Source organism: Falco punctatus (genome assembly GCF_963210335.1).
Source record: "Falco punctatus genome assembly, chromosome: 17".
Lineage (NCBI taxonomy): Eukaryota > Metazoa > Chordata > Aves > Falconiformes > Falconidae > Falco > Falco punctatus.
The window spans coordinates 2,475,943-2,584,101 of NC_137597.1; the positions used below are offsets into that span (position 1 = coordinate 2,475,943).

At 59.9% G+C, this 108,159-nt stretch overlaps 8 protein-coding genes and 1 long non-coding RNA gene across 14 annotated transcripts; 7 read left to right on the plus strand and 2 right to left on the minus strand.

Annotated features, from left to right (window-relative positions):
• The first annotated feature begins 5,260 nt into the window (after window positions 1-5,260).
• GPR61 (G protein-coupled receptor 61) lies at window positions 5,261-8,453 on the plus strand. Its single transcript, XM_080367491.1, has 2 exons — window positions 5,261-5,661; window positions 6,374-8,453. Exon 2 carries the CDS (start codon window positions 6,585-6,587, stop codon window positions 7,920-7,922), a length of 1,338 nt encoding a protein of 445 aa, XP_080223617.1. The 5' UTR covers window positions 5,261-5,661; window positions 6,374-6,584; the 3' UTR covers window positions 7,923-8,453.
• Window positions 8,454-9,402: 949 nt separating this feature from the next.
• GNAI3 (G protein subunit alpha i3) lies at window positions 9,403-42,277 on the plus strand. Of its 3 annotated transcripts, none has more exons than XM_080367354.1 (9): window positions 9,403-9,652; window positions 27,243-27,285; window positions 27,398-27,539; window positions 29,428-29,585; window positions 36,481-36,609; window positions 39,140-39,269; window positions 39,761-39,914; window positions 40,773-40,987; window positions 41,120-42,277. In XM_080367354.1, the coding sequence occupies exons 1-8, from the start codon at window positions 9,535-9,537 to the stop codon at window positions 40,961-40,963; spliced, it is 1,065 nt and encodes a 354-aa protein (XP_080223480.1). In that variant the 5' UTR covers window positions 9,403-9,534; the 3' UTR covers window positions 40,964-40,987; window positions 41,120-42,277. The 3 variants fall into 3 exon arrangements, with proteins under 3 accessions (XP_080223480.1, XP_080223482.1, XP_080223481.1); XM_080367356.1 differs by lacking the exon at window positions 9,403-9,652 and adding an exon at window positions 9,821-9,835; XM_080367355.1 differs by lacking the exon at window positions 9,403-9,652 and adding an exon at window positions 22,397-22,556.
• Window positions 41,089-51,261, minus strand: GNAT2 (G protein subunit alpha transducin 2). Its single transcript, XM_080367361.1, has 9 exons — window positions 50,881-51,261; window positions 49,947-49,989; window positions 49,586-49,727; window positions 49,243-49,400; window positions 48,263-48,391; window positions 47,920-48,049; window positions 45,767-45,920; window positions 45,150-45,355; window positions 41,089-44,009 (listed from the first exon to the last, which is right to left on the minus strand). Exons 1-8 carry the CDS (start codon window positions 50,996-50,998, stop codon window positions 45,165-45,167), a joined length of 1,065 nt encoding a protein of 354 aa, XP_080223487.1. The 5' UTR covers window positions 50,999-51,261; the 3' UTR covers window positions 41,089-44,009; window positions 45,150-45,164.
• A 3,534-nt stretch (window positions 51,262-54,795) lies between these two features.
• AMPD2 (adenosine monophosphate deaminase 2) lies at window positions 54,796-63,359 on the plus strand. Its single transcript, XM_080367349.1, is given in 19 exon segments — window positions 54,796-54,946; window positions 56,957-57,087; window positions 57,318-57,448; window positions 57,884-57,952; window positions 58,579-58,690; window positions 58,792-58,978; window positions 59,080-59,221; window positions 59,358-59,447; window positions 59,696-59,825; window positions 59,917-60,111; window positions 60,304-60,435; window positions 60,554-60,717; window positions 60,863-60,989; window positions 61,115-61,278; window positions 61,362-61,482; window positions 61,565-61,738; window positions 61,970-62,080; window positions 62,192-62,387; window positions 62,390-63,359. Coding segments are annotated over 19 exon segments (2,739 nt in total). The 5' UTR covers window positions 54,796-54,876; the 3' UTR covers window positions 62,683-63,359.
• A 161-nt stretch (window positions 63,360-63,520) lies between these two features.
• Window positions 63,521-67,322, plus strand: LOC308054474 (glutathione S-transferase 2). The gene is made up of 8 exons (XM_080367362.1): window positions 63,521-63,718; window positions 63,831-63,906; window positions 64,671-64,735; window positions 64,823-64,904; window positions 64,997-65,097; window positions 65,344-65,439; window positions 65,520-65,630; window positions 66,852-67,322. The coding sequence occupies exons 1-8, from the start codon at window positions 63,683-63,685 to the stop codon at window positions 66,945-66,947; spliced, it is 663 nt and encodes a 220-aa protein (XP_080223488.1). The 5' UTR covers window positions 63,521-63,682; the 3' UTR covers window positions 66,948-67,322.
• A 1,274-nt stretch (window positions 67,323-68,596) lies between these two features.
• LOC308054476 (glutathione S-transferase Mu 1-like) lies at window positions 68,597-71,003 on the plus strand. The gene is made up of 8 exons (XM_080367369.1): window positions 68,597-68,726; window positions 69,492-69,567; window positions 69,675-69,739; window positions 69,830-69,911; window positions 70,106-70,206; window positions 70,364-70,459; window positions 70,540-70,650; window positions 70,773-71,003. The coding sequence occupies exons 1-8, from the start codon at window positions 68,694-68,696 to the stop codon at window positions 70,866-70,868; spliced, it is 660 nt and encodes a 219-aa protein (XP_080223495.1). The 5' UTR covers window positions 68,597-68,693; the 3' UTR covers window positions 70,869-71,003.
• A 688-nt stretch (window positions 71,004-71,691) lies between these two features.
• On the minus strand, window positions 71,692-78,665 carry EPS8L3 (EPS8 signaling adaptor L3). The gene is made up of 18 exons (XM_080367348.1): window positions 77,749-78,665; window positions 77,430-77,518; window positions 77,245-77,318; window positions 77,095-77,159; window positions 76,830-76,985; window positions 75,431-75,580; window positions 75,277-75,353; window positions 74,643-74,779; window positions 74,468-74,541; window positions 74,246-74,360; window positions 74,088-74,152; window positions 73,352-73,426; window positions 73,092-73,240; window positions 72,762-72,974; window positions 72,578-72,674; window positions 72,158-72,453; window positions 71,923-72,055; window positions 71,692-71,834 (listed from the first exon to the last, which is right to left on the minus strand). The coding sequence occupies exons 1-18, from the start codon at window positions 77,863-77,865 to the stop codon at window positions 71,817-71,819; spliced, it is 2,100 nt and encodes a 699-aa protein (XP_080223474.1). The 5' UTR covers window positions 77,866-78,665; the 3' UTR covers window positions 71,692-71,816.
• On the plus strand, window positions 75,454-78,778 carry LOC308054477. The gene is made up of 3 exons (XR_013924117.1): window positions 75,454-75,562; window positions 76,878-76,982; window positions 78,665-78,778. It is a non-coding gene; the product is annotated as an uncharacterized lncRNA (long non-coding RNA).
• Window positions 78,779-85,482: 6,704 nt separating this feature from the next.
• Window positions 85,483-107,620, plus strand: CSF1 (colony stimulating factor 1). 4 transcript variants are annotated; one of them, XM_080367357.1, is made up of 9 exons: window positions 99,220-99,349; window positions 100,516-100,647; window positions 102,445-102,507; window positions 102,821-103,000; window positions 103,265-103,442; window positions 104,419-105,257; window positions 105,527-105,582; window positions 105,673-105,725; window positions 106,058-107,620. In XM_080367357.1, the coding sequence occupies exons 1-8, from the start codon at window positions 99,329-99,331 to the stop codon at window positions 105,722-105,724; spliced, it is 1,521 nt and encodes a 506-aa protein (XP_080223483.1). In that variant the 5' UTR covers window positions 99,220-99,328; the 3' UTR covers window position 105,725; window positions 106,058-107,620. The 4 variants fall into 4 exon arrangements, with proteins under 4 accessions (XP_080223484.1, XP_080223483.1, XP_080223485.1 ...); XM_080367359.1 differs by having other exon boundaries at window positions 105,130-105,257; XM_080367360.1 differs by lacking the exons at window positions 104,419-105,257; window positions 105,527-105,582; window positions 105,673-105,725; window positions 106,058-107,620 and adding an exon at window positions 103,830-104,193.
• The last annotated feature ends 539 nt before the right edge of the window (window positions 107,621-108,159 follow it).

Sequence of the window (108,159 nt, forward strand, 5' to 3'; positions counted from 1 at the left end):
ATCCCATTGCATCCTATCCCATTGCATTCCATCCCATTGCATCCCATCCCTGTCCCCATCCCATTGCATCCCATCGCATCCCATCGCATCCCATCCCATCCCATCCCATCCCATCCCATCCCATCCCATCCCATCCCATCCCATCCCATCCCATCCCATCCCTGTCCCCATCCCATTGCATCCCATCCCATTGCATCCCATCCCATCCCATCCCATCCCATCCCATCCCATCCCATCCCTGTCCCCATCCCATTGCATCCCATTGCATCCCATTGCATCCCATTGCATCCCATTGCATCCCATCCCATCCCATCCCATCCCATCCCATCCCATCCCTGTCCTCATCCCATCCCATTGCATCCTATCCCTGTCCCCATCCCATTGCATCCCATCCATTCCACTTCCATCCCCATCCTCATCCCTGTCCCATCCCTGTCCTCATCCCATCCCATTGCATCCCTGTCCTCATCCCATTGCATCCCATCCCATCCCATCCCATCCCATCCCATCCCATCCCATTGCATCCCATCCCATCCCATCCCATCCCATCCCATCCCATCCCTGTCCTCATCCCATCCCATTGTATCCCATCGCATCCCATCCCTGTCCCCATCCCATTGCATCCCATCCCATTGCATCCCATCCCATTGCATCCCATCGCATGCCATCCCATCCCATCCCATCCCATCCCTGTCCCCATCCCATTGCATCCCATCCCATTGCATCCCATTGCATCCCATCCCATCCCATCCCTGTCCCCATCCCATTGCATCCCATCCCATTGCATCCCATCGCATGCCATCCCATCCCATCCCATCCCATCCCATCCCATCCCATCCCATCCCTGTCCCCATCCCATTGCATCCCATCCCATTGCATCCCATCACATGCCATCCCATCCCATCCCATCCCATCCCATCCCATCCCATCCCATCCCATCCCATCCCATCCCATCCCTGTCCCATCCCATCCCATCCCATCCCATCCCATCCCATCCCATCCCATCCCTGTCCCCATCCCATCCCATCCCATCCCATCCCATCCCATCCCATCCCATCCCTGTCCCCATCCCATCCCATCCCATCCCATCCCATCCCATCCCTGTCCCCATCCCATCCCATCCCATCCCATCCATTCCACTTCCATCCCCATCCTCATCCCCGTCCCATCCCTGTCCTCATCCTCATCTCCTTTTCCATCCGCATACCCTTCCCCATCCCATCTCGTCCTTGCCCACATCCTCATCCCATCCCCATCCCCATCCTCATCCCCGTGTCAGCCCCAGCCCCACCCACACCCCCACCCCACGTCACCCCTGCCCCAGCCCCAGCCCAAACCTTCCTGTGCTGCCCCAGCACCTGCCCCCTCCCACTGTGCTGGTGCCCACTGGTTGTACCAGCCCTCGCCTGTGGCACCAACACACACCCCACAGCACCCACCCGCACCCCACAGCGCCAACCCACATCCCATGGCACCAACCTGCACCCCACAGCACCAACCTGCACCCCACAGTGCCAACCCACACCCCACGGCACCAACCTGCACCCCACAGTGCCAACCTGCACCCCACAGTGCCAACCCACACCCCACAGCACCAACCTGCACCCCACAGTGCCAACGCACACCCATGGCACCCACCCGCACTCATGGCACCAACACACACCCCACAGCACTCACCTGCACCCCATGGCACCAACTCTCACCCCACGGCACCAACTTGCACCCCACAGCACCCACCTGCACCCCATAGCACCCACGCGCACCCACAGCACCAACCCGCACCCACGGCACTGACCCAGACCCCCCATTCCAGGCCAAATCCCCCCATTCCGACCTCCCACCCAGCCCACCACCACCCCGGGATGGAGGGGACAGGTCCCTCCTGGGGTCCCTGTGGAGGGGCACCCCTGGGTGCCGCTGGCCCAGCCGGGGGGGGGTGCCCCCCGCCCCCCCGACGCGTGGCCGTGGCACTGCGCCCTGGGTGTATTTTTAGCCACGAACCATTTGTGCTGGGTTTTGGGTCTGGAATTAGAGGGAAAGGAGCTGGAACAAACCGCGCGGAGATGATGCAGCTTTTTATTGGGGGTGGGGGTGGGCAGTAATTAGAGGGGACCCCCTGCCAGATGGAGCGGGGTGTCCCCAGGGTGCTCCTAACCCTGCCCCCCCTCCACCCGCTGCTCCCTGCGCCCCAGCGTGCGCTCCCTCTCATTGGGGGCCACCCCATGCTGTCCCCCCAACCCCTGCCATCGTCACCCCCCTCCCCACTGCTGGCTGCCAGTGAATTTTGTCCTTTGATTGTCCTCAATTTCTCCGCTTTAATCCGGGTGCTAATCCCTGCCCAGCACCCGCTGCCAGCCCGGCCCCCCCCAGCACCCAGACCCCCCCGCAGCGAGGGTGCCCCGGCTGTGGCACCCACACGCTGACCTTGGCAGCCTGCTGGGGGAATCTGGGTGTCCTTGTCCTTGTGCCACCCTGGGGGGGACCTGCGGGGGGTCCCAGGCATCCTGGGGGGAGCTGGCACAGCACCATGCCCCCAGCAGCGTGCTGGGCAGGATTGGTGCCGGCTGCCCGGCTGCAGGCGTGTGGGCTGCATGGGAGCACACGCGTGTCAGTGTCCACACACAGACACACAGGCATGCACACGAGTGTGTGCACACACACGCTGGAGACACGCACACGTGTGTGCACCCCGGTCACCTGCATGTGAAACACGCCAGGTTCACACACGTGTGCATGCACACAGATGCACCCACCATACATGTGGGCACGCGTGTGTCCCCCAGCCAGCCACAGGCACACGAGACACGCGTGCAGACATGCTTACCCTGCGTGCAGGCCGGGGCTCTCCAGATGTGCTGGCACAGCTGGAGGAGCCAGTCAGCTGTGCCAGGGTGCTGGGGTGCTGGGGTACAGGTGTGCTAGGGTGCTGCTGGGGTGCCGGGGTGCCAGGGTACTGGGGTGCCAGGACACTGGGGTACTGGGATGCTCAGGTATGAGTATGCCAGGGTGCTGTTGGGGTGCTGGGGTGCCAGGGTGCTGGAGTGCCAGGGTATGAGTATGCAGGGTGCTGGGGTGCTAGGGTGCCAGGGTGCTGGGGTATGGATATGCCAGGGGGGTGCTGGGATGCCAGGGTGCTGGGGTGCCAGGGCACTGGGGTACTGGGGTGCCTGGGTATGGGTATGCCAGGGTGCTGGGGTGCTGGGGTGCCAGGGTACGGGTATGCCAGGGTGCTGCGGTGTTGAGGTATGGATATGCCAGGGGGGTGCTGGGGTGCCGGGGTGTTATAGAGCCTTGGTGCTGGGGTACCAAGTTAATAGGTACTGGGGTGCCAGGATGATGGGGTGCCAGCAGTCTCAGGGTGGTGGGGTGCTGAGGTACTGGGATGTTAGGTTGCTGTGGTGCCAGGGTGCTGGGATAGTGGGGTGCTTGGGCACCAGGGTGCTGGGGTGCTGACATACTGGGGTGCTAGGGCACCATAAGCCTCATAATGCCAAGGCAGCCCCCCACCCCCAGCACCCACCACACCGAGCCCCCCAGGGTCTGGCTGGGCTGTAGGGTGGGGGCCAGCAGCCAGCCCCTTTTGGGGGGACAGGACCACCCTGGGGGGAGCTGGGTGGGGGGTGTCAAGGTCTGGGGCCACACAAGGACCCCCTGGGCATGTGTTTTCGGGGGCCTGCATGGCACGGTGCCAGGGCAGTTGGGGAGCAGAGGAGCTGGGGGGGTCCCTGGGCTGGGGGGTGTCTGCCCCCCCGCTGCGGGAGGGCATGGCGGGGGGGGGGTAGGGGGAGCTGGTGGGTGTCTATGAGGCTGTGTCCTGTCCGGCTCGCCCCTCCCCCTCCCCCCCCCCCCCCAAAGGCTGAATTATTGATGCGCCGGTGGCAGGAAAGAGCAAAGCCATCGATCTGCTGTCACCGGCGCCGCGCGGGCCCTGCCTCAGTTTCCCCAGGGAGAAGAAACACCCCCAGGACCCCCCCATTCTCAAGATGCACCCTGTGTGCAGGGGCGAGGGGGTGTGGAGACCCCCTGCTACCATTGTGGACACCCGGGGGGGGGTGTGATGCTCCTCGAAGCCAGGTCCTTCCTGGCTTGTGGGGTCTGCGCCCCCCCACTGCGAGGGATCCCCGAAATGTCGGGGTGCTGGGGGGGGGGGTGTCAGCGCGGTTGAACGCTGGTGGGAGGGAGGGAAGAGGTGGGGGCAGGTGGGGTGTGAGCTTGGGTGGGTGGGCAGCTAAGGGGGGCACTCAGGGGGAGTGGGTGTCCAGGATGGGGAGGGGGGGGTGGGCACTCGGGGGGGGTGGGCATCCAGGCTGGCGTGGGGTGGGCACTAGGGGGGTTGGGAATCCAGCACCCGGGGGGGGGGTGGGTGGGCACTCATGGGGGGTGGGCATCCAGGATGTGGGGTGGGTGGGCACTCGGGGTGGGTGGGCATCCAGGCTGGGGTAGGGTGGGCACCCACGAGTGACCAGGACAAGGGGGTCCCAGGTGTTCCCCCCACCCCGGGCAGCGGGATCGATTCCCGTTCCCAGCTGCTGCACGTGGCCCGGGAAGCACGCAGGGGATGGAGGCGGGGGGGGGGGGGGGGGCACACACCGGACAGCGTGGGTGCGCCCACGGGGGTCCCTGGCGCGTGCGGGGCGGGGGGGCCCCGGCGCCGGTTCATCCCAGGTCCCGCGTTTCTAATCTGGTTTGGATGGGTTTATTTTTGGGTCCGTCGTAACCTAGCAATGGGCGCGTGACGCGGGGGGCCCTGCGGCACGGACACGCGTGGCCCGCCTGCCCCTGCCCCCCCCCGCACCGCGCCCCGGCGGAGGCTGCTCGACACCACCCCCGCCCCCCCCGCCCCCCCCCAGGCACGCGTGGACAGGGGTCCCGCCACTGCGGGGGGAAGTTCGCGGCTTGCGCAGGTTTTTGGGGTGATGCCGGCCCCGGGAGGAGGTGGGGAGCCCCCCGTATGCCCTGGGGAAACTGAGGCACTGGGCGGGGGGGGCGTTACCCCGATCCCAGTTGCTCCATTGCCGAACTGGTAGCAAGGGAAGGGGTACTGGGCTTGGGAGTGGGCAGAGCCGGGGGGCTCTGCGACCCCTCTGAGCGCCCCCCCCAGTCCTGTGCACTCCCCTGCACCCTTCCCTCTCCCCACCCTGTGCCCCCCCCGCGGATCTGACACCTGTCCCCTCCCTCCCGCTGCCCCCTCCCCCCCGGGTGCCTACCGGGCCGACCCCCCCCCCGCCCCCCGCCCCCCGCTTTGTCTCCCCACAAAAAGGCTGCTCCCTCCCAGCCTCCCCCTCCAGCGACCCCCCACCACCCCCTTTGCGGGGCGATTGGGGAAACTGAGGCCCGAAGCACCACGCGGGGCAGGCACCGGGGGGGGACACCCAGCCCCCCCCCTCCATCCCGCATCCCGGGGGGGCAGAGCCGGGCTTCAGCCGCCGCTCCCGCCGCCGGGTTGCCGCCGCTCCAGCGGGACCGGGGCGGCCGGGGCCGGGGTACCGGCGCGCTGGCGGGAGGCGCTTAGGACCCAGCAGCCGGGCGGGTGCGGAGCATCCCTCGCCGCAGCGCCCCGGCCCCCGCCCGGCCCCGAGCATCCCCGCCCGGCCCGGGGCCCCCCCCCGCCCCGGGGCGCCCCCCCGGTCCCCCGCCCTCGGCCCCATGCAGCCCCCCAGGGTAGGTGCCGCGGTCGAGCCGCCCCGCCGGGGCGATGCCCGGGGGGCGGGGGCGGGGATGAGGCCTGGGGGGAGCGGGGGACCCCCCCGGAGGTGGGAGGGGGGGTCTCAGCCGGCGGCATCACCCCTGGGCGCCGGGGAGGGGAGGGCGGCGGGGAGGGGAAGGGGGGACCCGCTGCCTGCATCCCCCTTCCATCAGTGCAGCCCCCCCAGGGCTCCCCGGGGTGCAGGGGATGGGGTCCCCCTCCCCACTGGGGAAGCACCCGTGGGGGAGGGGGGCTCCGCGGTGGCCCCCAGCCCCCCTACCGCACCATAGCCAGTGGTACCCCATTAGGGTGGTTTTGGGTGCAGCACCCATCCCAGGGCCCAGCTCGGGGTGGGGGGGTCTTGCACAGCCCCCAAAGCGCAAGGAGTGAACCCAGGGGTCCAGGGCACCGGTGACCCCCCCACCTGCGCCCCGCGACCCCTCGTGGCCCCGAGGCTCTGGGTGGAGGATCCCACTGGGGGGGGTTGGGTCGAAATGTTGGAATTTGGGGGGCTTAGCCCCAGAATTGCTCATTTTTGGGGGAAATCAGGCTTTTGGTTGAGAAGGGTCTGATGGGGGGTGGCATGGAGGGGTCCGGGGGGGTATGGGGGCTGCATCTGGGGGTCACAACTGAGCTCACGGGTCCCCCCAGGGTCATCCCCCTTTGACAGCTCTGCCTCCCCTGCAGGTGCCCAGTGCTGCCTGGCAGCGAGGAGCGGGGAGATGAGCGGGGCCGGGGGGCACCCTTGGGTGCTCTGAGTGCCACCGCCACACCACCTGGGGCCGGCAGCAGGCGTAGGGTGGGCGAGGATGTGAGCCCCTGGCGATGCCCGGCCGCCCCGCGCTGGCCGCCCCGAGGATGGGCGATGGGCCGGTGAACACCAGCGTGGTGGCACAGGATGGAGCCCTCCCTGCCCGTCCCGTGGGGCTGGAACGGCTCTAGGGGGGCACGGGTGCTCCAGCCCTCCCCGGGCCCCATGCCCCCCAACGGCACAGCTGACGGCAAACCCAAAGATGTGGCCTCTAAATCGGTGGGGCTCTTCTTCATGCTGCTCATCGACCTGACAGCCATCGTGGGCAACGCCGCCGTCATGACCGTCATCGTGAAGACGCCGGCATTGCGCAAATTTGTCTTCGTCTTCCACCTCTGCCTGGTGGACTTCTTGGCCGCCCTCACGCTGATGCCGCTGGAGATGCTCTCTGGCTCGGCCGTCTTCGACAGCCCGGTTTTCGGCGAGGCCATGTGCCGTGTTTACCTGTTCCTCAGCGTCTGCTTCATCAGCATGTGCATCCTCTCCATCTCCACCATCAATGTGGAGCGTTACTACTACGTGGTGCACCCCATGCGCTACGAGGTGAGGATGACGGTGGGGCTGGTGGCCTGTGTCCTCGTCGGCGTCTGGCTCAAAGCCGTGGCCACTTCCCTCGTCCCCGTGCTGGGCTGGTTGTCCCCTGACCGCCCGCCAGTGCCCGCTGGCCGTGGCTGCTCCTTGCAATGGAGCCGCGGTCCCTACTGCAAGTTCTTTGTGGTCTTCTTTGCCGCCTTCTACTTCCTCCTGCCCCTCATCATCATCGTGGTGGTCTACTGCAGCATGTTCAAGGTGGCGCGGGTGGCCGCCATGCACCACGGCCCCCTCCCCACCTGGATGGAGACGCCGCGACGCCGCTCCGAGTCACTCAGCAGCCGCTCCACCATGGTCACCACCTCGGGAGCCCCTCGTACCACCCCACAGAGGACGTTCGGGGGGGGCAAGGCAGCTGCCATCCTGCTTGCCGTGGGGGGGCAGTTCCTCTTCTGCTGGTTGCCCTACTTTTCCTTCCACCTCTACACCGCCCTGAGCACCCAGCCCTTGGTGGGGCCGGCGGCCGAGACCGTGGTCACTTGGCTGGGCTACTTCTGCTTTACCTCCAACCCTTTCTTCTATGGGTGCCTCAACCGGCAGATCCGGGGCGAGCTGGGCCGGCTTCTCACGTGTTTCTTCAAGCAGCCGCCTGAGGAGGACCTGCGGCTGCCCAGCCGGGAAGGCTCCATCGAGGAGAACTTCCTCCAGTTCCTCCAGGGCACCGGTTGTCCTGCCGAGCCCCGGCCTCGCACCCCCAGCCCCAAGCGGGACCAGGCCCCTGTGGATTTCCGCATCCCAGGGCAGATCGATGAGGACGCAATGGAGGGGACGGAGCGGCGTGGTGGCGACGGGCTCTTCGTGCCAGTGGTCGCCTCTCCCAAGCTGGAGCTGTAGCACTGGGGAGGGTCTGGGGGCAAACATGGCTGCAAGGGGACAGCTGGTCTGAGTGCCTCGCTGGGGGTCTGCGCCGCCGTGGGGGAGCGGGGGGCCCGTGGCACTTGCTGGGAAGGGCCACCGGGTTTGGAGGGAGGCAGGTTGGTGGGCACGATCCCAGCAAAGTGTGGGAGCCGGGGGGCTCTGGGTTTGGGGTCACTGCTGTCCTGATGTGGTGGGTCTCTGCAGGAGGGGGTCCTCAGGCCCTGTATAGCCAGCAGTGGGGCTGGGAGTGGGGCAGCCCCACTCCTCTGGGTCCCCTGCAATGGGTTGTCCCCTCTGTCATTGTCCCTGAGACCCCTCCCCAGCCCAGAAACCTGGCCCCCTGCCTGGCCCCTCACTTCCCTGGCGCCCCAGGCCCAGACCCCTGGGGCAGCGGAGGGCCAGTGGGCGTGGGGCTGGAAACACAATGTGGGGCTGCTGGGGGGGCCACTGTAGGGCTGCTGGGAGGCTGGGGTCGCTGTGGGGCTGCTGGGGAGGTGCTGGGGGTCCAGGGCCACTGTAGAGCTGCTGTGGGGCTGGGGCTGCTGGGAGGCTGCTGTGGGGCTGCTGCTGGGGGGCTGGGGTTGCTGGGGGGCTGCTGGGGGGCTGCTGGGGGGTTGCTGGGGGGTGAGGGCCACTGTGGGGCTGCTGTGGGACTGGGGCTGCTGAGAGGCTGCTGGGGTGCTGCTGGGGGGGCTGGGGCTGCTGGGGAGGTGCTGGGGGTCCAGGGCCACTGTAGAGCTGCTGTGGGGCTGGGGCTGCTGGGAGGCTGCTGTGGGGCTGCTGCTGGGGGGCTGGGGTTGCTGGGGGGCTGCTGGGGGGCTGCTGGGGGGTTGCTGGGGGGTGAGGGCCACTGTGGGGCTGCTGTGGGACTGGGGCTGCTGGGAGGCTGCTGGGGTGCTGCTGGGGGGGCTGAGGCTGCTGGGGAGGCACTGTAGGGCTGCCTGGGGGCCGGGGACACTGTGGGGTTGCTGGGGGGCCAGGGCCGCTGGGGGACCAGGGCCAGTGCGGGGCTGCTCAGGGCGCTGCGGCTGCTGGGGGTCCTCTGAGGGGCTGCTGGAGGGGCCGAGGCCACTGTGGGGCCCCTATGAGGCTGCTGCAGGGCTGTTGTGGGGCTGCTGTGGGGCCAAGGCAGCCGTGTGGTGCTGGGGGGGCCGAGGCCGCTGTGGGGCCAAGGCAGCCGCAGGCCCCAGCGACCCCCGGAGGACTACAGTTCCCATCATGCCCCGCTCCACCGAGGCGGAAGAAGGGCGCACCTCCCGTCTCCCATCATGCCCCGCTCCACCGAGGCGGAAGAAGGGCGCACCTCCCGTCTCCCATCATGCCCCACTCCACCGAGGCGGAAGTAAGGCGCTACTCTCTGCTCCCGCCATGCCCCGCTGCGCCGGGGCGGAACCCCCGCCCTCAGCTCCCAGCATGCCGCGCGGGGACTGCACTTCCCGTCGTGCCCCGCGGGCGGGTGACCGGATATCCGGCGCCGCCTCAGGGAGCCGCCCGGGCCGAGGCAGGCGAGAGGCGCAATCCCGCACCGGCCCCGCTCCCATCGCGCTGCCGGCGGCCGGGCCGCCTGCCGGCCTTCCCCGCCGCCGCCATGGGCTGTACGCTGAGCGCCGAGGACAAGGCGGCGGTGGAGCGGAGCAAGATGATCGACCGCAACCTGCGGGAGGACGGCGAGAAGGCGGCCAAGGAAGTGAAGCTGCTGCTGCTCGGTGAGGAGGAGCCAGGGGCGGCTGCGGAGGGGGTCTGGGGGGGATCCCCGGGGGGGATGAGGTGAAGCTGCTACTGCTCGGTGAGGAGGAGCCGGGGTCTACAGCATGAGGGTTTCAGCGGTGAGGGGCCTCGGGGGATGGGAGGGTCCCGGGAGGAAGATGAGGTGAAGCTGCTGCTGCTCGGTGAGGAGGGGCCGGGGGTGGCCACGACGACTCTGGGCGGTGAGGGGCTTCGGGGGTGGGTGGGGGGCAGGGCTCTGGGCGGTGAGGGGCTTCGGGGGTGGGTGGGGGGCAGGGCTCTGGGCGGTGAGGGGCTTCGGGGGTGGGTGGGGGGCAGGGCTCTGGGCGGTGAGGGGCTTCGGGGGTGGGTGGGGGGCAGGGCTCTGGGCGGTGAGGGGCTTCGGGGGTGGGGGTGGGGGGCAGGGCTCTGGGCGGTGAGGGGCTTCGGGGGGTGGGGGTGGGGGGGAGGGCTCTGGGCCGTGAGGGGCTTCGGGGGGTGGGGGTGGGGGGGAGGGCTCTGGGCCGTGAGGGGCTTCGGGGGGTGGGGGTGGGGGGGAGGGCTCTGGGCCGTGAGGGGCTTCGGGGGGTGGGGGTGGGGGGGAGGGCTCTGGGCCGTGAGGGGCTTCGGGGGGTGGGGGTGGGGGGGAGGGCTCTGGGCCGTGAGGGGCTTCGGGGGGTGGGGGTGGGGGGGAGGGCTCTGGGCCGTGAGGGGCTTCGGGGGGTGGGGGTGGGGGGGAGGGCTCTGGGCCGTGAGGGGCTTCGGGGGTGGGGTGTGGGGGAGGGCTCTGGGCGGTGAGGGGCTTCGGGGGTGGGGTGTGGGGGAGGGCTCTGGGCCGTGAGGGGCTTCGGGGGGGGTGGGGGGAGGGCTCTGGGGAGGGTCCCGGGGGGGGGGGAATGAGGGTCTCCCGGCCTCAGGAGTGGGCTTGTGTGGGGGGGGTGAGCCCGGTGGAGGCTGGTGTCTAGTGCCGCAGGGTGCATGCGGTTTCAGTGAGGTGGGGGGGTGTCTGCGGGATGCAGGGGAGGGGGGGAGTGGACGGGGGTGTTGGGAAAGCAGAGGGAGCTCTGCAGAGAGGGGAGGGCTGAGACCTTTGGGGGTCTTTGGGGCTTGGAGAGGGTGAAGGAGCCCCTGGGCAGGGGATTGGGCCTTGCCAGGGCTCAGAATGGCTTTAGGGGCCTCCGAGGGTGACTTTGGGGAGAGGAGGGGAGTGAGGAGGGGGTCCACAAGGTTAAAAGATCTTTAGATGGCAAGGGGTGGTGAAGGGTGCTGGGGAGGGTCCTGAGAGGCCTGAGGGATCCCTGGGGAGGCGTGAAGAGGACTCAGTGCTCTGGAGGTCTCCCTGGGTCATCTTGGGGGGGCCTGTGGACAAGGCCACTCTGAGAGGCAGCTTTGCCTTTGTGTTGCTGGCGAAGGCTCAGCTCCATGTGAAGTCCCCAGGTCTGGTCCTGTCACTTCACCCGGCGTTGGGTCCCCCATCCCTCTTTGGGTGAGAGGGGAGGTGGCTGCCTGCCCTGCTCCCGTGGGGGGGTGAGGGGAGTGTGCTGCTTTCTTGAGGGGGGGCTTTTCTGAGCCAGCTGCCTGCTGAAATAACCCTTCTGAGCCTGGATGTTACCGGTGCTCCCCCCGGGCTGCTGCATGGGGACGGCCCCTCCCCGGTGGTTTTGGGCTGGGGCTCTGAGAGCAGAAGGTGCTCCTTGGGCTGGTGTAGGTGTCCTTTCATCTTCTCCTTCATGGGACAGAGAAGGAAGGGAGCACTTGTGTTCTTAGTTGAATAGAGAGATTGTATCATTGGGGCTTGGCTGTTAAGGTTTTTGCTTATTATGGGGTACTGGAGTTAAGTCCTTTTATCAGGTAGTTGGGTGAAAGCAGCCCCTGGGTGCCCGTGTTTCTCGAACCAGAAGTGCCCACGCTGGTGTGCGAGCTGCCTGGGCAGGGGTATGCTAATTACGCTGCGTGCTCTGTGCCTGGCGCTGCCACAGATCCTCTGATAGGATCTGACTTTGCATGGAAGATGATTTCAGTTTGGCATGCTCTGCCGTAGCTGAGCTGGTTTTGCAGAGCTTGCAGGAGTACGAAACCGGCGGTGGTGGTGTTGCCCCGCTGCAGTCGCTGTGTGTGCAGGCTTCCTGAGAAAGCAAGCGTCACTTCTCTTGTATTTTGACTTTTTCCAGCTAAAATGCATTCGTGGATTTTGAGAAGAGCTGAATGGAATATTTCTCTTCAGAAGAACTACAGATTCTCTTTAGCAGAGAACTTATGCTGTGTTTGGTCCACATTTTGGTCTTTAGAAGTTCTTGTGGGTGATAATGAGAGCGCAGAGGAGGCAAAAGCTGCCTGTCTCTAAAGTCTGCCGGGTACAGGATGACTTCTGTGCCCTTTCTTTGCAGCTTTCTGTGAGCTCAGGACCAGGCAGCACATTGTGGGCTGGTAGGTGGACCATCTGGCCATGTAGGTTTGCCTTTTCCAATGTCTGGGTTGTGGGCTGTTTTTGTTACACCGATGATTTCCACCTTGGGGAAGACGGATTGAGTTCGTGAGGACCAGAACAACTGTGTTGAGTGTCTCCTGTAGAACAGGGTGTATTAACAAACAATTCTGCTTCCCAAGTGGTCCTTGTCCTAAGAATAGTTTTTCTTTTCCATTTAACCTGGTTTCGCTTGTACCCTTGCAAGAGGTGCTCTGAGGTTGGCGATCATGTGTGTATGTAGAAAACTTCTTGGCTGCGTGTCAAGATGCTACTTTATTCTCCAGGTGTTTGTTTTGGTGTTAGTAAGCAATCCTTGCAAATCCTCTGGGTGGAATATTTCTTCATATTTTTTTATGTCAGGGTTTTGGGTTGGTTTTTTTTTTCAGTGTTGAGTTCTTTGTGGTGATACTGAGAAGGCACTAAGGGCTTTGGGTCTGAGGCTGCCTGTCCTTGTCAGCAAATGACAGAATGGAGGGAGTATCCCAAAGGCTGGACAGTAATTGGATTCAATGCATTAGAGACCAGGTGAAGCTTTTAAAAGTACAAGCAGCAGCTGCCTTTTGGTCTGCTGTTGACTTTGGATGGCAGCAAAATACCTGATTGCTGTGCTTCTCAGCATGTCCTCAGGTAAGGGCTTGCGCACGTTGTTACTCTGGAGAAGCTCGTCTGGAATAATTGGACTTGCACACAGAGTGACACTGGAATAGTGATCTGTATCTACTCTTGTTTGGGGAAAAAAAACCCACCAACTTATCTCAGATCAGGTTTGCACCTGGCCTTGACCGGCAGGTGCTTAACTGCAATCTCTCCCAAATGTCATGGTCTTCTAGTTTTAAGAATTAGTGTAATGATTCCTGGTGATCAAAGGGAAGGCTGAAATGTGCTCTCCCTACATGCAGCCCTGTTAATGTGCGGGTAGAGCAGAACAGTTAGTTGCCAGAAGAAAAATACCTGCAGTGGGAACAAATGTCCTTTCAGTAATACATCCAGAGCCTGGTGGCGAAATTCATGAGGTTTGTTCCATTGTTTGAGCAAGCACTTGGGTTTTTTTTTCATAACATGGTATTAAAAGGTCTGGGATATGTAGTGTCTGGTATTGTTAACTGGTTGTAAGAGATCATGCGGTGGTTTATGTAACTGGAGTGAGCCTCTTGCGGTACTGCTGATGCGGTGAAGTTTAGAGGAAATTTATTTCTTTATAGATGAGGTTTGGAGTCCATACGTTCTTCCCCAGCTCTGTTAAAATAACTGCCCTAGTTTGGGCTTTGCAGAATTATGTAGGCTAAGAAAAGGGTCGTGCTTGTACCCACGGTGGCTGTTCTTTCCCAGCTCTGCTGTTAACCCAGCCTGGGTGTTAGGAGAGCTTGGTGAATTAGTGACAGACCCAAAATCGGGAGTTTTTTGGTGCATTTGACTTCCCCTCCTCTTCTATAAGCATCATCTTTTTTTGGACAGAGGAGGAAGGAGAGGAGACTTCAGCTGCACACTCCGTTCTTCCCGGAGGTGCTCTGACTCCATTGTCACAGCATCTTGTGTCGCAGAGGTGTTTTGGCTGCTGGCGGAGGCGATCTCAGTAGTCTGATAGCTCTTGGGGTCGTTGGGGTAAGGGTAATCCTGGAGCTGTTTGTGTGGTTGCTTCTCCTTGGGGACTTCAAGTCACTTCACAATGTTTCCCTTTCACAATTCTGCGTGTTGAGCAACTCCTCAGCTTTGGGGTTTTTTATGAAAGTAAACCTGAGCGCTGAATAGCGACTGACCAAGGTCGTGCCAACCCCTACCCGTGTGATGGAATTGTTTTTGTGTGCGAGTGCCAGCAGTGGCTCGTCTTGAACTGGGTATGGTTTGAATGACTGCACGCCCCAGTTCGCACTGGCAGGTAAACACTTTTCTCCAACAAAAGCCAGTGCTCCTGGGAGGTTGGGAACAGCCTGGGAGTCCTCGCACAAATCCCCATCCTAAACACTGCCTCTCCTAATTTGCCTCCAGGAAAACGCAGCTCTGCAGGCACAGGCATGTGATTCTGCTGATGTGGAGACCTGTGGGATTTTTCCAGTTGGGATGAGCAGCCAAAATGGAGGAGGGCACAGGAACTCTTCCTGGTTAGTTTAGGTGCTAGCCTGTACCCTGAGCTCCGCTCTCCAGTGCCTTTCAGAAGGCCTGGTGTGTCATGCTGGGCTGCGTCTCAGACGGGTTCTGTGTGGTACTGAGTGACAAAGCTCGTTGCAGGATGCGCAAAGTTGTCCTGTTGCCAAATCCAGCCAGTTTCGCTTCCCTGCTGGGACTGGCCTGTGCAAACGGCGTTTCTGTGGCTCCGGCTGTGCCAGTGCAGGCAGCGTTGAGCCCTTCATGCCTAAAACACACCGTTATTCAGCCTGTTACAATTTTACTGGGTTTAGATGCTCTGTGTAATTACGTTGAAGCAGTCCTGCCAATTCATGCAGAAATAATTAAAAGCATAAGTTTGTTCTAAAATAGCCTTCATCTACATAACTAACCAAGCAAGCTGCAAGCTTTGCTGCTCCTGGAGGCCTCAACTTTTTTCTGAGACTGATTTTTTTTTTTTCCAACCTTTTTCCCCCCCCTCAAATTCACCAAAGCTTTGGCAGCGCTGGTACTTGGCGAGGTTGTGTTTTGCTAACAGCTGGAGCTGACGTCGGGACCCTGCCTGGGGGACCTGCAGGGAGCTGTTGTCCTCTCTGATCCCTGAGCGATCTGGAGCATTTCCCCCGCCAGCTCTCCGAGGTACACGGTGTCGGTATTGTGACTCATGGCCACGTGATGACTTTTTTCCTCACGCATGCAGCAGTTGGGCTCAGCCCCGTGTTGCGTTTTCGTAAGACAAAAATTAAATACCTTGAGCCAATTAGCTTGCAGGGGCAACCTGTGGGAGCTGTGAGGAGATCAGTTGGGTGCCTGACTCCCAGCTCGGGTTGTGAAAGGTGCTCTTGGTATCAGAGACATCGTGATCTTCACGCAGAAGCATCGCAGCCATCTGGTGACCGCTTCCCTGCAGAGAACGCCTGAAACTATTTGATAACGGGTCAGATCTTCTCTCTGAAGACGTGGCACTTCTTGGCTGTGCTTTGGACTTCTTAGAGATCCCAATGCACTTGTCCTCTGCTGAGGTGGAGGTGGTATCTGGCTTGGTGCTGGTATTTCCCTGTCTTCAGGTGTCAGAGCTGCAGCTCACAGGCACGTTTTCCCACCTGAGCATCTGATGCAGGATCTGTGTGCCTTCTGCTTGAATTTCAGTTCTGCCCTTCATCCACCGAAAACAAATGCGGGGCAGGCAAAGTGTTTCTTATCTAAGAAACAATCATTCTTCAGGGTGACTTAACCTTCGGTTGTTTTTTGAGGTGTCAGCTGTGATTTAATCAGGGCAACTGCAGCTTGGAAAAAGAGACCGTCACGCCACCACGCTGGGTGCTGCGTAGGTGCAAAGTTCTGTTTTCTGCCCGATGTCACATCCCATGCCATTAGCCAGCTGTGGGATGGGACTTCTCTGCCTGGTGTCACCTGGGTGGCGTGCACATCGTGTGCTTGTGTAAAGACAGACAGTGTGTTTGGGCCCGGCGCTGGGAGCTGAGGACAGATAATTTATAACACACAGCTCAGCTGCAGATGGAGCGACTGGCTGGGGAATTGGGATTTCATCTTATCCTCCAAGAGCCCTCTGGACATGGTTCAAGTTTCATTAAATTGAGGCAGAGCACTGAAATAACTTTTCTTGGAAGAGGAGGGTGTGCTGTGAAGAAGAATTTTTTAATTAGACCATGGCTTTTTTTTTTTTTAAGTTTTGAGTAACTATAGGTGTAAAGACACAATGCTCCCCACTTCAGATGCATGAGATGCTCGCTCCTCACACCGGCAGGGTTGAAGAGTGGTCTTTTAGTGACTTACACAGGGTTTGCATCTGAAATGACTGACAGATGCTGATTATTTTTCTAGTATGCTCTTTGCAGACTGGGTGGTGAGGCTGGGGTAATACCACGCCTCCGTGCCGTCACCTTTTGTTCCCCCGCAGTACCAGCCATGGCGGCGATCCGATGCCTGTCTCTTATTTCATGTTTTCTCAGTTGGTGTTTGGTAACTTCTCTGCCTCGTTTAACCTTCTCTCGTTACCAGGGTGGCACTGGCTGGGTTATCTTTAAAAACAAACACCGAGCAGGATCTGAATTCTGGGGCAAGCCGAGGCGCCGGTGGAGCTCAGCCTCCTGTAGTTTTGTGTTTTGGGGTCTCCGTCCACCACGAGCTCCCTCGTGTTTGAGGAATGAGCTTTTCCCTCAGCGGGGGAACTAACAGTCTGTTCCCTACCCAGCTGCTTATTTTGATAAGTGTTTTTAACAACTCTGGACTGTTGTCCCTGCATGAAATTCAGGGGATGTTTGACTTTTTTTTAAAAACAGTCACATCACAAGAAGAAACTTGATACTTGAGAGACTAGGCTAATGAAAATCTTTTCCAAACCCCTCTCTTCCCACTGTTCCCACCCCTTCCAAGTCATCTGTTGCTTTCAGATAGAACTCCCATTTTATAGGCCTTGCTTGGCTGTTTCTCTGTTGCCTTCCACGCATGCCAGTAACCGAGCAGACCAGATGGTGCCTTTTTTAACCCATATCCCAGAGAGCATCAGCTTGTGTGAACCCTGCCCGAGAAGGATTGGTACTGCTGTGTTACTCCATGGTATTTGGAGGATGAAAAAGCCGTGGATGCACCTTCAGGATGACTCTCACAACAGGTTAGGGAAGGTGTTTGCCACGTTTGTGATGCGCTGCAGTGCTTTGCTGGAAGCTGCTCCTCATGATTAAACTTCCGTCTGAATGTAAAGAACATAAAAACATAGGTCTGAACATAAGGAGCTGTTGGTGAGAAAGAGGTGCCCAGGAGACCCAGCCAGGAGAGACGTTCATTTGATCTTCAGCCAAAAGACACACTGCGGCAACGTGTTGCTTATCAGTGGGTGTCTTGAGTCCACGCTGCTCAACAGCAGGCGCAATTAGTTTAAAACACTCCCAGGAGTGTTGTTCAAAGAGCTGCAAAAACAACTGCAAACCTGAAGTCCCAGGCTGGCTCTTCGCTGTGTAGCTCAAACTGCAGCGGAGGGGCTTTTTCCTGAAGAGGGATAAGGTGTTTGCAGCCGATTTTGGAAAGAATTGGAACAGTTTGGTTGGGGAGGAGGGAGTTTGGGTCTCCCTTGCTGAGCATTGAGGACACGGGTTGCCAGCATTGGTGCTGTTGTTACGGTGTCCTACCATGAGTGTAGCTGGTGCTGGCTTCATGGAGGAGAAGGGCATGGCTGGTATTTACAGTTAGCACCCCTGGACCAGTTGGCCACTTTGTGGTGGGAATGGAAAGCTGCGTTTCCATCAGGGAAGTGTTTTCTCGTGTGTTTGGGTTTGTGGCTCTCAGCACTTTCAGTCCTGACAGCGCTGCTTCTTCCCTGTGCCAGTGGTGGCTGTGCTGCAGAGTTGGGATTAGGCAGCGCTGCTGTTAGTAGCCCTCTCCTAAATTCGGTCTGACCTTTTATTTGAACCTGGCTGTGGATGAAAATAGGGTGGTTTTGTTTGGTTTTTTTTTTTTTTTTTTTTGCACAAGAAATTATTTTTCATCAAAGGTAAAAAGGGGACGTTGTCAAAGTTGAGGATGTTTGTGCTGTCTCCCACATCCTGTTGCAGCCTTTGGGGTGCAGAAGCCTACTCCCTGTAGGACCAGTGTCCTGCATTCCCCAGGAGACTTGCTCCTGGAGTCGTTGCTTTGACGTTTATGGTCTTGTAGATTTAGAACAAGGTGAGGTGCTTGAGGAGTGAACATCAACAGCTGCTGTTTGTCTGCTTCACAGTTACAAGTGGTTGTAAACCAGTTGTCCTCTCACTTAGCTGTGCTTCTGCAGACTTACATGGTGGTTAAGACTTAATGCAACAGCCCTGCAAGAAGGGGGGGGAAAACCCAATCTGCCTGCCTTCCAAGACCAGCCTTTTTTCCCTTTTCCCAGTTTCCATCATTCATCCTATCAAGAAAAAACTTCCTTAAAATCTTTAATTCTGTAATTGCCTGATTTTGTGCATGTTACTGTAACTCCTTAAGCAATTTCTCGGTGATGTCCATGGTCACTCAGATCTGTGTGTAGGTGGCAGCGCTTTGGCAGGTGGCCAGCTGCTGGCCCGGTGGTCGGCAGGACTGGTGTGGAATTCCTTGGGAATATCTCGGTCTTCTGAATGGTCACGGGGTGTTTTTAACCACGTTGCAGCATGAAGTGGAGCTGGCGCTTTGAACCCAGCGTTTCCCAGTCTCTCGCTGCTGTTAGGCTGCGATGTGGTACGATGTCTGCGTTAAATGCTGGGAATTAAGTCGGTTGGTAGTCTCTCCCCGTGCTGGCACCGGCGCCTTGGCGTGCTCTCCTGGATTGATAGCTGCACGGTGGCCTCGGCACTGCCCTGCGTGGAGGTGGTCGCTGTGCCAAGTGCTTGAAGGCTTTCTCTTGTAAGGCACCTGGTAAAAATCTCTGCAGAAGCTTTAAAGGCAATCCTTATGTGTTCAAAGGCTTTGAAGTGAAACAAGGTTAATGCCTTAATGGTTTCAGGACAAAAAGAAAAAAAGCTTATAAAACGTAATGCTTGGGTGCTCAGGGGTTAACTTTCATCACTGAGGCATTTACAGTTTTATGGTTTCAAGTCTTAATTTCTCTGGCTTATGCAACAATGCTTTAAGGCCTATTGAATGGCTGAATGATATATGTAAGACTAATTATTTCCCTGATTTTTTCATATGAGGATGTTATTAGTTTCATATGGAAAGTAAACGCAATGGCGTGCGGCACAAAGAGCCTGTGACCTGTTGTGAGCACGTGAAAGCAGAGTGGCAGCATGCAGCTCCGTGGTGGGTACCACGGGGCGGTTTGTGGGCTGGACTGGCCAGAGCCACCCAGCTGTGGCTCTTGCATCGCTCATCTCCACGTTGGGTGTTGGGAAACCCTCCTCCGGGGCTGTGGCTGTGCCTGAGCATCTTCCAGGTACCTTCTAGGGGGTGGAACCTGTGTGAGTGGCAGCCCAGGTAAGCCAGCAGGCAGAGCAGGATGCTGTGTTCTGTTCAAAAAGTGGTTGAATTGATCCTAGAGCTCGTGTTATGTTTTCAAAATGGCATTCCTTTAACAGCCCTCCGTTCTTATTTCATCCAGAGGCGGTGACAACTTCGGGTGACTTGTCCTATAACACTGGCTCTTGTTACCTCCAAGGTTAAGCTTTACTCAGCCCACATGCCCTATTTTGTTCGTATATTTTTTCCAGTGTGTGGTTATTCTTGTAAAAGTGTTGACCTAAGCTGTCCAGGTTCCTGTTGCTTTTTCTAGTTGTATTTTTGAGGTTCAGTGGTACGATGCTGCTGCTCCTTTCTCTAATGCTTTTCCCCCTTTTCCTGGTTCCCAGCGCAGCACACTCGCTGCTTTTGAGTCCGTAGCTTGTTGAATCCCTCTTGGCCTTGGGATATCCAAGAGCATTCCTGGGTGCCTGGACAGAAAAGATCACAACAAGGGGAGATGGGATGACTGTTAGCAGGGATGGCAGCTTGCCCTTGCTTAGAAATACTTACACAAGAAGGTGGGGATGTCAGGATTTGAATTTGGCCTGATGAGGCTGGAAACCAGGAGGGAAGCGGCAGAGAGGATGGAGACCTCTCAGTTCAGCTTTCTAGAAGTGCAGTTGCATGGATACGAGGGCTGCAGGAGGGTGTCCGGGCTGTCCAAGAGCCTGTCCAGGTGGAATACAAACCAGGAGGGCAGCACTGTGGAGAACTGCCTGAGGAGTGTGTTGATGTACGAGGGGAAGCATTCGCGTTCACTTGTGAGGGTGGGATGTTGGATAAATGTTGACAAAAGGAAACATCTGTTTCATCAGGGAGAGATCCACTGGGGTTTATGATGATTTGGCTAGCTCCTCCTCTGTGCTTGCAATGCCTCCCCTGGTATTTTAGGGGCTGGACTCCTCAGCTTTGTTGTACTGTTGATTTGGCCCCTTTTTAGTCTGTTGGAGGGGAGGTTGGTGGCGTTTGGGGTTTGCAGGTGGGCTCTAACCAGAGCCAGGTGATTCAGCATCACTTCATAGCAGCACCTTAGCACGAGAGGGTTGCGTGGGCTTCCCAGGTCTGCTCAGCCCTGCGGCTTCCAGCTTTTCAAGTGCAATGTCTGGGGTTATTCCTGAGCTGTTTGAGAGGGGATATTTGAAACGCTGAGAAATTCCAGTGGATTTCGGAGTTCAGCAAGGGTTGCGGCATCACCCTGCCTCAGGAATGGTCTGGCAAAGTTTCTGCCAAACCCCTGCTGAGATTTTTAGAGCTGATGCGGGCTGTTGCTGTAGTTACAAGCTGTGCATGCTCTCCTCTAGAGGCTAGAAATCAGAAACATGTCAGTCTGTTAATTTTTGTCTTGCTCGCTTGTACTTTAATGGATATTCCAGGTGCATCACTTCTGTGTATCTAGTAAGAATTTGTTTCAGCAGTGACCTGGTTTCTCTTCAGAAACTTTCAGATGCTGCAGGGCTTTTCCCCTTAATTTGGGGGCGGGGAAGGAAAAAAATTCACCTGAAGTACACTTCAGTGCAGTTTTGATATGGCTCTAGGAAAAAAAGCGCTTAAAATAAGCTTGTTAATATCTTCAGCAGTGAACTGGATGCTTGTGTTTGGGAGAGGTAGGTGAGTCTTTGACCTACCTTCCTTGTTTCCCAGGCAGGGTGAATTAGGAAGTAATTGGTTTAAGAGCAAGCATTTTATCCAGAGTGCAGCTGCATAGACTTGTAATTCCCATTCCGAGCTGTGTTTTGGTTGTTGCTCTCTTCCCTGTAATCTCCAGCGCGTCGACATGCCAAGCTGCGTGGCTTCCCATCTCCTGCTGCAGGAAAGCCTCTGGCTTCCTGGGGGGAAGTGGTTGGATGATAATTTCCCTCCTTTGTATGCATCGCTGTCGCAGGGCCAGGACTAGTACAGCTCGAAGGCTGCTCGGGCTCCCTCCCCTCTCCCTTCCTCCTCCAGAGGGAAAAGGGGTCTGGCTGCAGGACCTCACACAGGGCTCGCCACCCTTTGAGCAGAAGGGCGTTCGGCGCTGTCTGAGGGTGCCAAGCTTTCCCCTCTGGGCTTGGGGTGTTATTCGGGTGGTCTGGGGGAAGCACCGGGGGCTCCTGGCTCCGGATGGTCTCTGGAGGGAGGGGTTGCTGGCTGAAGGATGTGTTGAGGTACCAGGGCTTCACTAAATTCTTGCGGAGTGTGCATCGATGGAGTGGGGCAAGCCACTACGTCAAAAAGCAGCAAATGCTTTGTGACAGATTAGTTGTCCTTTGTGCCTAGAGTGTGCAAGCAGAGCTGTGGGGTAAATAGGTTCCTCGCTGCTAACTTGGGAAAAAGAGAAGTTAAGACTTCTGAAACAATTTTTCCATGGAGTTACAACATCCCTGCTTAGGTCAGCCTTGGTTTCTTGTGACGAAATGTGATCCCTGTGTAGCTGTGCTAATCGGAGCAAAAAGGAAAGGTTTGCTTTTCCTTTTACAGTGAGGAATGTCCCAGTAATGCTCCGACTCTCATAGTTTTTTGAACCCAGTGAGATACAGCGTCGTGTTTCATGAGTTTTGAACTCTGTAGCTCCCCGTCTGGTCCCTGCCTGTGATCCCGGAGGCTGGGTGCTTTCCCTGCAGAGTCCGTAAGAATTTCAATGTAACTCTATCCACTTGCACTCTTCATCTTAATTTCTGATGCGAAGCATCAGTTTTCTGTAGGTTGGAGCATTGTTTCAGTAGCATTTAAATTCCTACTCTTTTCTCCCCCCCTCCCCCGACTAAATGTACTTGACTGAAGGTTTAAGCCACGCTGTAAGCATAAACACCATGCATCGGAGTAAATGAAGCTGCATGAGAGGAGGTAACAAAAGGTGAAGATTAAAAGCTGTTTACAAAGTAGATACAATATGGATTTCTTTATGCAAACCCTTTACAGCCACTCCAGTGAGTTGGAGAAAGGAGAATAGCCGCTTGTGCGGTGCCGACATCTGCAAATTGCTTAGAGAAGTTGTGAGCTTCAAAGAACAGAAGTGAGACCTGGAGATGTTGAAGCTAGGGCTGGAAAGTAAGAGCAAAATGCAAATGATTGTGGACCTTGTCTGAAGTGGGGGGTAAGATCAGAGGTGTAAAGTGAAAGAGGCCCCTGAAAAAGCCTTATGCTGTGTGGGAGGATGTACTACAGTATCTCAGAATAGATATGGGCAATGTTAATGGTTTTGATTTTTTAATTTTTTCTCCTGAGCGGTTGAGATGAGACCATGTCTGACGTTGGCTGTCTCATCAGCAAGCAGCTGCCACCCCAGCAGGAGCTCCCAGCAAATGATTACGGAGCTGGAGGGCAGACGTTTTTAAATGACTGCTTAATGAGGCATCTTGTCTGGATGGCTCTTGCAGGAGCAGAGGGTGAGTCTGAGTGAGGACCTGGAACGTCGAGAAAAACTCCTTTAGGAATAACATCCCAGAGGAGGTGATGACTTACTGCTTGGCCCTTGTAGCTGTGACTGCCAGCAGTGTCTGCTGTAGGAGCCAGTTCTGGGTCGTGTGTTGGTAAGGAGAGGGGGTTAGAGGATGTGGGTCACCATTTCCTACTTCTGCTGGTCTCCTTGAAGAAACAGGGTGAGCAACCTCCAAGAGCGTGGATCGCTGCTCTGCTAAGCTGCCACTGAAGCATGGGGGGCGTTGGAAAAGAGAAGGGAAGGAGTTAAATGAGTGTGGTTTGAATTAGTGTTGTATAACCAAATTGACTGTGTTGTCATGGCATAATTGTATCTGATACTGTTTTGTCAGTCAAATGACAGGTAGTACAAGTTCAGCATTGCCTGCTGGAGAAGCAGATTATTTTAAGATAATCTAAGGAGGAAATGACAGCAAATATGAGTATGAGAAATAAAAGCCAGAGGGGCTGTGTTCAAAAGTCTCTTCTGAATTCCTGCTGTTGGGACTCTGGGCTTAACACTGCTGTTTTGGGACACTGAAGCTTTCAAATCATGGCACCTTAATACAGGGAATATGAAAGGTGGCTGTGGAAAATAAAAATGAGATTTTGTGTTCCTCCCAGGGTGGAAGAGCTGAGTCTGTGGAGCGTTAAACGTTTTCACATCTGACCACAAGTGCTGTAGCTGCAGTGCTGAGCACCCAAGAAGCCATAGCAGGAACACACAGATATTCCCAAGCCCTTCTTGATGCCATCTCTATTAAAATCCGTGCCAGCTGGAGGAGAGGTGCAGACATCTTGGCAAATGGGAGAAGAGGCAATAACAAAAGAAAACCTGCCTGCTAAAGGGAAAGAGATTCCCTGCAAGCTGCTGGTTTCAGACAGTCTTGCTGTAGCTGGCTGCAGGCTGCAGCAGGAGCCCTGCTGTTGTCATATGGTTTGGGATTTGCTTGGGTGGAAGGTGTAAACTCCCAACATCTGAGCAGATTTTGGGGAATTCTGCTTAAAACTTGCTTCATTTTTCATCCTTGTTAATGCTTCTGGAATAGCTTTGAAGGTGGAGCCTAGTTTATACTGCCTGCTCTACTTGAGGCTGAACAGGCAGTAGCTTTTTTTTTTTAAGTCTTGAGGGAAGGGGAAAAAAAATGGAATTGCTGTATGCTTAGGAATAATTTAAAAGTTGAAATTCTTTGGTTTGCAGACATTTAACTTGGCAGCCTGGAAGTATTTTGTCATGAGAGGCTCTAATCTGGTAACCCTTCAACCTAAACTAAAGACTAATTGATTTAAATTGCACTACCTGCCCTATCTTGGGAACAGTTTTCCTACTGTGGGGGCAGCTGTTAGTGTTAGTCCCCTGAGGGGGATGAGACAGATAAACTCAAGCACTGTCTGAGCAATCAGCATTTAAAGGTGTCAGTGCTCTTAGATGTATGTCTTGGCTGTGGCACCCCCCGGAGCTGTGCAGGAGAGGCACTGGGTACTGGTTGGTTCAATGTGCAGGAGAGGCACTGGGTACTGGTTGGTTCAACACGGTTGTGTTTCTCTGGTTGCCTCTGTTCTCTTGTGCCAAATTGATCCAAAGAAGCAGAAATCCTTCTCCAGCCACTCTGCAATGGAGGTACAACCCTGAGACACCTGGAAATAGGTATAACGAGTCAAGGCATCATTTGACTAGAGGTTCCTGGCATTTGGCAGCCTGAGAACCTGCCATGAAAGCACTTGTCCTACTGTGAAAGCTCGTACTATGGGAAGAGGCTGGTTTGCATCTGCCCTATTCAGCCACCAAGAGCTGTAAAAATATTTGGCCACATGTTTGGTTTGAAGCTAAGTGCAAATAGGAAATGCACCTTCAGCTTGAAAATGACTTTGTTGGGGAAACTTTCTGTTGTAATTTAATACACCAGTGGATCCTCAGGAATGCTTGTCAACATCTGGGAACTGACCGGGATGAACCTGGGAGTGGAAATACAAGTGCATGGCTGTAAAGGCTGCGTTGTCCTCGTTAGGTGCTGATTGCGAGTGACAAGTCTGGGCTCAGGTTGGCGCGGTGTGTTCACCGCTGGTGACTGAGCTGCTCATATCTGGCTGCTGCGTACTCCTCCTCTGCCACCGCTGTAACCGGCACCTTCGTGTTCCTGCCAGTACTTTTTATTCCCTTATCAGTCAAAAGGGTTTTACTAGTGATGTTGGAAAAAAACCCTGAAGGAATGTGAAATAAGCAGGCTAAAAGGCATACAGAATTCCAGGCAAGGGAATAATTCGTACCTGTCACAAACACAGTCCCTCCAAAGTGACCTCTTTATCTTCAAGGATTTGGTTTCTTGCTTCCTCAGCCAACATGACATAAAGTCGCAAGACCAAGAAGTGAATTCTACTTTTTAAGAAGCGCTGCTGCTCCCACACCCTGTTCATGGTGCTGTTTCTAGGAGCTGGCCTTCCTGAGGCTTCAGGGGTGTTAGAATGACACTGGAGTGCAGCGTTGTCCTCTCTGGATGTTGCAGGAGACTTGGGAAGCTCTTTCCTGGAAGCTGTGCTTCCCTAAGGTAGCACCAGAAAGCTTTTCTGCTGCTTCTGGTGGAGAAGTTTGCCACAGCCCAGTTCTCACAGCCTGACATTCCTCAAAGCTGGTCTTTTTGGTTTTCCTGTTAGTCTGATAATCTAAAAATAATTTTTGTCTTCCAACAAAGCTCGCCTTGCTTGTAGCACTGCCATTCTGGGTTAGCACACTGCCGCGTGGTGTGGACTCTGCAGGCTGGGACATTTGGTTCCTGGAAGCTTGATGTGAACGGGAGGTTGGGTCTCTTAGTCCATCCAGGATCTCGAGTCACCTATCCAAATCCAGACAGGCTCAACTTCATTCCATCTCCTTCAGCAAACCCAGTTCTGCAGATCAGAGTGAGCCTTTTAGGCTGAGGAGCCCTGAAGCCAGCGGCTGGTCCGGCTTGTTTGCAACGAACTCCTGGCGCGGTCACACGAGGTAGAGTAACGCAGGACCTGCGCCTCTGCTGATGTGCAGCAACGCCATGCGTGCCTTTCTCATGCTTCATGGCTGGGACCAGGCGTGTGCGTGGGCAGTGCACTCGGCTGCTGCTAACTGCAGAGCTCAGTAAACTGTGATAATGTGATGGCTCGGAGTCCCAGTTAGGTAGGTTAGGTAGGAGTCTGCTGCACCGAGCTGTGCAAGCGTGTCAGCTGCTGCACGGGTGTGCAAAGGTGGTTTCTGCCTTGTACCTGTGGGAAAGGGACACTGAATGCTCTGTGGTTCAGAGAAAAAGCTGCGAAAAGCGGGTTAACTAGCTGTTATTTTGCAGACAGATGGGGATAACGCACACACACCAGGTCTGCAGAGGTTTGGCAAGCCAGGTTTCTCTGCCTTTCTTTGAAGGAAGGCTGTTTGCAATGCAGACATGCCCAAGTGCCACAGCCTGCAGGTCTGATATTTCAGCTGGAAATCATCCTCTGGCAAAGGGTCATTTCCAAGCTAAACCCACGGGTCTCTTCAGCCTCAGTTTCCCAGAATAATAATCCTTGCGTTGTGGGAGATGATAGAGAACAGAGCTTGTTAATGCACTAAAATTTGCTCTGTGTGTTCTGTGGGGGTGTGTCTGGGTGTGCCGAGGTGAGGATGCCCGAGTTGCCTTGTGGCTGTAGGAACCAGTGCTGGCAGCTGGAGGGGTAGGGCAGGGTCCTGGGTCTGTGCCGGGGTCCTGTGCTGAGTCACGGGCATCTGAGCTGCTGCCTCAAGTCTAGACAGGTATCTTTGAATTTTGCCAGAGCGTTTCAAAAGGTATCTAGCTCAGGAGTGACACCGGTGTGCTTACCACTGTGCACTAGTAATGGATCGTGGGAGCGCACCTAGTTTTCCGCTGTGGGGGGAAAAAAAAAAAGCGTTTGAATGATTATGGGCAATGTTTGGCTGACTTTGTGCTGAATGGGCAAGGGAACTTGCAAGATCTGTTTTGGTGTTCCTGCCCTGACATGGTAACGTGTTTCTGGGCTTTAATGTCTTAAGCTGCTTCACCTGGATCTGCAAGAGTAATTTCTGCGTGCTTTTGAGCTCTGTTCTTCTATCCTTCCACTGTATATCACATAAGATTGCTTCTGAATTAAATGTTCCCTTGTGAAAATGCTCTGGGATCTGCAATTGCATCCACCTGGTTACTTAAGGGGAATGCTCTTATCTCGCACAGCCCAGTAACAGTGGGTAGCAGCTGATGACATTGATGCACTTGGCTGTAGGGCAGCCTTGGACCGTAGCTACTGAGCTGGAAGAGAGGGATGGTAGTCTATTAGATAAATCCTCGTCCCAGTTTTTCAAACCTGCCTCATCTCCCGGGTGGCTAGCCTCAGTGATCAAGCAGTATACTCTGGAAATTCAGAAATTCTTGGGTTGGGTTTTTTTGGGTTGTGTGTTTGTTTGGTTTTTAGCAGATGAATGCATAATGACTGTCAGCATCTGTAAATAAAACCCAGGAAGGATGTACCTGGCTTCCAAGGGGCTGGCACGGCTGCTGCGGAGCTGTTACCAGCAACAACACACACAGTCTCTTATTCCAGACCCCATCAACTTCTGTGTGGGAGCTGCGAAGAGTACATTCTGCTTTTCCTTTTAATTTCACGTGGTTGCTAACTGAAATTTTTGTGCTTTTCAGGTGCTGGAGAGTCTGGGAAAAGCACCATCGTGAAGCAGATGAAGTAAGTGAGAGTGCAGGCATGTAACTTGCATTTTTGTACGAGATGAAATAAAAAAAAAATCTGTGGTGCCCTTCTGGTTTGGCTTGGCAGTGATGGCTTGGTTTTCTTCCAGGATTATTCATGAGGATGGCTACTCGGAGGAAGAATGCAAACAATATAAAGTGGTTGTCTACAGCAATACTATCCAGTCCATCATTGCAATCATAAGAGCCATGGGAAGGCTAAAGATAGACTTTGGGGAAGTTGCCAGAGCAGTAAGTATTTCACGTATTTCCCTTAGTCTGAGTCTGTGAATTGTGTTAATGAATCCTGGAAATTCAGTCTGTGACACTCACAGCGGAAATGTGTTTGTTACAAGATACAATAGTGAAAGACCTTTCATAATCTGTAATGTGTTACCAGTACAGAGTGGCTAGTATTTTACTGAGGTTATGGGTAAGAAGCTTTAGTAGTTTGAACGCTAAAAAAAAAAAAAGTAATCCCCAAACTTTTGTCTAAACTATTCAAATGTTTAACAAAATTCTCGGCTTTGGTTTAAGTTGCTTGACATCAGCCTTCAGCGGTGTTTCATGGCATTGTGCCTGTTAAAATTTGGCTCAGCTTAAAAATTAATTGCTTTCACTACTCATACTTGTCCTCTTAGGTTTTTTGGGGATTTGAGGCCCTGCTTGCCCTCCCAGCCCCATCCAGTTCTGCTGATTCCTTGGGCTGTTACTAGTGTTTGTCTCCAACACTTCAAGATGGTAGAAACCGAAGTCGGGAGGCCTTGACTGTGGTGGTGGTAAAATCACAGACAGACTGGGAAGGCAGGGACTCCTGAAAACGTGTAGGAGAGAGGAATTGTGTATGTCAGCACAGGGCACAGGCCGCGCAGCCCGTGACTCTTGCTATCTGGCACTAATTCCTCATGCTTACAGTTAATATGCAGTAAATGAACTAACCTGCTCAGTTTCTTTGTGATGCAACCACAGCTATCTTGCGATATAAAGCATCCTGGCTGAAGGGCACATCTTCACTTGTGTGTTAACCTGGGCTGTTCGTCAGCTGCTGCTCCAAAAATCTTTGTGGGAGTTTCCTTCCACCTTTCTTCCGTGCTTGGTGAAGCCGAGTGGTGAGCTCAGCCTAGCTAACACAGCTGGAAGGAGGAAGATGCTAAAATCCATTTCTCAGCTGACCTGCCCAGGCTTAGCTGGCTTTGCAAAAGCAGAACGAGAGCAGAGTGCTAAGATTTTTCTCGTGTCCCAATCCACCTTGAAGGACAAACAAATTCCCACAGTTTCCTAGGAAAAGACCAAGGGAAACCAAATCAGCTGTCTCGCAGCAAACCACAGCAGGGACCTGTCAGCACAGCACCATACCCACAAGTGCTGTACCTGCAGAGGCTCGTAACCGAGGTCCACCTCTGTTGTGGTGTTTCAGACCTTGATTGAGTTAATTTAGGTGCCCGTTGCTTGTGCTAGGGAGGTGTGTACCCTTTGGAGCAGTGTGCTGAGCAGACTCTTGCCCAAGCTGGGGTACACGCTGGGCAGTCCGGTTTAGAGCTCAAGTGAGAGGAGCCGATGTCATGAGGATACAGTCTGAAGTTGAGAACTTGCTGGGATAGCGAAAGGCCTCTTACGTTTCCCGAAAGGATGCTGGCAGGCCTGATCACTCTGGAAATAAACATCAGTGTGGGATGTAGGTCAGCCTGTTGTGCACTCTGAAAATCTGCCTGTTAACTTGTAGAAGAGTGGGGTTCTGCTCTAGGACTGCTGAGAAAAAATTTTCATGCTCTAGGGCAAATGCTCAAATCCTGATCAATCCATCCCATCTCCTGATGAAATGCTTTATGAAGACATTGGCCTCCCTTACTTCTGACAGCTATTGCAGCAAGTGGCAAGTCCTCAAACTTTAAGGACCTATAATCCTCCAAAAACCTGTAAATGTTTTAATTTTAAACCTGTAATCATCCAAAAGTTGCTTTTGGAACTGAATTTTTCCTTCTTGGTGTACTGTACAACACTATAAGGGAGGTTTCCCAGTTTAAAAACTACTGTTTAGTTCAACCTCTGGGATTGTTACTGATGTTAATCCTTCCTAACATTTGTAAAGGTACAAATGGACCTATGTCCTAATTTGTTTTGATTTCCCCTTTTCTTGCAGGACGATGCCCGCCAGTTGTTTGTATTAGCTGGAAGCGCGGAGGAAGGAGTGATGACCACTGAGTTAGCTGGTGTGATTAAGCGGTTATGGAGAGATGCCGGAGTTCAGGCCTGCTTCAGCAGATCCAGAGAATATCAGCTTAACGACTCTGCGTCATAGTAAGAAACCGTTCCCTGCTTCTGGGCTCTTCCCAGCTAACCCAGTATGTTCAAAAAGGGCTGGTGTGACTGGAAGCAGCGCAGTGCCGGGTGGTGAGGGTCCCCTCCTGAGGGGGTGGGCAGGAGCCCTAGTCTAACTGGTGTGTAGGGGGTTGGGCTCACAAGCTGACTTGGTGCTTTAGCTCATCAAAGTCAGTTCTGCTGTTTGGCTTGTGCCTGGGTGAGTTTGCCAGTCTGGATTTAGGGGAAGACCTTAGCAGCTTGCGTTGAGGGCTTGTTGCAGCAGGTGATCGGCTATGTCACCTTCATTATCCCTACCAAAAGGAGTAACATCTCCTGAAACTGAGCTCCTGATTACACTACCAAATTTGCAACGAGCAGCAATTTCCAATGATATTGGCAGATCGATATTCACCTCGCTGTTCTCCTTAACAGCCCTCATGTGCTTCTGTTCCGCTGCCTGACACCACTTGGGCAGCGCTGCAGGCTGGCTATAAACCTGCCTATTTTTCAGTTTCAAAAACGCACGCAAGTGCTTAACAATTGGAAAGTTATGACTTGATAAATAGGCTGCTGCTGGCTGGTTAATGAGATTTTTGACTAAATGCCTCATCTGTTTCCAAGAGGCAGGTTAGTGCAGGGAGGGGAAACTATTTCTTTTAATGAGCAAAACAGTTGTTGCTTTTTTTTTCTTTCTAAATCATGTGCTTGGTCTCTGTAGGACAAATATTTGAAACTCTGAAAGGATGATTTTGGGGTTAAGCATGCCTCCTGATGTCCAGCTGAAAACTTCTCTCAATTTAGCCAGGTTTTAAGCCTTTGAAAGAATTAGTTTGGAAGTGCTTTATAAAAAGAAGCTTTAGATGTGTCACAGCTCGGTTGCCTGCAGGCTCTTTCTGTGCAGAGCATATTTTAACTTGAAAATACGGAAGAATTTTTCTAAATTTGTAACACCTTGGCAGGCTATCATGGGTTTAGATCAAGGTAAGTGAGTTGACAAGAGGAGGCTTTCTCAGATTCCTGTGTGGCATGTGAGGAGGAAACCAGATTCAAAGGGGGAAAAAAAGGATGAAGAAGGAGGGGGGTGAATGAGGGCATAATTTAATGAAAAGGAGAGGAGAAGGAAAGCTTAAGGACTTCTTGAGCGGAGCATCTGGGGCAGAAAGTATAAGTGGTTGCGTGGAGCTTGAGGAAACTAAAGATGGGGAACCTCAGTGTTGTGGTCTTGATGGTCAGCTTCGAAAGAGAAGGAAAATTAAGGCAGGCTAGAGAAAACAGGGTAGAAGGGGGTCAGAAGCAGAGCGGGCTGGGGGGATGGAGCGTTAGCCTGCTTTAGTAGGTGCCCACTCAACCTGAATACCTTCCCGAGACTGGATTTCAGAGGGTTATTCCTGTATCTGCAACCCACTCGTGTCCAGTTGCTGGTGTGGGTACGTGTAGGCACAGCTACTGTGATGAATTGCTGTCAGGGGCTGGCATCGGACCCGCGTGGCAGAGAGGTTTCAGCCTGATAATAACACACGTGGTGTTTTTTCTGGTAAGTGCTTCAGAGAATCTTGCTTCCTGTCCTAAGACCACAGCGAGTTGCGCTAGGGCAGCATTGTTTTGAATCGGTAGCCCAGCAGCTTGGTGATTGAGGAACCCACTTGCAGCATTTCCTTAGCGCAGAGTGTGCCCGCGCAGTTGAAGACCCGTTTTCTGCGGAGCCCCCACCTTCCAGCGTACACAGGGAGCGTTCAGTCCCTGTTTTTTTCCTCTCCACTCAACGTGTGGCTTCTGACCTGCTCTGTTTCCCAGTGTTCCCCAGTTAGCTCCTTGTCCATGCTTAAAGGGTGGATGTCTTGCAATCCTGTTTGGTGGTGGTGGTCCTGACATAGGTACCAGCTTTTGTGCACGGTTCTCTTGAGGGAATTTCACTTCCTTGCTCCTTTTACTATCTCCTACAAATGGGACTGAAACTTCAGGGTCAGCAGCGTTTTAAATACGTGCCCCACCAGAGATGACTGATTTTTCCAGCTGAAATTCAATACTGCGCTGTGTTTCAAGCCTGGTTCTGGCTGGCTGGGTGCTGTGCCTCGCTTCACATCAGACCTCGAGGTCTCTGCTGAAGGGGAAAAAAAGAGGAACATGGGGGTGATTGCTCGTGAAAATTAGGTGGCAACGAGAACAAGAGTGCTGTGGCAGAGCATGACGGTTTTCAGGGCAGCATCAAATGGTTTTGAAAACTTTTCTTCCAGCTGTTTTCTGCCTCGCAGAGCGTTTCCCCTGGTGCAGGCAGGGATCCTGCCCATCGGAGAGCTGCCCTGGCGGCAGGAGGCAGGGTGGGAGGAGAGGAGGCTACTGTAATAACGGTGTGTCATAATCCATATGCCACGGGTGGGTGTAAGCTCCCAAAGATAACCACTTGTGATGCTAATCCAAATGATCTGTCCTGGAATCATAGTGTTTCGCATGTTTTTTCTTTTTTTTTTTCATGTTTTTCTAAGAACAGTTGAGTAATTCTTGCTCTGAAATGTGGATGGTCAAGCACTAGTGTAAACACTCAGCATCTCCTCCAGGCACCATCTGATAATGTCCCTCTAGCAACCAGCCTGCTGGTTTGGGGGGGGTGTTTCAAACTTCTATATTTCTACTTATTGCAGCTTCCCTTTTTCTTTACCTGTGACACGATTAAATGGCTCTGAGCCTCACCGCTTCAGTCTTGACTCAGTGCAGTGAAGAAGCGTTTCAGACCTTTGTGCACAATTCGTGGTGTAATAGCTATGAAGAATAAAAACCTCCTCGGTTGGTGCAGCAGTGCGGATGCGAAGGCATATTGCTGTCTTGCACATCTCTTCAATTACCTCTGTCTGATACTTGGAAATGTTGACAAGTAAATAATGCTTTTAAAATATTTCACTTGCTGATTTTGCTACTTTTTCCAATGATCATGCTGACACCAGCCTGCAGATACTGTAGGTAATTATCTGCAGTCTCACAGGCAATTAGCATAGTTTCTGATCAACTATTTTCTATTCTGGCATATCTTGTCTTGTTCCCAGGTGGTGGTTTTGGCCTGAATTCCCTGACATGATGCTGGATAAAACTTAGATTATTTCTGTGTGGTTTTTTTCTTCCTCTTTGCTCTCGAGCGCTGGCTTGCAGGGCATTGTCCTCCTGATGCTGCCTTGTGATTCCCCTTGAGTAGCACCACCTGGAGAGAACAGCTTGGAGTTTTGAAGGGAGCTTTTTCATCTGTAGGTCTGCGCTGCAGACTGGCTTTAGCTGGCCCAAATGAACATCCAAATTGATAAAGGTAATGCACAACATTCCCTTTTCGTGGAGATCCTGCTCTGTTACCTTGACTTCCACTTTGCTTATCTGCCAAAATCCGGCTAAAGGGGAGGGAGGAGACGGACTTCTCTGGGGAGACCTTATAGCAGCCTTCCTATTTAAAAGGGGATTATAAGAAAGATGGAGACAGACTCTAATAGGACCTGTAGTGACAGGGCAAGGGGTTTTTGAACTAAAAGAGGGTCTGTTTAGATTAGATATTAGGAAGAAATCCTTTACTGTGAGGGCTGCAAGGCCAGCCCAGAGCAGCTGTGGGTACCCCATCCCTGGCAGCGTTCAAGGCCAGGCTGGATGGGGCTCTGAGCAGCCTGGGCTGGTGGCAGGTGTCCCTGCCCGTGGCAGGTGTCCCTACCCATGGCAGGGGATGGGAACTAGATGATCTTTAAGGTCCCTTCCAACCCAAACCGTTCTAGCATTCCGCAGAAGAAATGCATTTTTAAAATATAGGCTTCACCAGGTCTTCACCCGTTTCCTTCTTGCTGCAGGAAGCCTTGGCTAGAGATGATTAATTCTGTGTGAGCTGTCAACCTATGCAGGAAGAATACCGTTTGCATTTTCAGACTGGCAGAGGTGCTTGTGGTGATGTTTCTTGAAACCTTGGTGTTTGGTGGCTGCAAACACCGGCCCACCTGGGTACCAAACCTGCATCTTTCTGCCCTCTTGTCTTCTCTCCGTGGCAAAGGCTGGCTTTTGTTCGCTGCTCTGCCTTCGGGCGTGATGGTGACAGCCCCTCCTTCCCCAGCTCCGGCTGCGGCTAGCCGTTCATAATAAATGCTTTGTATGAATCTTTCAGAGCTTTCAGAGCCACGTTTGGCCTTGAAAGCATTCTTTCCAGCACTAAAAGGAAACATGACTGAATTGTTAGGAAAATACCATTCCAGGGTTCATGTGAGCGTGTGGAGGAGGGGAGCACTGTTAGCTTCAGCGACTGAAAGCTGTCTGCTTCGGAACATCCCTCTCCTGCAGCTGGTGTTCCTTAGAGCGGTCTGAGCGTGAGGTGGGACGATGCTGATGGGTTTTCTGATCAGAGTGGAGCTCCAGACCATGGCACACGCAGATATTGCGGCAGTGCCAGCCTGCGCGGGATGTCCTGGGAAGGCTTGGAGGGTCACTAAGAGAAACAGGAGTTATGCTGTAGGGTTCTGGTCAGCTTATTTTTTCTGTTGTACTCAAACCCTTATTTTAAGGGTGAAAAAAGAAAGGAAACCAAGCGAAACTGTCTTTTTGCAAGCTTGTATTTGCAAGGTGGTGTTGAAGCACACAGGGATCCAAGGTGGGGAGCAAGTGTTGCAACCTCAGTGTACGAAGGAAGCCTGGTGGCAAAGGAGACTGTGAAAAGGGATTCAAACTGCATGGGGCGTAGGAAGATGCAGTAATATGTTTTCAGTTCCCAAAGCAATATTTGTGAGGAACATCTTTAAACTTTCAGACAGACTGTGGTAAGCTGTGGGTTATGAGTTGCTCGAAACTGGGAGGCTCAGACCAGGCTCTTCCAGTCTTGGGGGTTTGTGTTTGTTGTTTTTTTTACGTTCCACTAAATCTGTCGGTGGTAGAGAGAAACTAGTGGCGTCTGCACGGGCTGAGCTCCGCAGGCTGGTGCGACGGGGGGCACAGCTCCTTCTCTGCCCATCAATTCAGCCGCCTCTGGCAAGGCGAGGGTGGCTGGAGGAGCTGGTGTGCTCCAGCACTTGGGCTTCTACTGAGAAATGCCCTGTGCTGGATCTTCCAGCTGCTTAGGCATTTCCATGGGATTTGCCCTTTGTGTCTCCCCGGAATTAGTCTGGCAAAGCTTATTTTTTCAGGCAGCTTGCAGCTAGAGCACTGCTTGATCATTCCCTCATTCCCCTGACTGACGTGCCAGCCTTCAAGTGGCACTTTGCAATTCATTTGATGGGAGTTGCCTGACTCCATTCGCTCTTTGCTGGCTGCCTAAAAAGCCTGAAGTAGGGATGATACCACTTTCACTGCCCAAATTTCTGGTGCTGAGAGCTGGCAATTGGGAGCAGATGCTTTACAGCTTCAGCTTGTGCTTTTATCACTTCAGTGATGCAGGGCAGCTGCGTGATCCGTATCAAAGCCAAGCTGTTAGGAGTTGCTGGGTCAGTTCTTGGGTAGTGCTCCCATCAGCTTTTGAACCACCATATCCCAGTTAAACTCATACTGGTAGGAAAGGTGTTGGGGGGGTGAAATCTGGGCGCGTTATTTCCCTGGCAGTAATCTCTCTTAACAGCAGCCTAATGAATGTATGTACCTTCCAAATTCTGTTTTACCAAGCTGAAGCTAAAGCCAAGTGTAAGTTTTGGGTGCTGCTTTTCTGGTCAAAGAGCAGTTCACAAACCTGTTATCCCACTGAACGTGAGAGGAATGAGAGGAGTTGGCCCTTTCTGGGCTAAAACTGCTTGCAGATACCAGCTCTTTGAGAAAAGCCCTGTGGCGCCGGGCGAGCACGGGCAGGAGGCTGGCAGGTAGGCTGGATTCTTCTGGGGTTTGGAAAATAGGTCAGTGCTCTGCAAATATGCTGGCAGTCCTGGCTAGAGGAGATGCTGAAGCTGACGGGAGGGAGATGTTGCTCAGTGCGTTGCCTGCTTGGTGGTGGAGGCGAGTGGGAATTTGGGGTTCCCAACACAGCTTTCAGGCGCATGGGAAGGAGCGATCCCTAGCTGACAATGGATCTGTAATAATAATGTTTGACTAGGAGGGCACGGTTTATTGCACCAGTGTGGAGCCACTAAAATCTCACAGTTTTACAGTACTGTATTGATTAAATCCCGCTCCTGATAAAGGCACGGCCGGTCCCTTCCCAGCAGAGCTGGAGCAATCCTCGTCTCCTTTGGTGGAAGCAGGAGGCCGTTGCTTTCCCCTTAACAGGAAAAATGAGCTCAGAGGTGCTGCTGGCTGGAGTGGGACTTCTGCCGCAGCTGGAAATGATGGATACCTCTTACTTCTGTGCCCAAGAGCCAAACTTCAAAGGGAATCTGCTGTAGCTGGAGTTAGTCGGGGTCTCAACGGGCACGTTGCCTTGATGCTGCAGGGAAACAGTTTCCTCGGGCAGGAGCTGGCGAGTGCGGTGTTGGTTTGCTGCTCTTCAAGGAGGTGAACGAAACCCCCTGGTTTGGGGGTAGTTCTGGATGCTTCATTCTTTCCTCCTGGTTCGTTTTGATGTCTCCTTGCCCTTTAAAAGTGAACCGCTGGCTATATTGCCTTGTGCTTTGATGCGAAAGACCTTGACTACTTTGAATTGCCCCAAGAGATACCAGCCTTGGCATGGCTTCTGCATCAGCAGTGCTCCTCGTGCTAGCTCCTTATCAGGCTTCGCTCCCCGGCTCGCTGAGCTCTGCCGAGCACCCGCTGCAAGGTCACGTGGGGAAGGGTTAAAAACACCCCACAAAGTCGTCCCTTGGGGTAGACCCCCCAGGGGGTTTGTTCACTGCGCGTTCGAGGTCTGTACTACGTGAAGTTGATGAATAAATTCCGTAATGACTGACTGCTGCAGTTCATAAAAGATTCATGGTGAGCCAGCAGACTGAAAAAAGCGCATCTTGTGTTGTCTCTTCTGGTTTAGTTACCTAAATGACTTGGATAGAATATCCCAGCCGACCTATATTCCGACTCAGCAGGATGTTCTGCGGACCAGAGTTAAAACTACAGGCATTGTGGAAACTCACTTCACCTTCAAGGACCTGTACTTCAAGTAAGTGAAGGGCAGCGCTTGTCCCTGTGGACTGTGCTGGTGGTGGTGGGTCCCACACCTGCGCTGCGAAACCTTTTGCCCTGTTGTAACTGTCTTCGTTGCCTCCGTTGCACTCCCCCTCTGCTGGCATTGCTCACTGGAGATACCGGTTTGACTTTTATTTGCCTTCTTCTGTTCTTTTCAGCTGCTTTTATGTTGGAATCGCAGACACAGGTACTTGACTGCTTGTTTACAGGATCAAAACCAAAAAAAAAAAAAAAAAAATACTAAAAGGACACTGACTCCTGGATTTTGAGTTTGAGTTTAACCCCTGCCTTTGATGCGGGAGATGAGAGCTCTCCCCACAGTCACAGCCGTGGCTCTGGGCTGCATGGTGTTCTCCACGAAGCTGCAGATGACTGTGCTGACTGACACTCGCTGCGGAGCAGGAGCGGGGCATGCAGAAAGCGTGCTGGGGGCTGGCTGCCTTGGCGTGACACCGCAGGGGCTGGCACTCGCCTGTCCTCTCTGCCTTCTAAATTCAGTCCCTGCAGGGCTCGGGTGGTCGAGCCTGATCTTGCCAGTGTCCCTTTACGTATCACTAATCGAGCTCCCTTTAACCTCCGTAGCGGCTGCTAGCCTGCAGTTAGCTCTCCTCCCCGCTTTTCATCTGCTCCTTAGAAAATCCTCGCTTTGGATCCCGAGCCTGCTCCTGACAAACAGCCCGGAGCCCCGCGGCGTGGGCATTTGTGTCCTGTAACGTGGATGTAGGAAAACGCAGCGCCTGTATCTTGGGCGAGTTCCCTTCATCTGTGGCAATGTTTTCCAGTCTTTGTTGCTCCAGAGCCTTTAAATAAGCATTTGTTTGCTTATTTTTAGCTTGTGTTTGAAAACAGTTTTAAAGAGCTATAGCAAACCCACAAGTGTTGCATATAAAATCTGATTTGTTTGCATGCGTGTTGGTTTTTTTTTTTTTTTTTTGGAAGAACAGTAGCATTTTGGCTTCTGAAGTGTTTTAACTTAAGAACTCTTTTAACAAAAAAAGCCTGAACGGTTTGCATCACCCAGCTGTTTACGTTGCTTCTGGTTCGTCCAGGGAAAAACTTGTCTTCTGTTGTGATGTGTTAGGATTAGCATTTTCAGCTGCGGTGTGTTGCTCTTTTAAAAATCGTCGCGTTTGACTAATGGAAGAGCGAGCGGGAGGTAGCAGGCGTATTCAGTTTAATCATTACAACCCTTCTTGTGAAGCGAAATGGCTGAGCGCTCGGAGGCGTGCCTGCCCGATGCAAAAAAAGGGGAATTGCTCTTTCCCAAGCCTGCCTGGAGTTATTGATCATGTGCAGAGCCTGAGACACGAGGTGTCTCGTCTCGGAGGGATTTGCTCCACAAAGGAAAGCATTAATACATCTTAAACCCTGAAGCTGCCATCTTTCCTGTGACGGAAGCCTTGATGTTAAATCTCAGACATTAATAACGGGCCGAGGTAGCTGTAGTGTAACTGTGACTCGAATGTGGATTAGCCTGGCGAAGCGGAGCTGTCAGGGATGCTATTCCTTTCCAGATGTCTCTGCGCTAACAGCGGAGAGTAATGGCAGATGATACAAGCTAAGTAAATAGCCTGTATCCTCACAGAGATACTCATCTCTCCTGCCGCGGTCCACGGGGACGGTTTACGTTAAATGGAAGATGGGAGCTGGCTGAACAGCACTTCTGGCTGCCTTGTTTGGCACCGTTACATCGCATTGCTTTTTGGCCCACCCTGGGCAGTTGCTGTCTTGTCTGCCTGTTTGCTCTGGTAACAAATCAATGTTTATGACTTTCATAGCTTTTGAATCTTGACCTGTATCCGGCTTGATTTAATTAAGTCAGAGTCCATCAGAACATCCTGGGCAATCCTGCTTTTCATCAAAACGTTTCAGTGAACAGGGTGTCGTAGCTATCAGAGACACATTTTTATTTTTTATACACAAATTCTGTAAGCCACTCCGCAGCCTTTAAACTTAAGTAGCCCACAGATTGTTTTTTTTTTTTTAATACATAAAACACTTTCTTAACCCCATTGATTTTTTTATTATTATTTATTTATTTATTTTTACTTCTGGGTCCTGGTAGCAGCATGATGCAGGTAGTATGTTCCAGCTAATCCTTTATCAGGCGCGGTGTCAATTAACTGGAAGAGCTGACTACGAGTGTAGGTGTTTGGAGTTCAGTCAAGCAAATGGATTGTTGCTAAGGAAATAGGAGACAGAACAAAACAAGCATGCCCTGGTGAATCGGCAGACTTCTGGGTGGGGATGTAGGTACCATCTAGCCCTTCTTCCTGCTGAAATTGCTCTGAAGCACAGAATTTCGGTTTTAAAACCCACCCTCCCGAGGGAGGGAGGGCTCGGAGCCGCCGGCCTTGCTGGCGGAAAGCTGTGTCCCTGCCTTTCCCCTGAACCCTGCTTGTTTGAAAGCCCTTAGCCGAGCTTCCCCCCTGCCCCGTGAGCGGCGGGGGGGGCGGGGAGGGTGGTCTCCATAGCTTGTGAGACGGTTCTTCTGCCTCCCTCAGGATGTTTGACGTTGGTGGCCAGCGGTCGGAGCGGAAGAAGTGGATCCACTGCTTTGAAGGCGTGACGGCAATTATTTTCTGCGTGGCCCTCAGCGATTACGACCTTGTCTTGGCTGAGGATGAGGAAATGGTACGTGGCGGAGGAGTTACCAGTGCCTGGCTGCGTGGCACTGTAGAAGGGAGGTGGAAGCAAGTGCAGACCTGTCCTGCACGGGGGTGGATGTGTCTGTGGCTTCCTCTTGTTACAGTTATTAGGGGGCTGTGAAGAAGGGCGCTTCCTTGCAGCAGCCTACAGTATCTTGCCCCAGAAACAGACAAGCACAATGCGGAAATGAGATTTTCTCCCAGCCCTGGTTACAGGGAGGAGCCTTGAGCTGTCCCTGCAGCCCATTCCCTGAGGTGTGAGCACCCCTCTGGAGGAACGAGCTGTGCAGGGGGAGCTGCAGGGTGGGGAGGTGACCTGACCTTGTGCCTGAGCTCTTCCTGATGAAGTGGCAGTGGGGATAAGTCGGTGACACTTGACTCTTTAGTCTGGCCTTAGCAGTAAAGCCTGTTTCCCCCTACACCCCATCCTCCCCTAATAACTCCGGAATGGTGCATCACCCTTCTTTTATTTTCCAGAATCGGATGCATGAGAGTATGAAGCTGTTTGACAGCATTTGTAACAACAAATGGTTTACAGACACATCGATCATTCTCTTCTTGAACAAGAAAGACCTGTTTGAGGAAAAGATTAAGAAAAGCCCACTAACGATCTGCTACCCAGAGTACACGGGTAAGGCTGGGCTCATGAAACTGCCTTTTACTCCTGGTGCCAGGGCCAGGAATGAGTCAGTTAAAGCCTGTGCAATCCAGGATAATGTAAAAGCTTTTTTTTTTTTTTTCTTTTTTTCTTTTTTTTCCCCCTTAACTCTGTCTCTTGGGCAGCATCTTCGGGCTGTCCAGTTAGCTGATAGCTCATTTTCTCGGAAGAGATGTGGTCATGCGTGTCTGGCTCGGAACAGGCTTTATCCATGTGTTTTATGGGCTGGAGTATGAATAGCACAGTGCTGCGCTCCAGCAAATCAAGGTCACTCCATGTTTTCCACACCTTACTAGGACAATACTTCGATTTAACTTCAATTTCAGAGGCTGTGAAACTTATCCACGTCCTGGGCATGGCACTTGTCTGCCCTGGTGTGTCTGTGTTTCAGCAGGAGTCTGTTTCACAGCCTTTCCCTGTGTGCCCCTGCAGCACAGATGTGATGCTTTACCCAGTCACTGCTTGAGGCATTTCGATTTTTTTTTTTTAAACGGTCCTTCCTTCAAACCTGCTTATTCCTGTGGTTTGTCACTCTTCTGCTATAACTACATGTCTCTAGCATGAAGTATCGCTGTAGCCAGCGTGCGATGCTCCCTTCCAGCGCTCTCTGGGAGGGCGGCTGGAGCGGGGAGCGCTTGGGGAATTGTGGGAGTGATGTGTCCAAGGTCACTGACCAGCAGCTGGGAATAGACTCGAGTTCTACCAGAAGGGGTTAACGGTGGATTTGGATTTGTAGCTGGATAAGGCAGATGGTTGCAAGCAGCTTAATGTGTACTTAAAAGATCTCAGCTGTGAACTGCTGGCCAAAGTAAGGGATCTTATCTTTTTCAGGCTCCAACACATACGAGGAGGCAGCCGCGTACATCCAGTGTCAGTTTGAAGACCTGAACCGAAGAAAAGACACGAAGGAGATCTACACACACTTCACCTGTGCCACTGACACAAAGAACGTGCAGTTTGTGTTTGATGCTGTTACAGATGTTATCATTAAAAACAACCTGAAGGAATGTGGACTCTATTGAGAAGGAAAGGGGCGTGGGAAGAAGGTAAAGCCGAGCTGCTCGTGGCGTTTAAGCGTTGCGCACCAGCTTGGGCTGGCTTTGTCTCACACCTCACTAATGCTCTCTTTTAATTTGGTTATTGTGTGTTGTTTTGTTTTGTTTTTTTTCCCTTTCCAGTTTTTATGGTGTGGCGTTTTGAGAACCAGACTCTTTGCTGCCTCATGGGGCCGGCTGCAAGCATGAACAGGACCAGGGAAACGAAAACAGCATGCAGAATCGTTGCATTCTTTAGCACAATCTTCTGTATTAGGGACCTTTTTTTATTGATATGGGATGTTGAAGTTAGGTCGAGGTGGAACAACTGTTAGTGTGACTAGATCATCCTGGCATCGTTTGGATGGCGTAATCTCAAATGTGTACAGCTGTTGTGAAGTTGAGGTGCTGGATTCCAGACCTTCGATATGTAGCTTTCTCTCTTTTCTTTGGTTAACAAGCCACCACTAGTCTGTTTTTAAGGTTTTTTTCCATCAAGAAAACTGTAACTTTACTAAATTTTATTTCTTTATTTGCAAACAAATCTTGTTTTAAAAATAAAACAACAACAACAAAAATAATCACTTAACTATGCACATGTGACCAGATCATGCAGAAAGTATTCCTCTTAGCAGGAACTCTTTGTTTTTAACACTTGGTATGGTCAGGATTTAATATTTCTGCAACTACTTAAAGGATCCTTAGAGCTCTTATGGCGATAGCTTCGGCTTTTTCTGACGTGTGATTTGTTACCATCCTGCACCCACAAGGCTTTTGAAAGAAGCTTCTGCAGCAGGAGAAGCGAATCTTTTTAGCTTACGGTTAGGGGTGAACCTGCTTTATGCCGATATCTAAATCGAGATTTCTTCCGCGTGGTAAGCGTAAAGGCAGCTTGGTGGTGACCGTGCACCTGGGCTGTGTCCGCTGGAGAGGTGGAATGCCGAGCTCCAAACTGGATGGGAAGCGCGTGCTGCTACAGAGCTACTCAATCAACCACTTCGGTTCTTGTGCGTTTTTCGGTTGAAACCGGTGGGCAATTTTTGTAAAGGATGCACCTCGTTCTGCATTGACCATGGCCTTTTCTGTTCAGAGACTCCCAAACTGTATTGACAAGCATGCCTTTACTTTGTATATGTGGTGCCAAATTCCTGTTTGCCATTGTTTTTACTGTAGTAACGTTCATAACCAGTCAGTACATTCCTTCGCTGAACCATTGCATCGAGACTCTTTTTCTCCCAGTTTGTCACGTGTACAGTTTCAATCTGTTATAGTTGTTGGCAGTATTAAAATGGTGAGTAAACAGTTTAGCCTTTTCTCTAGTTTTATTCTGAATTTTTTTTTTTCCAGGAGTCTTCTCCCCTTTTTTGTGTGCTGTTGGAAGGTAAGCGCTTTGAGGGGTAGCGGGGGTATAATTAATGGGACAGGAGCGTTCCTCGTGGTTTGGGTGGTGCACGAGGGGTGGTGCTCTCCCCTGCAGCCGCTTCTGCTGCTCCCGAAGGCTGGGGTTGGGCTGGCACAGATGGAAGGCGGCAGGCATCCAGTCAGTCATCAGGATTATTGGCAGATGGTTCGTTTACCGCTTATTTATAGCGCGAGTCTCGCTGCCTTTTTTGAACCTGATGGGAAAATGACTGCTCTGGATGCTGGGACGTGATGGAGATGTAACCCGTTTGCCAGACACTTGCGTAGAAACAGGGAATGGAATACTCGAGGGATGCTCGTGGGTGCTGAGTGGCCACCCCATTGTGGCTGCTGGGTGTCTGAGAAGGAGCGCAGCTCCGCAGCTGCAGGGGGTCTTTATTTCTGTTCTGGAAACGGTTCCCTCCTAGCCAGCTTCCCGCTAACACGTGGGATAACTCACCTTCGGAACAAATCCCCAGTCACTGCACTAGCACCCCACTGGTGGGAGCAGCTGGGATGGGCAAGGTGCGGTGGCGGGGAAGGTTTTTTTTGGTTGGTGGCAGCTGGGTGGCACCTGTGCATCCACCCTGACCGGTGCTGGCGGTGGCCCTGCTCCATGCTGGGCGCACTGGGAGATAGATCTGTGCGCGCAGACTGCGGAACGAATGCGAAGAATGTCAAATATTCCTTGACGGAAGCTCTGGGACACAGGAACGGGGCTTGGGAATAGGCGACCCAGAGAAATGGAAGTGGGAGAAAAGATAGACATCCACGTCATGCGTATTCCTTTATTTTGTTTTCCTACAGTTAAATGAAGCCGTATATGTGATCTCCGCATAAACAGTGTGAGGATACAGGACTTACCTACAGTACCAGCGTAGATTTATTTACAAACAGTAAAGAGCAAATACAGCTGTAAAGAGCAGAATGAAAACCTTTCAGGAACCCATTTCCTCTTTATCCAGCCCCTTCCTCTTCTGTAGGTGCGATTGCCTCCCCCAGCCCCTCACACCTGTGCTCCTGCCCCCCCCCCCCCCCCCCCCCCCAGCTGCACCCTGGAGAGGAATTTGCTCAAGTCTTGGGGTGCACACACCACCACCTCCCCTCCGTTCCTCCTGCCGAAGGACCGAGGTGGGTTCCCAGGGGTGCAGCCTCCCCCTTCCCCAGAAACTCCTGGCTGGATCAATTCAGGTTTGATAAAAAGGGGCAGAAGCCAGGGGGGGAAGGATGGGCAGGGTCCCATCCCCGCCGCCCGTGGAAGCGACACGGCCCGCTCTCCCCACGCGCACCGATGGCTTAAATATTAATTAATGTGGCTGGGACGGGGGCCCGCAGGCTCTTTGGTATCAAACCGCTCCAGATATCATTGATAAACGCTGCCTCGCACGCACTGCAGAGAGCAGGGCTTGCTTTCTTTTTTTTTTTTTAAAAAAAGAAGAAAAAAAGAGGAAATGGCTATGAAAGGGAGTGGGAGGTTCAGCTTCAGCCCCTTTGTGCTGGGGACTGGAAAGGAGGTGGCTTGGGTGGGCAGGTCATAGAAAAAAGGGGGCGTCGAGTGACTTTTATCGCTTCGGTTAATCCGTTTGGCTCTGCTCAGCAGAACGGCGCTGTGCAATTGAAGTCTTTTCCTCTTCTAGGGGGAAGGAAGAAAGAAGAGGGGGGGTTAAATGCTTTTTCAAACCAGGCGGCGAAGGCTGTGAGGGTGCAACGTGCGGGAAGCGGGGGGTTGGAGACGCGACTTTTCATTGCACCGCGCTGGGTGCTGGGAAAAATTCATCGGCTCAAAGGATGCTCCAAGCCGGGCAGTGGCAGAGCTGGTGCCTGATTCCCCGCCCCCCCCCCCCCCCCCCCCACCTGCAGCCTTTGCTGGGGCCCCGGGAGAAGGCAGGACCCCCTGCCTGCTGCCCTGGCACGGGATTGCGATTTTCCTTGATTCTGGAAGTGGGTTCTTGGTCAAAGCCTGTCTTAGGGAGCAGCTTTGTTCACCGCACAATGCGGAGCTGGCGGCCAGGGCTGTGCCCCCCATCCTGCCGCAGCCTGCCTCTGCCTGCGGGGAAGCTGCCTGCTTTATTTATTATTTTTTTTTTCTTCTCTATTATACTGTTCAGAGACAAGGGAAGTGCTGGAGGTTCCCTGAAAAACAAAGCGTCGAAGCTGGTGGCCAGGAGCCACTGGGAAGGCAGGGAAAGGGGATGAAATTCCCACTGCCACACAGGCTAGCAGGCAAACGCAGGCGTAAGAACTAGGGTCATTAAACCCTAATTAAACCTTTATGGTGATGAGCTAAAAGGCCAGGTGAAGCGGAGCGTGGCACGGGAGTGCCGTGGGGATCGCTGGGGTTATTCCTGGAAGCCAGGGCTGGGCTGCAAACTGGGGCGGCACCAGTGGCAATGGGAAGCCCTGAGCTGGAACGGTTTGGTCCTGCTCGGGTGCAGGACTGGGGCTGTGATCTGTGGGTTTCACCGCACCCTCCGTGCAAAACGTGATGAGAATAGCGACTGGGCTGACCCCAGCCCGCTGGGGAAGGGAACTGGATCCTACTGGGATGCTGACCCTGCCCTGGGGGTGGTTGGCTCCGAGCCCCCCCTGGTCCTTGCTCATCCCAGCACGTTCTCCCCTTCCCTGCTCCCCAGGTGGGGGGTTCCAGGTGATGTTTGATGGCGAAGCCCGAGGGGACCCGTGTCCCATCACCCGGTGGAGCGGGCTCTGCCGCATCCTCCCCCTCCCCTTCCCCAGCCCTGTTTTTGTGATTCAATAACCGTTTCTCGGGTACCTGCCACCCAGCTGCTCAGAAGAGGCCGCAGTCCTTGAGGTTCTCTTTGATGATGACATCCGTGACAGCGTCAAAGACGAATTTGACATTCTGCGTGTCTGTGGCACAGGTCATGTGGCTGTAGATCTCCTTCACGTCCTTTCGCATGTTGAGATCGAGGAACTGGGTCTTGATGTAATTCCCCGCGTCTTCAAATGTGTTGGGACCTGCAGAGGGAGGAAACGGTGATGATGATGCTGGGCTGCTCCCATGGGAGATGATTGTCAGAGCTGGCTGAGGACCAGGGGATGCTTAAGGCTCCCTTTTGAGAGCTAGACCTGAAATCTCCATGCAGAGGAGGAGGAGGAGGAGGAGGAGGAGGAGGAGGAGGAGGGCTGGGTGGCAACTGCACCTAGCAAAGCAATTTTTTTTTTAAAAAGCCACTTTATCCTGTTTCAATCCTACCAAACACATTCCTGAGGCCACATCTCTCCTCTGCTCCTGCCTCCAGGGACCTGACAGGATCCCAAGCTGAGATGCTGTGTCTCCACCGAGACCACACGTGTCCCCACTGGAGACCATCGTTTGGGGGTCTTGGCGTGGGGGTGTGGTGTGTGTGTGTCAACGAGCCAACTCACCATCGTATTCTGGGAAGCAAATGCTGAGATGGACTTTCTTGATCTTTTCCTCAAAAAGGTCCTTCTTGTTGAGGAAGAGGATGATGGATGTGGCGGCAAAGAACTTGTGGTTGCATATACTGTTGAATAGGTGCAGGGATTCGTGCATGCGGTTCTGCAAGCAAACAGGCTCGTTGGCACAGCGGAAATTAATTTACAACCCCCCTTTTGGCTGCTGCAACCCCCACCCCACCCCTCCGATTCCTGAGGGTGCTGCTGGGGATGTTCCCGTTTGCTGCAGCAGCCGACGGCCCTGCTGCCTGTTCCCTGCCTGCACCCGGCGTCCCCCTTGCTCATCCAAAAATCTCCCGTGCCGTGGTGCGAGACACCCGGATAAATCCAGGCGGTGCTCGGGATAGGGAGTGGTGGTGAGCAGCTGCGGGCAGCACCACGCTTTGATCCCTCCTGGCAGCTTCTGGGATGTTCAAAGGAAGGATTAGGTGATCGCACTGGGAGAATTATCCCGGGAAGCCTCGCAGCGCTGTGGCACGGCTGCTGGAAGGTGCTGAGCGAGGGTGCTGAGCTGCCAGCCCCATCACCCAGGCTGTGTTGTGGGATGCTCTCGCTGCACTGTGGCCCCTGGCACCCGCAGCTTTGGGAAGGAGCGGGGAGAAGGAAAACTCCAGTTTCACAGCAGCTTCTAGCTGGCTGCAGGCGCATCCTCGGGAGGACGAGGCTCCATCCAGCTGGTGCTCAGTCCAGCCGGTGGCTGTGCGGCTCCCCCACCGTGGTACGGCGGCGGGCGGGTTCTTCAAGGGTGACAGGTATGGTTTTGCTTTGTCCAGCTTCCCATTGCAGCAGCTTTTCTGTACAGCTTCTTCAACGAGCAGGGCACCTGCGGGGCCAGCTTTGGCCAAATCCTGCCCCATCCTGCGCTGAGGGAGCGTTACAGCCTCTCCCGAAGGTTTTGATGATAACGATGCTCTCTCCTTCCCCCAGGTGCCTTACACAGGCTCTGCTTCACGGCCGAGGAAGCGCTTGGGCTGCTGCCCGGCCTTGGCGAGCCCCAGGGCTGGCGGACCCCGACCCTTGCCCAGCTCCGGGCAAAGGCGTTTGGACCCGGGAGCATCCACGGGACCGGCCGCCAGAGGAGGTGCCAGCAGGGATGCTTTGCCCCAGCCCCTCGGCAGGGGAGAAGGCAGCCTGCTTCTGCTCTGCTCATCTCCACCCCTTATTTCTTCTGAGAAACGACCCATTTAGGGGCTGCCGTGTTCCTCCTCTTGGGATTCTGCCCCTGAAGCTGCTTCCCCCGGTGCCGGAGCAGCGGCTGTGCCGGAGCATCCCTCGCTGGGCACCCGCAGGATTTCACCTGATGGGCTGGTGCCGTCGTTTCATTCCCTCTTAGCAGGAGGATGGAGCTGTCCCACGCTGCTGCTTTCCTGCCCCCCTGGGGGGCACAGCCAGGCAGGAGGCGCCTCTGGACCAGATTCTGCTCCACTGAGACCAGTTTGCATTTATTTCCCCGCTCCGGGGCCGGCTCCGCTGGGCTTGCTGGGGTGGGTTTGGCGCTGGAAGTGTTCCCCGGTGGGATGGTGGCTCTCGGGAGGGGGTCGGCGTCAGGAGCTGCTTGGCCCTTGGCTGCTCGGAAGGCTCGGGGGTTTCCTCGTGGACAGATCCATGGGCCCACCACCCGCGATTTGCTCCATGTGGCCCAGAGTAAGCGCTGACGCGTTCACAGGGTGTGACCAGGCGGGAGCCAGCTCCATCCCGTGCTCCATCCCGTGCTCCATCCCGCAGCTCCATCCCGCAGCTCCATCCCGCAGCCCCATCCCGCAGCTCCATCCCGCAGCTCCATCCCGTGCTCCATCCCGCAGCTCCATCCCGCAGCTCCATCCCGCAGCCCCATCCCGCAGCCCCATCCCGCAGCCCCATCCCGCAGCTCCATCCCGCAGCTCCATCCCGCAGCTCCATCCCGTGCTCCATCCCGCAGCCCCATCCCGCAGCTCCATCCCGCAGCTCCATCCCGCAGCTCCATCCCCTTTCCCGGATCACCCAGAGCATCAGATGGCCCAGCGCATTGCCCCCCCCCTCCCCCCGTAACCCCCCCAAAGCACCCGGCTCCTCTCCCCTCAGCTGCTGAGCTGTGGACGGGCACCTCTGGGACCCTGACCCACCACTTCGTCGTCCTCCACCAGCACCATGTCGTAGGCGCTCAGCGCCCCGCAGAAGATGATACAGGTCACCCCCTCGAAGCAGTGGATCCACTTCTTGCGCTCCGATCTCTGCCCTCCCACATCAAACATCCTGGGGAGGGGACAAGGATGGGGGAGGGGGGGTGTCACCCATCTGATCCTGCCACCCCCTGCGTGGTGGTCCCAGCACCCTGTCCTCCGCGGTGTCAGGGATGCAGTAACCGACCATCCCTGGTCCAGGTAGGGTTGGTGGTCCCTGGAGCATTGGGTGCACCCCCTCTATTGGGGCTGAGGGGGGGTGGATTGGGGAGGTGCCCCCACCCACCTGAAATTCAGGTCTTTGACGGAGAACTTTGTCTCGATGATGCCTGTGGTCTTCACTCGGGATCGCAGCACATCCTGCTCGTTGGGGAGGTAGCTGGGGGCTGTGATCCTGTCCAGCTGGTTTAGGTAACTGGGGGGACAGGAGGAGGTGTGACCTGCTGCTGAGGGGCTGCCCATGTCCTTGCCCCCCCCCCCCGGTTTTTTGGGGGTGCTGAGCTCTGTCAAACACTGGTACTCCAAGGCAGGGCCATCCCTGGGGGAGCTGGGGGGCTGCAGGGGAACTGGGGGGGGGGGGGGGGGGCGGGGCAGGGGCACAGTGCGGGGCTGTGGCTCAGCAGCACCAGTGGGACGGGGAGCGGCACAGGTGGGATGGAGAATGGCACCAGTGGGATGGGGGACGACACTGGTGGGACTGGGGATGGCCCTGGTGGGACAGGGATAGCACTGGTGGGATGTGGGATGGCCCTGGTAGGACAGGGGATGACCCTGGTGGGACCAGGATGGCCCAGGTGGGACAGGGGGTGGCCCTGGTGGGATGAGGGGTGGCCCTGGTGGGACGAGGGGTGGCCCTGGTGGGACGAGGAGGTGGCCCTGGTGGGACGAGGAGGTGGCCCTGGTGGGACTGGGATGGCCCAGGTGGGACAGGGGATGGCCCTGGTGGGATGAGGGGATGGCCCTGGTGGGACGAGGGGATGGCCCTGGTGGGACGAGGGGATGGCCCTGGTGGGACGAGGGGATGGCCCAGGTGGGACGAGGGGATGGCCCAGGTGGGACAGGGGATGGCCCAGGTGGGACAGGGGATGGCCCAGGTGGGACAGGGGGTGGCCCTGGTGGGACAGGGGGTGGCTGCTTCGGGGTGTTCCCAGGAGCAGGAGGAGCCTGATTTTGCCAGGCTGGGTTGGGAACAGTGATGAGCAGCCAGGGGGGTCCCCAGACACGTCCCTGTCCCCCCCCCCGCCAGCCGGCGGTGACCCCACTCACTAAGCGGCCGAGTCATTGAGCTGGTACTCGGCGGCTCGCTCGAAGCAAGCCTGCACCCCCCCGTCCTTCCACAGCTTCTTGATGCAGTCGACCAGCTCGGGGGGCATGGTGCCCTCCTCGATGGAGTCCGCCAGGTTGAAGAGCTGCCGCCCCGTGTCCTGCAAGAGGCACCCATCGCCCCCGTCCCACCCATCGCCCCTGCCCCCCAACAAGCCCCTGGGGCTGGGCAGGGGGTTAAGGGGCCCAACACAGGGTCGCTATGGACCCCAGCCCCAGGGAGGGGGGTGCCCTAGCCCCACGTCCTGGTGGGTTGGGGGGGGTGGGGACCACTGCCCTGACTGACCGCGCAGGACGCCTCGGCGTAGTCGATGCCCAGCGTGGACATGGCGCGGACGATGGCCAGGATGGACTGCAGGATGTTGCCGTAGATGACAGCTTTGAACTCCATGCACTCCTCGGCCGTGTAGCCATCCTGGTGGATAATCCTGGGGGGGAGGGGGGGGCGGGGGGCACAGCAGCCTCAGCCCCAAGCTGGGGCACACCTTCCCCTCCCAGCATCACCCCACTGTGGGAACCAGCAGGGTGCCACCACCAGCCTGACACCGTACGGGGGGGGGGGTGACAGGGGTCCTGCCATCCCCTGTCCAAGATGTCCCGGTGTGTCCCCCCCCCCCCGCCCCCAGGGTGCCTCTGGCCATACTCACTTCATCTGCTTCACGATGGTGCTCTTCCCTGACTCTCCAGCCCCTGGAAAAGGGTGGGGGGACACCTCAGTGCTGGCCAGGGTGGGACGGACCACAGGCCTGGTGCCACGGTGATGGGCACCGCACAGGGACCAGGGTCCCTCTTCCCCCACCGCCCCCCTGCACCTGCCCTGGCCGGACACCCCACCTGCCCACCCCCACCCCCCGCTGCCATTGTCCCCATGTTCCCATCACCCCTTGCACCCAGTGCCAGACCACACATGTGGACCCCCAGGGGTGGTGGGGACCCCCAGGGTGCGGGTCCTTGGGGTCCCGTGCCTCCCACCCACCGTGGGCGCCGCTGGCGGTGGCTTTGGTGCTGTAAGCGGCTTAGGGTGGTGCAGGAAGCTGCTTAGAATTAGGGTGCTAATCACCTTGATCCCAGCCCCCCCACCTGGATAAGGCCCCGCTGCTGGTCCCTGCCCCGTGGGGTCACCTGGGTGGGGTGTGGGGGGTCCCCCGAGGACTGTCCCCTCCCGCCCTACGCCCCGCGGTGGGGTTTGGGGTGCTGGTGGCAGGAGCTCCCCAGGGTCTCGCTGCCCCCCCCCGGGATGCGCCGCAGCCAGGTGAGACCTGGTGTCCTGTCCTGGTCCCTGCCCTTTCCCCACGCTGTCCCCTCGGTCCCTGCCACCTGCCTAGCGGTGCCCGATGCCACCCCTGGCTCTTCCCAGGCACAGCCCTGGGGACATCCAGCTGGTGGGACAACCTCTGCTGGCTGATGGCCACTCATCAGGCTAACGAGGGCTAACGAGCTGCGGGGAAGGGGCTCTCCCTTTTGCCCCTCACCCATCCCCAGCAGCCGCATCCCCCCAGCACCAGCGGGGTCCCCCATGGCAGGTTGGGGATGGGGGGACATCTCCCGCATCCCCCCTGGGGACATCCCCTCCACTCTTACCCAGCAAGAGCAACTTGACCGTCTTGGCCTCCTTATCCGCATCCTCCTGGAGCTTCTTCTCCAGCTCCTTGGACCTCTTGGCCATCTCCTTGTCCTCCGCGCTGGCCCCGCTCCCCATGGCCTCGTCTTCCTCCTCTAACGCCTCGAGCTCCTCTAGGTCCCCAGGCTCTTCCAGTTCTCCCGTGGGACGGCACGCACACCCCGCGGCGGGTGGGCGGTGGGCGAGGGGGGACAGCAAGAAGACGACCCGAAAGGGCTGAGTTGGGGGGTACCCGCTCCCCTGGCGCCGGGGTGCCCCGCAGCAGGCAGCGTACGTGGGTCCTCGCGGGCTGGCTGCCCCCCGCTCTCTCCCTTAATTCCCCATGGATAACCTGATTTTTTTGGACCCTGGGATTTGGGGACTTTTTTATCTTGCCATGTGACCCAGGAAATCCAATTAGCCCAAGATGGCAAAGATTAGGGCTCAAGGAAAAAAAAAAAAAGACGGAGCATCTCAGGGAGGTGGGCACAAGGCTTTACATAAGGGGGGGGGGGGATGTGGGGACACCCTGTGTCCCCCAGAATGGATTGGGGAGGGGGCAGGGGGTTGGGGGTCCCCCAGCCGTGTCTGTGGGCTGTCCCCCCATGTGTGGGGATGGGGTCAGCCCCCTGCTTGTGTGTCGTCCCCCCCATCCTGGGAGCTGGGGGTTCCCCGGGTGCTGCAGGGGGGGGGGGTGGGGGATGGTGGCACTGGGGGATTCCTCCTGTGGGGGAAAGGGAGCTAATTACCCTCAGGAGTTAATTACCCCCCGGGTGGGTAACGAGCCCCTCCGGTTCTGCCCTGCTGGGTGCCGCCCCGCACCCTCCTGCTGCCTGAGCTCTTTAATGGGATCCTGGCTCAGCCTTCCTCCTCCTCCTCCTCCTCCCCCTGGGCCCAGCACCCCCCTCCCCAGGCCAGCAGGACCACGGGGTCCCCCCACACCCGGGGGGGCAGGGGGGTGCCCCCGCCCTGTCCTGTGGGGCTGATTTTGGGTGCAGGTCTGGCGCCGCAGGGGGGACCCGCCGGCAGCCCCACGTTGGGGTGTCGGGTCCCCCCCAAAGGTGCTGCAGGTCCCTGGCACGTGGGGTTAAGGTCCCTTAAATCCCTGCACCCCACAGGGTCACTGGGGTCTTCACGTCCCCTTAGTGGTGTCCTTCTGTCCCACCTGGCATGTGTGCCCCCCCCCCCCCCCCCCAGGCTCCCTGCTGCCAGCCGCGGTGGCATGGGGACAGCCTGTCCCCGCTGTCCCTGTGGACACAAAGCCCCTTCTGAGCTTCTAATGAACTTGGCGCTAATGAAGGGGGCCTAATTAAAATACCAGACCCCCCCCCCCTCGGTGTCACAGACAGGCGGACGGACACTGCTGGGGAGGGGACACGGCTTTCGCCCAGAGCTCAGGCTGGGGGTCCCCACCGTGCCCCCCTCCCTGACGGCTGTTGTGCCCCCCCAGCCTGGCACAGGGGGGGGCCCTGATGGGTGGCGTCACCTCGCTGTCCCCTCTCTGGCTCCATGGCAGGATGGGGTGGGGGACACGGGGGGACGGGCCCTGGCGGGTGGCATTCCCTCCGCTCCGGCAGCGGCTAAAAATACCCCCCCTGCTCCGCTGCTGGATTAGGGGACTCGGCCAGGCGCTCGGCGGGGACACAGCCCAGAGCCCCCCCAGACGTGTCCCCAACACCCCCCAAACCTGCCCCCAACACTCGAGGCCACGGCAGCGGAGCCGCCAGCACAGGTAGGAACACGCAGGGGTGGGGGGGGGGACACACAAGGGTGTGACACCCCCTGGCACCCTGCAGCTGCTGGGGGGGGGGTGTCCCCCGTATGATGGCACCCCCAGCTTGGTGGGGGTAACGGGGGGGTTGGGGGAGCTGGGGGTCAAGCCCTGAGCTGTTGCCCCATGGGGACATCCCCTGTGGGTGCTTAGCCCCCCCCCCCATGCAGGGGCTGGTGGGGGGTGATGGTGGAGTGTGAGCCCCCTCTTTTGGGGGTGCTGCACCCCATCTGAGGAGGTGATGCCCCGTTTTGGGGGGTACTTGGTCTTTTTTTGGGGGGTACAATGTCTAATGGGGGAGTGACGGGCCGTGCTGGGGGGCACGGTGCCTGCCCTCGGGAGGGGGTGCCTGTCCTGGGGGGGTGGGTATCTGTTGGGGGGTGCAGCGCCCAGCCAGGGGGGAGGGTGTACCCCAGCTCTGACTGGGCTGATCCCATCTCTGTGGGGGGCAGGGAGTGACACCCTGTTGGGGGCGGGGGGGGGCAATGCCTGTCGGGGGGGGCACAGTGCCCATCTCGAGGAGGCTGCACTGTTGCTGGAGGTGCCACTGACATTTGGGGGTGGTGGGGGGTGGTGTCTGATACCATTTCTTGGGGGGGCACAATGCCTGCCGGGGGGTGGGGGGGCACGGTGCCTGCTTGGGGGGCACAGTTCCTGCTGGGGGATCATGATTCCTGCCTGAGGGTTATGATGCCTGCCGGGGGGGGGGGGGGGGGGGGGGGGGCACGATCTCTGCCTGGGGGGGCACGATCCCTGCCTGGGGGGGCACGGTGCCTGCTTGGGGGGCACGATGCACGCCTGGGGGTGACAGTGCCTGTCTGGGGGGACACGATGCCTGCTCGGGGGGCACGATGCACACCTGGGGGTGACAGTGCCTGCCTGGGGGGGCACGATGCCTGCTCGGGGGGCATGATGCACGCCTGGGGGTGACAGTGCCTGTCTGGGGGGACACGATGCCTGCTCGGGGGGCACGATGCACGCCTGGGGGTGACAGTGCCTGTCTGGGGGGACACGATGCCTGCTCGGGGGGCACGATGCACGCCTGGGGGTGACAGTGCCTGTCTGGGGGGGCACGATGCCTGCTCGGGGGGCACGATGCACGCCTGGGGGTGACAGTGCCTGCCTGGGGGGGCACGATGCCTGCTCGGGGGGCACGATGCACGCCTGGGGGTGACAGTGCCTGTCTGGGGGGGCACGATGCCTGCTCGGGGGGCACGATGCACGCCTGGGGGTGACAGTGCCTGTCCGGGGGGACACGATGCCTGCTCGGGGGGCACGATGCACGCCTGGGGGTGACAGTGCCTGTCTGGGGGGACACGATGCCTGCTCGGGGGGCACGATGCACGCCTGGGGGTGACAGTGCCTGCCTGGGGGGGCACGATGCCTGCTCGGGGGGCACGATGCACGCCTGGGGGTGACAGTGCCTGTCTGGGGGGGCACGATGCCTGCTCGGGGGGCACGATGCACGCCTGGGGGTGACAGTGCCTGTCTGGGGGGACACGATGCCTGCTCGGGGGGCACGATGCACGCCTGGGGGTGACAGTGCCTGTCTGGGGGGACACGATGCCTGCTCGGGGGGCACGATGCATGCCTAGGGGTGACAGTGCCTGCCTGGGGGGCACGATGCATGCCGAGGGGCGCACGATCCCTGCCTGGGGGGCCACGATCCCTGCCTGGGGGGCCACGATCCCTGCTTGGAGGGTCACGGCTGTCGCCGGGGGGGCTCTCAGCACCCATCTCGGGCAGAGCCCAGCGGCGCAGCAGGACTGGTTGCTCCGACAACCTTCCTCCTCCTTCGCCTCCTCCTCCTCCTCCTCCTCCTCCTCCTCCTCCTCCTCGCCCACATCCTCCTCCCGCCCCATCCTCTTCCTCGGGCCGGCTTCCGGCCGGGCTCCGCCGGGGACTTTGGTCCAGCCCCGGGTTTCCTGCATCAATCATCAACCAGGGGAGGGAGCGGCGGCCATCGCCCGGCCCTGCCGCCCTGCTGCCGTAAGAGTCCCCGCCGGGGCCACCCCCGCCACCGCCACCCCCGCCACCGCCACCCCCGCTGCCACCCCCGCTGCCACCTCCGCTGCCACCGCCATCCCTGCCACCGCCGCCATCCCTGCCATCCCTGCCGCTGCCGCCCGTGCCCCCGCTGCCGCCCCTGCCCCCGCTGCCCCCCACCATCCCCGCCGCCCCCCGCCCCGCCGCCCCCGGAGCCGCCATGTCCTCGGCCGCCCCGGCCAAGTGCCCCTTCAAGAAGCGGGGCAGCCTGCAGGCCCCCAGCCCCGCAGGTGAGCCCCCCAACAGCCGCCACCCCCCCGGGGCTGAGCCCCCCCTCCCCGGGGCTGAGCCCCCCCCGTCCCCGCTGAGCCCCCCCCCCGGCGGCGCGGTGCCGGCAGCCCACGGGCTGGTCCCGGTCACGCCAAGCGGGGGGGGCGATGCTGGGCGGGGGGGGATATGGGTGCTAAGCGGGGTGGGGGGTGTCTATATTTGTTTATATTGGGGGGGGGGGGGGGCGTGCTGGGCTGCTGCCTGGGGGTGCGACGGGGCGGCGTGCCCATCACCGTGGCGTCTGGGCTGCTCCGCGGGCCCTGCCGATGCCGGGGGCTGGGGGGGGGGAGGCAGCGGTGTCGGGGTGTCTTGCGTGTCACCCCCCCACACGCGGCAGCGCGGGGCCGAGGGGGGGCCTCTGCGGCGGAGCGGTGGCGCAGTGGGCGCTGTGTGCCGGGGAGGGGGGGGGCTGCAGGGTGCCGGGACCCCGCGGGGGTCAGGGTGCTGGTGTTGGGGCAGGGGGGGCTTCGTGTGTCACCCCCTGGGTGGTCCCGGCTGGCAGCGTGGCATTGGGTGCTCGGGGGGGGGGGGGAGGGGGTGCTGGTGGCACCTTGTGGCTGGCACCCGGGTGGCACGGCTTGGGGGGGGGGGCTCGGGGTGCTGCTGGGGTGGCACAGGGTGATGGGCATGTCCCGGGTGGGTGGCACAGGGTGACAGACGTGTCCCAGGTGGGTAGCACAGGGTGATGGGCATGTCCCGGGTGGGTGGCAGAAGGTGACAAGTGTGTCCTGGGTGGGTGGCACAGGGTGATGGGCATGTCCCGGGTGGGTGGCAGAAGGTGACAAGTGTGTCCTGGGTGGGTGGCACAGGGTGATGGGCATGTCCTGGGTGGGTGGCACAGGGTGACAGGTGTGTCCCGGGTGGGTGGTATGGGGTGACAGGCATATCCCGGTGGCACAGGGCACCCTGGGTGTCACTGGGCACCAGCCCTGCTGCGGTGCCACCAGCTGCCACCGCTGCCCGGTGCGGGTGGGCACCCACGGGTACCTGTGTGGTGGGAAACTGAGGCAGGGCAGGGGGTGGCTGAAATATGGGGGCGGGGGTGGGTGATGGGGCACCCCCTGCCCCCCCAGTCCTGGTTTGGGTGATGCAGGGAGGATGCACTATGGGAGTAAGTGGGGTGGAGGGCTTGTAAGGTGGGGGCAGGACGCCTGGGTTCACCCCCCCAGCTGTGCTGGGAGGGTGAGGGGCTCTTACTGGTGGCCCCAGTTTAACCAGTGGGGCCTGATTTCCAGTGCTTCAAACCCCCCAGTGGTGTTTGGCAGTGCAGGTGGTGGGTACGGAGAGTGCTGGCACCCAGGGGTGTCCCCTGACACGGGGGGGGGGGCTGGGGGGGGCTGCTCCATGGGGTGGGGTGGGGGGGTGGGGGGCACTAACCCCCCCAGCCTGGTGGCCTCAGTGCAGGTAGGACCCGGGGTGCTCTGGGGGGATGGGGTGTCAGGGTGATGAGGTTTGTTTGCTCGGGGGGGGGGGGTTGCCTCCCCTTCCTCCCAGTTTGGGGGTACCCCCCACCCCAGGGTTGTGGCTTTCGCACCGGATGGGGGGAGCAGGAGGCTGGGCTGAGGGGGGGGCATTGCTGGTGCTGGGAGGGTGGGCAGAGGGGTGGGGGGGTGGATGGAGCTGCCTGGCTGAGAGAAGGGGAGGAGGGGGGTGTGATGGGGGGGACCCCAGTGTCCTACCCCCCGCCATGCCAGGAGGGCCCTACCCCCCCCGCCGAGCCCCTCATTCACTAATGCTGCTGGCTCGTTACCCCACCGAGGGGGCCAGCAGCCCCCTTTGTGCACCGGGGCGGGGGGGGGGGGGGGGGGGCTGGGGTGGGCTGGGCTTCCTCCCTTGAGCCGCCTCAGTTTCCCCATCACCGCTGTGGGGACCAGTATCCCACTTCTGGGGGGGGGACGGACACAGATGGAGTGTGGAGTGGGTCGGGGGGGTCTGAGCCCCCCCAGCTCATGCTGTCCGGGTGTCTGCAGAGCTGCGGGCTGGGCCGGGGTCCCGGCCCCTGCAGTCGGCGCGTTCCCTGCCCGGGACCCCCCACTGCCTGAAGCATTTCCCGGTGGATCTCCGCACCTCCATGGACGGCAAGTACAAGGAGATCGCCGAGGTGGGTCGGTGGGTCCCCTGCAGCCGAGTGGCAACGAAAGGGGGGGGTGGGGTGTCTCCCCTCCATTCTTCCCCCTCCCATCCTCTCCCCCCCTCCCCCTCCCCACCTTTCCAGCTTGGTTTGGAGGGGGGATGGGGTCTGCCCCCTCCTCCCTCCCCCCCCCCGCCCCGTGCCCGTTCCCCTCCCGGGCTGAGACCGGGCGCAGCTCATGGCAGGGATGGTCCGGGCAGGAGCTGTTCTGCCGCTCGCTGGCCGAGAGCGAGATGCGGACGGCGCCCTACGAGTTCCCGGAGGAGAGCCCCATCGAGCAGCTGGAGGAGCGGCGCCAGCGCCTCGAACGCCAGATCAGCCAGGACGTCAAGTAAGCTGGGGGGTGGGGGTGGGGTGGGGGTCCCATCATCCCCCCCCTCCTCCATGGGACGGGACAGGCCACCCCCTCCCCCACCCCGGGTGCCGCAGGGGGGGGGCTCTTGGTCCTCTGTGCCAGCTCTGTGTCCTCTCTCCCGTGGGTGTTGCGCTTGGTGTCCCCTTTTTAAATTTTTATTTATTTTTTTTTTCTGGTTTCTGTGTGGTTTTTCGTTGTTTTCGGCATTAACGGGGTGTTTTCTCTCCCGTGGGTGTTGCGCTTGGTGTCCCCTTTTTAATTTTTTTTTTTTTTTTTCTGTGTGGTTTTTCGTTGTTTTCGGCATTAACGGGGTGTTTTCTCTCCCCGGCCCCTTTCTCCCCCCCTCCCCCCGCCTCGTCCTGGCTGTCCCCCCCCCCCCTCCCCATCCCGCTGCTGCCTGCTTGTCCCCAGACTTGAGCCCGACATTTTGCTCAGAGCCAAACAGGACTTCTTGAAAATTGACAGTGCCGCCGACTTACAGTGAGTGTCCGGCTCGGTGCCACCGGCCGGGGACACGGGGGGGGTATCAGGGACCCCCCCAGCCCCACTCTGACCCAGCCTCCCCCACCGCTCCCCCAGGACAAAGAGCTGGGAGGTCCCTGCGCGGCTGCTCTCGCTGGCACTGAAGGAGTTAATGCAATAAGAGGGGTGGGGGCGGTTGGGATGAGCTGGGGGGGGTCCCACCCCGCTGGTGGCACAGGACCCCATCCTGGCCCTGTCACCCCCCGCCCCAGACAGGGGGTCCGATGCTGCGTGTCCTCCTCCCTCCTGTCTCCGCTTGGGAGTTGTCTCTGTCACGAGTTATTTCGTTCTCTGTCCCCCCCCCCGTCCCCGTCCCGTCCCCCCCCCACTTTTCGTTTTGCTGATGTGGGGCTGGGGGATGTATCTGGTGGGGGGGGGACAGCAATGCCACCACTTGCTGCTGCCATGGGTGGCACCCAGCTGCCCGAACCTGGTGGTGGCATCCCTGGGGACACCGTCACCCTCCTGCCACCCTGGGGCTGGACGCAATTCCTGGGGTGGGGGTTGGTGCTTCTCCCGGGGGGGGCCCACGAGGGTGGGGACAGGCCATGTCACCATGTCACCGGCCACTGTCTGTACCACAGGCTCTTCAAGGAGCAGAGCGAGGACCTGGTGGACCATGTCCCCAAGGAGCGGGAGGCGCTGCTGGAGCGGGAGTTCCAGCGGGTCACCATCTCCGGGGAGGAGAAATGCGGGGTGAGCCCCCACCCACCCACCCCAGGACCGGGCGAGGGTCTTCAGGGTGCCAACCCCACCTTGGGGTGGTGGTTTTTTTTTGGTGTCCTTCCCCCCCCCAGGTGCCCTTCACGGACCTTCTGGATGCGGCCAAGAGCGTGGTGAAGGCGTTGTTCCTGCGGGAGAAGTACATGGGCTTGTCGCTGCAGAGCTTCTGCAAGACCACCGCCCGGTACCTGCAGGAGCTCTCCGAGAAACCCCTGGAGACCCGCTGCTACGAGGAGGTGCCCGAGACCCCCGTGGCCGCCGGTGAGCCAGGGCTGGTGGGATCTTCATGTTGCCATAGGGGTGCTGGAGGAGCTTTGGGGGAGCCATCTGATGATGCGTGCCTCGTTGGGTGTCTCCTACAGATGCCCCCGTGCACCCCCCGTTTGCGGAGCAGCACCCCTACGAGATGTGGGACCCCCAGGCCATGCCGGCCGATCTGGGCTTCGGGCTGAAGATGGTGGATGGTGTGGTGCACGTCTACACCAAGCAGGACCTCACCGACAAGTGAGCCCTGGGGGTCGCTCGCTGGCGTGAGGAGTTTGCTGGGGGGCTGCGGTGGGTGGCGAAGGGGCACGGGGGGAGCCCACCGGGTGGTGGCCTCACACGTGACCCATCTCCATGTCCCGGCCCCCTCCCCCAGGAGCACGGAGCTGGACCTGCCATACCCCGACCTGCAGGAGTTCATCGCCGACATGAATTTCCTCATGGCTTTGATCATCAACGGGCCCATGTAAGGAGAAGGGTCCCACCGCGGGGGGTCTCTTGGTGGGGACAGAACCTCGGGGACAGCACCAGAGGACATGACGGTGGCTATGACACATGGTACTGGTGCAGCTCCCACGTCCGTCTTCACGGTCACCGTGCGCAGGGAGGGGTGCCGAGGGTCCGGAGCCATCGTCCTGGTGGGCACCAGCCTTTTGGGGTTGGCCGTTCTCCCTCCTGTCCCCCAAATTGATGCCCCCTCCCCACCTCGGGCAGCAAATCCTTCTGCTACCGCCGGCTGCAGTACCTGAGCTCCAAGTTCCAGATGCACGTGCTGCTCAACGAGATGAAGGAGCTGGCGGCCCAGAAGAAGGTGCCCCACCGCGACTTCTACAATATCCGCAAGGTACCCGCCGGCTCGTGGTGGGGGGTCCTGGCTCGACCCTGGGGGGGCGCTTGGAGGCTCTCGGGGCTGAGCAGCCCCTCTGGCCATGCAGGTGGACACCCACATCCACGCCTCGTCCTGCATGAACCAGAAGCATCTCCTGCGCTTCATCAAGCGGGCCATGAAGAAGCACCTGGATGAAATCGTCCACGTGGAGAAGGGCAAGGAGCAGACGCTCAAGGAGGTCTTCGAGACCATGAACCTCACCGCCTACGACCTGAGCGTGGACACGCTGGATGTCCACGCGGTACGGGGGGGGGATGCCTCCGAGTCCTGGAGCTGAGCAGGGCCCCCAGCCCATCTCTGGCCAGGGTGGAGGATCTTCTCCAGGGGTTGTCCCAGGGTGGGGTGGGGGATGCCAGGGGGCTCTGCGTAGGGATGTTGTGGTGGCTCGGGGGTGACGAGGGGGTCTCGGCTCACATCTGCGTCCCGCTGCCAGGACCGCAACACCTTCCACCGCTTTGACAAGTTCAATGCCAAGTACAACCCCATCGGCGAGTCCATCCTGCGGGAGATCTTCATCAAGACGGACAACCGCGTCTCGGGGAAGTACTTTGCCCACATCATCAAGGTGAGCAGCGCTGCTGGGTGACCCTCCGCATCTCCCTCCATTGCCCGCGGTGGTAATGCCACCCACGTCCCCCTTCCCAGTGGCCGAGGGGTGACGCTTGCCCCTCCGGCCCCGGCAGGAGGTGATGTCTGACCTGGAGGAGAGCAAATACCAAAACGCCGAGCTGCGGCTCTCCATCTACGGCCGCTCCCGGGACGAGTGGGACAAGCTGGCCCGTTGGGCCGTCAACCACCGCGTCCACTCCAACAACGTCCGCTGGCTCGTGCAGGTGCCCCGGCTCTTGTGAGTAACGGGGGGGGGGGGGGGAGATACCCTCAGCTGGGGCCACGTCCTGGGTGGGGAAACCAAGGGCATCCCCCACTGCTGGGTGGCGTGGGGTGGGGTGGGACAGGACAGTCACCTCTGAGCGGGTGCTGTCCCCCCGCAGTGATGTCTACCGGACGAAGAAGCAGTTGGCCAACTTCCAGGAGATGCTGGAGAACATCTTCCTACCTCTTTATGAGGCCACTGTCCACCCTGCCCAACACCCGGAGCTGCACCTCTTCCTGGAGCATGTGAGCACCACGTCCCGCTCCGGGGGAGGGGGGATATAGGGGGCACCGGGGGCACCCAAACCCCCCAGCCTTGTATCTCCCGCTGGAGCGGTGACCGTCCCACCCTGGGCTTGTCTCTCCCGCAGGTGGACGGCTTCGACAGCGTGGATGACGAATCCAAACCGGAGCATCACATCTTCAACCTGGACAGCCCCTTGCCGGGCAACTGGGTGGAGGAGGACAACCCCCCCTACTCCTACTACCTGTACTACATGTACGCCAACATGACAGTGCTCAACCACCTCCGACGGTAAGGCCACCTCGGGGTCCCCCAGTCCTGGGGGGGGGGTTCCTGGGGGGGCCGGACGGTGACGGTCAGCCCCCCCGTTGCAGGAAGAGGGGCTTCCACACCTTCGTGCTGCGCCCGCACTGCGGCGAGGCTGGCCCCATCCATCACCTCGTCTCGGGCTTCATGGTCTCGGAGAACATCTCCCATGGCTTGCTGCTCCGCAAGGTGAGGGGGGACCGGGGTGCCCGTGGGGGCCGGGTGCGTGGCTGGGACCCCCCCTCACCCTGCCATCCCCCCCCTCCCCCAGGCCCCCGTCCTGCAGTACCTCTACTACCTGGCGCAGATCGGCATCGCCATGTCCCCGCTGAGCAACAACAGCCTCTTCCTCAGCTACCACCGCAACCCCCTGCCCGAGTACCTCTCACGGGGGCTCATGGTCTCCCTCTCCACCGACGACCCCCTCCAGTTCCACTTCACCAAGGTGACCGGTTGTTGGTGGGGGGTTATGGACCACCGACCCCCCCCAAAATGGCTATGGGGTGGCTACCAGCCAAGCCGTGGCAACGGGCCAGGGTTGGTGGTGGCCAGGAGCGAGGCGATGCCAATAGGCTCTGGAGGATGCTGATGGTCCAGGGGGGTGGGAGAAGCTGGGGACCCCCATCCTCTCCAGGGCGTGGCCCATGGGTGGGTGCTGAGCCATGTGCCCCCCCAGGAGCCGCTGATGGAGGAGTACAGCATCGCCACCCAGGTCTGGAAGCTCAGCTCCTGCGACATGTGCGAGCTGGCCCGCAACAGCGTCCTGATGAGCGGCTTCTCCCACAAGGTACCGCTCCTCCCCCGTTCCCACCGGGACCCCCGAGCACCGTAGTGGGTGCTGGCAGCACCCAAGGGTGCCAGGCAGCTGTGGGAGCTTCCCCCTTGCTCCTCTCCCCAGGTGAAGAGCTACTGGTTGGGTCCCCACTACCTGAAGGAGGGTCCGGAGGGCAACGACATCCGTCGCACCAACGTCCCCGACATCCGCGTGAGCTACCGCTTCGAGACGCTGTGCCAGGAGCTGACGCTCATCACGCAGGCGGTGCAGACCGAGGAGCTGGAGACCATCCAGGAGGAGGATGCTCTCACCATCACCTCCACCCTGGGCACCCACTGACTCCCCCCCCGAGCTCCTGTCCGGGACCCCTCTGTCACCCCACATCCCCCCAGGGCTTCGCTGCCGTCCCCCCTCCTGCTACCTCCCGCCCTGGGAAGGGGACGTTCCCCGCTGCTGTCCCCAGCGCCCTGCCGGTGCCACCGTGGGGGTCGGAGTTTGCCGAGTTCTTTCCGTTTCTTGGGTTTTTTGGTCTTTTTTTTTGTTGTTTTGTTATTTTTTTAACGTGTGTCTCCTCGCTGGATTGGTCCCTGCCGGGCTTGGTGGCATGGGGATGATGCTACAGGAGGTGACATGGATGTGGGCACTGCTGGAGGGTCCTGGCTTCACCTCCCAGCTTGGGACACAGTGACAAGTTGGGGGACACCAGTGCTGGCCGTGGGGATGTTGGGGGACCCAGCCCAGCAGCAGGACGCAGATCCTGATGCTTTTTAATTGCCTGCTCCTCTCTCCGTCCGTTTTCTCACCCCACGGGGACATGGGGACAAGCCAAGCAGCAGCTGAGGGACCCAAACCCGAGCTCTCCGCGCCCCCGGGCTCCTCTCGCACCCTCCCGCTGGGTGCCACGGCAATGGGGACCCGGTGGCCCAGGGGACATGGGGTGCTGTCTGGAGGGGTGGGTACCTGGCGGAGGATGCTCCATCCTCCTCATCACCTCAGGGAGGAAGGCAGAGGGGCCGGGGGAGGTGACATCTGTCCCCATCCCCCATGCTCCCAGGAGCTGTTTGTGGCCCGGATCGGGCTGGATGAGGCTTCTCCTTCCCGGTGGGGTGTTACCCTGTCCCCCCCCTCCCCCGTCCCCCCCATCCCGGTCCTTCCTCCCACCATGGTCCGGAGCTGGTGGCCAGCGCCCCCAGGAAAACATGATGGCGACCACGAGAAAAAAAAAAAGGAAAAAGTTAAAAAAACCCCCACAAACGACCAAGCATGAAAAATAAAGTATTTAAGTAAAATACTTCAATTTAAGCGTGGTGGTGGGGGATGGGGGGTTGTGGTAGGAAGTATCGTGGCCCCAGAGGGAAACTGAGGCAGCAGGAGGGTGGCCCCATAGGTGGTCACCATAGGGTTGTGTCCCCCTCCCCGATGGCTTGGTTTTGGGGATGGGGGGGTCCCCACAGTGAGGGGGGTGGGGGAGCCTGGGCGGCGGGTGGCCGTTGACCCCGTGGCTGGCAGGACAGCGTGGCACCCTGCCACGGTCACGGGAGCAGAAAGGGGAGGGCTCAGCACCTTTGGCCCGTTCCCATCCATCTCCCTGCAGAGCTGGAGCTGGGTGCCGCCATGGTGGTCACTCTGGGATACTGGGACATCCGTGGGGTGAGTGGGGTGGGGGTGGGGGTTGGGGTGAGGGTCCCAGTGTGTGTGGGGTCCTGGGGAGCACAGGGGGGGGTGTTGGTGGGTGCTGACGGTGGGTGCTGTGTCCCCCCAGCTCGCCCATGCCATCCGCATGCTGCTGGAGTACACGGAGACCCCCTACCAGGAGAGGCAGTACCGGCCCGGCCCCGGTGAGGGGGGGCAGCCAGGGACCACCCCCCCGCGTCCCCTCACCCCCCGCGTCCTCATCACCCGGGTTCGCGCTGTGTCAGAAACCGGCTGGGGAGGAGACCCCCTCCCTGTTCCGCAGGGTGACAGCGCAGCCTGTCCTTCTGCGCCCCTCCCCCCAGCTCTGGGGGGGCACCCCTGCCCCCTCCCCACCCTGGACCTCGCCCCCTGCTCAGGCCCCCCCTTACCTGCCCAGGGTGCCTGGGATGGGGGGGGGGGCACACATGGCTGGTCCTGGGGTGGAGCAGAGACCCCCCTGCTGCACACTCCCCCCCTCCCCGAATTTGCTGTGGGTGCGATGATGGGTGCCTGGGGGGGTAGGGGGGGTACCCCTGCCCCCTGCCCCCTCCCCACCCTGGACTTTGACCCCTGCTCAGCGCCCCCCTTACCTGCCCAGGGTGCTTGGGACGGGGGGGGGGTGTACATGTGGTTGCTCCTGGGGTGCAGCAGAGACCCCCCCCTGCTGCACGCTCCCCCCCCCCCCCCGAATTTGCTGTGGGTGCAAGGGGGGGGTACCCCTGCCCCCTTCCCACCCTGGACCTCGCCCCCTGCTCAGGCCCCCCCTTACCTGCCCAGGGTGCTTGGGATGGGGGGGTACATGTGGCTGCTCCTGGGGTGCAGTAGAGACCCCCCCTGCTGCACACTCCCCCCCCCCCCGAATTTGCTGTGGGTGCGATGATGGGTGCCTGGGGGTGTCCCCCCACCCCATCTCTCTGCCCTCCCCCAGCCCCTGACTTTGACCCAAGTGACTGGACCAACGAGAAGGAGAAACTGGGCCTCGACTTCCCCAACGTAGGTGATGGACAGGAAATTGGGGGGTGGGCAAGGGCTGGGGGGGCACCACAGCTGACTCCCCCCTATCCCCCCCCCCCCCCCCAGCTACCCTATCTCATCGATGGCCCCACCAAGCTGACGCAGAGCAACGCCATCCTGCGCTACATCGCCCGCAAGCACAAGATGTGTGAGTGATGGACGGGGGGGGGGGGGGGGGGGGGTCCCAGCACCAAGGGGGGGGCTCTGGGGTGGAGGGGCTGATGTGTCCCCATCCCCCAGGCGGTGAGACGGAGGAGGAGATGCTGCGCGTGGACATGCTGGAGAACCAGCTCATGGATTTACGGATGAGCTTCGCCCGGCTGTGCTACAACCCCGACTTCGTGAGTACCCCCGTGGGGGGTGGGGGGGGGGCACAGGGGGACGGCCCCCCACCCCCTGCCACCAGGGTCTTGTCCCCAACCCCACTGGGGACAAGGGGAATCAAGGTGGCCAGCATGGGGGGGGTGCGCTGGGTGCATCCCTGGCCTGGCTGCAGTCAGGGGGTGATGCCCCCGGGTGCTGGGGGAGTTGGGGGGGCAGCCCCCACCCCAGCTTTGCGCCCCCCCCCCGCCGCCCCCCCCCCCCAGGAGAAGCTGAAGCCAGCGTACCTGGAGCAGCTGCCGGGAAAACTGCGGGAGCTGTCGCGGTTCCTGGGCTCCCGGCCATGGTTTGCAGGGCAGAAGGTAGGTGGGGGGTGCTGGGGGGTTTGGGGGGGTCCTGTGGGGGCTGACCCCTCTGTCACACACACCCCACCCCCCCCCAGCTCACCTTCGTGGACTTCTTGGCGTATGACGTGCTGGACCAGCACCGCATGTTCGTCCCCGAGTGCCCTGAGCTGCAGGGCAACCTGGGCCAGTTCCTGCAGCGCTTCGAGGTGAGCGGGGACACGCGGGGACACCCCACTGTCACCGTCCCCGACACCCTGCTGTCACCCACCCCGACACCCCACTGTCCCCAGCACTAACTGTAGCACCCCAGTGTCCCTGGCCCCATCCTGCGACTCTGGTGTCCCCATCTCTGCCCCAACACCCTGGGGTCCCTGTCCCCATCTCCAACACCCCAGTGTTCCCACCCCTGTCCCCAACACCTTGGGGTCCTTGTCCCCATCCCTAACAACCCGGTGTCCCTGTATCTGTCCCCATCCCTAACACCCTAGTGTCCCTATCCCTGTCCCTGACACCTGGGGTCCCCATCCCCACCCCGACACCCTGGTGTCCCTGTCCCCATCCCTGACACCCTGGGGTCCCCATCCCCGATACCTTGGGGTCCCCATCCCCACCCTGACACCCCGGTGTCCCTGTTCCTATCCCTGACACCCTGGGGTCCCTGTCCCCATCCCCATCCCTGACACTCCCCATCCCTACCCCTGACACCCGGTACCCCTGTCCCCATCCCTGAAACTGTGGTGTCCCCATCCCTGACACCCTGGTTTCCCTGTCCCCATCTCTGAAACTCTGGTGTCCCCAACCCCATCCCTGACACCCTGGTGTCCCTGTCCCCATCCCCATCCCTGACACCCCGGGGTCCCTGTCCCCATCCCTGACACCCTGGTGTCCCTGTCCCCATCCCCATCCCTGACACCCTGGGGTCCCTGTCCCCATCCCTGACACCCCAAGGTCCCTGTCCCCATCCCCATCCCTGACATCCTGGTGTCCCCATCCCCACCCCAGACATTCCAGTGTCCCTGTCCCCATCTCCATGCCTGACACCCTGGGGTCCCTGTCCCCATCCCCATCCCTGACACCCCAAGGTCCCTGTCCCCATCCCTGACACCCCGGGGTCCCTGTCCCCATCCCCATCCCTGACATCCTGGTGTCCCCATCCCCACCCCAGACATTCCAGTGTCCCTGTCCCCATCCCTGACACCCCGGGGTCCCTGTCCCCATCCCCATCCCTGACACCCTGGGGTCCCTGTCCCCATCCCTGACACCCCGGGGTCCCTGTCCCCATCCCCATCCCTGACACCCCGGGGTCCCTGTCCCCATCCCTGACACCCCGGGGTCCCTGTCCCCATCCCCACCCCAGACATTCCAGTGTCCCTGTCCCCATCCCTGACACCCCGGGGTCCCTGTCCCCATCCCATTCCTCCCCGCAGGCTCTGGAGAAGATCTCCGCTTACATGCGGTCGGGGCGCTTCATGAAGTCCCCCATTTTCTGGCGCACGGCGCAGTGGTGCAACACCAAGGAGTGAGCGGGGTGTCCCCCCATGTCCCCCCCGCCCCCCGTGCTCCCCTCACAACCCCCTCCCACACCCCCAGCCCCCTCCCCTGTTGAATAAGTCGCGGGGGTGGGGGGTGGGGGCTCCCCCCTTGTCCAGCTGCTGTGATGAGCGTGGAGTCATAGAATCGTGGGAATGTAGATTGTGGAATCGTGGAATCGTGGAATTGTGGAATTGTGGAATCATGGAGTTGTAGAATTGTGGAATTTTATAATCGTGGGATTGTGGAATCGTGGAATCGTGGAATTGTGGAATTATAAGTTTGTGGAATGGTGGAATTGTAGAATTGTGGGATTGTAGAATCGTGGAATCATGGAATCGTGGAATCATGGAATTGTGGAATTGTGGCATCGCTGAGGTTGGAGAAGACCTTTAAGATCGCCGGCTCCAGCCACTAACCCAGCACGGCCAAGGCCACCACTAACCCATGTCCCCAAGTGCCACATCTCAGTGTCTTTTAAATCCCTGGGGGATGGTGACACCCCCCTGCCCCCCCGGCAGCCTGTCCCAACCCACCGGGCAGGCACACTTGGGTGGGTTTTGCTAATAATGGAACGGGATAAATAAGCTGTAATTTTTATTTTTTTTTTTTGAGGGGGGGGGGTTGCATTGTGGAACACCCCCAGCTTTGCACGGCCCTGACCATCCTGCCGGGGGCTGCGGGGACCCCCGCCTTGTGGGGGATCCCCATCTTCTGGGGGTGACTCCTGGTGGGTAATGGAAGGAGGGGGCTATTGGACCCTCCTGCACCCTGGGGTGGGGGGAAGCCATTCCCACATGCCCCCCCTCCCCACATAATGGGACCCCCATGGGGGATGTGGGCCCCCCGAATAATGAGGCCTCCATGCAAATTAAGGGGTTGAAAGGGGGGACACCCGTGCCCCTTGAGGAGGGGGTCACAGAGACACTCATGCCCCCCCAGATAAGACCGTGCCTATGCAGACAGGGGGGGCCTGCTCCCCAAAGCCAAGGGGACCCCCATGCAGTCCGAGGGGCTTCGAGGGAGGGTTCGTGCCCCTCCCCAAAATAAAGGGGACCACATACAGCTTGGGGATGCAAAGGCGGCGTCATCCCCCCCCCCCCCCGATGAATATTGGGGGGGTCATTGGGAGGCCCATGCCCTTCCCAGGACTAGGGACCCCAATGCAGACTGCCCCCCCCCCCCAGGGTAAGGGGGACTGCCCCCCCCCAGGATAAGGGGGACTGCCCATGCACCCTGGGTGATCCAAGGGGGGGTACTCATGCACCCCCCCAGGTAAGGGGGACCCCTATGCCATCGGGGGGCCACAGACCCCCCAGGTAAGGGGACTGAGCCCACACTGTGGGGCTCAAGGGGGGGCAACATGTACCTTGGATGGGTTGCAAGGGGGGGTCCCATGCCCCAGGATAAGAGGGATCCCACACGGACTGGGGGGGCGGCTCCCCAAAGCGGGGGGGGGTGGGGGGGCACCCCAGGATGAGGGGTCCCCAGGGACCCTGGGGGGGGGCTCAGAGCCCCCACTGCAGGCGGGGGCGCCCCGTAACCCAGGACGGGGGGGGGGGGGGGGCCACAGGGGACACGACTCCCCCCACCCCCAGCCACATCCAGCGCTGTCTCCCGCTAAGCCCCGCCCCGCCGCGCCCCGCCCCGTTAAGCTCCGCCCCCAACGCGAGGAAGGGGCGGGGCGGGGCCGCGGTCACGCGGAGGGGGGCGGGGCAGAGGGAGCGGCGCGCGCGGCCATGGCGGTGTTGGGCTACTGGGACATCCGCGGCGTGAGCGCGGGGCTGGGGGGGGGGGGGAACGGTCTGACCCCCCAGCGTGGGCTCCCCCCTGCTCCTGGGGGGGCTCTGGGGGTTCCCCTGCTCCTGGGGGGGGGGCTGAGGGGGGGTCTTTCTGCTTCTGGGGGGGGCTGGGTGGTCCCTTGCCCTTGGGAGGGGGCTGGGGGGGGGTCTCTCTGCTTCTGGGAGGGAGCTGTGGGGGTCCCCTGCTCCCGGGGGGGGGTCTCTCTGCTCCTGGGGGTGGGCTGTGGGGGTCCCCTTGGTCTTGGGAGGGGGCTGGGGGGGTCTCTCTGCTTCTGGGGGGGGAGCTGGGGGGTCCCCTTGGTCTTAGGAGGGGGCTGGGGGGGGGTTCGCTGCTCCTTAGGGGGGATATGGGGGTCCCCTTGGTCTTGGGAGGGGGCTGGGGGATTTCTCTGCTTCTGGGAGGGAGCTGTGGGGGTCCCCTGCTCCCGGGGGGGGTGTCTTTCTGCTCCTTTAGGGGGGATATGGGGGTCCCCTTGGTCTTGGGAGGGGGCTGGGGGGGTCTCTCTGCTCCTGGGGGGGGAGCTGGGGGGGGTCCCCTTGGTCTTGGAGGGGATGTTGTTTTGGGGGGAACCCAGTGGGTTGTGGGGTCCCCCCTGCCTGTGGGGGGTGGGTGGGTGGACAGACAGATGGGACTTGGCTCATCCTCCTCTGTACCTCAGTTTCCCCATGATGGGGGGGGTGGGGGATTTTTTGGGGGCCTCACTGATCCCCGCCCTCCCCCCCCCCCCCCCCCAGCTTGCCCATGCCATCCGCCTGCTGCTGGAATACACCGAGACGCCCTACGAGGACAAGCTCTACAGTTGTGGGGAAGGTGGGGGGGGGGCAGGGGGGTCCCCACACCACCCTCAACCTCTCTGGCTTCTGGGGGGGGGTGGGGGGCACAGCATCACCCAACACCCCCCTGTCCCCCCCCTCCAGCTCCCGACTACGACAAGAGCCAATGGATCAATGAGAAGGAGAAGCTGGGGCTGGACTTCCCCAACGTAGGTGGTCTTGAGCGGGGGGTGGTCCTGGGGGTGGGGTCCCGGGTGGCCCCACGCCTCGGTGGCCCCATGCCTCGGTGTGTCCCCCAGCTCCCTTACTTCATCGACGGCCCCACCAAGCTGACGCAGAGCAACGCCATCATGCGCTACATCGCCCGCAAGCACAAGATGTGTGAGTGCTGCGTAGGCTTGGAGTAGGGATGGAGTAAGGTGGGGTGGGCAGGGATGGGGTGAGGTAGGGTTGGAGTTGGGCTTTGGCGTTTGGATTATGGGTGGAGTTGGAGGTAATTCCGCCTTGGGGTTGGAGTAAGGTTGGAGTTGGGGCTGTTGTGGGATGCCCCGGGGTGCTGTGTCCCCATCGCGCAGGCGGTGAGACGGAGGAGGAGATCCTCCGCGTGGACATGCTGGAGAACCAGATCATGGATTTCCGCATGAGCCTGGTGATGGTCTGCTACAACCCCGACTTCGTGAGTGTCCCGGCGCTGGGTGACCCGCGCCGGGGGTCCTCCCTGGCCATGCCTTGGGCTGCCCCAGCCTCGAGGACCCCCTGTGGGGAAGGTGCTGTCCCCTGGGGGGGGGGAGGGGCAGGGTGCTCCCCCCTCCCACCACCCCTCCCTCCTGCAGGAGAAGCTCAAGCCGGGCTACCTGGAGCAGCTCCCGGGCAAGCTGAAGCTCTTCTCCAACTTCTTGGGGGACAGAAAGTGGTTTGCAGGAGAGAAGGTACAACCGAGACCCTGGAGGGGGGGGCAGGGGGGGCTGGGCAGGGGGTTTGTGCTCACTGTGTCCCCTCTCCATCCCAGCTCACCTTCGTGGACTTCCTGATGTTCGACGTGCTGGAGCAGAACCGCATCTTTGAGCCCAAGTGCCTGGAGCCCTTCAAGAACCTCAAGGACTTCATGGATCGCTTTGGGGTGAGCGAGGCCACCCCGGCCGTCACCCTCCTGCCCTGGGGAAGGTCCCTGGTCCCCGGGGGCATCCAGAAGTGGGGGGATACCCTGGTGGGAGGGGTCTCTGACATTGCCTTTGCCCCCAGGCCCTGGAGAAGGTGGCTGCCTACATGAAGTCCAGCCGCTTCCTGAAGATGCCCATCAACAACAAGATGGCCAAGTGGGGCAACAAGAAGGAGTAGGGGCTTAGCATGGGGCAAGGGCAGCTGGGGGGGTCCTGACCTGGCCCCCCCGGCACCCTCCATTGCAGGGTGGGGTGGGCACCGCTGGTGTGAAGCCCCCCAAGACAATAAAGTGCTTTAGATGTGGCACCCTGAGCCCCCGCCCCGAGTACTGTGGTGCTGGGGAGTGGTGGTGGGGGGCACTGAGGTTGCCCCTCGCCCATCGTGGGGAGGCTGGTGGGTGTGGGGGTGTCACCCACCGCCCCAGCCCCCCCGCCTTGGCTTGGCTGGGGTTTGGGGGGGCATGAGCGCAGCCCTGTGCTGTCCCCAGGGCCCCCCCCATGCTCCGTGGGAAAGGAGCCCTGCTCATTAGCACATTCCTGCCGCTAATGAGGCTGCTTTGACAAAGGGGCAGGGAGGGGGGGTGGGGCTTGGTACCCTGCCACCCCCCCACGGTGCAGAGCAGGGTGAGCTGGGGACAGCCCTGTCCCTTGGGCCCCTCGCTGCCACCAACCTCTGCACACGCGGGGGGGGTGCCCAGGATGGGGACCTGGGGGTGTCCCTTGCCGGGCCCCCAGGGGGGTGGCACACCGTGGCCCCCTCCCTGCCCCAGCGGGGTGGCCCCCTTGCAGACCCTGGTTCTGTCACTCTTTATTTTCCACGGCCATCGCTATACATTTTGAGGGGTGCACACCCATTGCCTGCCCCCCCCCACCCCCCCCCTTTCCCTGGGGGGCCCCAGCAGCGCATCTACCCGGGGGGAGGCGTGCCCCCTGGTGCAGCAGGGGGGGGTCCCAGCAGCCTTGTGCCATCGGTGGTTTTGGGGATGACATGTCCCCTAACCCCCAAGGCTCTCAGTCCCGGGGGGGCCAGGTGGGTTGGGGGTGTGGGGTGTCCCCCCCCCAGGTCCTGCAGTGCCTGGGGTGCTCCATCCTGCGGGGTGCGTGGTGGGGACAGCAGCGCGGTGGCTCAATCCCTGGGGTCCATCTGCAGAGGAGGGGAAGGGTGATGGGGGGGGGGAGGAGCCCTGGGGAGGGGGGGGGGGGGGGGGGGCGCGGGGCTGGGGGTCCCTTACCCCCAGGGATGTCCTGGCGGAGGAGAGCTTGAAGAGGACTCGCCGCCACTCCTCGGGGCAGACGGCTTGCAGCTCGGCCGGGCTCATCTGCAGCAGCTGGGACCCCGTCAGCACCCCCAGGCACCGCACTGTGCTGTGGTGTGCGATGGACAAAGGGGTGAGCAGGGCTTCCTCCCCCCTCCCCCCCCCCCCAAAATGGAGCCACATGGGTTGGGGGGCTCAAGGATCCACCTACATCCGTGAGAAGCCCTTGTCCTTCAGCCAGGCTGTGACCTCCGCCGGTGAGGAGTTGGGGTGCAGGTTGGGGGGGCTGTCCTGGGGAGGGGGACAAGGGGAGGGGGCAGCGGGGTAGCCCCCTGTCACCTCTTCCTGGTAGTGTGGTGCAGGGAGGGCAGAGGGGACACCCACCTGGCTGGCACTGTCCCCCCCCCTGTGCCCCTGCCCCAGGGGCTCCACGATGTTGCTGGGAACGTAGCCCTTGTGCCCCCAGCCATTCTGCACCAGCCACCACTTGTTCCGCTGGTCCAGGACCTAAGGTGATGGGAGGGGGGCACACTGCTGTCACCCCCTTCCAGGACCCCCAGCAGGCAGGGTGGGGGTCCCAGAGCCATCCTTCCCAGGAGCACCCATAGTGGGGGACGCCCCCGGGTTCTACCTGCAGCGTGTCCCCCACCCTGACGCTCAGCTCCTGCGGGTTCCTGCCCTGAAACTCATACAGGGCTTGGACCAGCCCCTGGGCAGGGAGGGGGGCCCTGGAGATGGGGGGGGGGATCAGCATCCAGCCAGAGGCCAAATCCTGCCCCAGCCCTCAGCATCTGCAGGGCAGAGGGAGCACTTACGCTTGGCCGGGACTGTCCCTCCGGCCGGTGAGCGGTGACTGCACGGGGAGCAGAGAGGGGGTCGCGTGTTGGGAGTGACTTGGGGAAACTGAGGCAGGTGGCGGGAGGTCCTGCCCCCCCCCGAGTTCTACCTGCTCCATGGGAGGGGGCAGCCACCCATCCGAGAAGACCGGGATGTAGTGGGGCACCAGGTTGCCGTTGGGGTACTCTGCCCTGCAACGGGCGGGGGGAGAGCCAAGGTGGGTGCTGTGACCCTCCCCCACCCCATCCAAGGCTAGACACACCCCCTTTTGGTGCTGGGGGATGGGGGGGGGGGGTGTTGCCCCCCACCTGGGCTTGTTCCAGGCGATGCCCAGGGTCTTCCAGGTGCGGTGGTGGTCCTGGTGCAGGGTCTTCTCCAGCAGCTCCAGCGCCTCCGGCAGCAGCAGCGGCGCCTCCACGGCCGCGGGCAGGCTGGGGCTGGGGCAGTGCTGCAGCACCTGGGGCGGGCAGTCAGTGCCCCCCGCGGGGGGGGATGGGCTGACCCCTCCCCCCCACCCCACCCCCGCTCACCCCTTTGCGGGGAGACACCCGAGTCGGGGGGCACTCACGAAGGACAGGGCCGTGAAGATGAGGTGCAGCAGCTGGGAGGGGTCCGGGTCCCGCACGTGCTGGTGGGTCCGGCCCTGCGTGGAGGGGGGAGAGGGTGTCCCCACGCAGCCCCCCTCCCCCCTTCCCCGTCCCCAGGCAGCCCCCCTGTCCCCAAGTACCCTCCCCACCCCCTGCAATCTCCTTTTTCCCAAACAGCCCCCCCCATCCACTCGCAGCATCCCCCCACCCCCAGGCACCCCCTCTCCATCCCCACGCAGACCCCCTGTCTCCATGTAGCCCCCCCATCCCCAAGGCCCCTTGTCCCCAAGTACCCCCCTGTCCCCACGCAGTCCCCTTTTTTCCAGGTAGCCCCCCCCATCCCCACGCAGATCCCCCATCTCCATGCAGATTCCCATGTTCCCAAGTGCCCCCCATCGCCACGCAGCCCCCCCCCCCATCCCCAAGGCCTCTCACCTGCATGCAGCCCCTCTGTCCCCAAGTACCCCCCTGTCCCCATGAAGTCCCCTTTTTCCTACGCAGGCCCCCATCCCCGTGTAGATCCCCCATCCCCAAGGCACCCCCATCCCCATGTACCCCCCCTATCCCTGTGCAATCCCCCTTTTCCCACACAGCCCACCCCCATCCCCACACTCCTCTCCCAGCAGTGCAGCACCCAGGGACCCCCCCGGGGGTGCCCACTAGCCGGGGGTGGGGTGGGGGTGGGGGTGGTGTCACATCCAGCCCGCCAGGACCTACCAGTAGGTTGAGGCCATATTTCACCTTCTGGAAAAACTCTGTGTAGTCACCCTTGGAGGGCAGAGCTGGGGGCAGAGGAGGGGCTGGCACCGGGCTGGGACCCCCGGATGGGACCCCCGCCCCCCTGGCACACAGCGCCCCCCCCCCCCCCTCACCACCTTTCTTCTTCATCTTCTTCTTCTTCTTGACGTTGGCGGTGCCGTCCATGCCCAGGGCTGTCTTCAGCTGGACCATGAAGAGCTCCAAGTCGCTCAGCACGTGGTTAAGGACCTCCTGCAGGAGCAGGATGGGACCCGGTAGGTGCTGGCTTGGTTGGGGGGTGGTGGTGGGGGGCTCAGCTGTCCCCACCGGAGCTGGGGTGGCGGTGAGGTGGCACTTACAACATCGCGGTCCACGCTGGACGTGACCTGGCCGGGGGGGTCGGTCTGTGGCATCCGCTGGGTGTCCACCGAGCCTGGGGATGGCAGAGGGTCCCAGCTCCGCTGCCTGCCCCCCACCCCCCACCCCGCTCCTGGGGACACTGAGGCACACTGCACCCCCCACCCACAGACTCACTGTAGTCCGAGGAGGGCAGCCCACGCTGGGGGGGCGCGTGGAAGTCGGGCTCGGGGGTCTCTGCCCACCGATTTGGGGCCACGTAGGGACCCTGCCCGTATGGGGGGGGCAGGCTCGGCGGCGAGTCCAGGCTGCTCCTGGGAGAGGAGGGATGGGGAGGGGTGGCTGAGCCGGGGGGGTGGGGTACAGAGTGATGGGGGGGGGTCTGTGGGGTGGTGGGGGGATCTGAGACCAAGGGTGGGGTATGGGGGTCTGTGCCTGAGGGTTTGGGGGAGGAGGTGGGGGGGCTGAGCCTGGGGGGGGGACGGCTGTGCCCATGGGGATGAGGGGAGACTGAGCCCAGGGGTGGGGTGCAGGTGTGGGAGGGGGTCTGTGCCCATGGGGACGGAGTGGGAGGGGGGCTGAGCCAAGAGCTGGGGTACTAGGGCAAAATGGGGGGGGGGGTGTCCACTCCCTGGGAAAGTGTGGGGGGATCTCTGCCAAGGGGGGGAGCAGGCAGAAGGGGGTCTGTGCCCCCAGGGAGGGACTCTTTGGGGGATGTGGGGGCAGCATGGGCTTATCCCCCACCCCCAGGGAGACCCCCACAGACACCACAATTTGGGGGGAGGGGGCAAACAACCACGCGCCCCCTTACCTGTGCCCATATTGACTCCTCTGCTCCTCCTTCCACCGCTTCACCAGCTTCTCCAGGCTGCTCTTCAGCGTCTCTGCCTGGCACAGACCCACCACCATCAACCCCCCCACCCCGGGGTGCTGCCCCCCGCCCCTTACCCACCCTCAGGGCTCACCCCCAGATGCTGGCACTGGAAGAGGAGGACGCTGGTCCCCGGGGGGTTCCGCTCCCGCACGCTGATGGCCAAGACCGAGTCGTAGCCGCAGCCGCCCAGCATGGCCGAGCAGCCCTGCACGCTGCCCAGCGGGTAAGTGTCCACCTCCTCCTGGCCGGGGGGAAACGGGGGGCTCAGCCCCCCCAGAGTGGCTAGGGGGAGGGAAGGGCTAAGGGGATGCCAGGGTTAAAGGGGGGCTAGGGCGTGGGAGGCCTGTAGGGTTGTGGGGTGTTAAGGGTTAATGGGGATGGAGGTGTTATGGGGGGGTACAGCCAGGGGAATGCCAGGTTTTTGGGGGTGCTGTCTTAGGGGGGTGCATGGGGTGGTATTGGGGGGGCAGCAGGGTTGTGGGGGTGCCAGAGCTGGGGGGGCAGCAGGGTTGTGGGGGTGCCAGAGCTGGGGGACAACAGGGTTGTGGAGATGTCAGGGGGTGCCAGAGCTGGGGGGCAGCAGGGTTGTGGGGGTGCCAGGGTTATGGGGGTGCCAGAGCTGGGGGGCAGCAGGGTTGTGGGGGTGCCAGGGTTATGGGGGTGCCAGAGCTGGGGGGCAGCAGGGTTGTGGGGGTGCCAGGGTTATGGGGGTGCCAGAGCTGGGGGGCAGCAGGGTTGTGGGGGTGCCAGGGGGTGCCAGAGCTGGGGGGCAGCAGGGTTGTGGGGGTGCCAGGGGGTGCCAGAACTGGGGGGCAACAGGGTTATGGGGGTGCCAGGGTTATGGGGGTGCCAGAACTGGGGGGCAACAGGGTTATGGGGGTGCCAGAACTGGGGGGCAACAGGGTTATGGGGGTGCCAGGGTTATGGGGGTGCCAGAACTGGGGGGCAACAGGGTTATGGGGGTGCCAGGGTTATGGGGGTGCCAGAACTGGGGGGCAGCAGGCTTATGGGGGTGCCAGGGTTGTGGTTGGGGCCGGGGCCAAGGGGGTGCCAGAGCTGTGGCAGTGCGAAGGTGCGGGGGGTGCCAGGGTTACGGGGGTGCCATAGCTGGGGCAACACCAGGTTTTGGGGGGTTTTGGGTCCAGGGCAGGTGTCAAGGTGGGTGCTGTGGCCAGGGGGTGCCAGGGCTACGGGTGCAGGGGGCGTGCCAGCGCTGGGGGGTGTCGGAAGGCTGATGTGCATGTGGGGGTGAAGGGGGGTACCCGGGATTAATGGGGTGCTATGGCTGGAGTGGGTGTCAGGGCCAGGGGGGTGCGAGGCCCATTGCGGGGGGGACACCAGGGTTATGGGGTGCCAGAGCTGCTGGGGGTGCCACAGCTGGGGGAACACCCGATTTATGGGGGCGCTGGGTGCAGAGCGGGTGCCATGGCCGAGCTGGGTGCCCTGACCAGGGGGTACCAGACTTTGGGGGTGCCCTGGCCAGGGGGTACCTTGCTCTCTACATCCCTCAGCACCAGTTCCTGGTCCTTGACTTGCAGGATGAGGTCCTGCCCCCAGACCCGTCCCTGAGCCTCCAGCACCTTCAGGTGCTCCAGGCAGTCGTCGGCGCTGCGGATGTCCCTCTCCAGGCGCACTGTGAGCAGGTGCTGAGGGGGACACGGGTGGCACCGGGTGCCCTGTTGTCACCCCCTGCTCTGCAAACTGGGGGCACCCAGGCAAGGCTGGGGGGCTCGGGGCAGTTTGGGGGTGTCCTACCTCAACGTGGTGCTGGAAATCGCTTTGGGGCTTGAGCAGGGTCTGGCTGTAGTCCTTGCGCTGGTCTGGGGGGCACGAAGGGTCAGGGGAGGGGACAAGTGGGGGACAGGAGTGTGGGGGGGGGGGGGTTGGGGGGCAGCCCTCACTCACTGTAGATGCTTTTCCCACTGGGGCGGGCGAAGCTGTTGGACCGTGGAAGGGGGGAGCTGCTGTCGTATTCGCTGCTGGATGGACGGAGGGACGGACCTTTGTGCCCTGCAGCGTGGTCCCCTCTCCCCACCCAGCCCTTGGGGGTCCCCAAGGGGTGGGGACACCCCCACCCTGCTGGTACTCACCGGGATGGGAACTTGTCCCAGCACCTGAAGGGGTCTCCCATCTTGCCGGGGGCAGCGAGGGCGCCTCGCTTCTGCTCTGGGGTCCTGGGCTGGGCATGGTACCCTGTGTCACCCCCAGCGTGTCCCCAACCACCCGGGGCCCCTGCCACACCATCCACCACCCCCAGGACGGTGGCATCGCCCCGGTCCCCCACAACCCCCACCCCTGCCCACCCATCCACCCCATCCCAGCCTTGTGGGGCTCACCCAGCAGCTGGACCCCCCCCCCCCCCCGCCGTGTCACTAGCTGGGGTCCCTGTCCCGGGGTGCCCCTGCTCACCCCAATCCCGGTGCTGTTGGCCGAGCCGCCCAGGGCTGGGAAGCTCGCAGCGGAGGGTGGCACGGGTGGGGGCAGGGGCTTGACGTCGGCACCGCACCCGCCTGCTCTTTGCCCCATGGCATCTGCTTCGAGGCGAGGGGGGGGATGGGGGGGGACAACCAGCTGGCACAGCCACCATCACCCCGGGGTGCCCACCCTGTGGCTGGGCTTGCTCACCTGGGGGGCACCCCGGTGGGACTGCAGCCCGGAGCGGGCAGGGTGCCCCCCTCCCCCCGCCTCCGAGCCCCTCCTGGGGCTGAGCATTGGTGACATCCCGCATGGCAGCACCCAACCCTCTGTCCCACAGACCTCTGTGCCCGTGCCCGGCGGGTAACCCCGGGCTCGCCCCGAATGTTGGTTGCCGCTGGGAAAACGCTTCCAGGGTGGTTTGTGCCAAGGAAAGGGACGGATCCGGTGTGCGGGTCCATGGTGGCAGCAGGGTCACTGTCCCCTGTGCCATGGAGTCACCCCTGGCCCTGGGTGCTCAGCACCGTTCCATCCCTCAGGGTCCCTTTGCAGGATCCATCCCTTGGCACCCCAGGGGCATCGGGGAGACCTTTAGCCCCACTCTGTCCCCCTGAGCTGGGGACACCCGGGTGGCCACGGTGCGGTTTGCACTGACCGGGGTTGTGTCTGTGAGACCAGGGGGACCCCCTGTCCCTCCTCCCCCAGCACGGCGAGGAGGGTTTGGGTTCCTTTTGAGCCTTTTGACTTCTCTGGGCTGGTCCTGGTGAGCTTGGGGTGTGTGGGGGGGTGATGGGTCAGCTGGGCTGTGGTGGCTGTGTCCCCAAGGGCATTGCTGGCTCTGCGGGGTCCCATTCGTGCCCCCCCAGCCCGTCACATCCTGGATGACCCTCTCTCTCCATTTTCTTTCCAGGTTTTTGGGCCAAACTGGCCTCACCTCAGAAAGACCCCAGCATCATCCCGCACTTCAGAGTGTCACCCAGAGCAGGTGGTGACACCCTTTGGGGGTGTTTGGGGACCATCAGTGCACCGGTAAGAGCAGAACAGAGGGGTAAAGGTGAAGGGGGGGCTGAGAAAGACCCCAGGGAGCGGGGAGGGGGTGTAGGGGTTGTGTTTATGCCTCAGTTTCCCCGTTTCAGGGAGGGACAGGGTGCAGTCCCCAGCGGCGGCCACCAGAGGGCAGTACGTCCCCACGTCGCCCCGTCCTCCGCTGGGGCCCCCCCCCAGATGTGCAGCCCCCCCCCCCCGGTACACAGAGCCCCAGATGTGCCTGGTACCACCCACCCCAGCAGGGTCCCTGGTGCTGTGGACAGTTGGGGGACACTTCTCGAGGTGGGGGCACAAGTGGTGGCCTGCTTTGTGGGAGGTGTGGGGTTAGAGTCCCCCGATAGCTCAGCACCGCCCCTCCCCCAGCCCCAGTGGACATACTGCTGTGGAAGGGAACTTGGGGGGGGGGGCATCCCCTGCCATGGTCCCCTTGTCCCTTTCTCCCTACGGACTGTGCACCCTGCCTGTGTGTGTGGGGGGGGCTTCAGAGAGATTTGGGGAGCAAAGTGGGGGGGTCTCTTGGTCTGTGGGCCAAAATGCCCCCCCAAGATCCCTTCCCCGGGGGTCCTGTCCTGCTCGGGGTGGTATTTGGGATCCATTTGGGATGGTGAATGCTGGCTGGCTGGAGGGTGCTTGTCTCCGTGCTGCTCCCCAGTTCACCCAGTACCACTCACCAGCCAGCGCTGGGCCACACTGGGGTGCAGTGCCCCCACAGCACCCCTCCCCAGCACCCTGTGGGGAGCCAGTCTGCCCAGCACCCCTTACTGGGGAGTCATGGGGGCAGGGAACTGGGGTGCCACAGCATCCACATCTCCAGCTCTACTGGCTCCCCACATCGCCCAGTGCTCCCAGTTGCCTGCATCCTTCCCGGTGACCGTCCCCAGAACCGGGATGGCCTCGAAGGTGTGATGAGCTGCAAGGAGAAAGCAAAGTCCCTGTGACAAGGACAACAAACCCCATCAGGCACTCATTAACTGGGGACGCTGGTGGCACTGGCTCATCCCCGGGTTGTGCACCCCGGGGTGGCACTGGCCACCCCAAGTTCTCCCTGCACCCCAGCCACATCCCAAGGGCTGAATCAAGGCACCCCGACACCCCCCACCGCAGCCCTGCCGCAAGCTTGGTCGTGCCTCAGTTTCCCAACCACATCCCGCTGCCTGTCCGGGCTTGGCCGCGGTGCGGGGGCGACGCTGGCCGGAGGATCCAGCTCCTTCCCTGGCTCTCCATGGCACTCCCGGGTGTGGGGTGGGCTTGATCCCACCCCGGCAGCACCCACAGCACAGGAGGACCATGGCCCATCCATGCCCACCCCTCTGCAGGGACAGTCTGCTTGCCCTGCCCCTTCCCAACTCCAGTCACCCCACTGGGTAAACTGGGAATGGTTCCAGTTGCAGAAATATTATAAAAACTCCGTTTTTATTTTTTTTTCCCCCTTGATTTCTGGCCAGAGGCGACACCTCCCTGCGCAGCCCCAGCCTTGCTGTGCCCCCCCTCATCCTTCCCCAAGCTCAGGAAGTCCCCAGGGGCCACCAACCCCCTTGGGAAGAGCTGGGAAGGGGCTTGGAGGCTTCTCCCCCCACTCCAGCCCGGAGCGATGCCGAAACCTTTTGACATTTCAGGTTTAGAAATCCCCAGCACCAAACGGTGCAGGCAGCGAGCTGACTCCAAACCGCAGCTGTCCTGGGGAGGAAAACGGCCCCATCCTGCACCCCCTCTTCTGCCCTGTAAAGGTGCCGGGTCGGGAGACACCCACACCCACCAAGGGGACAGCCCTGGGGGACACAGCTTGATGCCATCAGCCACCCACCCTGCCCCCACCTGGGGCGCAGGATCGGGCCCTACCCCAGGGGCATCGTGGCTCTGGTGCAGATTTGGGGGGTACCCAGGCAGAGGGGGACCACGGGGCCACCGGTTCCTGGAATTCCCGGTGACACATTGCTCCCAGCCAGGTGCCACCGGGGCCGGAAAGCAGCTGTGGCTCCGGCTGCTGGGTGCCAGCCAGCGGCACAAACCGCTGGCCAGCCTGGATCCGTCCCCACGTCACCCGGGCAGACCGCGGTGTACCCAGACCTGCCACCTAATTGCTGGGGACCAGTGGCTCCCCATCATTTTGGGGACGCCTGGGGAGGGTTTAACCCCTGGGAGGTTGGGAAACTGTGTTGGATCGTTCTCCCTGGGAACGGCACAGCGTGGCACGGCCCCCAGGGTCGGGATGTCCCTCTTGGAGATGCCCAGATCCACAAATCCTTCTGCCCGGCACAGGGTCTCCTTGGTGGTGATGGTGACAAGCTGATGTCCCAACTGTCACAGCGGCCAGGCTCGGATGCTTTTTTAGGGTGACACAGGGAAGAGAAGGAGGGATGTTTGGTGATGCCCCGCTGTCACCCTGCCTCCCCGCGTCCTGCTCAGTCTGGCCCTGGTCCGTGGCCACCCTGGCATGCTGTGCCCCATCCCTGCCCGGGGTTTTAGACCCCCCCAGACGAGTGGGGCTGGAGCAGGAGGAGTCCCAGGTGGGTGCTCAGCCCTGGAGGTGCCTGTGGGATGCTCCTGGACCTGGGTCACCTCCTGCCAAGGGGCTTAGGCAACCACCTGGCACGGCCACCGCAGGAGAACTTTCCAGTGCTGGAGAGCCACCGCTGGGTCCCCGTCACCCTGTTGGGTCCCTTTACTGTGGGGGCTCGCTGGGGGCTGCGTGTCCCCCTCTGCCATCCCCGGAGGTCCCAGCTCAGTGCCACCGACCCCCTCGCTTCCCGGGAATATCCCTGGAGCCGGGTGCCACGAACTCCGCAGCCATCCTTGCCCTCATTGATCCGGCTTGTGCTGCTGAACCCCATCCCTTCAGTGGAACGGGAAGAAATCTCTGGGGCTTTTCTAGCCGCTTGGCTTTCCAAAATTTCTCCAGGGACATCCCTGAAGGCTTTTCAGGAGCAGCATCCCAGAAGCAAGCCACCTTCTCTGCTTTTGAAACCTCTGCTGATTTTTTTTTCCCCTCTCTCGTTTCTGGGAGGTGCTGGAGAAGGTGCTGGGAGCAGGTGCTCGTGCCCCGTGGCTCCTGGCTGAGCTGCAGGAACCCGCCTGGAGACCGGGCACCTTCCCACCAGGAGTTTGCTTCGGAGAGGGTGAAATGGGAATGAGCTGTAGGTGCTGCATCACTCAGCTCCCCCAAAACCCCGAGCCGTCATCCCAGCCCACAGATGGGACAGGAGCCTTGTAAAGTCACATATGGGCACGTAAAAAGTTTTTTTATCTCCTGGGAAGCAGCCGGCCCCATGGATTTGGCCACAAACCTGCAAAAAAAACATCTGGGTTTTGGGGTGAAGAGGGAAAACCGGTGTCCTGTGGTCGCCCCTGCGTGTGCGGGACCCATCCTGCTTCGCTTCCCGTGGTCTCTCATCCCGGCAGCACAGCCCGGGGAATTCCAGAGGTGGTGGGGGCTGAAAGGGCACTGGCAACACATGGGTTTAATTAGAGGTGATGAGGGCATGCAAATGAGCAGGTTACAGCCTGTTGGGGGGTGGCCAGGCTGCTGCAAATCCCTGGAGGCTTTGGAGGTGCTTCTCGGTGGTTCCCATGTTCTGGGTGCTGGGACCGGCTGGGTGTTGGGGTAAGCACCGGCTGGGAGATGTGGCTGGGGATGGGAGAGGGTGATGAGGTGGGGCGGGGAGGTCGGACCCCCAAAATCATCCCTGCCCATGGATGTGTCCCTCTCCGGGATGAGGAAGGGGTCCCTGATGCGCAGAGTGTGGGGAAGCCTGAGCAGCCTGGGGACCCCGGTGAGCCCAAGGAGAGCTTGGAAAGGGGTTTATTCTGCTCCGGTTGTGGTTGTTGGGATGAATTTCCACGTGGGAAGAGCTGCTGTCTCCATTGCCCCTGTGCTGCCCCTCCCTCCTGCTTCCCACCCCCTCCCTCCTCATCATCACTGCCCAAACTGGGGGTGAACCTAACCCGAAAGCTTCCCCACGTGCCCTGCTGGAGCAGCACCATCTCCAGCAGCAGGATCTGACCCTTGGAACTTCCCTCCACACCTAAAAATCCACAAATTCGGGGGTGAGCAGACCTCAGCCACCAAATCCCTCACGCTGGGAGGCTGAGGCACCCAGCTGGGTCTTGGCACGGCAGAAAAGAAGCTCGGCAAAGCCCAGGAGCCCCAAATACCCCCTTGAAGAAAATGAGCAGAATTTCTTGCCTGGATGGAGCAGCCAGAGCCGGGCAGGGACCCAAACCCATCACCATTGATCGATGCAGCCTGGGTGTGAGATTTACCTTTAGGTATCAAGCCTGGAGCCATGACGGGAAGGACGATGGGGTCAAGTGGTGCAATCGACTGTGTTTCCAAGGAATCCACATTTTCATCGGCATCTTTCCAGAGGGAGTGATGAAGGTGATGAATGAGGCGACACATGGGTGATAGCAGCACATGATGCTGAGCTGGTCGGGCTGTGGAGAGCGCAACCAAAAAAGGCTGCGAGTGGGTGATGCCGTGGTGGGATGCGATGAGCAGTTCCCTTCCTGAGGTGATGTGCTGCTGAGTCAACGCTCAAAGAGACCTCGTGGGCAGCGGGGATTGATTTGGAAGCCACCCGTGAGGTGGTGGACAGGCAAGGAGCATGCCACTGAGCACGGGTTCGTGGCGTCCTGCTTGATGGAGAAACTCCGGAGGAAATTGTGAAAGGGCGACCAGATGCTATCTGCGTTGGCCGGTGGGAGATGCGTGGTGAACTGGGTGGGGAAAGCCCATGGCAGGAGGTTCCCAGGGCATCGGATGCCGGGGGTTCCTCCTCACGTGCCGTTGGATGCCTTCTCAATGTTTTGGGTCCTTCCTGCTCTCGGGGGTGGGAGCTGGGAAAAAGGTGGTTGCAAAGGGGTGCAGAGCTGGAAAGGAGGCGTTGGAGCAGGTCTAGGAGCTCTATGAGGTGACTTAAGCAAAATCCCAACGCTTGCTCCGGCCAGCAGGTAGCACTCCCCCACTTGCCCATGGTCCCTGATCCCATGGGAGACATGGGACAGGAGTCCTGGTGCCCCAGGTGCCCCCAGTGCCGCTTCCAGACTGACACCGTTGGGGCTGGGACACAAACAGCGAGTTTTTCCCTTGAAAAGCAACTGTTGCCTGCCAGAAAATGTCATCCCATTGATAAATACTCGGAATGCAAAACGTTTGACCTTCCCTATTGTTTGGCTCCTGTGGGAAGCTGGCCGGGAAGGAGAAACCGTTGGCTCACCCATCCTATTCAGCCCAGTGCAGATTCTGCTGGACACCGGGAGGGACGCGTGCCTGGATGTCTTGAGCTTCCAAGACCGTTTGCTGGCCAGCAAGGGGCTGATCGCCTCCTAAATTTGCTCGGCATAAGCTTTTGGAGAAGAGTATCCAAACCTCTGAAGGCTTGGACACCCACCCTTGGTTTTGGCGTGCCTCTGGTCCCTTCCTACCTGCAAGCCCCTGGCAGCACCTTCAGCATGCATCCAGCAAAAAGTGCCTTTTCCTCCTGGTTTGGAAGGTGTCCGGTGGCTGTGCCACCACTGACCGTGACGAAGGTAAGGGAATAGCAAATCCAGGGGATTCATCGATGGTTTTGAAAATAACCCATCCCTATGAGTCCCTGGGTCCCTCGACAGCAGGGGCTGGAGAAACCAGTAGGGCTGGGAGAGGAGCTGCAAGGCAAAGGGGCTCTGCGTGCCCTGGGGGTGATTTTTGCCATCTGAGCATCTCCCAGCCCTTAGTTGAGCCTCCAAAGTGGCTTTTAAGGGACAAGCAAGAGATGAAGGCCAGGGTCCGTGAAGGTGGGAGATGGTTGATGCCTCCTGAGATGCCTCCAGCAGCTTTCTGGGGTCACAGAGTGAACTGGGTCGTTGCTCACATGGGATGTAGATGGTCCGGGAGGGATGTGGTGGGGCTGAGCTGGTACCTGCAGGTTCAGACCTCCCTGGTCTTCACTGGTCTGGTTGGAGAAACCTTGGCCAAGGCTGGTCAATGGGATAGGAAGGAGCTGGGTGTCTCTGAGCCATCTCAGGGTCTGGCTGATGGAGGTGACAACAGAGGAACTCTCTGGCGAGGGCTCCAGGGGGGGTGCAGGATGCTCATTGGGTCTTTTGGAGGAGGCAGTGGCGAAAGGCTCAGCCCGGGGCGGCAGCTGGAACGGGTCAGGCTCGGAGCCACCCCGGCCCATCAAAAGGGACCTTCTGGCGCCAGCTGCTGAAATCAGGCAATGGCTTAAAAACATCAGCTTGCATTTAAATAAAATAAATAAAATAACAAAGCAGCATGCTTCGAGCTTTCAGGGTGGTGCAAACCAGACATCAAGAGCGCAGACTGCAAAGACCCGGGGCCGTGGGCAGCCTGGGGCAGAGGGAAGCCCTGCTCTGCGGCAGCTTGGGATCCATAGGGGATGCTCCGTACGGCACCGTCCTCGCCATTGCCCTTGCAGCTAGTGGTTTGGTTTTTATTACTTATTTCGTTATTTCTAACTTTCTCCCTTTTGTTTTTCATTTTCGAGCAGCGTCTCGCTGCTCCGGGAAGGACTGAGATACACCCGGCTCCGGCATGCAGGAGGCGGCTGCTTCTCAGAACAGCAGAGATGAGGATTGCAGCTGCTGGGGGGCCTCCTGGGATGCACAGCACGGGGCTCCGCACCCACCGGCACCCACGGGTGACCCCGCACCAAGAAAAAAGGGCCTCGGGAAGCTCGCCAGGGGGGTTAAAGCTCTGCTCCCGGGAAGAGCCGGCTCTTTTCCAGCCTGAGTAAGCCCCACGCTCCTGCCAAAACCCAGCGAAGGCCGTTGCGGGGTTTTTTCGGCTGTAAACAGCGTTGCTGGATGGTGCTGCGCACCCCACGGGGCCAGCACCACTCACACCGGATGGCGTTTTGATAACGTTGGTTAATTAAGAGCTGGCAAGAGGCGCTACCCAGATGCTGGCATGAGAACCAGCCACGCAGGAGGCATCGTGTGTGTGGGGGGGTCCTCAGCCACCCCGGCCCCGCTGCTGCTTTGGGGTCACATTTGGCAAAAGCCCTGGGAGGGCCGGCGGGGTTTGTGGCCATGGCGAGGACGAGGAGCACCGCGGCAGCGCCGGGCGGTGTGTCTGGCCAAACCATGCTGGCTATTTCCAAATGCCTGTGTGGACCACCCGCCCGGCCCCAAATTTCCAGGGCACGGCAAAGCAGCTGGTTGCATCATGCCGGGGTGGGGGCGGGGAGGGGGATGCTGGCATGGGCCCAAGTCCCCCCGGCCAGCAGCGCAGGCGAGGTGGAGGTGGCCGGAGGGGTTCAATCCCCTCCCTGCTCCCGGGAAGGGCTGGCTCCCTTCCAGCCTGAGTAAGCCCATCACCCTGCCAAAATCCTGCTCGGTGCTGAAGGCCGGTGCGGGGTTTATCTGTCTGAGGAGCAATTCCCGATGCCCAACGCACCAGCTGCAGAGGCACGGAGTGGGGAACTCATCCCAACATAACCTGGCCTTGAGCCGGTGATGCCAGCACCCCAAAATCCTGCAGGATGTGGCCCAGGACACCGCCCAGCACTCGGGGTGCCTGGGCTGGCTCCAGCCTCCCCAGCTCCATCCAGCAGCGCCGGCACAAGCTGAACCGTGATTATTTACAAGAGGGGTGGGAGTTTCGCCTTTGCTTCCCTTTATTTTTAAATTTATTTTTCTTTATTTTGGATTTCTGACTCATCTCGGTCTGTTGCCGGGAGGAAACCGGAATAAAAAGTGCCCCAAATATCATTTGTATCAGCTAAATAAAATCCTCCCCCAAATACTCCGGGAGGAAAGTCAGGCAGCAGCTCCCCGGAGCCGCCCGGGACCCAGAGCCACTTCTCCTTCCCCCGGTCTCATTCCTACGGAGGAGGAAAACTCAATTTTTCCTCTTTTTTTCCAAACCACAGCTGGTTTCTGGCTCGGCAAGCGCAGAGCCAGACCCAGAGCTGCTCACAGGCTGGGGGGGCGGAGAGGTGGTGGGTGCTCCCCAGCCCCTGCACCCCGCGGGGGTACCCAGCCCCAGCACCCATGGGATGCTCCACTGGGATGCAGCACCCACAGGGCTGCTGAAACAGGGCATGGGTGGGAGCGGGGACGATGCTCTGGAAGGGGTGGGTGTCACATAATGAGGGTGCCCAATTAATACTGGTGCCCAAGAGATGAGGTTGCCCTGTTAATAATGGCGACCAGTTAATAAGGGTGCCCCAGAGGTGCTGCTGCCCCTGAAATGAGGGTGCCCTTGAGGTGAGGGTGCCCCAGAGGCGATGGTGCCCTGTTAATGTGAGTGCCCCACTAACAATGGTGCCCGAGAGATGAGGGTGCCCCATTAATAAGGGTGCCTTGGAGACAAGGGCACCCCAGATGTGAGGGTCCCCCATTAATGTGGCTGCCCCATTAATAAGGGTGCCGCAGAGATGCGGGTGCCCCATCAACGAGGGTGTCCCAGATATACTGGTACCCTATTAATATGGGGTGCCCCGTTACTAAGGGTGCCATGGAGGTGAGGGTCCCCCATTAATAAGGGTGCCCTGGAGACAAGGGCGCCCCAGAGGTGAGGGTCCCCCATTAATATGGGGTGCCCCGTTACTAAGGGTGCCATGGAGGTGAGGGTGCCCAGTGCCTTCCCTCCCTGGAGTGGTTTTGCTGAGCCTCTCCTCGTGAGCTGGGGGCAGGTGGTGGGAAGGTCCCTCGTCCCCTGGCAGGTCCCTTGTCCTTCTGCCAGCCAAGCGTGACTCAGCAGCCGAGCCTGGCTGGAATGTGTGAAGATCAGGGGGAAAACAGCCCAAAAGCAGCGTCCTGGGCGTGTGTGTGGGTGAACTGTGACTCCAGCAGACGAAGCATCCGCCTGGACACCCCCAAATCCAGCCGTCCCCCCCCCAGCCCCTCCAGGGGATGGATCTTGCCCCCTGACAGCGGTGGTCCTGCAGTGTGCACAGCCCACAGGAAGGCGGTGGAAGCTGGGGAGGCTGAGTTCATCCCCCTCCTCTGCTTCGCCCCAGGAAATCCATCCCCCTGCTCAGCCCTGCAGCAAACCTGGAGCCACTTTTCCCTTTCCAAGGGGAAAAAACGGCTTAGCTGATGCTTGGCTGCAACCTGCTCAGCTGCCCTGTGCCAGGTGAGCCCTGGGAGCTGATAGAAACCAGCTGCCAAGCGTTGGTCCTGATACCGGGAAGGATAAATTTGCCTCCCTGCCTCAGCAGAAAGACTTTGGAGGGATGGAGGCAGGTTCTTGGGCACATCCCAATTCCAATCCTTATCTATCTTTTTCCCAATTGCAATAGCAGCTTGGGTCCTGCTCGCTCCTTGTGCCAGGTGCTGTACCAAGAGGAGCCAGCAGCTCATTTGCACCATCATGGGTAGGGGTTAAGATTTACTACTTAAATCTGCAGCCTGGAGGTGATCGTGCTGCTGCTGTCTCCTGCCCTGAAACGGGGGGATGCTCAGCTTTGGGGTGGCTGTGGGTACCGCACAGGGCAGAGGCCGTGTTAGTCCAGACTGGGGTCTGGGGGTGGGTTTGAGGACAAGGATGAGGGCAGTGTGGTGGCACTGAGGGGGCGGGGGGGGGGGGGGGATAGGACATGTGCTGCCTCCCTTGAAGTCACTGGGTTCACCCACTGTCACCATGCGGCTGGTGCTGTGGTGGCTTTTGGGGTGTTTCAGGAGGGGGTTGATGCTCAGGCTCCATCTGCACTGTATGATGCTCAGCCTGGGGGGCTTGGGTAAATTGAGACCCCCAGGGCAGGGGCTAGGCTGTGGGGAAGCGCCCCTCATGTTACTCAGCTCCCCTCCTGTAAATCTTCCCCCCAAAAAGGGGACTTCATCCCATGAGTGGCTCCAGTTCTGGTTTTCCATGCTGGGGGGCACAAGGCAGCTGTGGCTCCAGCTGCTTCCCTGGGGTTTGGCTCTTTTTCCTTCCTCAAAGCAAAGATGCTGCTTTTGGGGTCAGGTACCTGGCAGTGATATCAAGCCTCATCTGCTTGGGGAAGGGCTGAAGTGAAGCCAAACCGCTCCGGGACCTCCCAGCCAAGAAACCTGGTGCTGGGCAGGAGGAATTAGCAGCTCCGAGTGGTTTGGGCTTTTCCCAGGGAGCTGATCCCAGCTCATGTCCCGCTTTTCCACAGCGTTTTGAGTGGCTTGGGGTAACCAAGGGGTCCCTGCTGTAGCCAGGTGTAATTCTGGCATCCCTGGGGATGGAGGTGGGCTTCATCCCAGTGCTGCACTGCTTTCACCAGGAGGAATTAATATTTTCCTTTTTTTTTTTTTTTTTTTTTTTTTTTAACTGGCATTTCCCTTCCTGCATCTGCCGGTGGCTGCCACAGCAGCCCTGGGGTGGGACTGGGGGTTCAGCCGATGGCTCTGCCCTCCACAAACCGAGTCCTGGGGGATGTGACCACAGGGGTGGGAGGTGGAGGATGCAACCCATGTGGAAACCACAAACGGTTTCGATGTGTTTATGAGGCCGGGCACAACTTCCCCCGGCCGTGTTTCCCAACGTTGGCTGCTGCTTTGCAAAGCCGCTCGAGCTTGCCTCTGCATGCGTCGGGCATGTGCAATGGGTGCAGCACCCATAGGTGCAGGGCGATGAGCCCATTCAGTGCTTGGGGTGGCCCCGAGGGGTGGCTGTACCCCTGGGATGAGGCAGAGGTGGGTTTGGGGAGGTGGGTTGCAGCTCCAGCACGGCTGGGAGCAATGTTCCCATGCCCATCCCCATGGCTTGGGGATGTGGGAGCGGAGCTGGAGCAGCGCGGGGGCTGGGAGGGTTTGCCGTCACCCCAGGGTGATGCTCGCTGTCGTGGAAAGGGTGAGTGATGCTGGCCGTGGGTCACACTCTCTCCCCCAGGAAAAGCTCGGGCAAAGGTTATTCTTAAAAAAAAAAAAAAAAAAAAAAGTTTCCTCTTTTCCTTCCTCATCGGAGGCACGTGGTGGTGAGGTCATGGAGTGCCTGGGCTCGCGGCAGGACATGCTTCCATCTCGGCGTAATCGCATCCCCAGGGCCACGGCGAGACTGTTCTTGGCGGGGTCTGGGTGAATGGTGGGGAGAGGTTTCTGCTGCCCCTGCCCCCACCCAGCAGTGCTCCCCCACTGCCCCTCCAGCTCCACTTTCCTCCTGGTCAAGCGACCACATCCTGAGCCAGCCCTCGGGCTGTTTCCTTCGCTCCTGCTGGGTTTCCCGGAGTGGCTTCTTGTGTCCCAGAGGCGAATGTGGCTTTGCATGGAAAATCAGCCCCAGATGTGGCCGAGCTGCTGCTGCTGCAGCACCCTAAATGGGTCTGGGGTCTGCAGAGGGCTTGGGAACACAGGGACAGCAGAAACTGGGGTCTGCGGAGGGCTTGGGAACACAGGGACAGCAGAAGGAACCTGTTGGGTGGCTGGGACCTGGCAGCCAGTAGCGCCTGGAGGGGTTTATCCCACCCCGCGGGGAGCACGGGCAGGGTGGCAGTGTGTCCCCTTTGCAGTTGGGTACCCCACAGGAGGGGTGATGGGGGTACCCAGGGGCTCCCCCACCCTTGGGGACAGTCACTGGGCAATGGGGCGGTGGTACTGGCATCGGGCTGAGCAGAGCCCTGGTGCAGCCTCCGGCGTGGCCGTGCAGCCCTTGGCTTGGGACGATGTGGGGCAGCTCCCGTTTGATCAGCTGCCAGTTCCCACCTGGGGGTGGATTTCGGGGAAGCGGGATGGTTTGTGGGCAGGAGTTGTGTCCCCATCACCGTGCCACCACCTTCCCTGGCAGAGCTGCGCTCTGTCCCCAGCCGGTGGCACAGCCATACCAGAGGGTCATGGTGAATTCTAACAGCTGCTTGGGGGTCCCTGGGGACATCGTGGCCCAAGTCCCCAGCTGAGCTGGGGGCTGCTGGCCTCGCTTGGGGCAAACTGGCGGAGGGCTCTGGGGCGGGAACCACACGCTAATCAAAAGGGGATGGAAAACTCTTGTGGTTGCTTGGAAATGAAGCACGGCTAAGAGCAGACCACACCAGCCTCCAGATGCGACAGCAGTGGTTGCGGGATGAAATTCCGCTGGATTATACTGGATTACGAGAGCTGAGGCAGGGCTGGCGGCGGCAGGCTGGCCCCATGGCGTCGCTGGGCAGGGGGAGCAGCGTGGAGCCCCTTCCCCACGGCTGGGAATGGGTTTGGGGATGGATCAGCCCTGGCTGCCCCCCAGGTCCCTCGTTGAGCTGGGATTTTGCCTGGCTCATCTCAGCCCCTAAATTTGAGCTTTTCCAAGATCCTTGGGGATCCTTGGTCCATCCCACTGCTTGGGGTGGGAGGAATCATGCTGGGGGCTGCTGACTCCCTCCAGGGCTCAGAGGCACTCAGCATCCTGGTCACTATCCTGCATCTTCCCCATGCAAGGATGTGGAAGATGATCCAAACTCAGGGTCCAGGTGAGGGACCCCCTGAGCATCACCTGCTCTCTGGGGCTGCAAGCGCCCTCACAGGTTCCCTGTCGTGGTTTTGTGCTCTTCAGCCTCGCTGGGTACCGTTTCCTTCCACCCCATTGTGACAGTGTGTTGCTCCACGGGGTTTTGAAGGGGCTGAGGGGCCGTTTTTGCCGGCAGTCCCGTGGGCCGGAGGGCTGCCGGGCGGGAGCATGGGTGGAGGCGCAGCAGTGCATGCCAAAATGCATCAGCCTCTGTTTTTCTGGTGGTGGCTGAAGGTTGTTTGTGCTGTCCCGGGGATGATACAATGCTCTTGGCGTAGGTGCATGACCCGGCAGCCGGGCACACGCAGTGCTATCGGCCAGGAGGAGGGCCCTCTGGGCTATCTTGCAGCATCTCCTCCTCTAAGCATGAGCCACAGTCCCCCTCAAAATTGCTGTGGGACCCTAATTTTGACCCGCTTTGCTGCATGCCTGCATGAGCACCCCACTTCCCAGCTCTGCTCAACCCCCCTGCATCTGCAGCACAACTGATGCTCTCTGGAGTGGGATGGGGCATTTGCTCACTGGCTGAGCAGGAAAACAGTTCACCTGCTGCAAGGACCATTTGTTTTCTTGGAAAAAGCAGCAAATACCTCAAAATTGGAGTCTCCAGCCACATGCAAACTGCTGGCCCATTGCTGGGGTCTGCTCGGCTTTGCTCTTGGATGGAGGTTGCAATGGGTGGGGAGGAGAGAATGGGGAAAAGAGTGAGGGTGTCAGAATGGGAAATATCCCCAGGGAAGGAAGCTGAGGCCACTGGGATGGAGGCAGGAGTGCCTTGTCCAGCTGTGAGGGAGATGGGAAAGGCTGGATTTAGCATCGACATTAGCTGGGGAGCGTGGGAGCAGCAGGAGCGGGCTGCGCTCGCCAGCCAGTGGCTTTTCACCAAGAGATGCCGGCATGATGCGGGCTGCGCTCGGTCCTCTCGTGTCCCCTCTGGTCATGCCGGCCCTGGGCTGCCTGGAAGTCGGGGGTCGGATTCAGTGTATCGCACTGATTTGCTTTCCCAGAGCCCCAAAGATGCTTTTAATAAACCCGAGTGAATTCCAGACCATTCCCAAGTGCAGAGTTTGGCTGGAGTAAGTGTGAGGCTGGAGAGCTTTTTTCAACACCCCCAAACTCTCCCCCCGCCCCGATCGCCACCTTTACCCCCACCAGCAGTTGCAGCGGGTCTGTGTATCCTGTTTTCAACCCAAAATGAACCACTTTCCCACCCCCCCAAGGGCACCAGGCTGCCAGCACGGCCGGGCTTGCAGCACGTATGTGCCGCAGCATCGTGATCCCTCTGAACAGCCGCCTGAAAGGCATGTCTGTGATGGAAAAGGGCCGGATCCAGGCATGGAGCCGTGGGGAGCTCTGATGGCCAAGGTTCATCAGGGCTGAACCATCACTGCCTTCCCTCCACCTGCCACCGGCCCCCCAGGTAGGGCTGGGGCTCGCGGGGGCCATCCCGGAGCCATGGGCAGGAGGCAGCTTCATGATGCTAAAACCTCTGCTGCTAATGAAAACCAGGCTCTGGGCAGCCCAGCAGCTGATCTGAGTAATGCCTCGAATTCCTGGCAGGAGCCGCTTCCTTTCGGGAGGCGAAGGCTCCTTCCCCGGCAAGCGGGGCCCTTCGTGTGTCCCCCTGGGCATGGGGGTCTCCTGGGGCATCAGTCCTGCTTGGGGACCAGTTACCTCAGCCGCCCCTCGGGGGTCGGGGCTGGTGTCAGGCAGTGAAATGATGGGGGGTTACATGGTGCAGGGGGTCTGGTGGGTGGGTGATGGTCTGTCAGCCCTCTGTCCATCCGGCTGGCCCCATAGGCACTTGGCTCGCTCCCCCTCCCCCTCCATCCACAGTGAGGAAGATGATGGGTGATGAGCCCTGCAGAGCCCAGGGACCGATCCCTGTTCCTTAGGGTGCCACTTTGGCTGGCAGGGATGTCCCTTTGGGCTGGGGGTCCCCCCTGCTTTCAAGGATGGGTGCAAGCAGGGAAAGGAGCTCGGCAGCTCCCAGGGATGGATCCTGCGTGGGGGAGAGCTGCTGCCGGCAGCGTGGCAGGACGGCTGCTGGGTGTGGAGCAGGATGAGGCCGTGACTCAGGGCTCTCCCCCTCCTCCCCCAGCGGCACCTGGGGACCCGGGGGTGCAGCCGGGGACAAGGCCCCAGCGTGTGCGTCCATGGTGGAGATCAGGGCCAGTCGCTGATGTAAACAGCTCTGGCTGCAGATAAACAACCAGCCCCGGCGGGGAGGACAAACGGCTCCTCTGTTCCCATGCGGGGTGGCTCTGGACCCTCCCCGTGATGCCCCAGCAGCATCTCCTTTGCCCAGGGGTCGGTGGCTCAGAACTGTCCCCCAGCCCCCTGTCTGTGGGTGGCACAGGGGTGCCACCGCGTAGCCTGGGGCTGGACATATGTGGGGTGCGGATGTCCGGTCTGGGGGCAATGGAGGGGTCAGCCACCTGGATACGTGCCGAGGTCAGGGATGATGCTGGCTCCATCCATCACACAGCCCGTGGGCTGCGGCATCCCGGCGAGAGCTTGGCAGGAGCTCATGACTGGCCCTGGTGACAGCCAGGGACACCCCAGCCCTCCCAGGATGGGTGCCGCCAGTCCCCCCACCGCCACGGTGCCAAGGCCAGGCTTCCCAGCAGCACTCCCAAGCCCTTTGCCCATCCTGCCCCTGATCCTGGCACAGAGCCATGCTCCCCCCCACTGCCACTTGGCCACCCACCCCCACCTGCACCCAGCTGCTCCCAGCGTGGCCCCCAGACCCCCCCACGGGTCGGCACCCGCTTGGCTCCAGCCTGGCTGAGCCAGAGTGTGCCAGGGTTGCAGCCATGTGGCACCGTGCCATGAACACTGGGTGATGCTGAGCTGGTGCGTGGTCCCTGTGTGGGGCTGAGCAGGGGACAGGGCATGCCGGGGGCTTGTGACCCCCCAACAGCACCCTGGTTCAGGGTATACTGGGGGTGCTGAGGACCCCATGGCACCCATGGGTGCAGCCCGTTAGAGCACGGGCTCATGGAGATGCCGCAGGGTGGGCAGCCTCCTGCTGCCACGCTGAAACCGCTGCAGCCAAGGGGCTGCTGGTGGCACCTCCTGCCCCCCCTTGTCCCCCCCGGCCCTGGTGGGTGCTGGCGGGCAGCTGCCCCGGAAGGTTTTTGGCTCCAGCTCCTGCTGCATTCCTTGGTGAGGGAGGAGTGGAGCTGGAGCCTGGCATGACTCAGCCCTGGCCATGCGGGCTGGGGACACGCTGGTGACCCATGTGGGGCCATAACCCATCCTCTGTCCCCTGTCCCCCCCCACCTGGCATGGGCAACCCCTCCTCAAGCCAAGGGGCTGAGTTTCCTTCCTGCCCAGGGACCCCCCAGCACGCACCAAGAGGTCCCCCGAGATCCTCTGCGGTGAAGGACAGCCGGACCCCGGGTTATCATAACTCTAAAAAGGGACTTTGTGGGCGCTGGACACAGCCTGACCCTGTGGTTCCCTCACTCCCAGCCTGGCCAGCTGACAGCCACCGAGTCCCCTGCACCCAGAGCCGGCCAGCACTCCCTTCCCATGGGTGCCCACCCCATGGGGAAGGGGCTGCTGCCAAGGGACCCCCAGCACAGGGGTGTTTGGGGATGGATGGGAGGGTCCAGAGCAGGATAGAGGGTCCCCATCAGGAGCAGGAGGCATGGGAAGGATGGAGGGGGAGAAGTGGGGGTCTCGCTGTAGGATGAAGGCTCCAAGCAGAGTAGAGGGTCCCCATCAGGAGCAGGAGGCATGGGAAGGATGGAGGGGGAGAAGTGGGGGTCTCGCTGCGGGACGAAGGCTCCAGCCTCATCCTGCCGCCTGCTCGTGACATCCTGAGTCCCCACCGCTGGCATCTGGCTGGGGGGAGCGCCTGCCACCCACATTCCTCTGCTCGTCAAGGAACCGGTTCGGGACCTTCCCACGGGGATTTCCAGGCTGGGCACACACCGCTCCAGCCCGGATTGTGCCGGGGGGGGGCCCTGCGGTCCTGGCTCTGCCGCGGCACCCGGGGAGACGCGTCCACCGGCTGCGGGGAGAGCGTCCTGGCCCTGCGGTGAATCATCGGGGAAGGAACTGATTAAGAGCTCGCAGCACTTTCTTGCTGGAAATAACTTTCTCTGCAGCGGCTGTTTGCAGCCCAAGGCTGGTCCCCCCAACACGGCTCGGGGGGCTTTGGAGGTGCTGCAGGTTTTGCCCCAGCTTCGGTGCCTGTTGGCCTGAAGGAGCCTCCTGAAATGAGGCATTGGGTTGGTACTTGCTTCTGCTCCCATCGGGGCTGGGAGGAAGAGGGGGAATCGCTGAAGCTGAAGCTGTCCCAGGTCCCTGAGAAGGAGGGTGGGGGTCTGGGGATGCTTTAACCCCAGACCTGGCAGCGATGTGGCTGGTACATGTGCCTGAGAGGACCCTTTGGAGCCACAGCATCCTGCTTCCCCCCTCCTGCATCCCTGCAGACCCCTGCGCTGGGGGCTAGCAGACATGGGGAGCTCCCTGGGACACCCAGGAGCCACCACGGCCTCATCCTGCCTTCCCCCCGCTAGTGACAGCCTTGGAGGTGGCTGCGGAGAAGGGGACAGCAGCCCCCTGGCAGCACCAGAGCGGTGACAGTGCCACTGGTCCCCATTTGCAACTGGGAGATGGACAGCCAGGTCTTCCACCCCACCCCCAAATTTTGCTTCCCCAAATTTTGCCAGCTTTGGTGCAGACACGGGGGTGCTGCCACCACTGTCACTTGTCATCGAGCCGCCACTCAATATCGTCTCAATTTCTGCCCCGTGACTCAGGGATTTCGGCAGGTTTGGAAGGGGAGGAGGGGCAAAAGCCACTTCCCTGCCAAAAAACAAGAGGCGGCCGCTGCTCTCACCCTCCGTCATGCAGGGGGTGAATTATTAACGCAAGCGCGATGCTGTCCCACTGTCTCTCTGTCCCCCTGCCCGCGCTCATTTGTCCCATGACTTGGCGATGTGACACTTTTCCGGTCACTTCAAAGGAGGAGGGCATGAGTGTGCGGGAGATAAGCAGCAGCGTGGTCCTCAGCCAGCGTAGAAGGGCCTCACGCGCTGGCACGGGGTCCCCGTGAGTCACCCCCTGGGGCTGGCATCACGCGCCTGCGTCCCTTGGGTGCCCACCGGCATCCTCCCACTGCTGGGTGCTGCTGAGGCTCATCACGGAAAATGAAGATAATCTCTTGGCTCTTGCGGGGAGAAAGGGGGATATTTTGTGAGCATGGCTCACTTTTAACCCCAGCTTCCTTCCTCCCCCCATCCCCGTCATCCTCAGTGTTGATGTTTATCTGTGTGCAGTTGCTAACAGCCACCCATGGGTGATAAGGGCACGTGGCACCCATGTACCAGTGCAGACTGGACGCTGTTTTGGGGCTGTCCCCACCTCCGGATGGCTCCTGGCTCTTCCCCAACCCCAGATTCCCACCGTTCCTCCACCGGGTCCCCGATCCCAGCCGTCCGCCTGCTTGGGGTTCTCTCAGCTCCAAGAAAAACCCTCAGAGCTTCCGAAACCCGTGGCGTTCCTGGCGCCGGGGAGCAGATACCGCTGCTTCCTCGAAGCTCGGATGTGGTGGCTGCCACTGACATGCGGCCCCGTTGTCACCGTACCCGTGTCAGAGCCAGAACCCCGGGGCCGTTACTTGCATCCAGTTGTGTCTGCGGAGTATTTTGCTTTCTGCTTCCTCGAAGCTCGGATGTGGTGGCTGTCACCGACGCGTGGCCCCGTTGTCACCGTACCCATGTCACAGCCAGAACCCCGGGGCCGCTGCTTGCATCCAGTTGTATTTGCAGAGTATTTTGCTTTTTGCTTCCCTGTCAGGGTGACCAATGCTTTGCATGGCAACAGTTCACGTCGTGGCAACTAATTATTTCCATATATTCCCATATATTACTGGCAGCAAACTCCCCCAAGCAGAGGAGGAGGCTTTCTGCATGCCCAGCACCTCCGCACCGGTGGATTTGCTGTCCCCAGGTCTGTCCCCAAGTGGGTCTGTTGGTGCATTTCTTTGCACGTGGCTCCATCCGTGCGCTCATGGAACCCTTCCTGCAAAACTGTGCAGGAGGATCCGCTTGTGCATGCAGATCCGTCCACGCACACGTGATTGCATCCGTACAGATGTATGCACACAGACCTGTGCATGCAAATGGCCCTGCTTGTGTGCGCAAGGAGACAGCCGTGCAGATGTGCATCCAGCCATGCACATGGTTCTGTCCATGCACGCCCATGTGAATGGATCCATCCCTGCACACAGGGATCCATCCATGCCCGGCCACGCACATGGATCCACTCACAGCTCTGTGGCTGCCTGGCACCAGTGATAGGAAATGCAGCCGTGGGAGCTGGACCCAACCCTGGCAGGAGCACCCTGGCACCCCTCAGCACCGCCTTGTCCCAACACCTCCATTCCTGCCCTGCTCACACACGCCAACACCCCAAATTCGCCCCCGCCACTCCCCCCAGCACCCAGTGCACTCCTGCACCCTGCATCCCGGCATGGCAAGGGCACCCCGGTCCCGCGTCACCTGTGACCCTGTGCAAGGCAGAAGCATCTCCCAAGGGCATTTTGGCGGCGGTGGGGTGCAGGCAGCGGGGCTGGGAGGGGGGGGGGGGGGGGCAGTGGGGCATGCGCCCCCTTGGGAAGATCGCCAATCTGTTCCACGCAGGATTTTCTGCAGGAAAACTTACGGCGTGGACCGGGAGCAAGGCACAGCATTGCAGTGGGGGCTGCGCGTCAGCCAGCGCACCGGGGTGCACAGTGGTGTACGCATGGATGTGTGTGCACGTGCTGCGTGTAGGATTGTGTGTGTACCCCTGTGCGTGTAAGGGGGGGGTTGTGCGCCAATAGAAACATGTAACCCTGAGCGTGTGGAATGTACGTGCGTGTGGGTGCATGCACAGCTGTGCAGTTACACAGGTGTGTGTGCAAGTGTGTGTGCACGTAGGAGTTAATGCATATGTGCACTTTGGGTGCGTGTTTGTGTGCAGTGGTTACGTGGGTGGGGTGTGTGTGTGCACGTGTGTGGGTGTGCATGCATGCCTGTGCATGCAGGCATGGGGGCTGTGCGTGCATGTACATGTGTGTGTATGCCTGCATGTGCTCAGGGGTAAGCGTGCACGTACGCATGCCTACAAGCCCCAGGGCTGTGTGTATGTGTGTGCATGTGCTCTGTGTGCACATGGGTACAAATGCCCAGGGGTGACCATACACATACACATGTGCAAGCCCCCGTGCTGTCCATGCAGTAGTGTGTGTGTGTATATACACCCCAGCGATGTGCATGCATGTGTGCATATGTATGTGTTCCAGGGGATGTGCATGCACATACGGGGGGTGTGTGTGTGTCTGTCCCTAGTGTGTACATGTATGTGTGTGTATGCATGCATATGTGTGTGCCCAGGGGTGCACACGCATGTGTGTGTGCGCACCTGTCCCAAGGGGTGTGCATATGTATGTGTCCCAAGGGGTGTTCATGCATGTGTGCGTATGTACGTGTCCCAAGGGGCGTGCGTGCATGTGTGTGTGCATATGTATGTGTCCCAAGGGGTGTGCATGCATGTGTGTGTGCATATGTATGTGTCCCAAGGGGTTTTCATGCATGTGTGCATATGTACGTGTCCCAAGGGGCGTGTGTGCATGTGTGTGTGCATATGTACGTGTCCCAAGGGGTGTGCATGCATGTGTGTGTACATACGTACCTGTCCCAAGGGGTGTGCACACACACACGGGAGGGTGCCCGTGACTGGCATGTGCACATATGTGTGTGTATGCATGCATGTGCGTGTGCCCAGGAGCGCTCATGCATGTGCGTGTGCACACATGTGTGCGTGCATGTGGCGGTGCAGGGGCTGGGGGTCGCGCACACAGCCCCCGGCTCTGCGAGTGTCCCGAGCCGAGCCGGGCTGTGGCGGGGCCGAGCCGAGCGGGGCCGGGCCGAGCCGAGCCGAGCCGAGCCGAGCCGAGCCGAGCCGAGCCGCGAGCGCTGGCCGCCCGCCAGCCCTTTCTCATAAACCACATGCTGCCGCGGCGCTATAAAGGGGAGCGCGGCGGCGGCGGCGGCTCAGCCCGGCCCCGCTCGGCCCCGCCGCCGCCTCGCCCGCACCGCCCGGCCCCGCCGCCGCCCCGGCCCCACGGCAGCCCCCATGCCCCGCCTCGGAGCCAAGGTACGGCGGCCCCTCCCGTGCCCCCCTCCGCCGCACGGCGCCCGCTGCCACCTGTGCGGGGTCCCCGGGGGGAGCAGCCCCCGCCGCTCCGCCAGGCCCGCTTCTCCTCGTCCCCCCTCCTCGATCGCGCAGGGAGACGTGGCAGGAGCCTGGGGGTCCCGGCTTCCCGGCGGGGTGATGCTCCAGCCCCGGCCCGCCTGCGGGACCCGCGGGGTGAGGCCCCAGCCCCGGCCCGGTTCCCGGGCCCGCGGGGTGAAGCCCCGTCCTCGTTCCCTGCTCCAGCCCCATCTCAGTTCCCGGGCCCGGCGCGGGGGGGCTACGGCTCCAGTCCCGTCCCGGTACCCCGCTCCAGCCCCGTCCCGGTTCCCGGACCCGCGGGGTGAGGCTCCAGCCAGCCGTGGCCGTGCTCGGCGGTGGCCCGGGCGGCATCTCGCAGTTTCACAAGAGGGGAGGATTGCTGGACCAGCTCCAAGGGAAATTCCCCCCTGTCCGCCCCTCCATCACCCCCGGCACCCTCTCGGTGCCGGTGCATCGCGGGGTGGGGGGCACAAGCACCAACCCCGGGGGTCTGCTCCATCCCCGCCTCTGGGGTCTTGGCCCCGGGACAAGCCCTGTTGCCTGTCGGGGTCCCGCCGCGGTTCGGGGCCTCCCCGCTTCTTTGCAGGGGGATTGGGAGGGGAATTTGGGGCCACGCCAGAGCCACTGCATGGAAAGAGCCCGGCGGGTGCAGGCACTGGAGGCTGGGGGGGGTCCAGAGGGTGGGAAGTGGATTTTTGGGGATGGGTGGGTCAGTGTGTCAGACGGCTCCCCGGAGCCGGAGTGGAGGAGAAGATTTGCAGGAGAGACTGAGAAATGGTACGGGAGAGGGGATGAGGGCTAATGGGGAATGTGGAGGTGGCTGCTAGCCATGTCTGGGCTTATGCCAGCCAGGCCCTGGCCACACAGCCCCTGCACCACTGGGAAATTCCCGGCTGAGTTGGTGCTACTAAAAATAGCAGGATGGGGATGGGCACGGGGTTGGTGGACCACGGTGGGATTATCCCCTGGATTGTGGTCAAGCCTTGGCCACCACAACGGTGGCCACTGGGGGTGGGGGGGAAGGGTGGGGGGTTTAGGGGGCTGGGGGGGATTACCCCTGCTTCAAGCCTTCCCTCTGCCATGCTCAGGCGTGCCTGCTCCGCTGCACCGTGCTGTCGTCCCTCCTCCTCCTCCTGGTCTGCAGCATCCATGAGACGGAGCAGAACAGCTACTGCCAGCAGATCATCACCGAGAGGCACCTGGCCGAGCTGGAGGAGCTGGTGAGTGCCCCGCCAGGCTCTGCTGGGGGGAGAGGGGGGCTCGCTCGGGGCTGGGCAGGCACAAATCAGCCCTTATTTTAGGGCTGAAAATAGGCAAGTCGAGTTATTTTCTGCTCTGCCAGCATCGTGATGGTACCCAGGAGCTGAGCATCCGTGGACACAAGGGACAAGTGGGCACTGGGGTGGGGGCAACGTGCTGTCATGCCCTTAGCAGGGATGGCTGCAGAAAAGTGCCGGCGGGAGAAGTGGAAGGAGAGGGGAAGCGGGAGCTGGCAGGAGCGTGGCCAGGAAGGGGACCCGAGTGGGGCTGGGTGGACGCGGGGGTGATGGGGAAGCCGTGGAGGGGCCCTGCGCTGTTTTCCGGGCGGTTGCGCAGGGGTTAAGCTGAGGAATCCAGCTGCATTCCTGAGCCCAGCTGCTTGCCTGGAAGCTGGGCTGGCAATGGGGCTGTGGGTGGGTGGCAGGCGAGGGGGGCCGCCGGCCAGGCTAGAGTTGGAGCCAGCCGGGCTGGGGCGAGGAGGGATGCCTTCATCCATGGGCAGCTCCGGGTGCTCCTGCTCACCCCACAGGGAGGCAATTCCTGGCCCCATCCCGGTTGCTGGAGCCGTATCTCGCCCTGGCCCTTGGCTCACCTCCGGACGGGGAATCACGCGGATGTTCAGGGGAGAAACGGGAATCGGGGGCACGCAGGGATTTATTTGCACGGTTGGCGCAGATTAAATTCTGCTGTTGCAGCAAACGGGGTGCGCGGCGGAGAAGCCATAGCTGCGCCTCCGAATCCTCGTTTGCTTTGCACCGAGTTCTCCGGCTCACAGCGCCTAACCGCTGGGCTGGGGCTGGTTTACCTCTTCCTCTTCAAGCACCGAGTTGTGGTGGTAGGAGATAACAGATCCGTGTGTGCAAGCTCTGCTTCCTCAGCTCCAGCTGACCCAGCACCCCGCAGCCCCGGGAAGCCTTTGCTTTGCAAGCCCTGGGGATTAAAAAGCGGGTGCAGTGGTTGGGGGGAGAAAGGGGATGGAGCAGGTTTGAATGGAAGCCGTGGTTTTTTCTGCCGGGGATTGCAGCCCTCTCCTCTTCCCGCTGGCGGAGAAGCCAACCCTCGCTCCAGCCTCTGCAGGATAATGGAGCAATTGTTTCCGGGCCGGCATCCCAGGCTGGGAGGGCGAGGGCTGCCAGAATTGCCGGCCGGCAATTCTGGCAGCCCTCGCCCTCCCAGCCTGGGATACCATCCTGGAGGTGGGGGGGCTTGTTTGGGGTGGGTTTTCACCCCCAGCGGAAAGACTTGTGGTGTGGGGGGCCAGCAGCGCTGCGTGCAGGACCCCGGCGCTGTGTGATGCTGAGGGATCTGTGACCTCTGTGTCACAGCCACCTCCCGCATGGCAGGATGCTCTTTTGCAGCCTGGCTTCGGCGGAGCAGGGGAGACTCTGGGAGGATCTAGCTGGGCTCCGTGTGGTGCTGGGAGGAAGAGGAGGAGAAGGAGGAAGGGAAGCGGGGTGGGAGCAGGCAGGGGGAGGCAGCCATCCCTGGTATGAGGGGCATGCTGTCCTGATGGGAGTGGGGCTCACCCCTGCCGGAGGTTTGACCTTAGGGAAGTGTCTGTGAGGAGGAGGAAGGTGTGGGATGAAGAATGGGTGGCAGCAGACCCCGCCCCCCCCCCCCCCCCCCCCCCGCCCTGTGGATTTTGGTGGGCTCAGGCACCCCTTTGTGCCCAGGGCACGGCACATCTCAGGGCTGCTCAGCTGCAGCCCCTCAGAGCGCCCATGGCCGTGGGGTCACATCCTGCTCTGTCCTTCCAGGCTGACACCCAAATGCAGCACCCAGGCAGGGTCTCCTTCAAGTTCATCAATAAGATGCAGCTGGTGAGTGGCTCCTTGCTGGACACCGGGGGACAGAAGGGGGCCAGGGCTGCCTGGTGTGTGGGGTGGGGGGTGTCCCTGCATCCCCAGTCTCCCCTCTCCTGTCCCCCTTTGTGGGAGGCAGCCCAGGAGGGACCTGTCCTGCTTGGCCAGGCAACTGTCAAGCACTGGCTTGGGCCGCCTGTGGGACCAGGGAAAGGCATTTTGTGGCTCCATGCCTCCGTTTCCCCCAGGTAGAGAGTGGGATGGAGGATGGGCAGAGGCAGCAGCAAGTAACCAATCTCAATTTTGGGGTGGGGGGTCTGTGTCCTTGCAGAACAATTCCGTCTGCTACGTGAAAGCCGCCTTTCCTCTGCTGGGCAAGATCCTGGAGCGAACGGAGTTCAAGGAAAACTCCTCCAATGCCAAGAAGATGCAGATGGTGCGCAGGATGTACAGCCGCATCGACGAGAATGTTGACCCCTGCATCAGGGAGGAGGATGATGAGGAGAGAAAGGTACAGTGTCCCCTGCCTTGTGGGGTGCCAGATCTGCAGGGCTGTGGGTGTGAGCCCTCATCCTTGGGTGAAATGGGGTGTCCAGAGCATCCTGGGGTGGGTGCATGGGCAGGACCTGGAAGTGGAGCGGAGCTGGGGTGGGCACGGACACCAGGAGCCATGGGGGGTCAGACCCTGCCCTGGGTGCAGTGTGGTACCCCGTGGTGGTGGCACCGGTGCCCTGCGTGGTTGTGGAGCTGCTGCTGAGCCTGGCTCTTCCTCCAGCTCTCGCAGATGTGCTTCGAGGAGTTCACCACCTCCCCCTATGAGATGCTGGTGCTGGTGAAGCAGTTCTTCCAGGACATTAACCAGCTGCTGCAGAACAAGGAGACCTTCGAGAAGGATTGCAGCCAGGTCTACCGCAGGACCTGCCTGGGACCCAGGAAGGCTGGATTCTCACCAGGTGAGATGCTGAGGCTTTGCCTCTGCCCGGCAAACGTGTGCTGGGCTGGGGGGCTTGGGTTCACCTGCATGGAGCAGCTTGGCAGCCGCGTGTCCCTGTCCGTGGGCACACGTGGGCGTCATGGGCACAGCATGTGTCTGAGTTGGTCCCCGTCTCTGTCGCTCGGCTGGTGGCCATCCCTGCAGGGTGGCCTGGGCGGTGTGTTGACGAGCTCCGTGTCTGTGTCTGGGGAGAGCCAGGGTGGGGAGAAGGGGGCTGGCCACCCCTTGGAGGTGGGGTTTGGGCCGAATCCTGCTGGAAACAAGGCCAGAAAGAGATGCTGGCGGGGAGTAAGGAGGCATCTCCATCGGCTGGGCTGGAGGCATCAGGCTTGGCTTCATCTCAAAGCCCCAGCACCTGGGTTGAGCGTAACACGGAGAAATCAAGGCGCTGAAACCCCTCTGCCACCGATGTGCTGCATGACCTTGGCTGTGTGACTTCAACTGCCCCGTGCCTCAGTTTCCCTCGAACAAGCCTTCAGGGAGAGCCCTGCCTGCCGGGGTGGAAGAGCCCGGTGTTGCCGTCCGTGCTTTTGCGAGTGCCCGTGCTGTGTGTTTGCATGCCCGTGGAGGACATGTCTTGCTGTCATCCGTGTGTTGGAGCCGTGCCGTGTTCCTGTGCCGTGGGGGACGTTAAACGTGGCTCCTGCAAGTCGTGGATAACCCACTGCCATCGGCTCAGGGGACCCGCTGATTCGGGTTTGCTTCATCCTGTCCACTGCTTGTCATCTCTGTGCTGCCGCCTGTGTCCCTGCCTGCTCCCTGCCTGTTCCCTGCCTCACCTTGGCTCTCCCCGTTTTTTTGGGGGGGCTGTTCGACCCGCTTCCCCGGGGCTGCGGGGAGGGCCAGGGATGCTGCCCCCGACCTCGGATCTGCTGGCTGTGCCCCTCTTGGAGGCTGGTGACCCCACGGCCGTCTCTTCTCTCTGCTTCTTTCAGGTGTGGGGACAGATCCTGACTGCAATTGCCTGTCCCCTGCCCTCCCTTCTGCCACCCAGCCCTCCCTCCCTGCTGCCACCCATGCCGGCAGCGAGGTGGCACCCGCTAGCACCCAGGTCCCTTACAGCCTCCTCCATGCCACCCTCGCTGACTTAGACACCCCGTCACAGCCCCCCAGTAGCATGGACAGCGGTTCGGGGACCGAGGAGGTCCTGGGTGCTGGGGTAGGTGATGTGGCGTCGGTGCCGTCCCCCGCGATGCAGCAGACAGCTCCAGCCGACAGCGCCGAAGCCCTCCTGGATCCAGCTGGGACACTTGGCCTGGCAGCGGTGGATGTCTCCATCCTGCGTGGGGATGGAGAGCTGGTGGAGGGGGGCACCGAAACGGTGGCCGACCACCTGCCGCAGGATCCGGCCCAGCAGCAGGGAGCCTCCGTCCTCCCGGATCATCCTGGTGGGCTCAGGATCACCATGCTGGCAGCATCCCCCAGCGCCGGCTCGGTGGGCGATGGAGCCAGGATCCGTCCCGCCGAGGCGTCGGAGCCCGTCATGCAGCTCCGTTTCTCCAGGATGGCCCCAGAGCCACGGGGCCAAGTGCCGGGTGGCCCCGGGGACGGGGCGAGGGTGCGAGGCTGGGGGCTGAGCCGGCTGCGGGAGCCCCAGGACGGCGGTGCTGGCCCCAGCTTTGACTCTGGCTTTGTTCCGAGCACAGAGCAGCGCAGGAAGGAGCCGGCCATCAGGGAGGGCCGCCGGGAGCCCCTCATATACATCACGGTGGCCAGCGTGGTGGCCGTCTTGCTGGCCATGGGAGGGCTGCTCTTCTACAAGTGTAGGTCCAGGGTAAGCTCGCCCCTGCCCCTCCCCAGGCGCCGGCATCCTCTCCTGTCTCAGTTTCCTCACTTGTGTCCTGGTGCGTGGGGGCTGAGCCCCACTTTCCCCATCATTTTGAGATGGGGGGGGTCATGGGGACAAGTGGTGGTGCTGAGAGGGGTGGGAGGATGTTATTTGGGAGATTCCCCCCGTCATTGCATGGGGAATTGCCCCGCTGTGCTGCAGCCCCCTCCCCATCCCCAGGGTTCACCCCCCCCATTCCCCTTTCCTCTGCACAGGTCCTGGAACGGCCACTGGAAGATGGAGACTGCGACCCCGAGGAGCCGGAGAGGAGGTGGGTGCAGTACCATCCTGCCTGGGGGGGGCTGTGGGGACCCCCGCCCTGGCCTACCCTGCCCTAACCCCCCCTGACTTTCCCCCACAGGGCGCTGCAGGGAGCGAGGGGATGTCCAGAGCTGGAGACTCAGGACCTCTGAGGTGAGCAGGGGCTGGATGGGACCTCACAGGGCTCCGGTCCAAGCCCGTGGGGACAGTGTTGAGTCCCTGGAGTGTCCCCACTGGCACTGACCTTGGCCACAGGCAGGGAAATCTGGCTGCTGGCAGGGAGTGGATGGGGTGGGAAGACCCGGAGAGGAACAGGTCTGCGCCCCAGCACTGCCAGCATGCGGTTTTGCAGCCCATTAATCCATTACCAGCACTTTCTTAATATATATAGTATTTTTTCCTGTGGTTTTTATGTATTTCTCCCCGCACCCCGCCCTCCCTGGCAGAGCCTCTGCTCCCGTTCATCATTCCCCTCCTTTCCCCAGGCCCGAGGCGGGATGTGAAGCTGCTCGGGGGATGGATCCGGCCACTCCTCGCTGTGTGAAGGAGGGTGGGCACACGCTGGCCCCTCTGCGGTCCCACCATGATGCTGACGCTCCCTCACCCCGCGCCGGTGGCCAGAGACTGCAAAAAAACCTCCCTGGCAGGGACAAAAGGATGGGGGGATGCGCCCCGAGTGGGACCCCCAGGCACCAGGAAGCGAAGGGCTGGAAGGTGTTGGACCGATACTGAAGGGCTTTGCCGGGGCTGGTGTGGCACAGGGGTGCTGAGCAGGATGATGGAGATGCTGGCGCTGGATGTGGGATGATGGATCCTGCTCGAAGATGGCCGGTGCTGGCTGAAGATTGAGGGGACCAGCTCCCCAGATCCCTGGCTCTCCTCCACCCCAGCATGGTGGGGTTTGGAGCAGCACCCATCACCCCCCCTCTGCCCTGCCTTCAGCTGGAGCATCCTGGATGCTGGGGGATTGGGGGGTGGTGGTCAGCCACCGGGCCTCCCCTGGGCTGCGCGACCCCAGCCCCCACTTGCAACTTAAACCCTCACACTGTGAATATTTAAAGCCCACCAGTGCCTGTGTCCCCACGCGGGGCCAGGCTTCGGGGTGACGCTTGGCACCGTCCTGGTCCCCATCCTCCTGCCACCGGAGATCTGGCTCCGGTCCTGTGCCCGAGCTGGCCTCGGCTCGCCGTCATGCCGTTAGGGTTTTCTTTTTAATATAGTGGATAAAAGCCTTGATCCCGCAGGAGGATTTTCCGGGGGGGCCTGTCCTGCCCCCTTGCAGGGTTATTGCTGCGAGCTGGCCTCGCCGGCGACTGGATTCTTTGGTGACTGCGCTTTGGAGAAGGGAAACGGGGCCGGGAAGGACTGGAATGACGTGGGTGTAATGGATGGAGATGCCCCACTCGGATACCCGGGGGCTTTTCGGCTCAGCCCTGCTCCGTGGCCTTGGGAAGAGCCTGGTCTGGGATGCACCAGCCCCAGAGATACCCCAGGCTTGGGCTGCATCCTGCCCCACCGCAGCACCCCTCTGGCCCCGAATGCGAAGCGTGGCCTGCGCTGTTCTTGGGTTTTGAAGTATTATTTTTATATGATGGAAGAAAATATGGACAAACCAAACTGTTTTTAAAGAAAGCATTACTATTAATTTTTTTTTATATATATATATGTGTGTGTGTATTTATGACTGCTAGAAGGAGGGGGTTCCAGTGCAAGGGATTGGTGTAAATCAGGAGGAAAGCCCTGACTGCAGCAGGGAGGCTGGGGCCAAACTTGCTGCTGGTGTAAGCAGCTGGCTCAGCACCAATTTGCACCGTGAAGGAGATGCTGACACCGTGCTGGCCCTGCTCCTGGGGGAGAAAACTTGCCTTTAAGCTGTGTTGGATTTATTTTGCCTCCATTTTTTTGTGTTTTGTTTTTTTTTTTTTTTTTTTTTTTTTTACGATGAAATGTTGAAATATTTTATACAAAGTCATTTAAAGAAGTCTATTTAAAGAAAATAATAGAAAACAACTTGTATATTTAATATTATTAATAAACAGAGATGTGTAGCACTGTGTCAGCGTGGGAGCTCCAGGGTAGGGTGGGGTGGGGAGGGGATACAGCCTGCGCCCAGCCCTGGGGTCACTGATGGGGGAGGGGGGGGGTGTCTGGGACCTGGGGGCCCTGCTGGAGCAACCCCCGTGCCCAGGGGATGCTCCTGGGGACACTGATGGGGGGGGGGGGGGGGTGTCTGGGCCCTGGGGGTCCTGCTGGAGTGACTCTCATGCCCAGGGGATGCTCCTGGGGACACTGATGGGGGGAGTCTGGGACCTGGGGGCCCTGCTGGAGCAACCCTCATGTGCAAGGGGTGCTCCTGGGGTCATTGATGGGGGGGTCTGGGACCTGGGGGCCCTGCTGGAGCGACCCCCATGCCCAAGGGATCTCCTGGGGTCATTGATGGGGGGGGTCTGGGACCTGGGGGCCCTGCTGGAGCGACCCCCATGCCCAAGGGATCTCCTGGGGTCATTGATGGGGGGGTCTGGGACCTGGGGGCCTTGCTGGAGCGACCCCCGTGCCCAGGGGATGCTCCTGGGCTAGACCCAGGACC

Bases quoted from the DNA above. Each gene is read 5' to 3' on its own strand.
- LOC308054474 (XM_080367362.1), top strand. From the start codon at position 63,683: ATGGTGGTCACTCTGGGATACTGGGACATCCGTGGG. The intron at 63,719-63,830 runs GTGAGTGGGGTG...GTGTCCCCCCAG, and splicing joins GATACTGGGACATCCGTGGG to CTCGCCCATGCCATCCGCAT. The intron at 63,907-64,670 runs GTGAGGGGGGGC...GCCCTCCCCCAG, and splicing joins GCAGTACCGGCCCGGCCCCG to CCCCTGACTTTGACCCAAGT.
- EPS8L3 (XM_080367348.1), bottom strand. From the start codon at position 77,865: ATGGGGCAAAGAGCAGGCGGGTGCGGTGCCGACGTCAAGCCCCTGCCC. The intron at 77,319-77,429 runs GTGAGTACCAGC...CCGTCCATCCAG, and splicing joins TGGGACAAGTTCCCATCCCG to CAGCGAATACGACAGCAGCT. The intron at 76,986-77,094 runs GTAGGACACCCC...TGTCCCCCTCAG, and splicing joins ATTTCCAGCACCACGTTGAG to CACCTGCTCACAGTGCGCCT.
- GNAT2 (XM_080367361.1), bottom strand. From the start codon at position 50,998: ATGGGGAGCGGGGCCAGCGCGGAGGACAAGGAGATGGCCAAGAGGTCC. The intron at 49,401-49,585 runs GTCAGTCAGGGC...TGCCTCTTGCAG, and splicing joins ACGCCGAGGCGTCCTGCGCG to GACACGGGGCGGCAGCTCTT. The intron at 45,921-47,919 runs GTGGGTCAGGGT...GTTTGCTTGCAG, and splicing joins TGGTGGAGGACGACGAAGTG to AACCGCATGCACGAATCCCT.
- GNAI3 (XM_080367355.1), top strand. From the start codon at position 22,412: ATGTCTGACGTTGGCTGTCTCATCAGCAAGCAGCTGCCACCCCAGCAG. The intron at 22,557-27,242 runs GTGAGTCTGAGT...TGTGCTTTTCAG, and splicing joins GGCTCTTGCAGGAGCAGAGG to GTGCTGGAGAGTCTGGGAAA. The intron at 27,286-27,397 runs GTAAGTGAGAGT...GTTTTCTTCCAG, and splicing joins ACCATCGTGAAGCAGATGAA to GATTATTCATGAGGATGGCT.
- LOC308054476 (XM_080367369.1), top strand. From the start codon at position 68,694: ATGGCGGTGTTGGGCTACTGGGACATCCGCGGC. The intron at 69,912-70,105 runs GTGAGTGCTGCG...CCCATCGCGCAG, and splicing joins CGCCCGCAAGCACAAGATGT to GCGGTGAGACGGAGGAGGAG. The intron at 70,460-70,539 runs GTACAACCGAGA...TCTCCATCCCAG, and splicing joins AGTGGTTTGCAGGAGAGAAG to CTCACCTTCGTGGACTTCCT.
- CSF1 (XM_080367357.1), top strand. From the start codon at position 99,329: ATGCCCCGCCTCGGAGCCAAG. The intron at 103,001-103,264 runs GTACAGTGTCCC...CTCTTCCTCCAG, and splicing joins AGGATGATGAGGAGAGAAAG to CTCTCGCAGATGTGCTTCGA. The intron at 105,583-105,672 runs GTGGGTGCAGTA...TTTCCCCCACAG, and splicing joins CCCGAGGAGCCGGAGAGGAG to GGCGCTGCAGGGAGCGAGGG.
- GPR61 (XM_080367491.1), top strand. From the start codon at position 6,585: ATGGAGCCCTCCCTGCCCGTCCCGTGGGGCTGGAACGGCTCTAGGGGG.